The 144179-nt window shown below is 37.4% G+C and overlaps 5 protein-coding genes and 1 long non-coding RNA gene across 7 annotated transcripts in view; 3 read left to right on the forward strand and 3 right to left on the reverse strand.

The window, feature by feature from the left end:
• Nucleotides 1-16947: 16947 nt before the first annotated feature.
• LOC128214140 (uncharacterized) lies at nt 16948-43657 on the reverse strand. 2 transcript variants are annotated; one of them, XM_052920423.1, is made up of 6 exons: nt 43545-43657; nt 35401-35448; nt 30345-30434; nt 24671-24693; nt 19299-19372; nt 16948-17783 (listed from the first exon to the last, which is right to left on the reverse strand). In XM_052920423.1, exons 1-6 carry the CDS (start codon nt 43579-43581, stop codon nt 17729-17731), a joined length of 327 nt encoding a protein of 108 aa, XP_052776383.1. In that variant the 5' UTR covers nt 43582-43657; the 3' UTR covers nt 16948-17728. The 2 variants fall into 2 exon arrangements, with proteins under 2 accessions (XP_052776383.1, XP_052776382.1); XM_052920422.1 differs by lacking the exon at nt 16948-17783 and adding an exon at nt 18955-18994 and having other exon boundaries at nt 19239-19372.
• An 11030-nt stretch (nt 43658-54687) lies between these two features.
• On the forward strand, nt 54688-58870 carry LOC128212803 (uncharacterized). Its single transcript, XM_052918124.1, has 3 exons — nt 54688-55362; nt 57854-58003; nt 58314-58870. Exons 1-3 carry the CDS (start codon nt 55029-55031, stop codon nt 58556-58558), a joined length of 729 nt encoding a protein of 242 aa, XP_052774084.1. The 5' UTR covers nt 54688-55028; the 3' UTR covers nt 58559-58870.
• Nucleotides 58871-60066: 1196 nt separating this feature from the next.
• On the reverse strand, nt 60067-77498 carry LOC128212781 (mRNA export factor RAE1-like). The gene is made up of 11 exons (XM_052918091.1): nt 77356-77498; nt 74718-74836; nt 68575-68673; nt 67148-67240; nt 65571-65657; nt 65071-65157; nt 64554-64625; nt 63831-63938; nt 62928-63107; nt 61412-61606; nt 60067-61151 (listed from the first exon to the last, which is right to left on the reverse strand). The coding sequence occupies exons 2-11, from the start codon at nt 74820-74822 to the stop codon at nt 61059-61061; spliced, it is 1119 nt and encodes a 372-aa protein (XP_052774051.1). The 5' UTR covers nt 74823-74836; nt 77356-77498; the 3' UTR covers nt 60067-61058.
• On the forward strand, nt 70778-72109 carry LOC128212782 (uncharacterized). Its single transcript, XR_008257614.1, has 3 exons — nt 70778-71025; nt 71265-71396; nt 71600-72109. It is a non-coding gene; the product is annotated as an uncharacterized LOC128212782 (long non-coding RNA).
• Nucleotides 77499-88158: 10660 nt separating the features above from the next.
• On the forward strand, nt 88159-91703 carry LOC128214874 (Krueppel-like factor 4). Its single transcript, XM_052921577.1, has 2 exons — nt 88159-88298; nt 88930-91703. Exons 1-2 carry the CDS (start codon nt 88257-88259, stop codon nt 90070-90072), a joined length of 1185 nt encoding a protein of 394 aa, XP_052777537.1. The 5' UTR covers nt 88159-88256; the 3' UTR covers nt 90073-91703.
• A 51471-nt stretch (nt 91704-143174) lies between these two features.
• LOC128215511 (uncharacterized) overlaps nt 143175-144179 on the reverse strand; it is a gene marked incomplete at its 5' end in the record, with an annotated part of 5675 nt that continues 4670 nt past the window's right edge. Inside the window, one exon of the mRNA XM_052922194.1 lies at nt 143175-143398. Within this exon, the coding sequence (XP_052778154.1) occupies nt 143175-143398 (224 nt within the window). The remainder of the gene's footprint in view (nt 143399-144179) is intronic.

The raw sequence follows: 144179 nt of genomic DNA on the forward strand, positions 1-144179 counted from the left end.
ACCAGTGCACAAGAATACGGAGAACAATTACTGTCACTGTACCAGTGAACAAGAATATGGAGAACAATGACTGTCACTGTACCAGTACACAAGAATATGGAGAAGAATTACTGTCAGTGTGCCAGTGCACAAAAATACAGAGAATAATTACTGCCACTGGGTCCCTGTACAAATGTACGGAGAACAATTACTGTCACTGTGTCACTCTAAACCAATATGAAGAACAATTACTGCCACTGTGTCGCTGTACAACAATACGGATCCAATTACTGCCACTGTGTCAGTGCACAAGAATACGGAGAAGAATTACTGTCACTGTACCAGTGCACAGGAATACGGAGAATAATGACTGTCACTGTACCAGTACACAAGAATACAGAGAAGAATTACTGTCACTGTACCAGTGCACAAGAATACGGAGAACAATTACTGTCACTGTACCAGTGAACAAGAATACGGAGAACAATGACTGTCACTGTACCAGTACACAAGAATATGGAAAAGAATTACTGTCACTGTACCAGTGAACAAGAATACGGAGAAAAATTACTGTCACAGTGACACCTTACAACAATACGGAGAACAATTACTGCCACAGTGGCACCTTACAACAATACGGAGAAGAATTACTGCCACAGAGGCATCTTACAACAATATGGAGAACAATTACTGCCACAGCGGCACCTTACAACAATACGGAGAACAATTACTGCCACAGCGGCACCTTACAACAATACGGTAAACAATGAATGTCACTCTACCAGTACACAAGAATACGGAGAAGAATTACTGTCACTGTGCCACTATACAACAATACGGAGACCAATTACTGTCACTGTGCCACTGTACAACGATACGGAGACCAATTACTGTCACAGTGCCACTGTACAACAATACGGAGAACAATCACTGTCACAGTGCCACTGTACAACCATACGGAGAACAATTACTGTCACTGTGCCAGTGTACAACAATACGGAGAACAATTACTGTCACAGTGCCACTGTACAACAATACGGAGATCAATTACTGCCACTGTTCCACTGTACAACAATACGGAGAACAATAGCTGTCACAGTGTCACTGCACAACCACATGGAGAACAATTAATGTCACTGTACCAGTGCACAAAAATACGGAGAACATTTACTGTCACTGTAACAGTGCACAAGAATACGAAGAAGAATTACTTCAACAGTGCCACTGTACAACCATACGGAGAACAATAACTGTCACAGTGCCAGTGCACAAGAATACGGAAAACAATTACTGTCACTGTGCCACTGTATAACACTACGGAAAACAATTACTTCCACAGTGTCATTGTACAACCATACGGAGAACAATTACTGTCAAAGTGCCAGTGCACAAGAATACGGAGAGCAATAACCTTCACTGTGCCTCTGTACAACACTACGGAGAACAATAACTTCCACAGTGTCATTGTACAACCATACGGAGAACAATTACTGTCACATTGCCAGTGCACATCAATACGGTGAACACCTACTGTCACAGTGCCACTGTACAACAACACGGAGTACAATTACTGTCACAGTGCCACGCTACACCAATACGGAAAACAATTACTGTCACGGTGCCACTGTACAACAATACGGAGATCAATTACTGTCACTGTTCCAGTGTACAACAATACGGAGATCAATTACTGTCACTGTTCCAGTGTACAACCATACGGAGATCAATTACTGCCACTGTTCCAGTGTACCACAATACGGAGAGCAATTACTGTCACAGTGCCTCTGCACAGCAATACAGAGAACAATTACTGTCACCGTGCCACTGCACAACAATACGGAGAAGAATTACTGTCACAGTGCCAGTGTACAACCATACGGGGAACAACTACTGTCACAGTGCCACTGTTCAATCATACGGAGGACAATTACTGTCACAGTGCCACTGTACAACAATACGGGGAACAATTACTGCCACAGTGCCACTGTACAACCATACGGAGAACAATTACTGTCACTGTGCCAGTGTACAAGAATACGGAGAACAATTACTGTCACAGTGCCACTGTACAACAATACGGAGAACAAATACTGCCACTGTTCCACTGTACAACAATACGAAGAAAAATTTCTGTCACGGTGCCACTGTACAACATTAGGGGGAACAATTACTGCCATTGTGTCACTGTACAGCAATATGGAGAACAATTTCTGTCACCGTGCCACTGTACATACAACAATACGGAGAACAATTACTGTCATAGTGCTACTGTACAACAATACGGAGAACAATTTCTGTCACGGTGCCACTGTACAAGAATATGGAGAACAATTACTGTTACTGTGCTAGTGCACAAGAATACGGAGAACAATATCTGTCACTGTGCCACTGTATTACCATACGGAGATCAATTACTGTCATAGTGCCACTGTAAAACAATACGGAGAACAATTACTGTCATGGTGCTACTGTACAGCAATTCCAGAATATCGGCCTCGGGACAACAGTTTAGAAGCGACCTAGGAACAACTGTTTCGAATGTTACACAAATGCCCATGCAACAACTGTATACTGCCACAAAGTCACTGTACAACAATTACTGCCACGGTGCTTCTGTACATCACAGGGAGATTATGTGATGTCGATATGCCAATGGCAAAACAAATTAAAAGAAAAAGCAAGCAATCAACGATCGTAAAAAATAAAATGTGAATGTCTAAGAAGTTCATTTACATTGCAATCGTTTTAGCTGTTTCTTGAGAAAAACAATAATTCATTTAATGTATATTACAAAAATACCTATATATTGGTCACGGATTGCCTCACATGTACATGTTTGACGGCAGAATGCTGCGTGATGGAGTATTATTTAGTTGAATTTAAGCCAGTACAAAATGATCACACTTCTATTTCCTCCATTTCGAGCTGGTGCTCATCTAAAATCCATGAGGAAACTCATTGAATTAACAAAATACCAGAAATACCAGACAAACTCCGGCGATATATCCGGCCAAACAAATTTAAACCAATAATTAATACATGTAATTACCCAATTTGACAATGACCAACAATCCGAAGCAATATAGGATTGTAAGCCAAGGGTTTAGGATAGCGCCAGCCAAAATATTATTGCTAGACTGTTAATTTACAAGGGCGATAACTCGGGACTTCAATGCAAAATCTGGGGTGGAAAACCTCATAGACTGAACATCAAAGGTGATCGTGTGTAGATCCTTAATACTCATTTGTTCACGAAGTCAGTCGCCATAACCTGCACGACAACTCGGAGGCATCAAACTAGTGAACAACCAGCACGCTGAGTTCTCAGATATCTAGGTCATCCTTATCCTGTGCGTTGACATTTCTGGACGCACGGCCACGATCAAATGAATATGCGAATCCTATATATTGGTTGAGGCATAGGAGTTCGAAGAAATGCCGAACTTCTGCAGAAAACATATTCAGTCATATGAATAATGTATATTCAGTAATATGAATAATGCATAATATGACATTCAGCAGAAAAGAAGTATGAGATTGCTGATGATACAATTGCAGTTCTGTTCGCCAGATAAGAGATATTCCAGCAATTGATTAAAATTAGAAATTCGGTAACTCTTGCTTATTAGAATATACATTAATTTTGCATTTTGCAGAGAACATAAATACGATTTTTGTTACACCCTTTACTCTGCCTTATTGATGTCAGAGCTCATGTTTATTTAATGCAAAACTATTTGTTTCAGTGAGCTGAGAAATTTGGTCAATGCAAATTTCAGTTATATAAGGAAAACAAATCAGAATATAACAGCTTGCAATTGTGTCTTAATCAGTCAATCAGTTATATGAGCACGTCTTTTGTACTCCCTTACACGAGACAGAGATAAACAGAAGACAAATGAGAAAATGATTTTGAATAGTACTTGCGGCAACCTGCACAGCTGTAGCGGGTCGCCCGGATGATGGAGAGGTTCGCGTTTGTACGCTTCTGTTACAACTAGAGATGCAAACGAATGGCAAAGTTGATATTCGAATATTCGGTAATTCTTTCGATCGACTATTCGAATATTCGATTACCAAAATGAATATTTAAGAAATGTAGTAAACTACTATTATTATTCGTTACATTTATAGCCGGTGCCTTTGTCACTGCTGGTACACGCAACAGACCCTGATTTTCCCCAAAATTAGCCTCTAAAAATCCCCATTTACAGAAAATAAATCCAACAAAAAGCAAAATATTTTGTACAAACAAAAACTCAAATTAATTTTCATTCAATAGCATTTATATTTGTAAAAAATGCCATGATCGAAAATTCCCGGTCGAATGCCGTGATCACCAACGGAGGGTATTTCCGAAGGACGAGCAGCCTCGTTCTGGGATTGATCGCTACTAAATATAACTATGGAAAATCAAACCCTACTCGGGAATTAGTTCAGTAATAAACGAAAATAACCCTGAATTTTGACTCATCTATTGTACAATAATATCCTAAAACTTTATTCTATACTGTTACATTTCAAAGCACGAACGTTATATAGGGCGTTTTTGTTGGTATATATTGAAACATGGAAAACAGTGTAGAGCACTTAACTCATTCATATCATTACGGCGATTTGAGCAATATTGCACAGCTTAATTGGCAGCCATGACACCACTTTGGTAGCTGATTCCGTATATCCTATATTGGCATGGTCATTAAAATGTACCGAAAATAACTGAAACTTGTTTGATGTCACTTGTCTAATAGCCAGGTTTTTTTTAAATTACGGGTACTGTTTAAAGTCGCCGACGATATGTCCCTTATAAACATGTGACAATTGCAAAGTGTCATAGCGTCCACGCCCCTGGCATAAGGGATCGTTGTAAAAACGAGACACGCGAATATATACATAAACAAAGGTGTAGGCAAATGGTTTATGTTTTATCAAACAAAAAACATCGAATATTCGAATACCGATTTTGACATTCGAATATCAAACGTTCGATCGAATATTCGAATATCCGTTTGCACCCCTAGTTACAACAGAAGAGAGGCATTCTTAAATGTTGCGCCACAGAAGAAGATTATAAGTATCTTTCGTGGCCGAGAGTGTTAGTTAAGTTCATCCCAATCCGAGCGTAGGGTGTTTCCGTAGAACACCCTACGCGAGGGTTGGGATGAACCTAACTTACAAGAACGGCTATGGTAGATGCTTTTTCTCCTACCTTATTTAAACAGAATAAAGTTAAAATGTTATTTTCGCTGGAACTCTTTTGTACATAGTAAAAATAATTTTGCGTATAGATATATATGTGATAATTCGTGGTTGTCATGGATATGCGCGCAGTGATTGGCTATATACGTATTCAAATTGTTCTTAAAGTAGTTCTCAGAAAAGTGCAGTATTATTTCTTAAATGTAGCGCTAAAACCTTTTTGGGTGCAATTTGAAGCGATAAATAAATAACTTCGATTTTAAATATTGCCCCAAGACAATGTCTTCATAATGCTACTGACGACGGTCTTCAATAAGGGAGTTAATTGTGTGATGACAATACAAAAGTAGTTCCATACGGGTTCTTGTTTTATCTTGCCCAAGGATTTCCAGCATTGCAAAAGTTTTTGGATTTACTTAATCTGAGGTGGGAGAAAAGGGGTTCGATAGTGGTTGGTGCGCAGACCCGTATACAGCCACTATGAGACTCTCATGAGGCGGGAACATATCATAGGGTGGTACGGGCCTTCCTCAGAATGGAGCCACAAATGTAACACGAGCTTCTACAACTTGTTTGTCCGCGCATCGAAAAGATTACTGAAGTTAGTTCAGGAATAAAAAAGGAAACTTGTCGTTTTCAAATCTGAAGCTAACATTTGTTCATTTTTTTAATGTTGCAGTGCAAAACATTCCTTGCAAGAAGGCCTCAGGTTAGACATCACCCTCCGCTTCCAGGCTACGGGGAACTTGAATCAATGTCTGATGTTTGTGTTCCACGTTGCACATAATATCCCGCTTGGTTTCTTAAATCTGCTGCGCCATCGTCGACGTATACCACCACAATGTGTTTAGCACACTTTTTACCACGAAGCAGTGGCGGCCGGTGACCCAGGGGTTTCAAGTACGATGGAACTTTCCCCATGCGTTTGGGGTCAGAGATGGCAAACACGTTGCAATAATAGAAGGAAAAGAAGAAAGGGATTTTGTACTACGAAGCAGCGGAGTAATGTCCCTTTTTCAATTTGCCTCAAGTGATGTCTGGTCGAGAACTTATGACAGGTATAATGGATTGTAATAAATTATGGTACACGTGTTGTAACCGTTTAAAATGTTTAACTGAGTTATGGCCCCTTTTTAATGAAATGGTTTACCAGGCGGCATTTTGGGTTAATCGTTCCTCCTGTGACATTTGTTATGCAAATTGATGTAAAAGCTGCACTCTCAGATTTACCATTTTGACAACTTTTTTGTTTTCTTGTCTTGGAATGAGCCAATTTTTGGCTAAAATATCTGCAAACCAGTGATGTAACATTGCTGACAAAACATCAGATGTTCGTATTTCCGTTCGAAAATTAATGTTTTAAGGCTAAAAGCGTAACTAACGGTTTAAGAAAAAATGCATAAAAATATCAATTTTTAAACTTACATATAAAAATCTGCGATCTGATTTCTTGTCAGCAGTTTAATATCAAAAGCTGCACTCTCAGATTTACCATTTTGACAAGTTTTTTTGTTTTCTTGTCTTGGAATGAGCCAATTTTTGGCTAAAATATCTGCAAACCAGTGATGTAACATTGCTGACAAAACATCAGATGTTCGTATTTCCGTTCGAAAATTAATGTTTTAAGGCTAAAAGCGTAACTAACGGTTTAAGAAAAAATCCATAAAAATATCAATTTTTAAACTTACATATAAAAATCTGCGATCTGATTTCTTGTCAGCAGTTTAATATCATTGGTTTAAATGCATTTTAGCATAAATTGGCTCGTTCCAAGACAAAAAAAAACAAAATTGTCAAAACGTTCATTCTGTGAGAGTGCAGCTTTAAATGTAAAATGAAGTTTTGTATATTGACAACATTGTTCATTCTGCTGAACCTTATGCACGGCGCGTATCACCCTTAACCTTGATTGCTTTTGGCCGAAACATTGTCTCTGCATAACTCAGTTAACCTTGATTAGTCCCAATTTGATTAAAAATATCTTGTAAACTCAAATCAATGTGACCTTGACCCAATTTGTCTGAACAATGTCCTTTATATACAAACCTCTTTGTCATTCACCTTATTTGGCTGCATCATTTCCTTAGGAAAACTTGTGGAAACATCATTGGCAAAAACATTTGCTTTGCCGATTTCAGTGACATTGAATAAGCTAGACCAAACCAAATGAAGTTACCAAAATCTTTATTTATAACGACCTTGAATTAATAAAACTACATTTCCGGGGCACACATCTAAGTTAGCGCATGGGTTCGAGCCACACATCTCAATTACGGCGTGGGTTCGAGCCCAACCAGGGAGACATCTAAGGGCGTGGTTTCGAGGCCCACCAGGGAGACATGTAAGGGCGTGGGTTGGAGCCCAACCAGGGAGACATCTAAGGGCGTGGGTTCGAGCCCCACCAGGCCCACATCTCAGTTATGGCGTGGGTTCGAGCCGCACCAGGCCCACATATCAGTAAGGGCGTGGCTTCGAGCCCCACATCTCAGTAAGGGCGTGGGTTCGAGCCCAACCAGGGAGACATCTCAGGGCGTGGGTTCGAGCCCCACCAGGCCCACATCTCAGTTAGGGCGTGGGTTCGAGCCCCACCAGGCACACATCTCAGTTAGGGTGTGGGTTCGAGCCTCACCAGGCACACATCTTAGTTAGGGCTCGGGTTCGAGCCCCACCAGGCACACATCTCAGGGCGTTGGTTCGAGCCCCACATCTCAGTTAGGGCGTAGGTTCGAGCCCCACCAGCACACATCTGAGGGCGTGGATTCGAGCCCCATCAGGCCCACATCTCAGGGTGTGGGTTCAAGCCCCACATCTCAGGGCGTGGGTTCAAACCCAACATCTCAGGGCGTGGGTTCGAGCCCCACATCTCAGTTAGGGCGTGGGTTCGAGCCCCACCAGGCCCACATCTCAGGGCGTGGGTTCGAGCCTACATCTCAGGGCGTGGGTTCGAGCCCCACATCTCAGGGCGTGGGTTCAAGCCCCACATCTCAGGGCGTTCGAGCCCCACATTTCACTTAGGGCAAGGGTTCGAGCCCCACCAGGCCCACATCTCAGTTAGGGCGTGGGTTCGAGCCCCACCAGGCACACATCTCAGTTAGGGTGTGGGTTCGAGCCCCACCAGGCACACATCTTAGTTAGGGCACGGGTTCGAGCCCCACAAGGCACACATCTCAGGGCGTGGGTTCGAGCCCCACATCTCAGTTAGGGCGTCGGTTCGAGCCCCACCAGACCCACATCTCAGGGCGTGGATTCGAGCCCCATCAGGCACACATCTCAGGGTGTGGGTTCAAGCCCCACATCTCAGGGCGTGGGTTAAAATCCAACATCTCAGGGCGTGGGTTCGAGCCCCACATCTCAGTTAGGGCGTGGGTTTGAGCCCCACCAGGCCCACATCTCAGGGCATGGGTTCAAGCCCCACATATCAGGGCGTGGCTTTTTTAATGATGTGCTGTAAAATTAGCTAACCTACCTCCTGTCATATTTTACATATATGAGTCAAAATATAATGGTCATATCTACCTTTACATAAATAAGTTAGCGGTAAAAGGATGTATGTGTATGCAGTTTTGTGGTAAAAGGACCCATTTGTCAAATAGGCCCTTGTAAACCCAAACAATTTCCAATGATTTTCATATCTAATGAGGTAAAAGGTGTTATTTGGCATATAGGCCGTTTTTATCCCAAGCAGTTTCACAAAACCTGCATGTTGTTTATCAAACATTAATTAAGTGGTGACAGGTCTGGTGTAGCATTTCACTAGGATTGTTTTAATAAGAGTTTATTTTGTTCCCTGCAATTGATAACATTAACATTTTGCAAACAAATAAAGCAAAGGGATGAGGAAGAATGGCTGATTTTTATGCAAGCAAGGTATGTTATAAAAAAAGTTTTTACAAATTAAGTCTAGTATCAAAGAAGATTGTTTTCTAAGTTCTATATTGTAATTTGTGTAATGCAATCACATTATTTAAGAAAATCAGTTTTATGAAGTTTACCCATTTCAATAAATGTTTTAGTTTCTGAAGTTAGTATCCTGCTGGACTTCAATATTTATGTTGACTATTTTCACCAACATAAGTCTAAATCTAAAGATTAAAATTATTTTTAATGATGCTCCAGCTATTTAACAAATTCTTTAATCTCTTACAGAACAAAGATGGTGATTTGGAATGGTCAGATGAGGAGTTTTATGCTAGTAATTGTACTGAGAGTGGCATTGCAGGTAATCTATATGAAGGATGTTCAAAAGTTTCCTTTTCAATAATTTGCGTGTAAAACAACAACAAATACTGTAATACTATAATATATTACATAAATTGATAGGTATAAGTGTACAATAAAAATAGATAGGTAATAGAATGAATGCAATTAAGTCAGTTTGTAATATTCTAATACTATAATTATGTTTCTCTAATTTTATCACAACAGGAGAGGCTTATCAGACACTGGAGGAGATCGGAGATAACGACTTGGCACAAAAAGATATAAACAATCCAGCACACGATGAGATTGGTGAACAGGATTCATCCGACGATGATGTACCACTGGCAGAGTTATGTTCGAGAACATTGAAAGGACAAACAAAGCAACCTGTAAGGAGAAAATTGATTGAAGAAGAAAGTGTTTTTCTGATGAAAGTAACCAGGATGTATTGTATAACCCTGATGGGGATAGTGTTAATTCTACTGATCTTGAGATAGGTGAATTGTCGCATGTAAATCAAAGGAAAAGAAAAAAACTACAAAGGTGTGCATAATAAGGCCTATAAGAAAAAAACCAACAGCGTGTAAGTCGCCTAATTTTAAGCAAAAGCCAAGATAATCCAAAGGAAATCTGTTACTGGAAAAGCTTAAAAAATCAATAAAAATACTGAAAGAAGGTAGGAAAAGAAAACAGATTGGGAGCAAATTAACTGATGTAGATAAAGCTATGCTTTTAAGTAGAAAATTACAATCACTTAAGGCCCACACCAGAAAACTACACGAAGCTCGCTTAGACCAACTTCTTGCATGTAATGAAAGGAAACGCATACATGTTGCTTCGGATGGAAATTGTTTCTTTACTGCTGTTGCAAGAAGTGTACAGGACCATGCCTTGATTGACATTGATGAATTTAGACATTCAATTTGTGATTATATGTTACAAAATAAAGACCGCTACTCAGTTTTTGTTACACTTGATACGAAGGAAGAAAATCAGAGTGATAAATTTATAAAAGAAGTTAATGATTTGAGAAGAAGTGGTCACTGGAATGCAAGCATAGCAGACTGTTTACCATTAGCTATTGCTGATAAATTTAACAGTATCCTTCGAATATACTTAAGTTCTCTTGCAACACCAATAATCAACGTTAAACCATCTGAATGGATTGAAAACAGTTCGTATAAGCGCATTGAAATGGCCTACCTGTATATAAGACAAGAAGAACACTACGATGCAACTAAACCAGTTACAACTCAGCTATATGAACAACCAGAAATGAACGAGGAACCTAATCCTGTGCATACAACACCGAGCAAACGTATGACTGGAAACAATGTTGAAAGATCAGAAAATGAAATAACACTTACACCACACAAGCGAGCCGACTACAATAGCCCATCTAAAAAGCTTTCAAGCAGAAAAAGAAAAAGAAATGAAAGTGCATGGAAAGCAAATGTTCGTAAAATGAGTAGATGTGGTGATAAACAATATATATCCCGGACAGGTAAAACTGTGGAAGCGAAATGCGTAAAACCTCATAACTGTGGCCGTTGTAGATTTAAATGCAGTACTAAATTTAGTGAATCTGAACGACAACAAATATTTGATATGTATTACGCCCTTCCAAACTATGAACGACAACGATGCTTCATTTGTGACGTTGTCACAAAAAAAAAAGTTGAAAAAACACAACATGTCGTAAATCAACTGGGAGAAAACAAGTCACTTCAATATCACCTTGCTCTTGAAGAAAAACGTGAACGGGTCTGTTCACAGTTCTTTCTTAAAACACTTGACATAGGACAGTAAGTTGTAAGATATGCAATGACCAGAAAAGAGCATGGGACATTTCAAGGGGAAGACATGAGAGGTCGTAAAGCACCTTCCACAAAAATTAGTGAAGAAACTTTCAACTCTGTTTGTGACCACATAAACAGTTTTCCTAAAATGGAGTCGCACTACTCCAGGAAAGGTTAAAAAAAAACAGTATTTAGCACAGGATTTAAATATTCACAAAATGTGGCTCCTTTATGATGATTGGTGCAAAGCAAAGGGCATTGTAGCTGTGAAAGAAGGAAAATACAGGCAAATATTTTGTGAACACTTTAACTTGTCGTTCTACAAGCCTAAGAAAGACCAATGTTCTTTATGTGCTAAATACTTAAGACATTTAAATTCTGATTCTCTCACAGATAAATTAAAAATGGAAAATGAAGTACACCAGAAAAGGAAAATTGAAGCTAGAGAAGAGAAGGAGAAAGACAAACAAAGGGCGAAAGAAAATAAAAATTACAGTGTAGCAACATTTGACTTACAAGCTGTTCTCACTACACCATGTTCACTTGTCAGTGAATTGTACTACTCACGCAAATTATGCTGTTACAACCTTACAATATATACCAGTTAGCTGACAAACATGCCGTTTGTCATGTATGGGATGAGACACATGGGAAAAAGGGTTCTTGTGAAATAGACACATGCCTGCTGAAGAACACGCAGTCAGTGTGTTCTTCAGGAACTGTAGATGAAATCACATACTTCTCCGACACATGCGCAGGCCAAAACAGAAACCAATTTGTCGCCGCATCGTATTTGTACAGCATTATAAAAGTACCACAGTTGAAGGCCATCAACCACAAGTTTTTACAGTCGGGTCACAGCCAAATTGGAATGTGATTCTGTGCATTCAGCTATAGAACAGTCGAAGAAAAAGACATCTTTGTATGTGCCTTTGCAGTGGAGTACTGTAATATGTTTGTCGAGGAAAAGTAACCCATATGTCACTGTCCCATTGAGATACGACCACGTTCTTGATTTTAAGTTATTTGTGAAAAAGCTCAATCTTAATCTTCAAACATCTATTATTAGAACAAAGGTTAGCTGGCTGAATGTGCGCTGGATTAGAGTGGAGAAAGAGCATCCTAAGACTTTGTTTGTGAACTATACATTCGACGCTGGTAATTTCATGCAAATAAATACCCAGCGTACAGTCACTCGCACAAAATGTAGGACAAAAACGTTGCCAGTATAGATGATTCGGACATGGATATGTGTTATACTTCACGCCTTCCCGTGTCTACCCAAAAAAAGAAAGACTTGGTAAATCTTTGCGAAAAAGGGATCGTTCCTGACGACTTTCATGGATACTTCATTTCACTACCAACAAACAGCAAATGCAAGGACAACATTCCAGAATTTTCGGATAAGGATGATTCTGATTCCGATTTTGAGTGAATAGCATTAGTGATCTGTATCGTCAGGGACAGTGGATCATTAATCTACATACATTTGTTCAAGCATACTTGATTGTATGCTCCGAATACATGGAATGTCTGTAATAACGCGTTAACGTGTATACTTTTATCAAACAAAATGCTGTTTTTATGTTGAAAGTAAAAGGACTTATTTGTCACATAGAACCGTTTACACCTATATTTCAACATATTTTATGAAAATCAGTTCATGAAATAAGGGCCCATTTGCCAAATAGGACCGTTTTATTTTAAAGGTATCCTGAGAAACGTTTGGGGTAAAAGAGCGTATTTACGTTATTGATTATATCTATTGACTTATTGATTATTGGCAAATGAAATATATGTGTAATTGAAGCTTTGAATATAACATATATCAGCACCATAACGTGTCGTTGTAAAGTATTTCCCTGATTTGTTACATATCTTCAAACCTTAAAATTCGTTTATCTTAAAAGTATGAAAAATGCAGATAGGCCCTTTTAATTCTAAGGTGGCGATGGGTTCGAGCCCTTCATCTCAGGGCGTGGGTTCGAGCCCCACATCTCAGGGCGTGGGTTCAAACCCAACATCTCAGGGCGTTGGTTCCGAGCCCCACATCTCAGTTAGGGCGTTGGTTCGAGCCCCACCAGGCCCACATCTCAGGGCGTGGGTTCGAGCCTACATCTCAGGGCGTGGGTTCGAGCCCCACATCTCAGGGCGTGGGTTCAAGCCCCACATCTCAGGGCGTGGGTTCGAGCCCCACATCTCAGTTAGGGCGTGGGTTCGAGCCCCACCAGGGCCACTTTTCAGGGCGTGGGTTCGAGCCCTTCATCTCAGGGCGTGGGTTCGAGCCCCACATCTGTTAGGGCGTGAGTTCGAGCCCTTCATCTCAGGGCGTGGGTTCGAGCCCCACATCTCAGTTAGGGCGTGGGTTCGAGCCCTACATCTTAGGGCGTGGGTTCGAGCACCATCAGGCCCACATCTCAGGGCGTGGGTTCGAGCCCCACCAGGCCCACATCTCAGGGCGTGGGTTCGAGCCCCACAAGTCCCACATCTCAGGGCGTGGGTTCGATGCCCCAACACGCACATATCTCTATTAGGGCGTGGGTTTGAGCCACACATCTCATTTAGTGCGTGTGTTCGAGTCCCACATCTCATTTAGGGCGTGGGTTTGAGCCCCACCAGGCACACATCTCAATTAGGGCGTGGGTTCGAGCCCCCCAGGCACACATCTCATTTTGGGCGTGGGCTCAAGCCCCACCAGGGACACATTCTCTCGGCCTCTCAATAGGTAAACTGATACTGGCGGAATCAGGCCTCGTTTCTACTTACAACTGTCTAAATAACACAGCTTAAATAAAAGACAGCTACATCAGAATGCGATTTTTACCACAACATACCTAAGTGTCAGAGCGCCAAATAATTTCAAAATCTGATCATATAAGACACATGGACAAGACACAAACTATCATCAGTAAGGCTTAAAAAGCAAAACATAACAAGTTCAGTAGGTTGCTGTGACCTTAACCTCGAAAGTAGGGAAACGGTTCTTGTGGTTGACACGCCCCCATACAACAGTGGTCACTTCTGCCAACTTATTTTCAAATCAGACATTGTGTGACAAAGATATGGACCGGATAAAAGTCATCATTAGTAAGGCTTATATAGCAAAATATACGAACTTCAAAAGGTTGCTGTGACTAAGACGTCAAGTAGTGACACATGTCTAAAGGGTGGCACATCTTCATGCAATGGTTGGTCACTTCTGCCAAATAATTTTAAAATTTGACCGCGATATGATAGATATGGAATGGACACAAAGTCACAAACTATTATCAGTTAGGCTTATAGCAAAACATACGGAGTTCAGAAAGTTGCTGTGACCTTGACCTTGAAGGTAGGGACACGGGTCGTACTAGACACATCTTCATGCTATGAGGTGGTCACTTCTGCCAATAAATTTAAAACCCGGCCAAGTATAAGAATGATATGGACTGGACAAAAACAGGACAAACTGATGGACATATTATACTAAGTTCAGAAGGTTGCTGTGACCTTGACCTTAAAGGTAGGGACACAGGTCTTGTGTGGTTCACCTCATTTTATGGTGGTCACTTCTGCCAAATAGTTTTCAAAATCCAACCATAAATGGGAAAGATACATGGACAAAAAAGGACAGATCAACCATCTGTTAGGTTGCTTCGAGCTTTACCTCTTAAAGACCCAACATCCGATCAGACTATCAGATGTAAATGAGCTATAGAAGAGGGGTGGTTTATGAGTTAGGGTCAGTACCTGTGAAGTATTTTTATTATTTATAGCCCAAGAATGTAAACAAACATAACCCATATCTGAGTGAGTAGCTACTTTGTTGGAATGCTTTCAGATATTGTAAGATAATTGATATATAGGGGCTCAATTAACAGACTAATTATATAAGAAAGTGTTTACAACTTTGGCCTAGAAATGTTCCAAAATGTGAAGTCTTTAGCCCTGACCAACTGACCCATGCCAATAGGAACAGTTCATATATTGAATGGGTGGTATTTCTTTTGAAGTAAAATTGCATTTTAATATTAAGTGTTTTTATTGCTTTAAAACGTAACACTCAATTCTACAATCTATGTTCTTGAACATTTTCAAAGAATGGTTAATTTATATTGACACAATTTTTCATAATAACTCTAAAAAATCATTTGTGTATAAGCGACCTACCCTATTATATTTCAATAGGAAAGTTTATTTCTGGCGGGATGATTTTGGCTCCATTTTATTGCTCTCACAGTCATTCTTTTGGCTATCATCACATTGAATATGGATGAAAGCAGTTTGATCTGTCCATTTTATTAAACGAGGAGCAAAAATTAACCATTAAAGCATTATTCAATCACAATAATTGGGATTTTGTTAAAATTTACAAATAAATGGATGTGAATGAATAGTCAAAACAACAGGATGTGTTACATAATAATTTAGAATATAAACATCAGCTGAGAATACATTGCCTTCGACATCAGTGGGAGCATTTTAAAAAATAATATTATAATATTCAGAAAAATGAGAAACTGATGAAAATGATGTTTACGATGGAACATGTACAGAGTGTTTAAGTTCACTATGTGTGACAACACATGAACAGGCATGGCTCGGTGTAGAGTCAACACATGAACAAAATAGAACAGTTTGCATGCAGAGTGAGATATAAAAAGTTCTGGTCAATGTTAGAGCACAGTAATGCATGAAACAATCAGAAGTATTTAAAACAGAAAGCTAGACTTGTGTAAGGGACAATGTTGATTTGACAGTATTCAGAATGCGAAGAGAAATAATGCCAAAATGTGTACTTGAATTGGTCAGATCAAAATACCTAAATACAGCTGGCATTACCATAATGATATCACTGTGTTATATTCACCGGAATTTTATTGTCCCTGTTGTGTGAAAAAAAGCAGCTGAACTCAGTAAGTTTATATGCATGCCATTTACATTATTGACAATCTGATTCTAGATTGACCTGTATAACATGTGCTCATGTTTACAAACAGAAGATCACATGATCAAGCCAGTTTGTTAGCTCCTCCTACAATATTCAAATTTTGAAATTGAAGATATGCATTTCTTATTATCAAGACCATTTTTTAACATAAAACTATTATATATGTATACATATTGATGGACACGCTTTCAAACTACTTGCCTAAATTTTTATGGGTTGAAATTATTTGATTAAAGGTTTAAATTTTGAAAAATGCTTCCCTGATATGAAATGCTTTCAAATAACAGGGGAAAACACCCACACGCCATTACCTCCCTTTTATACCCCAGTTGGGTCTTTAAGGTAGGTGCACAGGTCTGGTGAGCAATGCGTCTTTATACGATGGTCACTTCTGTCAAATAACTTTAAAATCTGACATTTTAAGACCAAGATATTAACCTGATATAAACTATTTTCAATAGGCTTATATGGCAAAACATACGAAGTTTATAAGGTTACTGTGACCTTGACCTTTAAGGTACGGACAGGTCTAGCGAGGAATATCCTTCTGCGATTGTGGTCACTTCTGCCATTTTTTATTCAAGAGTAAATGAGGAATATATGGCTGGGAGAAAAAGCAGGACAGACATCGGATTTAAACCAAGTTCAGACTTCATAAAAACAGGACAGACCAACTGATGCACGCGATGAATCACATGATACCTACATAGCCCCGACATCCCTTTGTGGAGCGAGGGTATAATAAGTATCATTTAATATTTCCATTGGTGGTGAAATAGGCTACTTAACCCTTTTTTGTTAAACTAATCCAAACTACACACTATTGAAAACAAGTAAAGATGAAGTGGATATTTTATTCTGAAAAGTTCATGACATAGGATGGTATTTTATTTCACGTTATTTCAACAAGTAATTACATGAACTCAATTGACTATAAGCAAAGCTTGTATAAAAGACATATTCAACTTAAAAAAGAGTTTTCAAAATGCAAAAATAGTATGTATACATGATTAATACAGAAAAAAGAACACATTGAAATGAAATGGTCCAAAAAAAGATGTTTCCAATTTTCATGATTCCAAATGAGCGAGTATTAAAGTTAAAGTAGAACACTGTATGTCAAACATCACGCACATGGTAGTTGTTTTATAATCGCCCATTTCGGCACTGCCAAAGTCAAGATCTCGTAACTTAGCACAATTTTTTGCCAGTTATATTGTATTACCATGTTTAAGAACTTCTATAATGTTAGTTGTAAAAAGACGTCATACATCACAATGAATAACATGAAGTGCCGCTTATAATGGTTGTAAAAAATCTAAGAACTCATAATTGCTTTCATTTCAAACTTAAGATTTTAAACCAAATTAATGAGTCTTTATCTCCCTTTGCTTCTGGGTCTAGTTTTCTTGCATAAAATCATTTGATAGGAAATGTGCCAACATTTGTTTAAAATTGTTTCTGATTTGTTGTAACATTTCTGCTATATCTGAGTAAATTATTTCACCATTAACATCATAGGTTACACTGATACAGTGTGGACATTGAACTACAATACATAATTACTAATATGTGATAGATCCTTCATGTATAAAAGTAAAATCCCTGCAGGTCGTCGCATCTAGCCGATCTTTATTAGCTCCACATCGAAGATGAGGGTAGCATTTGGAGGGATAGTGTGAAAAGTTAAAGAAAACGCCAGACAACATACACAAAATATCTTCAAAATTGCTGATGTCCGTTACTTTTTTAAAGTGATTAATAAATTATTAAACCTGTTTTGTTTCTATCCGATATTAAAAATCACATATACACATCATCTGCAAAATCATCCGAAGGATTTTGCCATATCAAAAATCATAGAAAAAATCCTTCAATTTGTAATTAATTGCAGTGTTAGACATTAACATATTTTGAATAGGAGTCTTCAAATGTTATGAATCTAAGTCCAGAGAAAACAAAAGTATTATTTAAGTTAAGTTTGAATGAAAGTTCCAGCATCTGACTTAATTACTAAAACAACCAAAATAGCAGTTATAATTACTCTCTTCCTTGGAATGAGCTAGGAGTCAGACTGACAGCCATTTTAATAAATCTAGCAGTTCAGGCTTGACTTCAGGAGTCTCGGAATCCCATAAGTATCAAACTCTTAATTTGTAATATTAAATAAAAATTTAACTAAACCAGCACCAATGACAGAGACCTACATGTAGTTCTACCTCTTACCTAAACCAGCACCAATGACAGAGACCAACATGTAGTTCTACCTCTTACCTCAACCAACACCAATGACAGAGACCAACATGTAGTTCTACCTCTTACCTCAACCAGCACCAATGACAAAGACTTTCATGTAGTTCTACCTCTTACCTCAACCAGCACCAATGACAAAGACTTTCATGTAGCTCTACCTCTTACTTCAACCAGCACCAATGACAAAGACTTTCATGTAGTTCTACCTCTTACCTCAACCAAAACCAATGACAGAAACCTACATGTAGTTCCACCTCTTACCTGAACCAGCACCAATGACAAAGACTTTCATGTAGCTCTACCTCTTACCTCAACCAACACCAATGACAGAAACCTACATGTAGTTCCACCTCTTACCTCAACCAGCACCAATGACAAAGACTTTCATGTAGTTCTACCTCTTACCTCAACCAACACCAATGACAGAAACCTACATGTAGTTCCACCTCTTACCTCAACCAGCACCAATGACAAAGACTTTCATGTAGTTCTACCTCTTACCTCAACCAGCACCAATGACAGAAACCTACATGTAACCTTTACCAGCACCAATGACAGAAACCTACATGTAACCTTTACCAGCACCAATGACAGAAACCTACATGTGACCTAAACCAGCACCATTGACAGAGACCTACATGTATCCTTTACCAGCACCAATGACATGAGAACTACAAGTAACCTTTACCAGCACCAATGACATGAGACCTACATGTAACCTTTACCAGCACCAATGACAGACCTACATGTAACTTTTACCAGCACCAATGACAGACCTACATGTAACCTTTACCAGCACCAATGACAGACCTACATGTAACCTTTACCAGCACCAATGACAGACCTACATGTAACCTTTACCAGCACCAATGACAGACCTACATGTAACTTTTACCAGCACCAATGACAGACCTACATGTTGTTTATAAAAAGGATATACTCCACCGGCTCCAGCTGCCCCATAGCCATAGTCTGGAGTGATAGTTAGCTTGGCTCTCTCACCTACGGACATCTGAAACAAGACGGTAAATGAAAAGAGAAAGTAAATTCTATAATTAAATGGCAATAACTCTCAATGACATCATTGATCGGAAAACCTGTTGGACACCATTCGGAAGCCCCTCGGCCATTGTACATCGAAAACAACCTCGGATGCATGCCAGTAAATTAGTACAAAGTTCATAAAATTAATAATAATAATATTCATTTATTGTAATTTTAATGTGTAATTTGTATTATTCAGTTCAAATTGACCCCCAGTAAAGAATTTTATTGCATAAATAAATAATTAAGATTTGTTACAAGTAAAGGCCTATGTAGTAGCTGATAAATCATCGTGGGGGGGGGAGGGGCGTGGGGGCATGGTTACAATTGACTGGTGCATTTGTGTATCAATTTTAAGTTTAAAAGTAATTTCAAATGGTTGATCTTTTCCTGCGTTATTATGACTTCATTTCATAAAATGATTCCGGTTACAGTTGGGTCATTTTATTTACAGAATTGGTGAGAAAGGATTACTGTAAGGTTTACTTAAATGAAAAACCATTTTTTTTAACAATTCTTGAATGAAGTATAAATGAACAATATGTGTAAATATAAGTAATGAATTGCGGGATGATGTCATTATCCGGGATATGAACGCAATTGTGTTTGTCAAAGTATGCGTGGAGTCCCTCCACACACTTTAACCACCCAAATTGCTTTCATTCCCAAATAATGACGTCAATCCCGCAATTCCTTTCTTAAATGAAGCAATTACCTACACAGTGATCTCCCTGACAAGCAGAATATATGATTTCTGCCACCATGACCATGTATAGATATATAAACTTTCTTTTTTCTCCTATCTTTTTTGGATAGTGATCATAGTTGTTATAAAAAATTCAACTCAAGTTGCAATGAGGTTAAAAAAAAAGAAAAGATCATTTACATAGTTATGATAGTATCAATGGTCACATGATTTGCATGTTGGCAGTGTACCCTCAGTATCATTCAACAATCTTCCAAAAAATAATAATTATGGCCAAGGTTAACATTTTGAACAATGACACCCTAGGCCTTTTTTTATTTGATTCTATGTTTTACGAACACCGCCGCTCAAAAAAACTCATTTTTGAAATAAAACTAAAATTGTGATTTCGTTTTTTTTTTATTTCCGCCGATGAAACTTTATTGCGGCAAATCATTAAAAGCAGAGGACATCGCAAAAGCTGTAAAAATATTGGTGTAAACATCTCTGAAAAAGTTTAAGCCAATGAAAAACATTCATCGGATTTGCAGGCTGGTGCTAAAAACCTGGTATCCGGTACCTGGTATCCCCCGGTATCCGGTATCACTTTCTGATACCGAATTATGTTGATATCAGCGTGAATATCAGATAATAAATTCAAGTATCCACGGTCCGTTATTATAATATTGCTTTTTGACAACCAATGCATACTTTAAATAACACGGTATCAACATAATCCGGTATCATAAACTGTGATAAAGGCTTTTCTCGATATCAATACCTGGTACCGGGTTTTAGCTCACCCGGTTTATTTCCGGGTTATAATGAAGTATAATAACAGCGATAAATATGGACTAATTATCGTTCCAGGTTTGTTATTATTTATTTATTTTTATTAGATTTGTCATTTAAATGAGTTTATATTACATTATTGTGATATAATTTGAATGTCATGAGCTATAAATCGCTTGACTGTTTACCTGGACAGTTTAGTTCTGGTGGGTGGGGTAGATGGTTCAGAAAAGACTGCGGTTACTATTCTTATTGGAGTATTATTAATAACAAAAAATATCATCCATTCTAAAACTTTTTTTTTGAAAATTAACACAAATAATACATTAGGCTGTTTTACTATCTGACAGTGATAATCTATAATGAGGAATCTGTATGTACATTACCAGGTATAACTATGTAATAGTCTTATAAATGAACATATATAAATCATCATCAATATAAACAAGAGATGTTTGTCAAACATTATGCCCCCCCTGAGTGCCATGTTGTCAGGATTATTTGGACAATTGAATGAAATATGCATGGACCGAAATGACAGCTGATTTGTTGCTGTTTTAAGATTATGACCATTAAAGTGTGAGGATAAAGTGTGTTATGACCGTCATGACCTTTGACTCTATGAACTCAAAATCCAGAGTCATCAGCTGGTCACCAGAAACCTAAATGTCAAGTTTGAGGGCCATGGGTGCAGGCATTGTCAAGTTATCACAAGACAAGTTTTTTTCGTTCAAGGTCACTGTGACCTTGACCTTTGACCCGATGACCCCTTAAATCATAAGGGGTCATCTACATGTCAGATGCAACTCCAAGTCAAGTTTGAAGGCCATGGGTTCAGGCATTGTTGAGTTATCACTCGGACAACCTTTTACCATTCCAGGTCACTGTGACCTTGACCTTTGGCCCAATGACCCCTTAAATCAATAGGGACCATCTTCTGGCCAGGCCCAACCTCCAAGTCAAGTTTGAGGGCCATGGGTGCAGGCATTGTCGAGTTATCACTCGGGCAACCTTTTACCATTCCAGGTCACCGTGACCTTGACCTTTGGCCAGATGACCCCCAAAAACCATAGGGGTCATCTCCTGGTCAGGCCAATTCTCCAAGTCAAGTTTGAGGGCCATGGGTGCAGGCATTGTTGAGTTATCAATCGGACAACCTTTTACCATTCAAGGTCACTGTGACCTTGACCTTTAGCCCAATGACCCCCCAAAACAAAAGGGGTCATCTACTGTTCAGGCCCAACCTCCAAGTCAAGTTTGAAGGCCATGGGTGCAGGCATTGTCACGTTATCACTAGGACAACCTTTTACCATTCAAGGTCACTGTGACCTTGACCTTTGGTCTGATGACCCCCAAAAACAATAGGGGTCATCTACTGGTCAGGCCCAACCTCCATGTCAAGTTTGAGGGCCATGGGTGCAGGCATTGTTGAGTTATCACTCAGACAAGCTTTAAAATTATTTTACCATTAAACGTCACTGTGACCATGACCTTTGACCCGATGACCCCCAAAATCAATAGGGGTCATCTACTGGTCAGGCCCAACCTTCATGTGAAGTTTGATGACCATACGTCTAGGAATTGTTGAGTTATCACTCGGACAAGCTTTGGTCTACCGACGGACCGACCGACCGACATACCGACATGCCTGTGCAAAGCAATATACCCCTCTTCTTCGAAGGGGGGCATAATTATGATATTTATACTGTTCTGTGTAATATTACTATGTAATATTTTTGCTTAGAAAGAGTAATTATGTTATGCTGTCACCTTTGTAGTGTTCTCAGCTTCTGAATGATTTGTTACTAGTTAGTTATGTTTAAACATTATGATGGCCACCGGACTAGTCACATACACCCAGGCTTGGAATTAAATCGGGGTCCAGATTGTCTTAAAACCCATCCATAAATAAGTCTGAGAGTAACTTATTTTTTTTATAAAAAATATACTTTTAATGTTCCATTCCTTTCTTTACAGATATGATTCAAATATGCTGATGTTATCTACTGAGGCCATCACTTTCAATGAAGAACATCACTACAATCGGTTGGGCTGCTAGATTGGTAGCAACATGATGTAAGCTTAATTATTAGAAGCTTATTGCGAAAGATGGAAGTTAAGTGTAAATTCTGTGAAAACAAAAGTTTTGATTTTTAAAAAAGGAGGAAGACTGAGAAGAAATTTGAGATTTTTGTATAATGGTCAGGAGTTGGAAATAGTGAATAAACTTACTTATCTGGGTATTGTTTTTACACCTGGAGGGTCATTTTCTACCACGTTTGATACTTTATCAGGACAGGCTCTTAAAGCGATTTTTAAACTAAAAAGCTGTTTAACTAAATATCCTACTCTGTCAATTAAGCACATATTAGACCTGTTTGATTAACTCATTTTTCCAATATTAAGATATGGTTCGGAAGTATGGGGACTACAAAATAGTATACAATTAGAAAGAGTCCACCTGAATTTTTTTAAGGATTTATTATGTGTTAGAACACAGACTGAAAACAATTTTGTATATGGAGAGCTTGGTAGAACAACATTGTTAGCTTAACGTTCCACAAGTATAATACGATATTGGATGAAAATTATTCAAATGGAGACTATTAGATGCGTTAGGATAGTGTATGATCAAATATATTGTGATTTAGATGATAATCCAAATTTTAAATCATGGGCTTTTTTGGTGAGGCATTTACTCCAAACCTTAGGCTTTAATCATGTTTGGATGTACCAAGGTGTTGAAGATGTTAACTTATTTATGTCTGCAGTCAAACAACGAATAACTGATATATTTATACAAACGTGGATATCCGAGTTAAATAATTCTACTAGAGCTAGATCATACATATTGTTTGCAGATTTTAAACTTCAATCTTATTTGACAAATGTTATTATAGTAAAATAAAGGACTGCTTTAACGAGAATAAGAGTATCTGCACATAGATTAGATATAGAAACCGGTAGATGGCACAAAAGTGCCTGTTGAAACTCTATTGTTGGTTGGGCATCTATTGCTTACTGAACGGCTATATTGGATGGACCATACGTGTTGGTTAAACAACAATTACTATAAATGGTTGGACCGGAAGTGTTTGTTGGACTACCAGTGTTTTTGGACTGCTTGTTGGACAGAATATGTGATGGACAACTAGTATTATTTGAATCACTGTTGGATAGACAGCTTTTGTTTTATCAGACAGCTATAATTAGTTGATTTACAAGTTCCTGGATCGCTAGTTCCTGGCGGATTAATATTCCCTGTATAGAAGGAAACAAAAAAGCTCTTTTGCTAACTGTAACAATGACATGGTTGGTGAATTGGTATCAGACAATTTGCAGCCAAGACAACACAGTGAAGTAATACTAGTAGCCGATTCTTTAAACTCTAAATGGCAAATAAATTTACAGAAAATAGTTGATTTTTTTATGTCACTTGTCTATTATAACATGCATTTACAAAGTATAAAGAGTGATTAATGAAAATATGAAGTGAACTTGTCAGATAAAGCAAAAACAAATGTGCATTCACTTACATATTGACTTTACATTAAAATAGAAAATCATAGAGAATACATCATAGCTTTTGCTTTTCTGTGTGTTTTTTTTTCCCGACCAAAAAATAAAATTCCAGAAATGTAATTTTATTTTTATTTACTCCTCCTCTGACACTTCACAACTCTGGCCGTTCGTAAAACATATAATTAAAAAAAAGGCCCTAAGGCTATCACACAATACCCCTTACTTTTTTCTTAAAAAAACCCGAAAGGGATAAAAATCTTCACTTACTGTCATAACTCCTTCATCCCAACCTGAAAGAAGAAAACTAAACACTTAAACAAGTTTAAGGAGTACTCAACAAGGCCATTATTCATTTCTTGCTCTTTTTTTTCTTCTTTTTTTACGTAGAAATGTTTTGTAATCATTAGAGAATGGGGATTATAATAGTATCTTCCATGGCCGAGAGTGTAAGATAGGTTCATCCTGACCGTAGCGTAGGGTGTTTTTGCAGAAACGAGGTTTACCTACGAGGGATGAACCTATCTTACACAAGCGGCTATGGTAGATTCTTTTTCTCCCACCTCAGTTAAACATAATTTAGTAAAAGTGTATTTTTTGCTGGAACTTTTTTGTGCGTAGTAAAAATTTACGTGTATGGATATGCAATAATTCGTGGTTGTCATGGATATGCTCGCTGTGATTCAGATTATGTTAATAGTCAAATCGGTCTTTAAATAGTTCTGAGGAGAGTGAAGCATTATTATAAAGGTGCGTTAAAACTTTTTATGGTGACATTTGAATATTGCCACAAGACAAGGTTTCTATGAGGCTACAGATGACCGTCTTCAACAAGGGAGGTTATCACAATGTGATGACCATTAAAAAGGAGTTCCATACGGGTACTTGTTTTATCTTTGCCTGGCAAGATAAGAATTTCTAGCACGGTTAAATTTTTGGATCTACTTATCTGAGGTGGGAGAAAAAGTAATCTTCATTAAAGCTTTAAAGGTTTTAAACTACACATTATATCACAGCCCTAAAAAAGAAAAAAAACATATTTCGTAGGCCTAACAACAAGGAGCAATAAATTTTTATACCCAGTCAATAACATTTTTTCTTATTGTCCCAAAAGTAGAGCTCAAAAACCGCAGACAAATAACATCTCTTGACTTCAGTGGATATCAAAAACTTTTCATAATGAAGACAAATTTAAGTGTTTTTAACATTAAAGTATGTTTATTACATTGAATTAGTAGAAATAAAGAATTTAAGATATTATTAGATTATATCATATGACCAGTGAGATACGCAACTAAACAAATGACCTCTGATGTTTTTGGACCAAACTTTTTTGTTTATGATAATGCATCTAAAAACACTAAATTTTTATTAATATTGTAATTATTTTACTCTTTAATACCAAAATAGCAGAAAAAAATACATTTTAAGTATAAAAAGTTCTGGTTTTAGTGAACCCACGCCAGTACAGTAAAAAAAAAACTGACAACAAAACTGCTGGCCTACGCAGACTCTTACAGAAACTGAGTGATGATTTAAGCTTCAGGCCTTTTTTGAAAACCGTTCCTAACACTATTTAAAATCTCAGACTTCTCAGACAATATTTTAGCATATATCAATAATTGTTGAAGGGTTCCTGCCTTCATCTTTAATGTTGTTTGAACGATCCTAATGATTTGCCACACTTTAATTCGTCATAAAAAAGGCATGTAACAAAACATGAGCGAGTCCCTTTAAGATGCTTTATGAATACATGCCCCATTAGCATTAACGGAGTACATATGGGTTAAGTATATATAGTATATATACATGTGTCAGGGTTCAGGGATGTGATTAACCTGGCAGCTGGAGGGCTGAAACATTTTCGGCCATGGGTTTATGGGGCGCTCTTGGGGTCAAAAACACTGCTGTAGAAGAAAAAATGGCTTTTAAGAAGCTCTTTTGAGGGCTCTCCTGACTTTAAATGTAAAGCAAACTTGAATATTAACTTAAATAACTGAAAGCAACCAAATAATTTTTTTCATTTTTTTTGTGGGGGGGGGGGTGTCTCTGGGCCATTAGATTCGCAGACAAATCACATCCCTGGGGTTCTCAATCAGTTTCAGATGAACTGTCTCAAATAGTAAAGTAACCGACCGGCTTCTACTTAAAATTCATTTAGTTTTCCAAATTTGAACAGGCCCAATTGCCATTTGAACTCTCCCTTTTGGCCAGCAGCAAGTCCTTATTGTGAACACTGCGTGTACAAGCAAAAATAACAAAAATAAACACTTTTCATTCATTATAACTTAAATATTAAATGAGAAAGAAAAATCACAAATGAGGAGATCATATTCATATTGAATCGTAAATGACTGGGTATAAGACGATATAAGGGGGTATTAGACGCAGCCAAAAAAATCCGTGAAAAATCTGAGAAAAAAACGTTTAATCTATGTTTTGGGTTAAAGGATGCATAGAAAATATGTCAAAAACGTGAAAATGGTGATGGTTATCTTTAAAACCATACAATGATAATGCAAAATGTGTTCATTTTAATTCGTTTTTTGTTAGGAAAGGCACTTAAAAGAACTGATTGTGACCATTTGTATCTGGATAGCACTGAAAGGTGCCTTTTATGAAAATATTTAAGATTTCTTTTTGACAGTATATCGTAAACGATGTTGAGAATGAAGTTATGTTATGCATAAACCTTATATTGTACTGATTTGTTCTCAAAATGTCAACACCTTAAGAAAAGAATAAAGTTCGCGAAAATGTGTGAAAAAAACAAGACCATTATCGCATCAATTTGTATTATTGGTATGTTAAACAGAACAAAAGGCAATGCGAGTTTTTCACACCTTATCATACAACCACGGACCTATACCGTGATACAACTGACACAAAATATTTTGACAGTGCGAAACTTTGCTTTTTATATGCATGTTTAATTATTGTTTAATTCAATTTATTATTCAAAATAATATTGAATAACTTAAATCGAAAAAAAAAAATTGTTTAAATTATTAACGTCTTACGATATACCGTATCCCGATCTTCAACTGCCATTTTAACCCGTATATACTCGATCAATATGACGGGAGTAACTTCCCTTTCTACATAAAACTAAACAAACTCTCGGTTTGAAATCAACCTCAGAAAAAAGTTCAAAAAAATGTTACTGGGTATTATACGCAGGCATTTTTTTACATCAAATTCTGAGGGAAAAAAGTGGGTCTAATACCTAGTCATTTACGGTACACTATTTTTCAAAAATCAATCATCAAATAAATCAAAAGTATTACTTTAAATCTACAGTTCCAGTGATTTTTTTTCGTGAAATTTACCGCCGAATAACGGCTGTTTCCCCTCGCCGAAAATCATCAAATTTTCGCCAAAAATAGTCATATTTTCCAAAAAAAAGGTAATCAATTCCCCTCAGAAATGAATAAAAAATACAATTATGAATTGTCAGGGGTTTTTTCGGCAATATTTATAGCTGGTATTCAGTCATGTTCCCAATGGCATAAAGAATCCTTTTTTTCCCATTTCTGAATAAAAATTCCAAACCTGGAGTTCTAAAACTAAAAAGAAAATAAGAATAAAAGACGATGAAAATGTAAACAAAACAGTTATTTCCCCTACATGCAAGCGTCTATTCACAATGATGTAACATCCGCGTCATGGTGAAAGGTGGATTGTCATTGGTTTAACTCTAATTTTTATCCAATCAGAGAGCATGTAACAAATTAAGAGTTAAAAACATTGTGTTAAAAACATGTGTCATTGTCAACAAAAGGATTAATAATTCAAAAGTGACAGTAAATTATTCGGTGCAGGAGGGGATTAAAATAAGTAATAGACAATGCTGTTCTTTGTCATGCCTCACCTACATGTTTACATACATGACATTGACCTTTATTGCCAATATCGGAAAATGACAGAAGTGAGAAGTAAAACTGAAAGTAGACAACTGGGTGAAATGACAAAGTATTTATTTATTATAATGATGGTGTATTTACTTTTTGATGAATGCCGAAGGAAACATGTTGATGAAATTTTACAAAATTCATTCATTTGTTTTTTTATCAATTGCAAACAAGTCTGACTATTTGGAAATTGGAAAAAATAAAAATATTGATATTTAATTCCATTCTCTCTATGAGTGTGAAAGTCATCATTTTTATTAGCCAGCAGATTTTGTATCCAATTTAAGAGGAATTAAGAAATTGTTAATTAACAAGAGGCCCAAAAGGGCCATTGCTCTACTGGCATGGCTTTTGTGGTCATATCAATCCAGAGCATGTATGTATGGGCAAAAGGCAACAGACATATACTTTATGTTTTGTGTTTGGGTTACCAGAAAACGTAGCACGTTCAACATCTGAGCCCAGAAAGTATTGTAAGCAGATTAGTTGCATGAACTATTTTAATATGTGCCAAGTAAAAGTCATCTGACAAAAAAAAAAAATGCTTTCAAAACTGTACTCATAGTAAAAATTTCTGTAGTTTTAGAAGTTAAAAAAAAATGGTCAAAAGGTCAAAGTCAAGGGCATCCTAGGACAACATTGATCAATTTGAACAAACATTCACAATCAATTGTGCTGAGATGGATGCACGAACACACAAAAAGATTTTCAAACCTTTCCAGATTTATGTTTACAAACCTGTGAACCCTGGCTGGGTGTGGCCAGTAATGACACCAGGTGCATAACTTAAACATTCACAACCAATTTTGTTAAGATGAATGTGCAAACTACAGAACTAAAAGCTAAAAAATGGCCTTTGGGCTTTCAACAAGAACAAGGCAGAGTAATTCACAAAATCAGCTGCAGAAGCAAAAAGCAAATCGTCTCTCAAAATCCTAGACTTGCAAATTGTCTCCCTTAACTCTAGACTTGAATTTACATGTACATGTAAACTTGGCTAAAAATAGAATTCGCTCATGCAGACCTGGCTAAAAATAGAAAGCATTTCTTTAAAACTTTCATGGCCTATAATCTAGGCATTTATGGACGGATCTGGCTGGTTTTCGAAAGGAACCGAGCTCTAATGGATATCTATATACTGTACAAGTTTCATTGAGATACAATCAAAACTGAAGACTGTATCGTGTTCACAAGCAATTGTTTACAGACACACGACTGCATGGACGCACAAACTTTCATGGCCTATAATCTAGGCATTTATGGACGGATCTGGCTGGTTTTCGAAAGGAACCGAGCTCTAATGGATATCTATATACTGTACAAGTTTCATCGAGATACAATCAAAACTGAAGACTGTATCGTGTTCACAAGCAATTGTTTACAGACGCACGACCGCACTGAAGCACGGATGCACATACTACGTACACATTACCATCGCATAAGCTCTTCTGGCCTTTGGCCAGTAGAGCTAAAAAATCAATTATTTCAGAGAGTTAAAACAAGGGATTAAACAATGTAAGGTGTTAACAGAGTCAGTGCATATTATGATGAAAATACCAATGTTAAAATTCATTAAAGTATTATATAAATTATATAACCTTTGTTATTATTTATGAAGAATTTCCCAACATTGATTGGGATCATTTGGCACAAAAATCATGTTTTACATGTTTTGATGATAGTAACTGTCATTAAAGAGAGTTGAAACAGTTTTAATAGCTTTCTTCTTTCTTTGTTACTGGTTATTTTAAATGACCATTTTAATGTTTATTGTATTTTCCCAATTTTGGGAATTAACGCGCTTATTTTCCCAATTGTAAAGCCACAGGTGGTTTTGAAAATTTAAATAAAAATCACTCTGTTCATCCAATCACTATTATATTATGACAAGATTGCATATAAATTGTGGTTATATGATGTTTGATATACATACATACTCTGAATAGAAAAACATTAAAACAACAAAAGGATACTTATTGTGTATATGTTTTTGTTCAGTGACTGATTTAAGAACAATAAGAAAGTTAACTTGCCTTTAATCACCTGACCGACACCGATCTTGCAGGAAAACGGTTTTCCACGATCCCTTGAACTGTCAAACTTTTTACCATCTGTTAATGTTCCTGAAATAGAAAGATTTCAACTGATTTTTTTCTAATCGATTCCTCATTGGCCATTATTTGTGGACTTTAGTGTGAACTACAAGTATCATAATAACAATGGGGCCTTTTCAGCTGTCTTGGCGGCTGAAATTCAGCTGTCTTGGCGGCTGAAATTCAGCCCCATTCCCGCCTGAAAATGTACATATTTTACCCCTACTCAGATAAGGCCTAAAAAAAAAAAATTGTTTGGTTAGGGTTACATCCTTTTCAAAAATAGGTAGGGTAGGTAGGCTTTTTATTTAATTTTTTTTTTTTTTTTTATTAGGCTTGATATAAGAATGTCATTTTCATCATTGGAGAATGGTGTTAAAGTTATCTTCTATATAAGCAATTAAGGTTTTAAACTACATATTGAAAAGCAAAAAAAAAAAGAAATTTTTTTTTTTTTTTTTTTTTAGTTTTTCATTTTTTTTTCAAACTGACTATAAAAACGTTAGGGTCGGCGCCTATTCCGTAGGTAGGGTCGGGTAACCCGAACCAAATGTATTTTTTTTTAGGCCTAAACAAAAATCCCCCTGTAAAAAATAAATAATATATATAATAAACAAGAGATGTTTGTCAAACATTATGCCCCCCTGAGCGCCATGTTGTCAGGATTATATGGACAATTTAATGAAATATGCATGGACCGAAATGACAGCTGATTTGTCACTGACATTGGATGCCGTTGAGGCAGTTTTAAGATTATGACCATTCAAAGTCTGAGGATAGAGTGTGTTATGACCATGACCTTTGACCCTATGACCTCAAAATCCATAGGAGTCATCAGCTGGTCACCAAAAATCTAAATGTCAAGTTTGAGGGCCATGGGTGCAGGCATTGACAAGTTATCACACAGACAAGCTTTTTTCGTTCAAGGTCACTGTAACCTTGACCTTTAACCTGATAACGCCTAAAATCATAAGGGGTCATCTACTTGTCAGGCCCAACCTCCAAGTCAAGTTTGATGGCCATGGGTGCAGGCATTGTTCAGTTATCACTCGGACAACCTTTTATCGTTCAAAGTCACTATGACCTTGACCTTTGGCCCAATGACCCCTAAAATCAATAGGGGCCATCTACTGGTCAGGCCCAACCTCCAAAGTCAAGTTTGATGGCCATGGGTGCAGGCATTGTAGTTAATACTTGGACAACTTTTCACCATTCAAGGTCACTGTGACCTTGACCTTTGGCCCGATGACCCCCAAAAACAATAGGTTTCATCTACTGGTCAGGCCCAACCTCCAAGTCAAGTTTGTGGGCCATAGGTGCAGGCATTGTCGAGTGATAACTCGGACAACCTTTTACCATTCAAGGTCACTGTGACCTTGACCTTTGGCCCGATGACCCCCAAATACAATAGGGGTCATCTACTGGTCAGGCCCAACCTCCAATTCAATTATGAGGGCCATGGGTGCAGGTATTGTCGTGTTATCACTCGGACAACCTTTTAACATTCAAGGTCACTGTGACCTTGACCTTTGACCCAATGGACCCAAAAACAATAGGGGTCAGCTACTGGTCAAGTCCAACCTCCAAGTCAAGTTTGAGGGCCATGGGTGCAGGCATTATCGAGTTATCACATGGACAAGCTTTTACCATTCAAGGTCACTGTGACCTTGACCTTTGGCCCAATGACCCCCAAAAACAATAGGGGTCATCTACTGGTCAGGCCCAACCTCCAGTTCAATTATGAGTGCCATGGGTGCAGGCATTGTTGAGTTATCACTCCGACAACCTTTTACCATTCAAGGTCACTGTGACCTTGACCCTTGACCTGATGATCCCCAAAAACAATAGGGGTCAGCTACTGGTCAGGCCCAACCTCCAAGTCAAGTTTGAGGGCCATGGGTGCAGGCATTTTCGAGTTATCACTTGGACAACCTTTTACCATTCAAGGTCACTGTGACCTTGACCTTTGACCCGATGACCCCCAAAAACAATAGGGGTCATCTACTGGTCAGGCCCAACTTCCATATCAAGTTTGATTACCATAGGTCAAGGCATTGTTGAGTTATCACTCGGACAAGCTTTGGTCTACCGGCGGACCGACCGACCGACATACCGACATGCCTGTGCAAAGCAATATACCCCTCTTCTTCGAAGGGGGGCATAATAAAATATTGCAACAGGTAAACACCAAAATTGTATCTGTCACAACAGTTCTTTACCTGTCACAATGTTTTAAACAGTTTTTAGTATCAACACCCTAAATCTTCATTTTTAGTCCCTACTTACCGAACTTTAGCCAAGGTCTCTCTTCTTTCCATGAACTAGCAAATCTATCTATTTGAGCTGTTGTTAGAAACTATAGACACCTATCTACCTGAATTACCTCCTCCAAAAATATAAATAAACATGGTCAGCTAGACAGGCTTTCAAGTGACTAGTTACAAAAAGTAGGGATAAAAGTAGGAGGATTTTTTTGGAAAAAGTAGGGAAAAATAGGGATATTAAGAGCAAAAAGTATAGGATAGTAGGGCTCTTTACTTACCTTTCTTGATGCGAACAAATGACTAAATCAGTTGTCCTTTCAAATAACTCATTCATCTGCCCCTGAATACACTTCAACCGTGAGATTTAGTTCCAGGAAGAATAAAAGTTAACTTTCAAATGCCATGCTTCAATTTGGCTTGGTTGGGTCTAGCCCTTTTTTGTATAATTCTGTGTTCCTAAAGGTTATATTGGGTTTTCAATAACTATGTAAGAAACATGGGCTACAACCAAACAAGCAAAAAGTAAAGCATGACATTTGAAATATGAGTTAACTTTTCTCCTTTAGTGGCAGATGAATTAGTTATCGGAAAGGGCAGTTATAATTGCTTTATTGACAATGGGCATATTGGCCGATACCTGGCCTATTTTTCACAAACAGGCTCAAGAATTGACTCAACTGAGTCCACCAAGTTTCACAAAAAAGAAACAAAGATTTATAAAAGAAATATAGGCTACACTCAAACAAGCCAAATTGTAGCAAGGCATTTCAACTTTCTACTTCGGGGGACTAAATCTCCCAGATGAAATGCCTTTCAGGGGCAGGCATGCATGCTATATCCCCTGCCGGCAGAAAAATCCCCCGGAATTCCAACCCATCCCATGTCCCCCCACCGGAGGATCCATATCCCCAGGAACTTTTGTTTTATTTATTTATTTTTTTTTTTAAACTAGCTCAAGAATGACAGTGGAAAGGATCCATAATATTATGAGTGTGAAATTCCATGAAGGACCATGATGACTAAGTCCCAAAATTATTTAATTAGAGTGTGTTTCCGTATTTATTCTTTTATCATAAATGTAGATATTGCGCTAAATTTCGCTGTGTAAAAATCCCCTGGTGACATATCAAAATCCTCTGGAATTCAGACCTAAATCCCCTGGCAAGCCTCTTAATAATATGGCATGTATGGGCAGGTAAATGAGTTATTGACAAGGAAAATTGTGATGTACATGTAGTTATCTTTGCTTATAAACCAGTGCTTCAAGACGGATTCAGCCACAGGATGAGGAGATGAACCTGGAAATGGTGTCTCTGACTTGTCAACCTGCACCACTCATTCTCATTATAGAACCCCTCTTGCAGCACTGGAAACCTACTGCATCAAACTGATCCTACAAAAATACTAGAAATGGCTTCTTTTTAAAACCAAGATTTAGATTAATTCAATCAATGCATTTAGTTAAAACTTTTCTATTATTTCTTGAACTATTTTTACTAAAAAGTAGGGATCGTAGGGCTTTTTCAAGAAAAAGTAGGGAAAAGTAGGAGCCTAACAAAAAAGTAAGGAAAAGTAGGAAAAGAAGGGCCCGCTTGAAAGCCTGGCTAGATCTAACAATTTTTATCAATCTTAAAATTTGAGATCTGGCCCCAATTTCTCGAAACTTCTTAAGCTTAACAGGCTTAAAAAGCTTATATCAATCGGCCGAAATACATACTTAAATTGAATTTTGATAAATGAAAAAAGGTTTATTGTGATTATTATAATGATAATTCCTATCTAAAGTACAAAATCTCTTAAAGACGTTAATATTATGCAATTTATTGAACACCAAAAATAGTGAGCTTAGCTTAATCCTGTTATAAGGGACTTAAGAAGTTTCGAGAAATCGGGGCCTGGCTATAAAGTTTAATTTAAAGAACAAGTCAAAATCAAACACAATGTTTATGCAAAAATGAAAATAGAAAAATACAATCTTTTGTTATTGACATGTTGAATTGGAGCGGAAATAGTGTCAGCAAGGTATCCATCATATTTCAATTATCAAGACTGGCCGGAACCACCTGAACATAAAAAATATACAGAAACCCAGCATCAGTGTTGTTATTTTCAAACATTTCCGGAAAATGTAAATCAACGAGAATAAAGCTACAACATGAAATGGAATGTTATAAAATTATTTTTGGCATATCGGGGTTTACAAATAGTGAGTCATTGATGAACACACTGAATAATCATGATATAATATTTGAAAATAACACAGAATATTTATGGACAACTATCAGATTGATTTGCCAAAAATGGAACGATGCTGACTGTAACCCAACATTATGTATGACGTAGACTGAAGTTTTGTCCTTCACAATGGAAATATACTGGACATGTCCGACTGTCTGACTGACATTCGGGTTGTCTGGCATCGAGCTCTAAACAATTAGCAAATGTAGCAATATAGTGTCATTCACGAATATATGTCGATAGATTTGTGAAATAAAAGGCAATAATATGAATCATGCTACTAGCATCTTTCCCTTTTTCCAACTATAATGCTATTTTCTGTTTCAAAAAGCCCCACCACCATTCCCTTAAAAGCAAAAAAAACACTGGGAAGTATCTTGTGATAGAATTGTACACATCACAGATATCCGTTTGGCATTGTGACATTTTTAAAAAAAACAACAGACTAGCTTAGAATATACATTACTGCTCTAAATATTTTAACTTATTCTTACCAGTGTAGTGCATCGATAGTGAATCTCCCTTCTTTGGAAAAGTTTTTCCTACAACAAGAAAAAGAGACAAGAGTTAGCTACAATCTCAAGGAATAAAGTCAACATTGTGCATTGTGCCATCAGAAAAAAACATGGAAGATCATTATGATATAATTATCAAGTAATGGGCACAGTCCCATGAGAAAATTTGGCTATGTATGTTGTCATTCTGCAGCCATCTATACTACTGACGGTCTACAAATTGAAGACAATGACTATATGTGAAACGTTATGCTAAATTATGATTTTCTACTGCAGACCTAAGGGCCTGGTATTTAACAAAAACTTTTCTCAACATTCAGTATTGTTTTCAATATTGACTGAAATACATTTAAAAAGGATGATTGCTTGAAGCTGGTTATCCTTGTAGCTACAATAATGAGCGATCAGGGATACTTTTTTAATTATTATTTTGACATCCCTGTAACGCTAAACTCTCTACCATTTAACACTGTGCGAAAGAAAATATAGTAATATTATGCATCGATGTTGAATAATAATGACAAAATTGTTCAATATTTACCCAACAGTAATCTAAACTAGATTGAATTTGTCAATAGTCTTTATTTTCACATAAATATATTCTGGGTCACGAATACCGTTATACACGTACCCAACCTGTCAGATTTGTCCCAGATTTACAGATATTGGGATATTTGATAAAAAAATTGACACATGTAAGTGTTTTATGATATCTGAACATTTTTTTGGCATAATGCCATAATTAAATATGTGTTTAATAGTAGGCAATTATATTTTTGTAGAAATGTGAATTTAAAACGGAGATAATTTCAAAATTGTGGCCGCGTGGATTCTCTGCGCAAGGACCGTTCGCTACTTTTTGCTTGGATGGTGGACGTCACGAATCTGCCATAGTAAAGAAATCGTCAAAAGACTCGTTGACGACCATTTAGGTGGACTATTACACAGTGTGTGAATACCACGTGATCAATTACGTAATATATATATATGCTACGTCGAAAGGCAACATTTTGCATAAAATGAAGACTTTAAACAAAGATAACTTTTCTTTTACTTCACCATTTTAAATGAAACAAAGGACATCTTATGTCGCTTAAGGAGCCCCGCCTTCTAGGGATTCCGCCAGGCCTTTATTTAGAAAAAAGATAAATTAATCTGAAAATACACATTACATTCCCTTTTAGTTATTATTTAGCCGACCCCGCTTTAAAATTATTAGCTGTTGCAGCTGTAAATACTACCACGAGCAGTCGCTTTGCTCCGGGCTCTTTTATGTTCCAGCATGCAGACAGCATGTTTTACACATTTTGCTGTGACATCAACGGTGTCAATATAAATAATACCCGCACTAAACGAATCACGAGTCGATCATTATCGTCAATATTGTACAGGGTTCGAATTTAGCACTCCCACACTCGCAAAATGCGAGCCAAAATTGAACAAGAGCTGTCACAGAGACAGCGCGTTCGACTATTCCGCCGCTTTTCAGTGTAGATTTCAATGCAATTCATGATGTGCTGAGATAGTAACATAAATGTGGTTACATGGAAAATTTCAACCAGATTTTTTAAGTCTAATTATAAAGGGCAATTATTTGAAAAAAATACAGTTATATATCTTGGTTATTCAATTACGTTGAGTGGTTGATTACCATTCTATAAAGTCTCAATTCAATACCACAAGTAGTTGCTGAGATATTAACCTATGTGTGCTTGCACGCAAAACCTTAGCCAGAATTTCTAAGTCGAATAATAAAGGCCTATTATTTGAATTAAATGCAAACTAGAGTTATCTAACTTTGTTAATTAAGTAGGATGGATGGTTGAGTACCAATGTATCAAGTCTCAATGCAATAACTCAAGTCGTTGCTGAGATATTAACCTATGTGTGCTTGCACGCAAAACCTTTACCAGAATTTCTAAGTCGATTAATAAAGGCCTATTATTTGCATTAAATGCAAAGCAGAGTTATCTAACTTGGTTAATTAAGTAGGTTGGATGGTTGAGTACCATTGTATCAAGTCTCAATGCAATACCTCAAGTAGTTGCTGAGATATTAATCTATGTGTGCTTGCACGCAAAACCTTAACCAGAATTTCTAAGTCAAATAATAAAGGTCTATTATTGGCATTAAATGCAAAGTAGAGTTTTCAAACTTGGTTAATTAAGTAGGTTGGATGGTTGAGTATCATTGTATAAAGTCTCAATGCAATACCTCAAGTAGTTGCTGAGATATTAACCTATGTGTGCTTGCACGCAAAACCTTAACCAAGGGGCGACGCCGACGCCGACGCTTGGGCGAGTAGTATAGCTCTCCGAATAGTCGAGCTAAAAATCGAGTTCAATTTAAAGACACTCGCAAAAAGTTGCGAGTTCAAAATTTGCAGAAAATATGCAATCCTCTAAATAGATATGAACATAATCGGTGATCCTGCACAATAGATATAAAACTAATTTTAGAAATGCCTACTTTCGTTTTCCGATAATCACACAGAAATTGATGACATGGCTTAATGATATGCGCACAGGCAGGTACTGGTTACTATGTGGCAGGTACTCGTTACTATGTATTTTTGTAGACTGGTCTTTCGTTTCCAATTTTTGCGGCGGTATTTAGCAATAATCGTATCTAGACACAGTCTGTATAATGATGACAAACAAAAAGATTTTACGCGTATTGATTTAAAATCGCCGACGGCTGATGGCAATGCTCAATCTGTTCCAAAAAAAGAAGCCAAAATGAAATAATCCTTCCATTAAAACTGTTTCCATGTGGAAAAAGGAGTTGAACATTAAATTGACCCTCAACTAAGATGATGAATGGAACGTGTTCAAAATATTTTGCACAAACCAATACTGGCCTGATCAGACTTCCTCTGAACGTAATGTCAGTGTTACATATTGATATATGATGATATCGTTTAAAGTACAATTACATGATGATTCATTAAAACAATTACACTATACCTTAAACCATTTTTTTCATACAATATATACCTTTTCCTAGCAAACACAAAAAAATGCAAGTGAGTGTCTGGTTTTGCAATGAAAATTTAAGCACTCGCAAAAATTTATGAGTATCAAAAAAAAGTTACCCCGATTGTATTGTCAGAATACTTGAGAAATACCAATAATAAACAGTCTGCAAAATAAGCCACACCCCGATGCCCATAGGGTATAAAAAATCTGTCGGGCCTGTCAAAACGGCAGAGAGTACGCCTGGCGGGCCTATGATTTTTTTATGGACGAATACATGCTTTATTTCACAAATAATCGATTTTCTTTTTCGTGTCCACAAAAATGAATCATAAAGTGTGTGATTGCATTACAATGCTTCACCCTATACACTCTTTCAAATACATTTATACTGTTTTTCAAATTATCTGCCATTTGATGACGTCACGATAGGATAGCCGATAACAGAACCAGTTGATCAATTTTCAGCGATGGAATGCGGTATAAGGTACAGAACAGACTTCATGACTTTAAAAAACATTAATTATTAGTGTAGAAAACATATTTCGTATCAATTAATCAAAATTGCCGCGCCTCGACTAAAAAATTGGTTTGTCAGATATTTTCGCGACTTTTGTGAATGTTTAGAATTGAACATTGATCAAGCCCAGTCGCGAATATATTTTTTCAAACCCTACTTTAGTGTTATGGTATGAAAATTGACACATATCTAAATATAAGAGCTGTTATTTTTCATGTTTATATTCTTCTATTTGTGGCAAAACAGATTTTAATGTGTTCCTGAAAGCGATATATAACTGGCTATGATGAACTGTGACCTGGCAAACGACTGACATTGAAGTGAAAAAGACACAACTTTGATCTTTTGCAGCTAAAATAATTCATGTGGTACAATAAATAATTTTAAGAACTTTCACATATTTGACCCAGGGGTGTAGAAATGGGCCGGAAGCCGGTAAAATAACCCGGTTGCTTTAGCATCTTCACCCGGCTATTTATCCCCGCATCATCAAAAATAAAATCTGTTATTTTTTGTCATGTTTTTATGTTTACATAAGTTTAAAACCCTGATTGATGGTATTGTTTATTTTGGTTTCCACGCGTTCGGACTACAATGCACCGTTAGCTCGATTCGTGACGTCATTAGTCGCATCCCCCTCTGGGATGTTTTCAAGTTCTAGGTTTGGGTTTCCCAGCGTTCCGAATACAATAACATTGGCTCAATACATGACCTCATTAGTCGCATCCTCCATGGGGATGTTTTGAAGTTTATGATTAGCGAAGCAATAGAGGGTGAAAAAAAGAATATTTTTTTTTCCAGACACCAAAAAGCGTAGTAAGTTTGCAACATGAGCGTTTCTGTCCTTCTGTTAGTCCTATTACCATTTACGCAACATTCCTTTTTGTATACGAGTGTTATCCGGATGTTTAACAAAATGAAACAAGCTTGCGGTGATGTCACTGCTAAAAATAATCCATTATTTTGATGAATTTTACATGTACCTTTGGCGAAATTTCGTACGCTTTTAATAAACGTCACAAAGTGTCCAGATATTTCTTTTGGTTGTTATTAAAACGGAATTAGCTAGCTGCAGGTGAGATATCTAGAACCACAGAAAATGAAGTTAAATGTTTAATTTTCAGAGGATCACAGAGATTCAGTGGCTGAAAGTATATAAGTGGTAGAGAAGAAGGTACACATACGATTAGGAGGGAATTGCTAGCAAATGGCAAGGCATGCGGTCTGGAATGTTATAATAGTATCCTGAATCTGAATTTGACAGTTATTTGGTTTATTAGTTGGCCCTCACTGGTCGGGGGTGGAGGTGGGGTCGGGGGTGGGGGTGGGGTAAAACTCAGATCAGTGGGGTAGTTCTCAGATTCAGTATCATATTCAAGTACAGAAGTTTCCCTGTTTCCTAAATGTTACAAAATAAACATGCACCAGAACAGTTCAACACTAGAAATTTTGGTTAAAAAGGGGTTAAATTCAATCCCACAAGGGGCATTGGCCCCTAACTGGGGAAGGACACCCAGACTACCCCCCCCCCCCGCCTACTTTTGGGATCTTCCCTGCTACTTCAAAACATTTCTACACCCCTGATTTGACCAGGTGATTCCATTGTCACCTTTCGGTAGCATCAATTAGATATCATGGTTTGTTTTTTTACTATATTAAATAATCAATATTCCAGGTGCATTGACCTTCACGATCACTACAACTCATCAACATGTTCTTATTTCATCATGTCGTGCACTGATTTGTTAACGGAATTTCCGTAATAACTTGATAGATGCTAGTTTTGTCTCGTCCTATCTTTGGCATAAATTGCTAAGATGCTTAGCCCGGACTTGCACCAAAGCAAATGGCAATAGATAGTATTTTTATGAAATAACCTACATACTTTTAACGGTATATGGAACTGAAATCATTAAGTCGTCCAATACAATAAATATGTATGTTTCAGAGGAAGACAATTGACAGCTCAGACTTAAGCAGATTCAGATGCTGATGATGACGTGACGATGGCTGAGGACCATGTGTTTTCTTTGTTGCCCTTTTTACAAGAGAATATAAATTAAATACTCTATGAAGTGCTCAAACTTGTTATTTTTCTTTTGGGCCTATTAAATATGATTCGGGCCTATGGATTTGTTAAGGTTATAGGCCCGAATGGCCTATGCTTATTTTTGTTCATTTCGCAGACTGAATAAATGAAGAGAAACAATTAGACCTTTTCGCAAATATTTTTAATGTAAACCGGACTTGAGTTGGTTATTCTAAATCATACGAATATAACTGTAAACTTGTTTAAAATGCAGGAAATTGCACCATTTTGATTACAAAAAATAGAAAAAAAATCGACGTAGGGAGGGGACACCCTCTCGACCCTCCTCTACCGACACGCCTTATAAATTTCCTGGCGGAAACCCTGCCGCCTTCGTTTTATTACCGGAGTTTGATAAGGTGATTATGCACCAGTCAATTGTAACCACGCCCCCCCCCCCAAGGTCCGGGGAATAGCAGGGACTTTGACTTTCGGTCCAGCCAACCCCCGGTAAAACGAACTGATGGTAAAATTCCCGCCAAATGCCCCGCACCCCAGGGACCCTAGGTAAGGCCCATTCCCCGCTATATTTTGCGCGAAGACAAAACCACGGCATTCACCCGGCACTGCGGGGCAACCTGAAGGAAAAAACACAGCCCATTTCCCCGGCTATCCCCGGATGTGGGGGGGGGGGGGGGGTGGTTACAATTGACTGGTGCATTAGTTTTATGAGACACTTCCAAACCTGTTTCCAAAATAATGTTTTGACAGTGCTCCGTCAGACTGCCCAGCTCTCCTTCATCGATTAGCGAAAGCGGCCGAAGGGCAGGAACCACCGGAACACTCAAAGCTTTTCCTATGGTTCCCGTCCTTCGACCACTTTCGCTAATCAATCAAGGCGAACCGGGTACTACGTCATTTTGACAGAACAACGTCTGGCTAGCGCTTGTGATAATTCGCATTTTGAAGCATTTACGTCGTATACAGTTTCTCTCGACAAGAATACCGGTTTTAACGTGTATATAACGGACCACTGCATATATGAGCCAGGTATTTTGTTTGTAGCTTACAAAGAAGTTATAATTTTCGACGAGATTTGGTCTTTGTTTACATTTTCGCCGGGCGAACATTCTTCACTTGTTTCATATTACAGTACTGGTTGAGAAGCAGTTTCCGACGGAAAGCCGTTTCCGACAAATCGCTTTTTTGCATACTTTCTTTTGATCTTCATAAAGAAGGTATTGCAATTCAATTATATGGTTACTAGGCAATCAAAAGTTGAAGTTTTTACCGAGACACGTAAATAACTTTTATTATTATTTAATGTTCAATGTTTGTTTTTCAATTTGTACACAAACTTGCACGTGGGGGGTCGTCACGCGCAGCGCATTGCGCATGCGTGTAAACCTAATTTGCATATCTATGAATAGCTACAAGGTTGTCCTTAATTGACTTATACAAACGATGATCATTGTGTACATATTTGTAAACACTGTTGTCATGCTAGTTTCACACCCACATTCACTAAAATGATTACAAACACAAGTTCTTAGTAGAAATGAAACAAAATATCATTGATATTTAGTGTCTGCCTGATTTCCAGAATGATGATTGACTGGCGTAAGTTTTTAGGTTTAATTTTTGGTAAATGCTGAAAATTTAAATAATAGTTCTCGTATTATAGTCTTCTATTTAGTATATTGAATAAATGGATAAAAAAAAACACAATAGGCACCTAAAATCTGCCGCGTATTTGATTTGTCGGAAACTGCTTCTCGTCAACAGCTAATCAGAACAGTATAAGTACCCTCTTGGTGCCCCCATTAGATACACTATATGTGACGTCACACATGTGAAAAATATATGAACAATAGCAGCTTGAGCTGTAGTTATCTATAATGTGAACAATTTTAGTAGGAATTTTAACACGTATGAATAAATCAATAAACACTTGTAAAAACTGTTGGAAACTGCTTCTCAACCAGTATGGGGTATTTTTGAATTTTGTCAAATCTCGTTTTAAGTTTATGGCGGTGGTGGTGTTAGTAGTTTATACTCCGGGTCCCGGCGTGAGCACATTGAAGGGTGCCAGAGTGACAGTTCAACCACCGCACACATATCCTGGGCGGTTAACCAGTACTAGGTGCCTTCACTTCTGCAAGGAACTGACAACTTCTGTACATGCTAGGGGCAGTGGTACAGTGCGAATGGTCGTAGTAAGGATTTCATAACCAATCACAACAGAAGTGACCTGGTCCGCCCGGGAATCGAACCCGGGTTGTCCGATTAACAGTCCAACGCTCTACCGACTGAGCTAACCGGGCGGACAAAGTTTATGGCAATGTATTATTTTGGTGATATACATGTTCAAGTATGTATAAAATATAATTTTGGGTAGTTGAAATTATTTCTTTTGACTTTAATGAGCCTTTGTCATCAAGCCATTGTGCAAATGACAACATTTACTTAGTAGTATGTCGCCTGGGCGACACCATCAATGATGGCATCATGCTTCACTAACGGGAAGTGATAGCTAACTAAACTAGAAATGTAAAATTAGAATTAAAAAACTGTATTGTAATCTTGACATTTTCATTACCGTCTCCAGCTGTTATAACTTCTTTTTCGACTCCCATTTTAATTAATATTTGATTGATTGTGCTTTGAGATCAGCGGCGTGCTTTCCACGATGTAGGTGGCGTCGAAGATGCAGCAGACAACACCTTTCGGAACATTTTTAAAAATCAGTGAACATATATTACGGACTACCTCCCTTTATCATTTTTTATCGGATAGATAGATAGATAGATACCTTTCTATCTATCTATATATACAAAATACAAGATAAATGATCTTTATTCACAGTCAGTGAAATATGCTAACAAGAAACATTTGCTCAATAATATATTTTTCGACATGAATAGCAAACGTACATCAAATATCAAAACATAACGACGAACTGGAGACCTGGAAATAAAAGCATATAGTTTTATATAGGTACAATATTGGAACAAGAGTTTACAAAAGTCGGTTCCTAATATCTTCATGCATAAAAATGCAAAAAGTATAATCGGTTAGAGAACTGTACACAGTGATAACATAAACTAGATTTCCAAGCTGCACTGGCAAGCAATCCACACGCGCACGGTTCCTCTAGTTGACATATCACTGCAATTAAATGGTTAGTTCTTACAAGATTATAAATTAAGGGAAAATCTTAAATATTTAATACAGCAAAAATAGCATTATGTACATGGGAATTAAAGCATGATACGCTGATGTGTAGTTGGTAAAAATGTTATAATTAATTTAGCTTGCTAGAAATAATATTTGGAAGTTATTGCTAAGAGGAGGTACTGACTTTATCATGTAATTTGAATATTACTACATTTTGCTACAAGGTTTTGAACATATTCTGGTGATATACCGTGCATACATTTATTTGTAAGTTTCAATAGCGATTCGTCGTTCCCTCCTCATATGTAATGTTGGCAATTGAACTCTATGAAGAAGATTTTCGTAAGTTGAGGTGTAATCATTAAAAACATTTTTTAAAAGATCTGTATTGAATCTTTTCTATTTTTGTTGTGTTTGTCTTGCTACAAAATGCCAAACAACAGGGCAGTAGTTGAAATTGGATCTGATAAAAGATTTAAAGATAATAAGCTTAGCATTAATTGTCAAAAAGTTGCTTAATCGTTTAAGGATATTCAGTTGCTTAGCTGTATATTTGCACATTTGAGAAATCTGAGCATCACAATTTAATAGACTATCTACCTCAACGCCTAGAATTTTATCACACACAGCAGGAGTATTGTCATCTGCGTGAGAATACAAGGCTGCATTATTGATAAAGTACAAGGTGTCATTGATAAAGATGTTGAAGGCTAGAGACCCTAATATTGATCCCTGTGGCACACCTTTTAGGATGGAGTCACACTGTGTTACACTAGCTATTTGACCAAGTTTGACTCGTTGTTTTCTGTTTGTAAGATAGCTGTGCATGCTTACATGCATTACGCTTGTGTAAGATGAAATCATGGGACAGGCAGTCGAAGCGTTTGAGAGATCCATTAGAACTGCGCCTACATATTTGTATTACGGCGTTTGCCAGTCTTCTACCAGCCTTAATAGGGTAGTTTGATCCATGTGTTGTTCTGAAAGCGGCCAGAATGAATATAATAACTTAAATAATAAATCAACAAGTCAGAACAATTAATAGAAATAGTATTTTAGATATGAGCATACATAGAGGATCATACAAATGAAATAAAATAAAGACAAAATATAACGCTTATAAACATCAGAATGCCAGTTTTTAATAATTTGAATTTCATCAGCCGAAATAAAAAAGGTATGTTTATGAAACAGATAATAAGTAACAGGTTCACCATCAAAGCATCTGTAGGTACCCTTTACCAGTATTAATCATGTTAAAATAAGCGGCGAAACAGGGCAAAGGTAAGAACCAGATAATTCCATTAAAGGAGTTTTCAAATTGGATCTTTTTGAACATGCAATTTTTGCTTCAAAAATCTTAATTATAAGGGAGTTAACTCTTGTACCTCTAATCCCTTTCATTCCTTTTCGGTAATTCTACGCTTGATTACCTATATTTGGCGCTCACATTTCATTGTTAAAATTTAAGTCGCGGGGACGGTCGTCTAATATTTTTAACAGCAAGTCACTACGGTCAACTATCTGGACGATTTCGGTGGCGCTGATACTCCTAAACGTGCCGCTCGGTCATTTGCTGTTTTGTCCGAGACATTGGAACGCGTCGGCGCCCAGGAGAACATCAAGAAGGCATGTTTCCCTTCGACAATCATGGTATTTCTTGGAATCCTGCTGGATTCTGAGCTCATGGAGCTTCGCATCACCAAGGAAAGGTTATACGAGATCCGCAACCTACTTCCGGTTTGGATGCATCTGAAATACGCCTACAAGTGCCAACTGCAATCTTTGTTAGGGAAATTGCAATTCGTCGGTAAATGTGTTAAGCCTAGTCGTGTGTTTATTTCACGCATACTTATGCTTTTACGTGGTCTCAACTTGAAAACTCATAAAGTGAGATTAAATTCGGAATTCAGAAAGGATATAGTGTGGTGGATAAATTTCATGGAAATATACAATGGTGTTTCTATGATAAAAACCGAAGACTGGTCTGATCCTGATGTTGTGTTTGCAAGTGATGCGTGTTTGTCAGGATGTGGTGCCTTTCATGAGAGCGGAGAGTATTTTCATAGCATGTTCCCTGAATTCGTGTTAAAGATGTGCTCTAACATAGCCCAGTTCGAAATGTACTGCATAGTTGTTGCGTTAAAATTGTGGTCGAGTAAATTGATGGGTAGAAAGATTTCTATCTTTTGTGATAATGAAGCAGTGTGTTGTGTGTTGAATTCTGGTAAAACAAAAGATCCAGTGTTACTTCAATGTTTGCGAGAGGTGGCTTTCCTCGCTTGTACTCGCGAGTTCGAGATTCGTGCCATTTACCTGACTTCTGCGGACAACATACTCGCGGATCTACTATATTCTCATTCTCAGGAAATAAATAAAGATAAAAGTGTACTTATATATTTCTATTTTATTTCTTTTATAACGATTGTACATTAGTTATTAATTGACTAAAAATGCGTGTAAACTGTAAGATAACCGGAGAAACCCAGGCCAGGAATCAAACCTTTCATTTAATGTTGTCTCATAACGTTGTCACAACGTTGAAAAAACCATACATTTTAACGTTGTACACAACGTTGTGGGAATGTTATATTAACGTTGTACGCAACGTTGTGGGAATGTTGTAACAACGTTGTCACAACGTTGTGGGAATGTTGTGTCATAACGTTGTCACAACGTTTAAAAAACCATACATTATAACGTTGTATACAACGTTGTGCACAACGTTATGACAACGTTAGTGATAACGTTGTCACAACGTTGTCACAACGTTATTGTGTTAGCTGGGTAAGCCGTTGGCACATTGATGCACACTATAAGGCTCAGTTTCTTAAAGAAACTTCCACATTGAATACAACGGATATTAACGTGAATGAATCATTGTTCATATTTGAGAATAGATGGTGATGCGTGTATTGCATCTATAGACTTTATTCACTTGTACAGGTGTATGAGGCAACTGTTGATTTTAGTTTGTTTACATTATCAGTATTGCTTATTTCTATTTGAAATCTTGTATTTGTCAAATATAGCTACATTACATTTGATAGACTTAATACATTTCTCGTTTCTAGTTTTATGCATTTAGTTATTTAATTTGTTTGTTTTTTGTTCCGTGTGAATCCCAAAACGTTTCTTTAATAGTATTTTTTTTTTTGTCATTATCAGATGTTGCTGACGAAGATACAAGTGGCCTTGGTTGTCTCCGTCGTCAGTTAAAAGTTACTCAGATTCAGCTTTTGCTATTGGAACTTACAAAAATCTTAAAACGCAAATTCGTTCCTTTTTATTGTTTTGTGAATATTATGACCAAAAAGACTGTCCTGTATCTGTAGAAACATTGTGCTTGTACGCTCAATTTTTAAGTAGAAGTATGAAGTCTGTACAATCTATCGAAAATTATATTAATGGTGTACGTTTATATCACTTTTTCAGGGGATTTGTATTTCCCGATATTTCTAATATTTCTTTACAGATGACTTTTAGAGGTCTAGCTAAGCTTTTGTTTCATTCTCCGCATCAGGCACCTCCGATTACGCCTGGTATATTGCTAAAAATCAGAGACGTTATTGAATTAGAAATTCCTTTTTACGCCACAGTTTGGTGTGTTCTTTTATTTGCTTTTTGTATGATGTGTAGAAAATCGAGTATTGTGCGCCCTACAAAATTGTCTTTTGATGGCACTAAATATTTATGTCGCAATGATGTGACCTTGTCCGCTTTTGGTATTTTTGTTAGCCTTAAATACGCCAAGACAAATCAATTTGGAGACAAGACTGTTGTTTTACCGATGTATAAGAATGACAAATCTCCGCTATGTCCAGTTGCCGCTTATAGTAATTTGTGTAATCTAAATCCAGCAAACTTTTTAAATCCTTTGTTTTGTGTCGAAGAGTCTCATTCTTTAGTTCCGCTTGACGCAAGCAAGCTTGACAGAACTTTTAAACGCATCATGAAACTCACTTCGGTGTGTGGATCCTCTGAGTATACCTTACATTATTTTAGAAGAGGAGGTGCTTCTTTTTACTTTAAGTGTGGAGTTCCTGGTGAACTTGTTCAATTATTTGGCAACTGGAAGTCGGACTGCTATTTACGTTATTTACGTTTTTTCTGACGAATCTTTGATTCAGGCCGCTAGACATGTAGCTCTGTCAATTTATTTATTTATTTTTTGGCCGAGTTTTTTGTTTTGGGTGATTTGGCTGCTATTGTTCTGTATCATATGTGTGAAATAATTATGCAGCCTTTTTTCGGCCAAATAAAATATGTTTTCATATCATGTGTTTTAAATATTCCCGACATAATTTGCAATTTTTGCTTCAAAAATCTTAATTATAAGGGAGTTAACTCTTGTACCTCTAATCCCTTTCATTCCTTTTCGGTAATTCTACGCTTGATTACCTATATTTGGCGCTCACATTTCATTGTTAAAATTTAAGTCGCGGGGACGGTCGTCTAATATTTTTACCCTCCCTCCCGCCCTTCATGTACTGTATTAATTTTGTAATTTATTTATAATTACATGTATTGTGTTTATTCATATTTCCCCGATTAAAGGGTGATTTGGCTGCTATTGTTCTGTATCATATGTGTGAAATAATTATGCAGCCTTTTTTCGGCCAAATAAAATATGTTTTCATATCATGTGTTTTAAATATTCCCGACTTAATTTTTCAGAGAAACTACTAAAATATTTTCTACCACTGATACATCCGAGTGCAATAAACACCTATGCTTAGCTAATCACTCAACGTAGTTGACACAAAGGTAGACTTTCTAGCTAATAAGAAACAAGCAAACAAAAATAAACACCAAAAACAAAATAATCTTGAGCCTTAAAATAAAAAAAAATAACGATTTTCAGCCCGTTAAACACAATGACCTTTTAATCGAGAGATCACTCTCAAAGAGAAATTTAGAAGTAACTGATTGATACTGTCTAAATTAAAATCTAACAATTGACGAAGAGATCTTACACCACTCAAATAATAACGAATACTGAAAACTAACTTAAAAGATCTACTAAGAAACTGTGCATACAATTTTAATGTACGAGTCAAGGCACACAAAAACAAAACAAAAATTGAAGTAAAAACATGAAGGGAAAAGGGCCTCTATTGAATCTTCAGTGCAATAAAACATTTATTGTATGACAAATGGTGACAAGGTTTTTTGTTAAAGTCGTTATAGACTGAAATATCTAGAGAAAAGCAACAATAAAGAGTGCAGAGATTTGCCAAACCTGTCATACGAAATAGACTCAGAAAACTTGAAATAACCAACTTTATGGAGGATGTATTGTTGAAGTTGATGATAAAGAATTATAATTTTGACGGGACAATTTTTTAAACTGCTAAAACTGCTTGAAAATACTGGCACGAGAGGAAAAAGGCAAAAACTATTTAATTCAAGATTTAGATATCAGAAAATAATCATTTAGAAGCAGGGTGGTGTACATCTGGAGTTCTTCATCAGGCACTGTTATTAGTGCTACTAAATTGATAACGCTCGAAGCAAGGACAATCTCATGACTTTTCAAGACCTAGTGTTCAACTTTTAATCGCAACTTGACATGACAAAAGAAGTGAAGACCTGCAGAAATGGGCTAAAGATAGCATTATATCAGAAGAGCATAGTTCCAAAAGAAGCAATGCATTTGTTCAATGACGCTTGCAATATAAACATGACACTGGCAATATAAAACGTATAATCATTGTTCAATGACACTAGCGATATAAAACATGACGCTTGCTATATAAAACACGATGTATTGTTTAATGACACTAGCGATATAAAACATTACGCTTGCTATATAAAACACGGATGTATTATTCAATGACACTAGCGATATAAAATATAACGCTGGCTATATAAAACGCAGAGTCCTTGTTGAATGACACTAGCGATATAAAACATGACGCTGGCAATATAAAACGCAGATTCATTGTTCAATAACACTAGCGATATAAAACATGACGCTGGCTATATAAATGCAGAGTCATTATTCAATAACACTAGCGATATAAAACATGACGCTGGCAATATAAAATGCAGAGTCATTATTCAATGACACTAGCGATATAAAACATGACGCTGGCAATATAAAACGCAGATTCATTGTGCAATAACACTAGCGATATAAAACATGACGCTGGCCATATAAAACGCAGAGTCATAATGTTCAATATATGACACTAGCGATATAACACATAACGTTGGCAATATCAAACGCAGATTCATTTGTTCAATATATGAAACTAGCGATATTAAACATGACGCTGGCAATATAAAATACAGATTCATTTAAGGAATGAATTGTGGGGTTGATGTCATTATCGGGGTATGAACGCAATTGGGTTGGTCAATGTGTGTGGAGTCCGAAGGACTCCACGCGTACTTTGACCAACCCAATTGCGTTCATATCCCCGATAATGACATCAACCCCGCAATTCATTCCTTATATTTACACCAATAGTTCATTATTTCATTCAAGAATTGTTAAAAAAATACTTCATTTCATTTAAGAAAACATTTCAGTAATCCGTTTTTACCCATTCTGTAAATAGAACGACCCGACTATAACCGGAAACATTTTTTTCAAATGACGTCACAATAACGCGGGAAAAGATCAACCACTTGAAATCACTTTAAAACGTAAAATTAAAACACTTCTGGTACCAATATATTTAAAATATAATAAACTTACACTTTTAAAAATGTTGATCTATATTTTACGGGACCTGCAGACACAATACAACCAATAACAAGATCAATAGCTTTCATGTATATTGTTATGCAATGAATTACGATCCGAACATATCCGAAGATGACATCCGAAAGGCAGTTCATTTAAGGAATGGAAGTTGAGGTGTAAATATTGTTCAATGACACTAGCGATATAAAACATAAAGCTGGCAATATAAAATGCAGAGTCATTATTCAAAGACACTAGCGATATAAAACATGACGCTGGCCATATAAAACGCAGAGTCCTTGTTGAATGACACTAGCGATATACTAGTAAAACATGACGCTGGCCATATAAAATACAGAGTCATTGTTCAATGACACTAGCGAAATAAAACATAACACTGGCCATATAAAACCCAGAGTCATTATTCAAAGACACTAGCCATATAACACATGACGTTGGCAATATAAAACCCAGATTCATTGTTCAATATATGACACTAGCGATATAAAACTTGACGCTGGCAATACAAAATACAGAGTCATTGTTCAATGAAACTAGCGATGTAAAACATAACGCTGGCAATATAAAATGCAGAGTCATTATTCAAAGACACTAGCGATATAAAACATGACGCTGGCCATATAAAATACAGAGTCATTGTTCAATGACACTAGCGAAATAAAACATAACACTGGCCATATAAAACCCAGAGTCATTATTCAAAGACACTAGCCATATAACACATGACGTTGGCAATATAAAACCCAGATTCATTGTTCAATATATGACACTAGCGATATAAAACTTGACGCTGGCAATACAAAATACAGAGTCATTGTTCAATGACACTAGCGATATAAAACATGACGCTGACAATATAAAACGCAGAGTCATTGTTGAATGACACTAGCGAAATAAAACATAACACTGGCCATATAAAACCCAGAGTCATTATTCAAAGACACTAGCCATATAACACATGATGTTGGCAATATAAAACGCAGATTCATTGTTCAATATATGACACTAGCGATATAAAACTTGACGCTGGCAATACAAAATACAAAGTCATTGTTCAATGACACTAGCGATATAAAACATAACGCTAGCAATATAAAATGCAGAGTCATTATTCAAAGACACTAGCGATATAAAACATGACGCTGGCCATATAAAACGCAGAGTCCTTGTTGAATGACACTAGCGATATAAAACATGACGCTGACAATATAAAACGCAGAGTCATTGTTGAATGACACTAGCGATATAAAACATAACGCTTGCTATATAAAACACGGATGTATTATTGAATGACACTAGCGATATACAACATAACGCTGGCCATATAAAACGCAGAGTCCTTGTTGAATGACACTAGCGATATAAAACATGACGCTGGCAATATAAAACGCAGATTTATTGTTCAATAGCACTAGCGATATAAAACATGACGCTGGCTATATAAACGCAGAGTCATTATTCAATAACACTAGCGATATAAAACATGACGCTAGCAATATTAAATGCAGAGTCATTATTCAATGACACATAAAACATGACGCTGGCCATATAAAATGCAGAGTCCTTGTTGAATGACACTAGCGATATAAAACATGACGCTGGCCATATAAAATACAGAGTCATTGTTCAATGACACTAGCGATATAAAACATAACACTGGCCATATAAAACCCAGAGTCATTATTCAAACACACTAGCCATTTAACACATGACGTTGGCAATATAAAACGCAGATTCATTGTTCAATATATGACACTAACGATATAAAACATAAAGCTGGCAATATAAAATGCAGAGTCATTGTTCAATATACGACACTAGCGATATAAAACTTGACGCTGGCAATACAAAATAGAGAGTCATTGTTCAATATATGACACTAGCGATATAAAACATAACGCTGGCAATATAAAATGCAGTCATTATTCAAAGACACTAGCGATATAAAACATGACGCTGGCCATATAAAATACAGAATCATTGTTCAATATATGACACTAGCGATATAAAACTTGACGCTTTCATTTCAATATAAAACGCAGATTCATTATTCAATGACACTAGAGATATAAAACATAACGCTGGCTATATGAAACACAGATCCATTGTTCAATGACTCTAGCGATATAAAACATGACGCTGGCTATATAAAACGCAGATTCATTTTTCAGTGCCACTAGCGATATAAAACTTGACGCTGGCCATATAAACGCAGATTCATTGATTAGGGATCATTGAAAGCACTTACGTGGTGTTAAAATCTGTAAAAAGAGAGAAATTAACAAAAGCACACCTCTATGAAAGTATATTAAAACTCATTATCTGGTGCATTGTTCTATTGATTGGTCATAAACATATATACATAAACTGCATTCTCCAAAAAATATTGCTCGGGCAAATTTTCCCAACAAAAGTATACGTGCACACAACACCGTTAAAATAAATTATGTCTGTTAACATGGCGTCTAAATGTACATACATGCATGGTTGTTAGGTTGCGTTATGTTTAAAAGAATTTTGAGATGACATTCTTCATATATGCTCTCAATATATGTGCTTGAATGGACTTCCGATAAAATGTTGTTGTTTTTCGTTATTAGTATGGACCGTTTTGAGGCATTATCCGTATTTTCCGTAAAACTTTCTGCCTAAAAGATCTGATTGCCATATATGTTGCTGTGCTCTGCAGAGTTACGGTCATTGATGTATGGCATTAGGCATATAGAGTAACATTAATCTAAAAACATAAGTTAAAGTATTAAACCTTCACAAAATTTTTAGTCTTCATGTGAAGTTGTGCATCTGTGGTCAAGGTCGCTGCTACTAAAAATGGAAAACAATTGTTTACTTAATGTTGCTTTCTAGGCTATCCGGGTTTAAGTATAATATATTAGTTCTAAGAAGTAGAATAGTTCTAAGCGAGAACCGTAAGATGTTAATTGAACTTAGCGATGCAAATTGATATTTAGGTCACATAATATAGCCATCAAGCTTATCCAGACCTGATTGTTTTTCAGCACATGATCAGCATAAGCATCAACAACTGGTAACTTTAATGTACATTCATCAACTCAGGGCGGGATAATGGCCATTGCTTTTATGACAAAGGCGAGGAATTAAAAAAATAACGCGTATAAAAATGCGTTGAAATAGACCATTTTATACCGCTAGGCCGCTATCTTCACGCCGCTAGGCCGTTGAACTGCTTGATCGACTTCTTTGACAATTGTTGATGACCGCTTCAGGATGTTAAATTATTAATAAAACACATTAATTTATCATTGTTTTCCAAGAAAATGCATGGACAATTGCTTTGAAATAGTAAACAATTTCTGACACTTAGGCCGCCAGCCCGCCAACTTCACGCTGCTAGGCCACTAACTTCACGCCGCTAGGCTGCTTACCACACGTGCATAGGAATGGGGGCACCTGTGTCATATATTGCAGATAAAGAGGATAATTGTTTGTTTAAGTGTAAGACCGTAATATATTTCACCGAGTGATCACCAAAAGCTATTTTTATAAATTTCACTATTTGAATTAGTGAAATACAAGTTTTATTTCATTGATAGATCTCTTTAAATCACTGGAAAGCATACAATAAAATTTCGTTATTACATTATTTCATTATTATAATTCTAAATTCAAAATATTTTCTGTGCTAATCAGTTTAAGATGATCAATAATCATATGCTAATATTCAAGTCTGATCAAACGATTACTGCCGCATGCATTTCATCGCCGTATTTACCGTCAACGGCAGGGGACCTCCGCGAAAACTTAACGAAGCGTCACTTTAATCCTGTTAGATGTATTAAAAGTTCATTGAGTTTACTCCTTTAAACAGACCAAGGCATCCATAGTTCCGGGATATCAGTTTGAAATGCCTTTTAGAAATCTGAATATCTTATCAATAATTGTCGTAAAGCTCACATAACGGATTATAATGTTTGGGACTGTTTATTTTTTAATAATACGGCTGCAATAATGATGTGAAATGAACAAGTTTATCTTGTTTGAAAATCGTGAACAACAAATTGTTCAATAAAAAAACTCCACTGCATTTACATGAATCCTGGAAAAGGCAAAAAGACAGACTTCTGCATGCTGGTCAATTAAAAAGTAAAAATATTAGTTTAAAACAGATTTGAAGTTTTATTTATTGCATGATGTAAAACATTCTTCGGAAAAATGGAAATAGAAAATACGAGGAGCATTATGAAAGGAAAGACTGTTACCATCGACACTAATGCAAATTCTGAAAAACGAGCTGTACCAAAGGCTCCAAACGGAAGACCAACCGAAGCTGTGACGTCATCGGCCCGTCGCTGTGCATCTTGCGGTTTGACGTCAGTTAATTTTATTGCGTCATTCACCGTTCTGCTCATAGCAACAGTTTCGTTCATCGTATCCATGGCAACAAAGAATTGGTCGGCGAGTGGGGCTAGTATGAAAATGGGTCTGTGGGATTTTTGTGTTAAAAGAGTGGACAGTGCGGCTTGGGAATGTTTTCCCGTCAATACAGGTAAGATAACCTTTATCGCAGAAGTAATAGATGGCATGAATAAAAATTTCAATGATTAAGAATGGGTGGAGTGAGCGTCGCGAACGAGCCCCTCTTAATCATTAAGATTTTAATTTAGGTCATCTAACTGACTAACAACATAACCTCATTGGCTGATACATTGACAACGCAAAACCTGACGCAGGGATTGTGTATCGGATGAGTGGCAGGAGGCGGACATTTAAACACCCGTGAACACTTGTTAGAACACAACCTACTTTTTAGCCAATGATATTTCATATTGTTACGCTCACTCCGCCCATTCTTAATCATTTAAATGTTATTTCATGTCAACTAACTATCCGTATTACTTATATTATATCTTTAAAAACATACCATGGTTTCCAGAAAATGTTCAGGAGGACTCGTTCACATTTTGTAGAGTCAAACATAGAAAACAATAGTTCCATGTAAAATGTGAACAAAATGCTTGTTTCAATGATATTAATAAATCTTCATCAGAAGTTTAAATAAGACCTCTTTTGTAAAAGATTTATTTTTAAAACAATGACAGAAAAGGTTTTCAAGATTCTGACGAAAAGCGTAACGCTATTGAGAGTTAAATGGATTTAGCCATATGTTCATCGCGCATCTGTCAGTTGCTGCGTGGTGTGTGTGTTTATAACAGTAAGAAGAAAACAGTCAATTTGGAACGAAATTTAACATATAACAATGGACTCCAGAAATATTTCAAAGCAATAGGCAAATATGTCGAATATCTGTCGTGATCTGAATAACGAAAAGGAAAGTTTTTACTTTTGGAGATGTTGATGGAAAAAGTTATTTTTCACGTCCTTTTTCTGTTTCACGTGTAAAAGTGATGTTACTAAGTTTTCGAAAAACATGAGTGTACCAACAGCTGAACAATGAATTAAATATTCGCACATGATATTCTATTTGTATTATTCTGCAATATACTTTGGACAGTTGGCTTTAAGTAACACATTAACAACATGTGTTGTTTCAAACGCAATAAAAGTAAACGATTCTGTTTGTTGTTTGAATCCAATGTTTCTTACCAGAATTTACATGAGTTTCCCATACTGTCGGCCATGTGCTACTCACGTTCACGTCCTCTCTACTGCCCGTGTGTTGTATTTCCGGCGCTAACCAAGCTCCGCCCGCTAGTATTTCCAGACTTTCCCATTCTGTCGGCCATGTGCTACACACGTTCACGCCCTCTCTACTACCCGTGTGCTGTATTTCCGGCGCTAATCAAGCTCCGCCCGCTAGTATTTCCAGACTTTCCCATTCTGTCGGCCATGTGCTACACACGTTCACGCCCTCTCTACTACCCGTGTGTCGTATTTCCGGCGCTAATCAAGCTCCGCCCGCTAGTATTTCCAGACTTTCCCATTCTGTCGGCCATGTGCTACACACGTTCACGTCCTCTCTACTACCCGTGTGCTGTATTTCCGGCGCTAACCAAGCTCCGCCCGCTAGTATTTTCCATTCTATCGGCCATGTGCTACGCACGTTCACGTCCTCTCTACTACCCGTGTGTTGTATTTCCGGCGCTAACCAAGCTCCGTATTTCCAGCGCTAACCAAGCTCCGTCCGCTAGTATTTCCAGACTTTCCCATTCTGTCAGCCATGTGCTACACACGTTCACGTCCTCTTTACTGCGCGTGTGTTGTATTTCCGGCGCTAACCAAGCTCCGCCCGCTAGTATTTCAATCCTTCCCATTCTGTCGGCCATGTGCTACACACGTTCACGTCCTCTCTACTACCCGTGTGCTGTATTTCCGGCGCTAACCAAGCTCCGCCCGCTAGTATTTCCAGACTTTCCCATTCTGTCGGCCATGTGCTACGCACGTTTCCAGACCTTCCCATTCTGTCGGCCATGTGCTACACACGTGCACGTCCTCTCTTCTACCCGTTTGCTGTATTTCCGGCGCTAACCAAGCTCCGCCCGCTAGTATTTCCAGACTTTCCCATTCTGTCGGCCATGTGCTACGCACGTTTCCAGACCTCCCCATTCTGTCGGCCATGTGCTACACACGTGCACGTCCTCTCTTCTACCCGTTTGCTGTATTTCCGGCGCTAACCAAGCTCCGTATTTCCGGCGCTAACCAAGCTCCGTATTTCCGGCGCTAACCAAGCTCCGTATTTCCGGCGCTAACCAAGCTCCGTATTTCCGGCGCTAACCAAGCTCCGTATTTCCGGCGCTAACCAAGCTCCGTATTTCCGGCGCTAACCAAGCTCCGCCCGCTAGTATTTCCAGACTTTCCCATTCTGTCGGCCATGTGCTACACACGTGCACGTCCTCTCTACTACCCGTGTGCTGTATTTCCGGCGCTAACCAAGCTCCGCCCGCTAGTATTTCCAGACTTTCCCATTCTGTCGGCCATGTGCTACACACGTGCACGTCCTCTCTTCTACCCGTGTGTTGTATTTCCGGCGCTAACCAAGCTCCAGCCGCTAGTATAACAAACCAACGTCTATTTTTCAGACTTCAGCGTGGCGACTCAGGCTTTCTCCATACTGGCGGCCATGTGTTACGCTTGCCTTTTCGTCCTGTACTTCCTGTGCGTGGTATTTCCGGCGCTCCACAAGGCCCGGCCTCTAGTCATCGCCATGTGCCTCGCCGCCTTTGCCACAGGTAACGCGAAATACATGAGAGTGATTAAAAAATATGGGGAGTATGACTTACCACTTATCAGTAAAACATTTTACAAACCATCAATTGTCTTACTTTATTCATTAAATAAGAACAAATGTCTTAAAAAACACAAAATCTGTTTCATATTATGGAGTAATTTTTACCCTGAATTGAGACATAGAACAATTTTTTTTTATTTCGTCGCACTAAATGATTTAAAGTAATGGAAATAAAACTTTAAATACCATTGCTTACTCTATATTTACTTACTAGTACAGAATTTCCTCAAATGTAACATTCTTTCTTTCAGTCAGTCTGCAAATTATGACCCTAGTAGTGTATGCCACCAAAAATCGGGAACTGTATTCAAAGATTGAGAAGAACTATTTCCCAGGCGTAGGATTAGAAGAACTGTACCTGTCATGGTCGTATTACTTCGCCATTATTTCAACGTTGATGAGCACAGTGACGGGTGCACTACTGTTCGTGGAGTTTAAGAATCTGACTTTCAAAAGTTTATACGATCTGCCAGTTGAACAGAAGAGCCAAAACTAGACTTTGAATGTCGGCTCAAAATTCAGAAGACACTGAAAAACTGTTGTTAAAACCCCAATAAATATCGGCACTAAAGCAGTTATATTAATAATGGTAACTTATTATTATTATAAATTAAACTTCACATAACTTTTCAAAAGATCATTCTTCCTCAAACCACTCCATTTTTTTCAAAACCTATGCAACTTTCTTATTATAAATTTATGAATATAAAATCAGTTGTTGCAATGACGTTACTTGTGTGAAATGAATAGAAAAAATTATAATACTGAAGTTCAATTTACATATATCTGCAATTGCAATATATTTTACCAGGGGATCTGTCACCACTATTTGTATCATCGCCTCAGCTCGCATTTTAAAAAAACAGTGTACTAACTACTTATGTTAATTTCTTATTGGCAGAAATATGGTGTCAGTAGTAAATGGATAGATGAAATGGCTGTTGAGGAACTATTGTTGGACAAAGATATAATGTATATAAACTTTCACGATGACTAATCACAATTCCATATACCATTTTAACAAGGGCTATAACTACCTCGAGTTTTTTTTTTCAAATACAACACGCGTAACTGAAATACGACTACAACGATTGAAGAAGTTTCCAAAAATTGAATATACATGAAGTCAAACGATCTAAGGGACATAACTCCCTCAAACTTGTCAAATTGCAATGACACTTGGTTATATTTTTTGCCTTTTTATTCAAGTGCAGTTAATGCCAAAAACGAAGTTACGCCTGGAAATGTATGATCATAAGCATTGCAATCTTAATTGAGATTGGGCAACAGAAACTAACTTTATTTACTACATTTATAACTTGATAAAGGCAGAAACTCAAATACAACTGATGTAAGGGCTAATACTATGAATATAGCTGAACATTGAAGTACCATATAATTATAATATGGTACTTCAATTTTAAGCTTTATTCTCTGACAGTAATTTTTAACCATTATTAACAATAATTGTCTTATTACTTTTGATTAAGTATAAAAAAGCAGTTTATATCTCCATTGATATTTCTTCATTTCAAACCAAATCAATTACATTGGATCCTTTTCAAAATTTTAGAAGTACAGTCGACCCTCGTTGGCTCAAACTTGCTTGGTTTGAATTCCTGGTTGGATCGAACTGAATGTAAAGGACCAATTTCTTTAAACTAAATGTAATCATTTCCGCTTGGCTCGAATTTTCCGAGGCACGAAGTTTTTACGCCAGTCCCTCGAAGTTCGAGCTATTTGGGTTTGACTGTATGTATATTATTTTAAATGAGTTGCCCTTTCATACAAATTAATTGAAACAAATTTAGAAAAAGAATTAAGCGAGCCTTTGGTGAAGTATCCGGAGAAAACATGGCTTGATTTTTAAGCTTAACAAGTTTCATAAAATGCTGTACTAAGTGGCAACAAATGTAAGATTCCATTTATCAAATGAAACCATTGTCATCAAAAATGAGTTTCATTTTAAACAAAATCTATTGAATCGAAAGTTATGATTCTGTAAAAGTTTCATAAAATGTTATTTTATTTGGCTACTAATGTTGGATTCTTTTTTATCAAATGACACATTTTTATCACCAAAAATGAAGACATCAATGAATTTTTCTGTACAATGCTTGACATAATGTGGAACAGTAGCGCAAAATGTGGCGTACCAGTAATGATATTACACAAGTCCTTTACAAGAAAATATGTAATGGTTGTTTAACACTTGATGCAATAAATGTTAAATGATAAAATATAACACAAGTAACAAGAACGTCTGCCTTTTGACCAGTTTACTAACATGTACCTTTCGGCTCTTGCAAAATCATCTCATGCACACACAGTCAAAGTTATAACACTTCAGTATTATTACAATAATCATGTTCACTGACTCAAGCTAGGTAAGGCTCTACCAAATTCATTCTATGTTAAGCGTTATAGGGCAGAAAGGTTTTCATCCTTCGGAATGATAAAATAATTTTGGATAAAATGGATATCAAAACAAAGAAAACTGAATTTCTAGAGATTGATAATTAAAAAAACACAGATTTCAGGAATAAATCATTCAACAAAAATGAGTTCAAATTCTAGCTGTTTGAACCTTCAAAGGTATAAAAAAAATCTGTATGATATTTCATTGGTAAACTATGCTATTATGAGCATTCCTATATACATTTGTTTTAAATAGAATCAGATTTGTGTTTTCTGTGGTGTATCGCTTTGTATGTATATTTTGAAAATGGGACCTGACACTAAACATGTAATCTATTTGGTATGGCCTCATGCATATAAAAGTTGTATGAGCTTGTGTTGACACATGCAGTTACTAAAACACAGTACACATCCACTGAATACTGTTACACAAATGTCCATGGAGCGATGATTGTATCACGAAAGCTACGTTAAAATTTGATCGATTTGATTTTATCATAACCAGAACAAGACTAAAAATAAGCGCTGTTCAGGTCAACTGCTAAAAGTTACAAAATTTCAATGCTTCATTATGAAGGTTAAGACTTCTTTGTTGACGGCTTGAGCTCGTCAAAACATCTGCGTAGGAAAATGTGAGGCTTCATTTTCTGGGGATCAAATCCTTCATGACCCTGTAGAAAAAAGATGTAAAAGTTGCAAATTGGAAAACAACCAAAAATCTTGTTTCCCCAAAAACACAAGACCACCCTTGTCCCAGACATCATGCCGAATAGAGTGAAAATCATGATGTTGTAATAACCGTTTCACAATCATTATAAATTAAATAAATATTACTAGTTAACTAATACTCCTGCACAAAAAAAATTCAAACAGCTACTGTTGATAACTAGTATGTGATAAAACACTGAACTCGCTTGACTGAATGTCTCACCTTAGACCAGTCATAACTTGTGGCATAAGCGAAGATGTTGCCCTGGGGGTTGAAGTTACAGGCAGTTAGGGGCTGGTCAAACTGTTCCGAGGTCTTCAACTTGATGCGGGCATCTTTATCCCAGAAGCTGAACCGCCCGTCAGAGCCCACAGTGGCCAGGGTTCCGTGGACCGGATGGAATGAGATGTCATTGACCTAGGGGATTAAAAAAGAAGATTAACAATAGACTATCCATTGAAATCATTTCTTCCTCAACGTTTGGCACCAAAATCTCCTACAGTTTTAAGTGACTTAAGCCAGGATGAAACTGAGCTCCCACTTTTCCATGGTAGGGAGAATTTTGTAGGCATGTTTATAAGATAAACAAACTCTCACTCATGCAAAGAGATGCAGTATCTGTGCTAAATATAGCTTACCGTAAGTAATATTTCAAGCTATAGGAAAGTGAACACTGTCACATGTATTTGTTTACAGTCTGCCGTGCTCCCGGTGATTATCAAATCTTTGACAGTTAATAGATATTTTTCTCACATTTTCTCTGCCATTTCATTTGAAATGGTGCAATAAAGCTATTTACAAAAGTTGTTAGGCAAAATACTACTTGGTTATTTCACTATTTGAAAAAAAACAACGGTTCTTAGATGTGAAGCATGTCAAAAAAAACATGAAACTTAATATTCTGAGACTTGTAAAGTGAACTATTTGTTATTTAGCTAAATGAGATCAGATACTCAAGCTTGTAACAACGAATTTTTCATAAATCTAATTTGTCCTGGTCATTATTTTGTTGGCATGTTTTACCATCTGTTTACCAGATAATTCATAAAGAATCTCAAAAAGTCATTATATTTGTCTCAAAACTAACAACTTTCTTATTCGAAATAAAGAATATTTACCTATAAAATCAATATAGAAAAAAACTCAAGGAACATTAAAAGTAGTATGCTATCATCTTAAAAGATAATTCCAAAAGAATCTTAAAAAGACCTTATCTTTGTCTGAAAACTAACAACTTCCTCAGCGTCATTATTCCAAATGAAGAATTTTTATCTATAAAATCTAAATAAGGTAGATAAAAAACTCAAGACACAGTGAATGTAGTTTGCAATCATCTTAAAAGTATTTTATAATTTTAGCTTGTTAAAAGAAATTTGAGACAACAAATATGATTTTTAAGATGCTTCGATAATACATGTCCTGATTGTTCTACAAGGTTGAGAGTGCTTCAGCGGAATATGTGTCCGCTGTTCACCCAAGAGGTCGTGGGTTCGATACCCACGAGGAGTACTTTCTCACAGCCCTCTCATAATGGACACCAGTACTGGTTTCTGTCTAAGAAACGGACTCGAGAGTTATTTATATCAGCTTTCAGCTGTCAACACAATCAAGCTACCATGTAGTAGTATAAACTAGATCTTCTGAAATATTTTTTTATGCTATATATTGAGAATATCAATTTCAGCATGTGGAAAAAATTTCAGGTAAAGTAAGTATGCTTTGATCTCAATCTTCTTACAGCATATATATCCTGCATATTGCTAGATGTTCCATTAGCTCGATGGCACTTAAACGTGAAGTTATCCTTAGGATTGGTCGGGTTGACGTAGTGTATAGCCACGCGACCCTCGATACTGCCCAGCGCAAAACCTGTTGGCTGATTAGTCTTCTTGTCCATGAAGATATTCACACAGCGGTGCTGTAGAAAAAATCAACAACTTAATCTATATATTATCTACGTAAACCAACTGACAAGGAAACTTGTATTTTGATAGCTCTATTAACCTTAATGTTAAATTTAGATGCAAGGTGACACGATGTAATGCTGCTATCATATGAAAAGGCAATGTATGCTGACTATAAAAATGTAAAAGAAATGTCCCTTAAAGTATACTATACATAAAAGTTACTGTTACTTACAGTGACACTCTTATTCAAAATCAATACATACACATGTATTTTTCACTGATAAACCTTTAACTACTTACTAAATAATAAATTTATGAAAAATATTAATTTACTGATAACAAGATTGTAACTGTGCATTTAATAGCTGAAAATGCAAACATCAAAATTTATGGTGATTGTTAGAAGATTTACTGTGATCTACTAACGTCATTTAAGGTAGAAATTCTGTGTTTCTGCTCCTTTCTTTTCAAACTTAACTCTGTATACTACATTATTACCTTTGTTTTCGACATTATTTTATTCATCCTTTTTGGTATATTAAAACAATTGTATCAATTGTGGTTAATCATATTTGAGAATAAGAGTGCATCTTTAATTTTTGCTCTTTATTTCCACTAAAAGCTGACATGAAATGACATATCACTTAAATTTTAAGTCCAAAAAAAGCTGAATTGTTTTATTTTTTCTGTCTAATTTTTACTATTTAAAACCAACTGCAAGGGGGATAACCAACCTGGTATTTCAGCGGAGACTCAAACTTCCGGAACTCTTGCGGCTGGTTCTCCAGCTGGTAGATGATCAGACCACGGCCCGCTGTACCCACGACTGCCATTGGGTATTTCTGTGAAATACATGTACACAAGTTAGTTCATGTAAGAGTTACATTCTGAATAATAGAATTTATTTAGCATCATATCTAACATAGTTAATATTATTTCTAATAAATACATGTTTTAATATTTTCAGACAAGAGCACTCAGTTAACTTTTACAGTCTAAAAGGGGCATAACTCAACAATTATTAAAGTCATACTTATAAGCCTTGCTATATATATAAATATTGTCCTTGCCAACAATTATAACAAGAGGCTCAATATCTTGAGGCGTATGAGTTTCCAAGGCAATCAAAATCCCTCTCCTTTTTTATCAAAAAACAGACAAGACAAAAAAGAGCAATCTTCTTTTCATCCTGCTGGTGTCAAAATGAAGCTCATTAAAACTTTCCTTATTGTTCTATATGGGCCTTTTATTCACTGCATCGGACATTTTGTGTTTAAACGTTGTTAATATCTATGCTACATTTTTTAAAAATCTTAACACCCAATGAGGAGTTAGACAGACTGAAAGACAAAGCGGAAACTACATGCTCCCATTATTGTGAGCATATTTAAGTCTCAAAGCATTATATCCATGGCTTCTAATGAAGTAAGAATAAGAAAAGATGAATGGCTACTTACTACATCGGCACAATAACACCTCTCCGGAAGCTGAATGCTCATGATTGGTTGTGCTTGTCGTGTATCCCAAAACTGGAACACGATATTCAAGTTTTAAACAGTTGAATTCTACATTACTGTTAATGAGTCACACAAAAACCACCGTAAACAGGGACATGATTACAAACAGTCTCAAGGCTGAGTTCAGACTTAAGTGGCCAAACTGCATATCTTCATTTCATTGTAACTTTCTTTCATACTGAGTTTTGATGATGAATTTTGCTGAACTTTATTAGTATTCCAAATTAGATCATGTGACTTATTATATACATGTTATGATATCTATAATCACCGAAAGGCATGCGTGTGACCAAAGGCTCATAAAACATGTAAAAACATGTACATTTGTCTCACTTGGTTTCCAGTGTTTTTTTTCTATCATGACACTACCGCTGCTAACGGCATAAAGGTTATGACAGGTCAATATGTTGATTGTTTACTTTCAAAATAGAGAGCTCAAAATCATAGGAAACTGTACCTTGAGAGTTTTATCCCAGCTACCGGTCATAACGCACGAGTAGTTTGGAGCTTTTACCCATTGGATGGTCTTTACGGGGGCATCATGCTGCAAAGAAAGTCACATAAGCAATGTTGAAGCATAATTACATCATCAAAATATATAATTTTCCCTTTTAAATCTTTTTCAGGTGCCTACTTTTATACAGAAAACAAATTACAAAAGAACATTATTGAAGCAAGGTGTAATAAAAATCCTTCTGTTTCATGACTGAAATGCCATTTTTACAATACATTATGTACATGTAGGAGAAATATTTTCCACTGTAATTCAGTGTCAATACTGAAAACCTATACCTTGGAAATATAATTTGCGGCGAAAAGCCTACAGTACTTACATTTCAATATTAAATATGGAAAATACTTAAATTTAAGGCTTTAATCAGAAGCCTGTCATAGCTCTACAACAGTTCGGCCACAGGGCTTGTCTTTTTGCATATAAGCAGTGTAAAGGAAGGTAACCTGTGCTATCTGAATGAACTGGTTACTGTTCAGGTCCCACATCTTGGCTGTCTTGTCACACGACGCCGTGAACACCTTGGTTCCATCCTACCAAGAGAAAAATCAAAAGGCTTTGACTTATGTCAAACCAACAATCACCCTTTCTTCCAATTGGTAATATTGTCAATTGGGAAATGATGGCAAAAATATATTATTGTACCTCCCTTTTGTCTGCAATGGTAATTCCCATTACCCGAAAGAGATATTTTGACAATCAGAAACATTTTCAACATGACATGTGCATACATGCCATATCCCCCGGCGGGGGGAAAAATCCCCCGAAATTTCGATCCATCCCCCGGTCTCCCGGCGGGAGATAAAAATCCCCCGGAATTAAAAAAAAAATAAAAAAATATTTTTTTTTCTTTTTTTTTTTTTAGAAATTTTACATCAGGCAATAATGACAAAGTGAAACCACAGTATGTGAGTGTAACTGAATGTACAAATCCACAAGGGTGAAATGCCAAAAGGAAACTTTTACAACAAGTGATCAATTAATTTGTAGTAATTATCAAAGGCAAAGAAATATTACTATTTTGGAAGGAAGAAATTAATAATATAAATTCTATTCTCTTATTGTCTGAAAGTCATCCAAAGCTGATAGAATTAAGCACACTTTTTTAAAAGGCTTTGAAGGAAGGTAAATTTACTTTAATTGTCTCAAAAACATATTTTTACAATGACATATTTTGTTCTGCAAGTGCATTACAGTATGACATGACAGTGTATCATAAGAAAATGATAAATCATGACATAAAATAATTCAGTATAATGAAAAAGTTAGGTTTTCAAAGCAAACTATATGTGAATACATTTTTTCGTACTTGCGTCTAAAATACTTTAATATTTCGCCAACTTAGACCTGCTAAAAAAATCCACCTGAATACAACCAAAATCCCCCTGAATTTTCAGCCTTTTGAACAAATCCCCCTGAATGGTCTCCAGAAAATATGGCATGTATGCATGTGACCCAGCGAAAATTCACTGTCAGGTCATGTGACCGCAGTGATATTTTTAATGTCATATAAGGGCATATAACTGTGTCAATTTTTAGGTAAATCATGACGTGATTGCCTCCCTATTACACATACAGCAGTGACGTCACTATTCAATGTGTACACAAAAACATCTGATGACAGGAAATTAACAATTGAAATTTTGTTCTAGTCTAATTATTTTATTATGTTATATTTTGTTTATACCTTGTAAAACTTCTTTAATAAAATGAATTAAATTATTTTAAAACATTTTTATGTTCTTAATTTTGTTCGGTTTAATAAAATAAATATCATTCTGGTCTCGGGTTGACAATATCAATATCACACATGCTGCCATATGGTATTTATATACTGTACCATGTCCAAATGGAAATGAAACACACTGCTTTAGTCCAATATTACCAAATTGAAACAAAGAATTCTAGTTGAACAAAATTGAGGAAATTAAAAAAATCAAAGCATTGTCATCTATGCTGTTCCGACAGATTTATGATTCCAGATCTGACAGATTATTCAATGAAATGAGGCCCAGGTACTTACATCACTCCAGTCAGCTGCGAGGACTGGCCCAGTATGGGTCTGCTGTGCCTTCAAGACAATGTTACCAGACTGTTGTACCTCCCAACAGCGAACCTGCATAGATAAATGACTCACATGATCTGTCTGAGATTTGTAGTCTTCCAGCAAAACATTACAAACAATCCCCTTAGCGAATTTAAAATTACTGTCATAGAGTTCAAAAGGCTATTTAACAAATTATTTACAAGTCTAACTGTTTGAAGCCCAAAGTTTGTTTTCTGGATAAAACCAGTTCTGGGCCATATTCAATAAGCATCTTGAATTTTACTAATTTTAAGAGTAGAATCAGAGTGTTCTGGTTGGACCGGAAAATCACATAGCCATTAGAATAAATGGAATCGTACAGGCTTGTCTATGGATAACCATAAGAACAATATTGAATATGGTGAAGAGAATGTATTCCTGATGAGACTTTAACCCACAACTTTTTCGGTAAAACACAGACATCTTAGACAGTATTGGATACTGACTGTTTCTGCCAGACTCCCTACATTTAAGGAGTCCTAGTCATAAATATTAATGAAAGAGTCCAGTGACTGAAGATAAATTCAAAGACATGCGGAAAAAAAGTAAAAGTTTGTCCAAAGCAATACTGAACAAGATTTAATTTTAAATATTTTATTTTAGAAACTATAAAAATATTTCCATTGCATGAACTAACCCTTACTCTAGTAAATGTTACTAGAAGTCTGGCAGACTCCCAGACTTTCATTAGCGTCAAACCCTGATCTACTGTTCAACGATTACATCATTCTCATTGTATCAAGATCTTTAGCCTCTAGGCAAAAATTATTATCCCAGTCCACTATTAAAGCAACTATTATAATTCCAGCCCCACCCCCTAGGCGAACATAACTATCCTAGCCCCAAAGGGAAACATTATTATCGCATCCAAAAGGCATACATACTATCCTAGTCCCAAGAGTGTACATTATTATCACACTCCCTTGGCAAACATTATTATACCAGCCCCAAGAGCATTTGTTATTATCTCAGCCCCTAAGGCATACATTATCGCAACTCTCGAGGAGCACATTAATATCGCATCCCAAAGACGTGCATTGTTATTCCAGTCCCAAAAGGTTACATAATTACCTCAGCCCCTAAGGTATTCATACTTATTCCAGACCCCAAGGTGTACATCCCCTGATTCCATGGCTACCATATTATCCCAGACCATCTAGGTGAACATTATTATCCCAGCCCCATAGATGGACATTTTTATCCCAGTCCCAAATTGGTACATTATTATTCTAGCCCCCCATAGGAGAACATTATTTTATCAATCCCAGCCTGCAAAGGTATACATTATTATTATCCCAGCCCCCCATGGAAACCATTATCTCATCCACCTAGGCATACATTATTATAGTAGCCATCATTCTTACATTATTATCCCAGCTGCCTCCAACAAGGTATGTAGACTGCATCATGGACTCTGGGCTGAACTTCAGGCAGCTCACACTGTCATCTGGTGGGGAGGTCACCTGTATCATACAGAAAACATACATGCATACATGCATAATTGTGTGCATGGCACTCTGATATAGAGTTCTTTACCGATCTTTTACAGAAGATGAAGAATGCAAGTATCATTTACAGTATCATCAGATAAAATCAAATCAAGGTATTAAGGAAATTCAGCAAGATTTTCAAATATATGTAGTTTACTATAGATCATTCATGTATGTATATGTTGGGATGATTAAACTATACCCATTACATTGGTAACTTTTAAGTATTGGAAAGACAAGATACAGCTGTTAATGGATTCAATGTCATTAAGAATTGTACACATCCAAAGTGGTGTATACATGTATATATCTCCATGGTATTTGGAATGTTGCCGATGAGGCTATAAAAAAAAAAGGTTTAGAAAAAGCCCCGGGTCAGTATTCATAAAACATCTTATCAGTAAAATAAATCATTTTTCTATCCCAAGTCATTTTCCTTAGTTAAGAATATCACTGGTCATATGATATTATAACTTCATAAATTCCTTAATTCTAACATACTTAATTTTAATTAATTTTAATGTAATGTTACATTTAATGTAACATACTTATATGTTAAAATCACTTGTACTTGTTTTAAATCAGACTAGGAAAATATTAGGATATGTACTTAAAGTTAAGAAATGACTGAAGCTGTTTATAATGAATATACTTGTACCATGCTTAATTTATTAGTGACTCAGAAAAAGAACCAGCAAAAATAAGGTAAAACTTAACAAGAGGGCCATGATGGCCCTAAATCGCTCAACTGAGTAAAAGAGTTTAACCTTTGTTATTAATATAGCTTGTTTCTCAAAGAATATTGAACAAGAGCTGTCAAAGTATGTGACAAATGCCCCCCAATGTGACATTGATCTATGAACAAGTACATAAAAAGTTAATCTTGCCTTTATGTGTCAAATACATATTGCAAGCTATATTAAATTGCCTCTGAGCATAGAAAAAAACAACAATCATACTAAATGACAGCCAACACTCTTTATGTCCTCATATTCAGCATTCCATTGTAAATAAACACTTAGTGTATCTTTCACCTTAGAGGTAAGGACATGGGTCTTGCACACGACACGTTTACTTGGTATGTCGAAAACATATGGCAAGTCATTTTAAAATCTGCCCATATAAGAGTAAGTCACAGCGCGGACACGACAGCCTATATTTTCCTTCAGGTTGCCATGGCAACCAGAGTTCTGCATGGAATTAATTTTTTTGAACAATTTTGAAAAAGCACCAACTAAGGATCATTCCTATGAAGTTTCATCAAATTTGTCCAAGCGGTTTAGGAGAAGAAGATGATTGTAACCAATTGTTGACACTTTTCCTTTAGGTTGCCATGTCAACCAGAGTTCTACATGGAATTACTTGCTTTGAACAATTTTGAAAAAGCACCAGCCAAGGATCATTCCTATGAAGTTTCATCAAAATTGTCAAAGCGGTTTAGGAGAAGAAGATGATTATAACCAATTGTTGACATTTTCCTTTAGGTTGCCATGGCAACCGGGCCAAACAAAATTATGTGAACAAATTTAAGAGAGGTCCATGCAAGGACACTTCAAACCAAATTTGCTGAAGATCTATCAAGGGGTTCATGCGAAGAAAATGTTAAGGTTTTTTTACTAATTTTAGCTCTGGTGGCCCTTAAAAGGGACCAAACAAAATTATTTGAAAAGACCTGACAGAGGCCCATGCTAGGATGCTTCAGACTTGGAAGATCCATCAAGCAGTTAATAAGATCAAGTTGTTTAAAGGTTTTTCTATTTTTTGCTCTGGTGACCCCTAAAAGGGGCCAAACAAAACCATTTGAACAAAGTTGAGAGAGGACCATGTACAGGGCTCATCCTACTAGGCGACTTAGGCGATTAAGTCGCCCTGCCCGCGGCAACTTCGCTATTTTCTAAGATCAAAGCGAAGTCATCTTCGCCGACTTTTTCAAAGATCAAAAAGTCGATATCGCTAAGAACTAATGCTTGTCAAAACAGAGCGACTCCGCCTTCCGTCTGTCAGCCCGATTGACAAACAGCCAATCGTGTTAAACCTAGTAAATTTCTCCTTTGACTTCGGCCAATGAGAACGCTTGTTTTATTCAATCGAGGCACGTGTTTGCACCATCGACTTTGTGTACATGCGCTACGTCATCGATGTAATAAAATTGTAAGGGATTAATATTTACACTTGCCGATGTTTGTAAACGTCAATTTGGGCCAATTAGGATTTATACTTTATGACAATAGCGGTTTAAATGATGTGCACTGATGACAAATGAACTTAATTGGGTGTGATTACTGCGAAGTTAGCGAGAAGGGCAAGTGCGAATCACAGTTCCAGGTTTGTTTTTTGTTTTTTATTTCAGAAATGTTTCCATTATTATTTCTTCGATCGGTTCACATCAATATTCTATATACGAGATATTTTGCATTCTGTTTAATAGTAATCATGCTTTCTACGTGGCTTCTGCGGGATTCCCCAGGCCTGAAACGTAAAGCTGACGATATTGATAGTGATGACATGATCGACAGTTCAAATAAGAAATCATTCAAAAAGTTAAATTATCAAAATAATTTCAGTTGGTACAAACAAGATGCAGATAAAAAATGGCACTGCGAAGTTTGTAGATGTGCTAAGTTGGACAACGCCTAAGCCCTTGGACATGACCAACCAGCAAAAACAACCAATCATCAGAGACATGGCTTGTGCAAGTATTTATTAAAACAATAGAAGCATTGCTTAGTTCGCAGATAAATCAATTCAAAGTGGTATTAATTTTAAGGTGTCTGGTTTTATATATTTTAAAACATGTTGTAATATATGCCCAAATTATTTTAAATGACAGCTGAAAACGATGAGATACTGTGAAATATTTTTAAAGAAATATGTGTATTTTCAGCAAAATATTTTTCAGCAAATCAGCACAAGGCCGCCTTGGAGAGACAGTTCTGCGTTCCCAGGAACCCATGAGGAAAATCGTACTGGCCAAACTGTCCAAGGATGACAAGCTTGACCCCAAGCTCCTTAAGAATGCCTACCACCTGGCTAAGCGGGAGCTCCCCAAGGAGGAATTTCAGTACCACCTCCAGCTTGCCAGGGCCATAGGTGCTGATCTTGGCCATCTCATGAATGGGCCCTCACCCTCTTAGACATCAAACAAGAGTGTAACTGAGTTACAAGATGCCATCATGTATCATGTATTTAAATTCTGATATATATGTATGTGTGCATGATAGGTTAACCGTTTGCATGTAATAAAATGTTTGAAACTTGACTTCTTTTTAAAGGTATATACAACAAATTAATTCTAACTAAAAACAACCAGTATGACTATTTTAAAAACAATTTAAACACCTATTTAAATGCATAGAAAAGTTGTCCAGGACACACCAGAACCCACCATTTGACAATTAAAATCTCAAAATTTTCCAACCTACAGGAGGGGAACCCCCCTCCCGCACCCTCCCCCGTTCTCACTTCTCCCTAAAATTTCTGTCTAGGATGAGCCCTGATGTAAGATTGCTACATATCAAGTATGGAGTCATTCTGACTTTTACTTTCAGAGGAAAAGATGTTTAAGTGACAAGACAATGTAAAAACAAATGACCCCTGAGCAAGGCCAATTTGACCCCGGGACAATAATTTGAATACCTTTGGTGTAGGTCCACTAGGAAACACTATATACCAAATATGAAAGCTCTAGGTCTTATATTTTGGAGAAGAGGATTTTTAAAGTTTTATTATGTAAGACTATATAAAAATATTGAAAACCTAAGCCTATGAACACGGGGCGTGGCCAATTTTGACCCCAGGGCTAAAGTTTGAACAATCTTAATAGTGGTCCAATAAACAATGCTTCATACCAAATATCTTCGCCTTTTGGTTTCGGAGAAGAAGATTTTATAAGTTTTCATCATATACATATATAAGGAAACCCATGACCGCCCGGGTGGGGCCATTTTTTGACCCCAGGGCCAAAGATTGAACAATATTGGTACAAGTCAACTAGATGATATATCATGCCAAATATCTAAGCTCTTGTCACTACTTGATTTTACGTGTGTATCTATATATGTATATTTGTTATTAATTGTTGTATGTGGCCCATATTGAAAATTGGTATGTGTACTAAATATGTTATCCAGTTTAAATTAAGACGTTACTTGTCTTTGTGAGTTCGGAGAAGATTTTTTAAGTTTTCACTATAAACATATAGAGAAAACCCATCAGCCCCGGGGTGTGGCCAATTTTGACCCCAGGGCCATAATTTGAACAAACTTTGTAGAGGTCCACTAGACGATGAATCATGCCAAATATCTAAGCTCTAAGCCACGTAAGTTCAGAGGAGATGATTTTTGAAGTTTTCACTATAAACATATAGAGAAAACCCATGACCCCCGAAGGGGGTCGAGCTAATTTTGACCCCAAGGCCATAATTTGAACAATCTTTGTAGAGGTCCACTAGAAGATGAATCATGCCAAATATCTAAGCTCTAGTCCAAGTAAGTTCAAAGGAGAAGATTTTTGAAGTTTTAACTATAAACATATAGAGAATACCCTAACCCCCCTGGGCGGGGCCAATTTTGACCCCAAGGCCATAATTTGAACAATCTTTGTAGAGGTCCACTAGACGATGAATCAAGCCAAATATCTAAGCTCTAAGCAATGTAAGTTCAGAGGAGATTTTTGATTTTTTTTAATATAAACATATAGAGAAAACCCATGACCACCCAGGGGCGGGGCCAATTTTGACCACAGGGCCATAATTTGAACAATCTTTGTAGAGGTCCACTGGACGATGAATCATGCCAAATATCTAAGCTCTAGTCCAAGAAAGTTAAGAGGAGAAGATTTTTGAAGTTTTAACCATAAACATATCAAGTATACCCATGAACCCCGGGGCGGGGCCAATTTTGACCCCAAGGCCATAATTTGAACAATCTTTGTAGAGGTCCACTAGAAGATGAATCATGCCAAATATCTAAGCTCTAGTCCAAGTAAGTTCAAAGGAGAAGATTTTTGAAGTTTTCACTATAAACATATAGAGAATACCCTAACCCCCCGGGGCGGGGCCAATTTTGACCCCAAGGCCATAATTTGAAAAATCTTTGTAGAGGTCCACTAGACGATGAATCATGCCAAATATCTAAGCTCTAGTCCAAGTAAGTTCAAAGGAGAAGATTTTTGAAGTTTTCACTACAAACATATAGAGAAAACCCATGACCCCCCGGGGCGGGGCCAATTTTGACCCCAAGGCCATAATTTGAAAGATCTTTGTAGAGGTCCACTAGACAATGAATCAAGCCAAATATCTAAGCTCTAGTCCAAGTAAGTTCAGAGGAGAAGATTTTTGAAGTTTTAACTATAAACATACCAAGTATACCCATGACCCCCCGGGGCGGGGCCAATTTTGACCCCAGGGCCATAATTTGAACAAACTTTGTAGAGGTCCACTAGACGATGAATCATGATAAATATCTAAGCTCTAGGCCAAGTAAGTTCAGAGGAGAAGATTTTTTAAGTTTTCACTATAAACATATAGAGAAAACCCATGACCCCCCCGGGGCGGGGCCAATTTTGACCCAAGGGCCATAATTTGAACAATCTTGGTAGAGGACCATTTGGTGATCCTACCTACCATATATCAACGGCCTAAGTGTTGTGGTTTGGGAGAAGAAGATTTTTAAAGTTTTTCCTTTCCATTGCCATGGCAATCAGAGTTCTGCATGGAATTCAATTCTTTGAACAATTTTCAAAGGGGACCACCCAAGGAACATTCCTGTGAAGTTTGGATGAAATTGACTAAGCGGTTTATGAGGAGATGTCGTTAAAAGTAAAAGTTTACGGACAGACGGACCGACGCCGGACAAATTGTGATCACAAAAGCTCACCTTGTCACTATGTGACAGGTGAGCTAAAAATTGACACCGACATTGATAATAAAAAGATCAGTGTACTTCAAATAATTGTTTATCAGTTTTCAAATTTCAACAACATCACATTTGCAAAATGATTTCTTGTTCATCACATACCTCAATATCTTTCATAGCATTGTAGTTTGTATTTGTGGCCGTCCCAAACATGCCGGTGGTGCTGGATGTGCCGAATGTGCTTGTTGAAGAACCAAAGAAACTCATCCCTACTTAATCAACTGAAAATTTGAAAAATAGCAGGCAAGTTGAAACCAGTCAATACCTAGTCACGATCATAGTTGTTCACAGAAACTTTTTTATTACCTCAACATTTTTGCTTCCTGTCACGGTACAACTCTGAATTGCAAATCAAATGCAGGGCTTGACATGAAAGATTGTTCAGTCAACCCTACCAAGCCAGAGTTGGTAAAACTGCTCGTAAAAAGAAAAAAATAGAACTACTGATACAAATTCTATGCCATAGTGATACCACAGACCCAAGTTATATTCACATTCACCATAATTGCATTTCCTAGATGGAGTAAAGTCATAGAAATCAAGAGACGTTTGTCACACAGACAAGCTTTTTGTGTTCAAGGACACTAAAATCAATAGGGATCATCTACTGGTCAGGCCCAACCTCCAAGTTAAGATAGAGGGCCATGGATGCAGGCACTGTTGAGTAATCACTTGGACATACTTTTTGCATTCAAGGTCACTTTGACCTTGACTTATGACCTGATGACCCCTTAAATCAACAGGGGTCATCAAGTGGTCAGGTCCAACCTCCATGTAATGTTTGATGACCATAGGTCCAGGCATTGATGAGTTATCACTAGAAAAAGCTTTGTCAACCTTTTCGCATTTAAGGTCACTGCGACCTTATTCTATGACCCCCAAAAAAAAGAGGTCATCTACTGCTCAGGCCCAACCTTCATGTCAAGTTTGAGAGCCATGGGTGCAGGCATTGACGAGTTATCACTGGGACAACCTTTTAGCATTCAAGGTTACCGTGACCTTTGATTTGATAACTCTTTATATCAATTGGGGTCATCTACTGGTCAGGCCCAGTCTTATTGTCAAAATGATGACTATAGGTCCAGGCATTGTACAGTTTCCCATTAAAGGTTACACTGACCTTGACCTTTGACCCGATGAGCCTGAAAAACAATAGGGGTCATTTACTGATCAGACCCAACCTTCATGTCAAGTTTGATGACAATAGGTCCAGGAATTGTCAAGTTATCACTCGGACAAGCTTTGACAAAAGGACCGACCGACCAGCATGATGTGCAAAGCAATATACCCCATCTTTTTCGAAGGGTGGCATAAAAATCATGTCTCATCTTAGGTGTTACTGTAGCAAAAGTGATCTTGTCTTCAATCACCTTTTTACAATGTCAAAAAAGCATCTAAAATATAGACCATTAATTGTTACAAATAATTGCCTTAATACTTCTAATGTACTTTTAAAAAAATCAACAATGCAGGGGTGAATCTCATTTTGGTTTGATTGGATGGGGTGCCTATGTCATCTTCAGTTATGTTGTTTATTACTTGGCTTTTTTTTTTTAAATAATAGTTTGCTGACATTTAAAAACAAAGTGGCATTAAGAATCACAGCTCTTTCAGAAATTTATATTGACTACAACAAAAAACAACAGAAAAAGGCTCTGACAAAACAGAGGCCTTTGCCCATTATCCCAGAGGTCCATCGATTGTGAAAAACACTGTGTATTTAGCAGGTTTTGTTTCCTGATTTTTTACTTTCAAAAGTTTAAGCGTAACATACAGGTACACTCCACGCAGAACTACCACTTTCTTCGGTGACTCGGAGGCGTTTTTAATTCCGCCGAGTACGCAACCTTTTTCCTCGCTAAATTTTGCCAAGTTGCACAGAGTTAATCGTTTTCTATGGAGGGTTTTATTGCCGGTAGCGCCGGTGATCGTATCGATTTATTGACCTGTAAGCTCCAACACGTGGGAACTCCAAGGAATAGCTGTCTTACCAAAGTAGGAGTCCCCCTTGAAATATAGGATCATCGTGCTACCGGGATCCCTAGCTACAATAATGAGCGATCAGGGATACTTTTTTATTATTATGACATTTCTTATGTATCCCTGTAACGCTACAACTCTCTTCCATTTAACACCGGGTGAAACAATATATAGTAGTATTATGCATCGATGTTGAATAATAATGACAAAATTGTTCAATATATACCTGACAGTGATCTAAACTGGATTGAATTTGTCATTAGAGTCGTTAATTTCACATAAATAAATTTGGGGTCTCGAATAACCAATTATAGATGCACACATCAGATTCGTCCCAGATTTTCGTAGAAATTTGAATTTATAACGGAGATAATTTCAAAATTGTGGCCGAGAGGATTCTCTGCGCAAGGACCGTTCACTACTTTTTGCTGGGAAAGACGTCACAAGTCTGCCATAGTAAAAAAAGAATCGACAAAAGACTTGTTGATGGCCATTTAGGTGGACTACCGGGATCCCTTGTGTTTCCAACCCTGCATTTAATCCTAGATTTAAAGTATGTCAATTATTCATGAGCAAAACAGCTTTAACAATATACGCAACTTGATATTCACTAGAAAATGTGAAATGCTTCACTGCTACAAGTTGACAATAATCATCAGTGAACATCCGAAATAGAGGTGTCCGAATACTATAAGACAATGATGACAATGTGAAACATAATGCCAGATATAAATTAATTTATCAGAGATTTAAGTTTTACCTCAGACTTAAACCTATTGTTGTTTACACGAAAACTGTGTCAACGTTCTTTAAGAAGAAAAAAACAAAATAATGCTTTCGTTTTTTTCGGGAAACCCGAACAGTGCTCAATTTATTATGCGACTGTAAAAAATGCAAAATAAAACTGGGCAAGTTTGTTCTCCGGACAAACCGTAAAAAACACGTAATAACCCCGGAACGTATCGAAGATGCATTTAAAGCTGCACTCTCACAGATTGAACGTTTTGACAACTTTTTTTTTATTTTTTGTCTTGGAAGGAGCCAAATTATGCGAAAATGCATGTAAACCAGTCATATAAGACTGCTGACAAAACATTAGATACTAGCGGACTGTTTTTATATTTAAGTTCAGAAAATGATGTTTTATCCATTTTCTTCTTAAACCGTTAGTAACGGTTTTAGACATAAAACATTTATTTTGGAACGGAAATATGAAACACCTAAGTTTACTTTATATGTTAATATCGGAGAAAAAAGTAATATATTACACGGTAGGCTGTAGGCGGCGGATGTGCGTTCATAGTACATGTATAACATAATGGTAATATGCAAAATAGCAAAGCCCGGGCTCTGCTTGGATTGAGAATTTACTGTATATTAAGACCAGTGGACCCCTTCAGAGTCGAGCATGCTTTTCTCTGAAGGGATCTGTTGGTGTTTGTTGTCGTCGCACATTACAAATGGTGGCAGCGGTGGGATATTTGACAACTGCCGGAGTTGCCTTACCCACGACTTTCCCAGACCAATACTCGCGGAAGGTAATGTTAACTGTCCGATGTAGGCGGCGGATGTGCGTTCATAGTATAACATAATGGTAATATGCAAAGCCCGGGCTCTGCGTGGAGATTGAGAATTTAATGTATATAAAGACCAGTGGACCCATTCAGAGTCGAGCATGCTTTTCTCTGAAGGGATCTGTTGGTCTTGTTTGGTACGCACGTTACACACTCAAAATGCACCATTTCGGACTAGAAAATGTAATTAAATGATTATTATTTTGGTTTGTTTTAATCATGACATTATTAAGATTAGATGGTAAACAATATTTTTATTTGAAACACAAAATGATTCAAATTAATTTGATAACATGAAATGTAAACATGTTTATCTACGTCTGCACTATTACAGATAACTAATTACCATACTGTATTGGTTTTAATTTAATTGTGATATAGCATGTGTTGTATATTTATTATGTTATGTTATATCGATTATCATTCATCAGAGGTTTGATAATGACGTTGTAAAGATATAGCCTCATCGCTCTTGTGTACGAGGATGGTTGAATCCATATATACATGAATGTTTTTGCCATTTAAGATTCGATATACTTTATCAATGAATATATGAAGCAGATCATGAATTATGCGTCGTTATTAGATGTGTTTTTTTTACATTAACATTTAGAATATTCAAATAACATTTTACCCTTATGTTTATATAATTAATACTATATGTGTCATGCTAGTAAGTCATATGTTGAAAATGATTGTTCCAACATGTATACACATACGAAAGTAAAAAAAATAATATTTTACTAACATCGATGAATTGCAAAAAAAAAATGCAATATAACTATTTTCAGTTCATCCTCTATATGTCAATACTATAAGCCCCTCACTGCATAGTATCGTTGTAATGTTGATATATTTATATGAAAATGTAAATGTAAATTTAACACAAACAACTGTAAAGTTTACAGGTAATAAAATACGTTCTATTCTGTTCTGTATTTTTACCCTGTTATTACATGTGCATTATATGCCGAAACAAATCTATCTATCTCTGTCTAGTGACTCGCACCTTGACCTCCCTGTATCCCACCATCTCTCTTCATTTCTTCAAATATCTGTATTTGGCTGGGAAATTATAGTCAAGTCTATCTCATGTCACTTATGACATTTAAACCGTGATAATTTATTTAACGCGTGATGGCGTCTCGGTGACGTCAGGCTTGACGTCAACCGGGAAAAGATGGAGGTGAAAACAAGTCCTGTAAATTTCCTGTGTAATAGTCTATTAGGAAAAGCTGCTTGAACCAGGGCGAGTACACCGTCGACGCGCAGTGAATAACGCCCATTTAGTAGGCGCGATGCTTGCTGTGTGAACGTGTTGACGTCGTCAAGTGTTCTCTATAAAACATGACGTCAACACAAGGAGTTGCATCTAAAACACCCCAGCCTATGTAGCATGGTACATGTATATGGTTTATATTTCGAATTTCGATAAGCCTTGACGATGGGTGAAATAGGGGTTTTGTAAAGAAATTGCTGTTACAGAAACTTATTTCATGGTATTTCTTGCCTTTGTGTTTACATGTTTTATCCCACACCATACTATTTTTGTTTGTTCACATATTTATATATCATTATTCTTTACATTTAACATGTCAATAACTTTTTATGTATAATCACTGAAACGTGGAAATAAAGAGTATATTTAATATCTGGATTTGACTGGGAACTTATAGTCACGACCATCTCATATGCCACATGACAATTAAACACAATTAATTAACGCGTGATGGCGTCTCAGCGGGGTCAGGCTTGACGTCAACCGGATAAGGATGGAGGTGAAAACGAATCTTGTAAATGTCCAGTGTAAGGCAAAGCTGTTTGAACCAGGGAGAGTACACTGTCGACGCCGGCTGTGAAAAACGCCCATTTAGTAGGCGCGATGCTTGCTTTGTGAACGTGTTGGCGTCGTCACGTGTATAAGTGTTTAAACGGACGGTGAAATGTGAAAATTACCTTTTTTGTTTTGTTTCATCTGTATCGGACGTGTGTTTCCGGTCATGTGACCAGTGCTGGAAAAATCCATCTTACATCCCATCCCCCCATGTAAGATGAGTCACGCGCAACAACGCGCCACTTCTTATTTCTTTTAATGTATGGTTTATGAAAAGTTGTTTTTTTCCGGTCCGTGCCCTCGGGTCGATTTTTTCTATCCGTACCGGAAACACATGATAGATACTTATATTATTGTATGTATGTATGCAAATATTTTGTAAAGTCATTTGATTCCATTTTCTTTGCATTAGCCATTCTGTATATGATTTAGTTTCCATTAACGATCTGAAAACTATTTGAAATACATGTGAAAGTGCTCTATTATCCACCCACCCGTCATCTAAGTGTTTAAAACATCCGGCAGTAATAGTGTTTTTATTAAGACAATTAGAAATAAACCATCGTTATTTTGTTTGATATAGTTTGATTCCTTAGATATAAAATACACCAACGTTACTAATTCTGCATTTTTTATTGTATTGTATTGTAATTTAACTGTTGGATAACACAAAAAAATCACAATATTGTGAAATATATGCGCAAATGCACAAATCGATCTACAGTCAAAAAGGAGCTAGCGTGTCAAAAATCACACGAAATTGACTGTAGGCTTATCAGATCTGGAGGTGGAACAGTTTCCATTTGCATGTATATTTCATATTTATCCACTACCGATTTCTACGAAAGTTCACACATGTACCCCTATGTTTATTTCGGTATTTCATACATTCGGATAGTTCGGAAACAAATGAATATATTATTTGATTTGATCGCCTTTATGGCAGTTCAAATGTCAATTCGTCCCTACATACGTATGTATGCTTAACACTTACGAATGTTTTTTTTTAAATATATTCCTCAAATTTAGTCCCAGTCCCTTTTAAGAACTTATATTATTGCATGGAATTATTACAGGCAAAATAGCGTGGTCGGCAATCCGATTTATGCAGTTTTCCATCCATGGTTACGTGCATTTCTTAAACACATGGAAAACAACATTAAGGTGTCGCCACAGTGCACTAGTGGTAGGAAGGACCTCCAAACAAGGTTCAATAATTTATGTTCTATGTCTTTTAAGGCATGATCCTAATAAGCATACTAATTATGTGTTACTTTACAAATGTGAAGGTGATTTAAACGAAGTCTAGCTGTTTACATTTTAATGCAAGAATGCTACAAGATTTGGAACGCTTTCATATGCCACACTGATCAACCATCTTTATGGGAAAACTGCTGAAATTAATGACAAACATAAGAGATATATTTTCGTTTGTGTTTACATGTAATGTCATGTTATTAAATTTAATTAAAACATATTTTGCCTCAAATGAAAATATTGTTTAACATTTAATCTTAAAAATGTCATAACTTAAACAAACCAAAAAATAACCAAAAAAAAAATAAATAAAAATTCTAAAACAAAAAAAATCTAAAATTAATTTAAGTTATATATGCTTTTAAATACATTTTTAATTGAATATACATTATCAAGAAACGAGAAAATCGATGGTCTGGGACTGTTTCAAACAAAACAATTCATATTGGCGAAAGACTTTTCCGCTGGAATACAAACTGAATATATATACACCAACCATTCGTGCAACTTGCTCTATTCTTATTTCACCAAAACATACATCAAATGAAAACAATATGTTTACCTTTACAAAATATTGAATCACAAAACTGAAAAATGAAATCTTGAAACGTTCAATGAATGTTTCGTTTTACCGACACACTTTGTACTGTGGAAGACTCTTAACATGATGCCTTTAAACTGTGCTAAACTGTGATTGCAATATTGCCTGTTTAACATGACGTCTCCTGCAGAATTGATCTGTCATGAAACCATAATGAGTAAGTTCATTTACTTAAGAAATAGTTTATATACGACTGAAAAAAGAAGAAAAAATAATCGTGTGTGTGTGTGGGGGGGGGGGGGGTAGGGTCGAGGTAGCTTTCTATCGTTTTAATTGCGTTTTAAATGTTTGAAGCTTATGACTGATTGGTGTTTAAGAATGAACTGAGCGACAGCAACACAGTGAAGCTTGCAGTAAGAATGGTATCCTTAAATCCTCATACATGTTCTTTCTATTGAGCAAAATATTTGTTTCTGATTTGGTTGTTACGCCCTTTACAGCACATCCTGGAACCGTCGCTGCATGGTAGTTTCGCCCCTAACACCAGATCCTGGAACCGTCGCTGCATGGTAGTTTCGCCCCTAACACCAGATCCTGGAATCGTCGCTTCACGGTAGTTTCGCCCCTAACACCAGATCCTGGAACCGTCGCTGCATGGTAGTTTCGCCCCTAACACCAGATCCTGGAACCGTCACTGCATGGTAGTTTCGCCCCTAATACCTGATCCTGGAACCGTCGCTGCATGGTGGTTTCGCCCCTAACACCAGATCCTGGAACCGTCGCTGCATGGTAGTTTCGCCCCTAACACCAGATCCTGGAACCGTCACTGCATGGTAGTTTTGCCCCTAACACCAGATCCTGGAACCGTCGCTGCATGGTAGTTTCGCCCCTAACACCAGATCCTGGAACAGTCACTGCATGGTAGTTTCGTCCCTAACACCAGATCCTAGAACAGTCACTGCATGGTAGTTTTGCCCCTAACACCAGATCCTAGAACAGTCACTGCATGGTAGTTTCGCCCCTAACACCAGATCCTAGAACAGTCACTGCATGGTAGTTTCGCCCCTAACACCAGATCCTAGAACAGTCGCTGCATGGTAGTTTCGCCCCTAACACCAGATCCTAGAACAGTCACTGCATGGTAGTTTCGCCCCTAACACCAGATCCTGGAACCGTCACTGCATGGTAGTTTTGCCCCTAACACCAGATCCTGGAACCGTCGCTGCATGGTAGTTTCGCCCCTAACACCAGATCCTAGAACAGTCACTGCACGGTAGTTTCGCCCATAACACCTGATCCTGGAACCGTCGCTGCGTGGTAGCTTCGCCCCTAATACCTGATCCTGGAACCGTCACTGCATGGTAGTTTCGCCCTTAACACCTGATCCTTGAAGCGTCACTGCATGGTAGTTTCGTCCCTAACACCAGATCCTGGAATCGTCACTGCATGGTAATTTCGCTCCTAGGACCAGATCCTTGAAACGTTGGTCGGTTCGCCCCTAACACCTGATCCTTGAACCGTCACTGCGTGGTAGCTTCGCGCCTAACACCAGATCCTGGAACCGTCACTGCGTGGTAGCTTCGCCCCTAACACCTGATCCTGGAACCGTCACTGCATGGTAGTTTCGCCCCTAACACCTGAATCTGAAACCGTCACTGCTTGGTAGCTTCGCCCCTAACACCTGATCCTGGAACCGTCACTGCATGGTAGCATCGCCCCTAACACCTGATCCTGGAACCGTCACTGCATGGTAGCATCGCCCCTAACACCTGATCCTGGAACCGTCACTGCTTGGTAGCTTCGCCCCTAACACCTGATCCTGGAACCGTCACTGCATGGTAGCATCGCCCCTAACACCTGATCCTGGAACCGTCACTGCATGGTAGCATCGCCCCTAACACCAGATCCTGGAACCGTCGCTGCGTGGTAGTTTCGCCCCTAACACCAGATCCTGGAACCGTCACTGCGTGGTAGGTTCGCCCAAAACACCAGATCCTATAACCATCACTGCGTGGTAGTTTCGCCCCTAACACCTGATCCTGGAACCGTCAATGCATGGTAGTTTCGCCCCTAACACCAGATCCTAGAATTGTCACTGCATGGTAGTTTCGCCCCTAACACCTGATCCTGGAACCGTCACTGCATGGTAGTTTCGCCCCTAATACCTGATCCTGGAACCGTCAATGCATGGTAGCTTCGCCCCTAACACCTGATCCTGGAACCGTCGCTGCATGGTAGCTTTGCCCCTAACATCTGATCCTGGAACCGTCGCTGCATGGTAGTTTCGCCCCTAACACCTGATCCTTGAACCGTCACTGCATGGTAGCTTCGCCCCTAACACCTGATCCTGGAACCGTCACTGCATGGTAGTTTCGCCCCTAACACCTGATCCTGGAACCGTCGCTGCATGGTAGCTTCGCCCCTAACACCTGATCCTGGAACCGTCGCTGCATGGTAGCTTCGCCCCTAACACCTGATCCTGGAACCGTCACTGCATGGTAGTTTCGCCCCTAACACCTGATCCTGGAACCGTCGCTGCATGGTAGCTTCGCCCCTAACACCAGATCCTGGAACCGTCGCTGCGTGGTAGCTTCGCGCCTAACACCAGATCCTGGAACCGTCACTGCGTGGTAGCTTCGCCCCTATCACCTGATCCTGGAACCGTCAATGCATGGCAGTTTCGCCCCTAACACCTGATCCTGGAACCGTCACTGCATGGTAGCATCGCCCCTAACACATGATCCTGGAACCGTCACTGCTTGGTAGCTTCGCCCCTAATACCTGATCCTTGAACCGTCGCTGCGTGGTAGTTTCGCCCCTAACACCAGATCCTGGAACCGTCACTGCGTGGTAGGTTCGCCCAAAACACCAGATCCTATAACCATCACTGCGTGGTAGTTTCACCCCTAACACCTGATCCTGGAACCGTCACTGCATGGTAGCTTCGCCCCTAACACCTGATCCTGGAACCGTCGCTGCATGGTAGCTTCGCCCCTAACACTTGATCCTGGAACCGTCGCTGCATGGTAGTTTCGCCCCTAACACCTGATCCTGGAACCGTCGCTGCATGGTAGCTTCGCTCCTAACACCTGATCCTGGAACCGTCACTGCATGGTAGTTTCGCCCCTAACACCTGATCCTGGAACCGTCACTGCGTGGTAGTTTCGCCCCTAACACCTGATCCTGGGACCGTCGCTGCATGGTAGCTTCGCCCCTAGCACCAGATCCTGGAACCGTCGCTGCGTGGTAGTTTCGCCCCTAACACCAGATCCTGGAACCGTCACTGCGTGGTAGCTTCGCCCCTATCACCTGATCCTGGAACCGTCAATGCATGGCAGTTTCGCCCCTAACACCTGATCCTGGAACCGTCACTGCTTGGTAGCTTCGCCCCTAACACCTGATCCTGGAACCGTCAATGCATGGTAGCATCGCCCCTAACACCTGATCCTGGAACCGTCACTGCATGGTAGTTTCGCCCCTAATACCTGATCCTTGAACCGTCGCTGCGTGGTAGTTTCGCCCCTAACACCAGATCCTGGAACCGTCACTGTGTGGTAGGTTCGCCCAAAACACCAGATCCTATAACCATCACTGCGTGGTAGTTTCGCCCCTAACACCTGATCCTGGAACCGTCAATGCATGGTAGTTTCGCCCCTAACACCAGATCCTGGAAGTGTCACTGCATGGTAGCTTCGCCCCTAACACCTGATCCTTGAACCGTCAATGCATGGTAGTTTCACCCCTAACACCTGATCCTGGAACCGTCACTGCATGGTAGCTTCGCCCCTAACACCTGATCCTGGAACCGTCGCTGCATGGTAGCTTCGCCCCTAACACTTGATCCTGGAACCGTCGCTGCATGGTAGCTTCGCTCCTAACACCTGATCCTGGAACCGTCACTGCATGGTAGTTTCGCCCCTAACACCTGATCCTGGAACTGTCGCTGCATGGTAGCTTCGCCCCTAACACCTGATCCTGGAACCGTCGCTGCATGGTAGGTTCGCCCCTAACACCTGATCCTGGAACCGTCACTTCATGGTAGTGACACCGGATCTTGAAACCGTCACTGCTTGAAGTTTGGCACCTAACAACAGATCCTGGGAGCGTCACTACATGGTAGTTTCGCCCCTGACACCAGATCCTGGAATCGTCACTGCATGGTAGTTTCGCCCCTAACAACAGATCCTGGGAGCGTCACTGAATGGTAGTTTCGCCCCTGACACCAGATCCTGGAATAGTACCTGCATGGTAGTTTCGCACCTAACAACAGATCCTGGGTCCGTCACTTCATGGTAGTTTCTCCCCTGACACCAGATCCTGGAATCGTCACTGCATGGTAGCTTCGCCCAAAACACCAAATCCTGGGACCGTCACTGCGTGGTAGCTTCGCCCCTAACACTTGATCCTGGAACCGTCGCTGCATGGTAGCTTCGCCCCTAACAGCAGATCCTGGGACTGTCACTGCATGGTAGTTTCGCCCCTAACAACAGATCCTGGAACCGTCACTGCATGGTAGTTTCGCCCCTAACAGCAGATCCTGGGACCGTCACTGCATGATAGCTTCGCCCCTTACAGCAGATTCTGGAACCGTCACTGCATGGTAGCTTCGCCCAAAACACCAGAGCCTGGAAACGTCATTGCTTGGTAGTTTCGCCCCTAACACCAGACCCTGGAACCGTTTTTATTTATATTACAGGCACTTAAGAGCCTTGCAATTATATAAAGAAGTAACAAACACTTCCCATATGCATATAGAACTATCATCATAAGCAGCGTTCATTGTGCCGGGTTAAAAATGACGTCTCCAAAATGTTGCAATTTTCCAATTAACGTCAATAAAGTTGATTTTTTTTATATTTTAAGCATTATTGAAACTGATATTACTAACGTGATCGAAAAAAAAAACTATTTGTGGCTGTGCAACTCTGAAACTGTTTCAGAGTAAAAACCAAATATATTTCATTGAGTGAGCACCAAACTCTATATTTACTTTTGGTGTTTTCATGAGGTGATATATATTGAAATATTACGTTAAACAAACAATTTTCGGTTCATTATTTGCAGTAAAAGGACATGAAAAGACAGTTTATTGTAGTTTTGCAGAAGATTGCATGCGAGCATGTACAGTTGTATCAGAAATATCGTCGTTTAAACTGTATGCTCGCTCTGTTCACGCTGACGTTTGATTTTGGTTGTGAGAGCAGGCTAAACTTTCAAAACAGTGAAACATATCAAATTGTTATTCAACTGTTTACAACAGTAAAACTGTTTTTGTTTTGTTTTACTTGTTAATCTCTTGAAATCATCAGATATATTCAGTTGTTTTCTATTGCTTACATTTCTGACTAAACATTTACCTAGGGGAAAGAACCTTTGACATTGCTAGCTTCTTAACAGCAAAGAATTTACCGGTTGTTTCCCTTGACTCATCGTGTTATCAAATACACAAGAAATAGACAACAATAATGAATGGCGTCGACAACAGAAGAAAACAAATACCAATGTAATTAAATGTATCTATATAACTTCTCTTTAGGTGATGGGGTTTTGAAAACATGTAATGTATCTATAATGTAACTCTTAAGGATGTGTCTTGCAAACAAATTTCGTTTCAGCTTCAAGTATGCCTATTTATAAATTATTAGTTTTTCAGTGGTCGAGGGGGGAGGGGAGGGGAGGGGAGGGGACGGGAGGGGGGGGGGGGGGTGTTAAAAATTGAACTTTATTTTATTTATTCCCGAAATATTCGTGTAATTTGTTTAGTTCTTTAGTTATCTACATTAACTTCACACATTAAGTCTCTTACTAAAGACTGTTGATGTTATGTAGAACTTGTTATGTTGTAATTTAACGCAGCCGATAGAAATACTACTACTACTACTAATAATAATTGTAATAAATAAATTAAAAATATGATGATAATGATGACCGTAACATGTTAAAGCTCGTGAGAAATAAATCATTCTTACGCTTTTTTATTGAATTAACCTTATATTTTGGTAACCTTAAACGTAAATACCCTATTTAATATGGGATAGTTCGGTGGCTATTTGAAAATTTAATAGCCTGGCGGTTTAATTTGTGAATTGCATCAGTATAATATTTTTGGTAAATAAGCTATTCTAGTAAATACAACACGTCATGATATGCTTTCTCATGAAACAATGAGTAATCGTTAGGTATTTTCTAATTTTCTCTAACGTTCTAGCTTCTCTCACATAAACCGCTCGACTGATGTACATACGATACGCAGCGCAGTTTATATACCAACTTATAAATAGCCACAGGAGGCGATTGGCTGAACCGCTCATTACATGTACACTCATAACAGTAAGTACATTTCATACAGTACTCAAATTGTATTGGAATTGCATTCCGAACGGACACTTGTACAATTTTGTGATCCTACATGCAAATAGTTATTATACATTAGATAATATCTTGAGAAATAAATTATGTTAGACAGTCTTGGACACGAATATCAAGAGATGGCCGAGGTAAGATAAATTTCTACTTTCACTTAAGTTAAGCGACTGATTATGGTCAACATTGGTGATTTACTTACTTTAAAATAATATTGTACATTATTTCAACTGTTAACATAAAGCTTGCATACGAAAGCAATTCCGCAGTTTAAACAGAGTCCGACTCTGAATTGCATTCTTAAAACTTTATTAAACGCTTTTAAAACTTTATTGAACTTTGATAGTAGTTTTAACTTGATTTCTTGATTTTTAACGTCGAAGTGGATACTTGAACGATTTTTTAAATGTTCATTTTTTCTTAAAAATATAAGTGTATCGTTATGTTATTTGCATTCATTTCGAAGAAGGTATTATAAAGGTAAACGTGATCAACCAATTAAACTTCTAGACTAATAAGAACATTGACTAAAAAATAAATAAACAGCAAGCCATTGATCACTTTGCAACTTTAATTATCTTCAAACAAATACCAGTTTTGTTTTAAAACATTTCTGATCACCCCTCCAATTGAAATGGACTATATCGCGTTACAGTCTAGTTACTCGCATCTTTTGCGCGCTTAATGTAATCAGCGCATCAGACAGATCTTGCTGGTACTTCAGATGTTCGTGTGTAGTCATAGTTTTATATTTTATTTTTGCAGAGTTGGAGCGAGATTGAGCGGTATATCCACAGCAACAACCACTGTGTGGACCAGCTGGGCAGCCCCTTGTCACCGGCGCAGACCCCTGAATCCCCGATATCAAATTACTCGTGCAGCAGCCCCGGAAGTGCCTGCACAGGATCACCGGCGCCAGCAGGAGTCAATCAGGAACTGTACGATGATTTACTAGATCTGGACTTCATTTTGTCAAATACTGTGGACAATAACATGTCGATGTATCAAGATGAAATGAGTTGTAAAATCAAGCAGGAACCCGGCCTTGTTGAAGGCCTCCCAGACTTTTCCTCAAGTTTCTTGGACATACCTGATATTAAGTATGACAGTTGTAATAGTGGTAATATGGATACTATGCCTTCACTATGTCCCGAAGTGGAATCGAATAAAATGGACTTTAATAAACAAGTAAAGCAAGAATACTCGAGCAGCTCGTGCGCATCGTTTAATGTTAACGCCTCCGTGCCGTCTTCTATTCATCACTCGTGCGCGCCAGTGTCTCCGCAGCAAACCCATATGTCGTACTCAATGAACATTCCAAACTCCAAGGCGCACGAAATGTACCACGGCAAATGCTTACCCGCAATGTCGCACATGTCACAGGCAATGACGCACCCACAAATGCGGTTGGCGGGATCCATCCCCCATGCGGGTCTAAGTTATCAACAACAGCAGCATTATCAACAGTTCCTTCTTGCGCAACAGGCGATGCACGGACACATTACGCAACTTCCGCCTAACATGATTACCCCACCGACGTCGCCGCGACAATTCGTCGACATGCTCACCTTACCGCAAAGCATTATGGACCCAACAGTCGTGCAACCGAAGAAGCGCGGGCGTCGCACGTGGGGCCGCAAACGCCAGACTACGCATACTTGTACGCATCCCGGATGTAGCAAGACCTACACTAAGAGCTCTCACCTCAAGGCACATCTGCGCACGCACACAGGAGAAAAGCCCTACTGTTGCACGTGGAAAGGATGCGGATGGAAGTTCGCGCGATCGGACGAACTAACGCGTCACTTCCGGAAGCACACCGGCGATCGGCCGTTCCAGTGCCATCTCTGTGAGCGAGCGTTTTCACGCAGCGATCATCTGTCACTCCACATGAAACGCCACATATGAAAGACTGTAAAAGCGTTTCAGCTACTGTGATCTGATCGGAAGCCCAACCGGTGCTTGTTACGTTGGTGAACTCTTTTGATAGGAACACTGATCCTAGTTTTTAAATGAAGGAGACTATTTATATTTAGACCAACATTTTGTAAAATGTTGTGTTGAATAGTTCTTTAGTCTGCGCGTTGTATTGAATATGATTATTTTTTATGCGCGATTTTTGCATAAAGACGGGTTCAGGTTTTGTCAGAGATGGCTTCACCTTGGCCTTGGTAGGTCAACTAAGCGGTGCTGGTCGCCCCATGTTGGCATACAGTTTAGGCGGGTGCTCTGAGGTGTAGATATTCGTTCAAATACGATACATGGTTTATGTATTGAGACCAAGCGATGAGAAATGGAAGCAGACGTGTTGATATAATTATTAAAGGACGACTTGTTGTAAAAGTTGTTTCAAAGGCAGCCATTTCGTTGGTTAAAACTCTGCTTTCATTTCTGTTGTTTTTTTGTTTTTGTTACTGGTCGCAAGATTAATTGTTACATCTGGTTTTCATATTCATTGTTACATTGATATTATTGATTATTTTTTTTTTTGTTTTGCAAGTTTAAACACCGGAAAGTATTTTATACAGAATGGTGTAATGTTTTATTATAAAGTGTATAATTTTATATAAAATTTTAATCAAAACAGCGACTGCGCTTAGCTAAGGAAGAAAAGTGCTACCAACTATATTTGCTTTAAATTTGATATATTTTTGTATGTTTAATATAGTTATTTTCTATAGCTTTAACTTACAAAGTGCTTAACAACTTTATTATGATAACCGTGCCTAAACAGTTGCTTAATTAAGCAGCCTTATGAATATTTTTAAATCACCATATTGAATCTATGTGCAATTGAATGTGTTCAAAACATCTTTGTGACTCGTGGCGAAGTTTCTCTGTAGACCTTTTAGGTCGCATGACTAAATTGCACGTGGGAGCACCTTCCACGTGCAGTAAGTCTTAATTACTATACTCTTATAGATTAGTTATAAATATTCCATATTTAACCAGAAATTCTTAGCAAAGATCTTAGCAGTCATGCAATGAAATATTTTATTCTTGGATAAAATACACAGCAGCCACAGACTTGTAATTTAGTTTGAAATAGTGTGGACATTTTGAGAATGTACTATGATTGTAAATTGTATTTATTTATTAGTTGCTTCGAGTTCCAATTTTTGCTTACCTGTTTCTTATAGATTGAAGTTGATATATATATTTGTTACTTCCGTTACAATGGCGCAGTGTTACACTCGCCTCTGTTATCTTTCATATTTCTTGTTTTCTTCAATAACTAAGTGCTATGCTAGTCAAAACTTTGAATTTGTAAACACTTGTGCCATTTACTTTAATATCATTCTATCAGAAATCGATGATGAACATTTAACAACGAATTAATTTAGACAACGAAATACAATCATGTATAATTCACTGCCATTCATTCATTTCATTAGAAGATGCCATGTTTGTTTAGACATTCGTATGAAAATAGTGTACCATTTCCTGGTGATATTATTGTATTCATGGAGCCATATTTGAGCAAAATCCGGGCAACCGGGTAAAATGTTATTTTGAGCAAATAAACTGTTATATTTTTATTATTTTGTCCTCTTTACTTATTCCAGTATAATACACAGGCCCCGATTTCTGGAAAGGTCTTAAGCCTAACAAACTAAGGTATCCTGCTTCAGCAAGCCAAATTACTTAAACCTGGTTTTACTGGATGGAGATTGGTTTATCGTGATTACCAAAAAGAAGACTAGGATCTCTTCAAAATGATATTACAACACAAGCTATACCGAACAGAATAGAACAGATACTTTTTATTAGACCTGTATCAACAAAGTCAATAGTCAAATAACATCAATACCAAAACAAAAATAGTGAGCTGAGCTTGATCCGGTCATAAGGGGCTCAAAATTGTTCCAGAATTTGGAACCAGATCTAAAGTTTCGTTAACAGTTTGCAGATGTTTTACACCGATATATATCACATTGGTAGAAACAGTTTAATTGTGAGGCCAGCATGACCAGGAATTAGGGCGATGAAGTAAACTGTGAAGTTTTCCAGAATGTTCGAGAACACCTTTGAAGTGTATAGCCACCTATAGCTTTGATTGTATTAACTCCATCTAAGACTTAATGACAAAAAAGACAGACGGACAGTAAAATATAAGACAGGAACGTGTATGGTAGGAAAAACATGTTTCTGGGTTTAATAGATAAAGCATTTCTTCAAAACTGTATAAGCTCTGTGTGGAAAATTTCCATCAAAATAATGTATGCTATTTTTCTAGGAAAAAAAATAATTAAGGAAAGTTTTCACGATTTTTCCCGTACCTCGCTCCCTGAACAACTTCAGAACCAGTTTCGACTCAAAAATAATCGTACGTGAGATATTCTTGCATTTCTTTAAGGATCGAAGACATACTTAGCGACAGGAGGAGCTACGATGGTGCAATGCCACTTTAGCGAACCTGTTAACATTAGCACGTTGGGTATTGTGTAACTGTTGACAATATCACTGTACACCAATGATTCAGTGTCGCACGTTGTTTCGAGTGGCGATAAAACGTGAGTTCAAGCTGGTTATGTAACATTTGAACTCGGGAAGGAAAAACAAACAATTAAATATATTCGCTCCGGTTAATTATAGAGATGTGTTAGTGAAATAACAATAATATTTCTCAGTTTCAGGACCGAAGTAAAAATATCAATCTGATATTTATGACTGTTTCAAAATTTTAGCGCGCTCTCAAGTTCAATTAAAACCGTGCTGGGACGCCAACAACAACAATAACAACAACAACTACCTTTAATTTCCATGGTAACATTCGTTACAACATACTTTATACATGTTTAATACAGCGTCGGTTAATAAGATGGGAAGTTATGTTGGTAAAATCAATACATTTCAAGGTTTTAAACGGTAATATTTAACTAAAATATACAAAATGCACCAACTTAGACCAGAAATGTCTAAACTAATTATTTGGGGAGACCCAAAAACCCATCAAGGTTAAAGAAATATTTGGAGATTCCTATGGAATGAAGCGTACGCCCCATGCAAGGTGTGCCCCTAAAGTGCGTCCCTCTAAAGTCAAATCCTCATGGCCGCCCCTACTTCTTTCTCTAAACACTATATCATAGCGTCAATACTGGCAATACTGATGCTTCGGAAACTTTGGAGACTTTTACTTTCAAGATGACCATCATGCAATATTTCGGTAGTACGAGTATGTGAACTTCATAAAACCCTGGCCCCGATTTCTCGAAACTTCCCTTATAGCTGGATTAAGCTAAGCTCACTATTTTTGGTGTTCTATAAATTGCATAATATAAACTTCTTTAAGAGTTTTTTTATACTTTAGACAGGAATTATCATTATGATAATCACAATCAATAGAAAAATAAGCTACTTAAGCCTGTTAAGCTTAAGAAGTATCGAGAAATTGGGGCCAGATTCTCTTTAAAAAATGCATTTTTATGTAAGCACACTTGTTACACTCAATATTACTACGTTCATTGTTTCTGACATGACACGGTCACTATGTTTAATTGATAGGGGCCTATTAATTTAAGGAACACGTGTAGTCGTGAAGTTAGGGTCCGGAGGCCCTTAAACAGACAAACGTTTGACAGGGATCGATTTTTTATTTTGAATTACAACTGTTACTGAAAAAAAAACTTTCTGTAATGACTTCATGGTTTTACAGTGTTTTTATGACCAACATAATGATTTTATTACTCTCAATAATTATATTCACCTGTTGGAATCATAATTTCCCCTTTAATGAATACATAGGTGCAGAAGATAACTTCCGTCTGCTGCGCTATTTCAGTGGAGTGTGGTTGAGTTGGTTCGGATGCTGAGGTCGGGAACCATACACAGAATCTCTGACCAATTCCAACCAGTTCGTTCTTCTGTAATATGCGTGCTTGACCTTTCATTTAACATGGACAAACGAGATATAGATCTAGATTTATGTCATGATTATTTAGTGGCGATCAGGTTGCCTACCCACGAAACAATAAGTTCGACTTCTGGCTCGAACCTATTAATGCATACCTTACATTTGTATAATTTAGTTGTACGATAATAATGCCATTTTTGTGTATGGTAAAGGTTACATATTGTTCAAAAACTGGAAGAGTAGGTACGCTTTTTTATTTGTATTTCAATTGTATAAGCTTTATGTATGGACCTTATATTCATTACTTATTATTCAACAGGGTATATAAAGGGTAGGGTCGGCGCCTATTATGGACATATATGGAATCAAGGTCGAAATAGTTGATAATGTTATTGCTGGATGTTCCAGAAATAAGTTATAAGTCAACTTTCTTTCAGCATATTTCAGCTATAATCGGAAAATGTGAGGAAACTGTTTAATAAGATCTAACAATGGCGCAAGGTTGATCATGTCATTTAGCTTTAGTTGGAAAATGCGCTGACGACTGTTTTAATGTTAATTCAAAATTAGATCTTAAGGATGGCTCAATGCTGACAAAGTCATTTATTGATGACTGTTTTAATGTTAATTAAAAATTAGATCTTTAGGATGGCATAAGGCTGACAATACCATTTAGCTTTACTTGGAAAATGCGCAGAAGACTGTTCAAATGATAATTCAAAGATGGCACAAAGCTGAAAACGTCATTTAGCTATTCTCGGAAAATGCGCAGACGACTCTTCAAATGATCATTCGAAATAAGACCTTCAGTATGGCGCAAGGCTGAACACGTTTTTTTAAAACTATAATAGGACAATGTATGAAGAACTGTCTTGATGATGCTTCAAAATCAGATCTATTTAAACGGCGAGACATCTCAGATTGTAGTATTTCCAAAGCTGATTTTTTTTATTAAATATGATGAAACAGACCCTCCTTGCACAGAGAATTTAAGATACACAACTAAATTTAATGTTTTCCTAATTTACGCTATTAAATGACTGGCTTTTAAACAACGAAATTCATACGATATTTACTTAAATCTTAACTCAAGACGCAGTTAGCCAGTTCCCCCCCCCCCCCCCCCCCCCCCAATTTCAATTTAAACGAACATTTCACAAGCTTTGATAAACATGATGAGTTAAGTTAGAAGTAAACATTACAACCGCGGGCAATAATGGGACGTTCAGCGTATATTTACAATCAATAGAAACATAAAAAACGTATATTAAGCAATACAATAAATGTTAAACCGTCAGCTGACATTTTTTGCGTCGGTGGTATAAGCTGAATGCATTCGCTATGGCTCACTACTTGTAACGTACTTGACTTCTGCATCTGGGTCGCTACTCGACGAAACTTCCACTGATATCAATTTCATAACTTTTATATAGCAAAGGCTGGCTTGAAATCACTTCCGATGGGTTAAAAAGAGGAAGGAGTAGGAGTAGGAGCCGGTTCTGAGAGATGATGATGATGATGATGATGATGATGATGATGATGATGACATGAAGATGACATTAAGATGATGCTGGGATGGTAAGGATGGTGTTGTTAATATTTTTGTTTTTCTTGTTGCTGTTGCTGCTGCTGCTGCTGCTGCTGCTGATGTTGCTGCTGTTGCTGCTGCTAGTGATGGTGTTGGTTGTGGTGGAGGTATACAAGAAGAAGGAGAAGGAATATGAAAATGAAATATGAATTATAATTGACAAATAATAATTAACTCTCCATAATTGACATGCGCAAACATATTAACCGCAGACGTCATGATTTTGTGTATCATAAGGAAATACATGTCAAATCTCCACTTGCCAAATCACCATTCTTATGAAATTCATACTTAAAAGCATGTTTTCATGAATGAGAAATGAGAAAAGTACAAAGAGCTGTTTCATGTTTTGATTGTTGAAAGTGTTTGAATATGCTGTATGCGATCAAAGGAGTAGGTTTAGGAAGGCGCATTTTCAGCCCCGAAAATTCACCAAGAATAAGAACTAAACTTTGGTGCTTGAAGTCTATATAATGGTCATATATGGGTCTGGTGTAAATAATTCTAAACAATAAGTATTCTATTTCACCAAATAATTTGCATAACCTGATACAAAACAGGTTGAGAAGGTGAACAATGGCGTGTCAACCTCATAATTGGCATGTAAAACGCTAAACCTAGGCAAATGTGAACGCTGGTGAAGGATGCGGCCACTTTGAAAATACAACAAAACAGTTCTGGAGGACTGGAATTTATTGGCGCACGTGTCTAGTCATTTTACGGTCACGTGGTGTCGATAATGGTGACACGTGCTAGAAAGTCTGTTATTACCAATACAAGGTCATACACGTTCTCAAAGTGGTCAAAAGTAAGCGTATGTGTGTCACATCCAAAACATCTCCAGTCCTACGGGGGTTTTTTCTCCCAGTAATTTGGCCTAAATGTTCACAGCTGCGTCAATTTAAGGTCAAGGTCGAACTAAGAGGTCAGCAGTTAGAGTTCCATCATCAATTACACACAACTGACCAATCCGTACTCGCCATACATAGGTCAAAAGTTGGTATCTTACGATTCTTGAGTTCGTGTCCATTCCTTTACTCTAGATATTAGCACATTCAACATTTTGGGACGACATGCACAGAGCATGCTTCTGCTGTAGGTGAAGGGTTCAAGGTCAAGTCAAGGGTCCAATGTCAAGTCAATGGTTCAAGGTCAAGTCAATGGTTCAAAGTCAAGTCAAGGGTTCAAGGTCAAGTCAAGGATACTATGTCAAAATCGAGGGTCCAAAGTGAAGTCAAGGGTTCAATGTCAGGTCAAGGGTCCAAGGTCAAGACGGGTTCAAGGTCAAGTCAAGGGTTCAAGGTCAATTACTATTTTCAATGTCCGCTCTACCGCTGGTATGGTTAACAAAAATATCTTTCTTCTCAAGCCATTCAACTGGTGGTTATAACTTATTACCATGTAATGATTTATTCACATATATTACAGTTTTAGTTCATTTTACATTCTTACACAACCATTGATAAAGTTTTTCTTTAAGTACAAATTATTAAACTTTTAAAGTGTTGTACTTATACTATTGCTGTAACAATAATTTCCTTGTTGATGAGTAACAAGAATGAATAACCGGAAGTTTTCTACAGTATGTTGGGTAAAGTTATGTTTTCTGGCGCCTAAATATAGCACAGTATAAATACTGAAGTAAACAGTGCGGTTTCAGTATTTTGAGAAACTATCATGTAGCGTTCACATCGCTGTACAATGTCTGGTATTACTAAGCATGTAGTTTATATAAATAATAGCTAACAAGACTCGAGTCATGTCAACAGTGTCGATTAGGTACATTTGAGTCGAGCTATAAAACTAATCAATCGCTGATTAAAAATTAAACAATAGCTTTTTTCTGTTTAAAATATTTCAAGTATTTGAATTTAAATTACTTCAGATATCCAGTGTTAGATACGATACAATCAGATGTTTATAAATACAAAATGCAGCTTGTATTAACATTTGCATGTCTATCAGATTATAAAGAAGTTATTAAGATACACATAAAATTTCCATATATTATTGTAACGTAAATGCCTTATTTGAAGTCTTCAGAACTGGAAATTAAACTTGCACTGTCATAATAAGCTAATCAAGTAATACTTAATACGCATCATCTTACGAGGGAAATGTTTGTGAATTTTTTCTGTAATTGTAGACTCTAGTTTGCGTATGGGAAAGTGAACTATTTATGCTTACATCATAGATACCATGACAGTTTAAGGAGCGAGGGATCAGTATAGAAAATAAATGCGCTCAACTTGGGTCGACCCGAATGAAATGGGGTGCATTAAATGGTCCGACATGTATAATTATATAATAACTAGAACCATTGGGTATGGTATTTATAGACGATGGAGTGATTCATGCCCGCAACTCACCTCGTCGGTCGCCGGTACGAGCCCCAAAATGGGTTCATGACCTCTTAAAAATACCAATGTTGTTTCTACATATAAATCGTGCTGTATTCGTACATATCAGATTCTGCCTTATCGTCCCAAAATATATTAAAAACAATCATTCAAAGTGTATGCGAAGCAAGACGTCTGACTTGTATTGTGCTGGTTTTTACAATTAAGGTATTACAATGAAATCGCAATTACAATCTAAAAGCCCTGCTCTGAATTAAGGACAGAACAAAAAAGAACGGAACCGAACAGAACAGACGTTTATTAAGCATTCTACATAAGTACATTGTCTTAACACATGGAATTATTTTTTTATATGCCAAGTGTGTTGTAAATGCGAAAATCCCCCATTCATTTTGTATTATATCAGTAGGGAATATACATTATAGTATTGTTGTATGGGATATCAAAATATGTATGTTTATAACGCAATTATGTTGCAGTATGGTAAACAGACTGGTTAAGGTGATGCACATAATTAAGATTAATTATAATAAAGTGGTTCTTTAACTTAATGAAAGAGAATTTTCAGCTCAAATAATAGCTTATTTCGACTGAAGTAAGCGATGGGGGTATTTAACTGTGGTTAGACGCAAACTACCAAACTCCTGTCATTCAAACTCCTAATTGAAACATTGTTTATCATGAATTGTTTGCACTGGCGATGAAACTAAGCGCACACTGATTAGCTGTGAGTTTATTTCATAAATGATGCAGCATTTTATCAATGGAGCTGGTATATATACCCGATATTTTTAGAATCGAAACTACCACTGCATCTTTAATCGCATTGACGTCATAGCAACCTTTTAAGCGAAAAAATAAGATCGGAGTTTTCCTTAAATCGTGACTTTGTGAATACTGGAATACCTAAAATACAAACTTGCTTTTAAACTCCACATTTTAAACTCGCCTAGTGAAAGGTTACACTTTTATAAAAAAAATAAGTCGCTTTAGGTTTTTCACTTGTTCTTACAAATTCAGATAAACTCTGTGGTTATAATGTTTATTTCCTAATTTTATTATTTTATTTTTTTCCTGTTTGAAATACAGGTTTAAATGTTTAAATTAAACGACAGCTGTATTGATTTGACATCGCCATGTTCTGTTTTGAGGTCAGTTCAGAACATGTCGGTTGTATAACACGAACTCTTGCAAAAGCAACCCAATGTACAATCATCCAAAGATACAAGCAGCTAACTGGATGGGTCCAACGCCTCCACGCGAATAATTTTTGGATGATCAACGTTCGTGCCCTCTTAAGTCAACCAAATTGAGCATCTCATTAAAATGATAGCTTACTGGATGGTATGAACGCTTCCGCGAATGCTTAATTTAAAATTCTTCGTTCATTCAGTCTTATAGTCTTAAGTGAAGCAAATGGACCATGCCATATAAGTAATAGCTTACTGGATGGTCTTAACCCCCCCCCCCCCCCCCCCGCGAATGCTTAAGTTGATGTTCTTAGTTCATTCAGTCTAAAGTCAACCAAAATGGACCCTCTCATTTTAGTACTTGCTTAATGTATGGTCTTAGCGATTCTTCGAATGCTTAAAGATGCACTCTTACTCCCAAATAAGCTTTACCACAATTTAATCAATTGTTTTGATATACAAACAAGAATAAATACATGTCGAAAACAACGGTTTTTATTAAGGATACCGTGTTTAATTTGAATGAAAAGTGTAGAAAACACGGTATTTCTAACCTTATGAGACGATAGTAGATCACAGTAAATATGTTAGCACAAACCAGACATTTAATATTTTTGCGTTTCAGCTATTAAATACACGGTTACAATTTTCTTATCAGTATTGAATATTTTTCATAAATGCATTATTTAGTATGTAGTTAAAGGGTTAAAGGTTTATAAATCAAAAGCTATGTTTGTTATGCATGTGTATGTATTGACTTTGAATAAGAGTGTCACTTTAATTGGTGACCTTCGTTCATTCCGTCTTATGTCAACCAAATGGACCATCTCGTTAAGTAAGGCTCTCAATATACAAATAAGGCTAATTCATCTCAAAACTCGCATGACAACATCAAAGCTAGTTTCTCTCACGATTCTTACTCAACATTCCTGGATCACCATACTGGAACTTTGTAAACATTCAGTAGGTCAAGCGAGGGAGTGAGATCTGAAATCTGCACCGACGCAATACCGGATTAGTTGTAAATCTTGTCATTGCACTTAACATTCTGTTTGCAAATTATTTTTGTTCATGTCGGAAATTTGTAAGCGAGCAGCTGCGCGCTTGGTGGCGCATGAATAACAATTTAAAAATAAAATTGTCCCACGAAAATACGTCTAATTTATCACTCTTATAATGATGTTGCAGATATGTTTTGCAATATATTTATATTACGTCCATTGTATAATAATATGCGAATCATAATACAATTTCAGTATTTCTGGTTTTCCGTGGAGAAAACAGTTACGTATTAAACTGGGCGCACTTTTTTGTTCATAAAAGTAAATATTACACAAAATAATCAAAGTGAAGTTCCCTTTTTCAGGATTCTTCTTTTAATTTGTTTACTTATGCACATTTATGAGAAGGAGACCATTTACATAAGTATGAAGGACATGAATTATAGCCCTGTCCTAAATCCCCCCTGACCTCGTTTGACGTACCAAAGAGCTTCACGAGATTCACCCGAAAATAGCCTCCTTCAACAAAAACAAAAATGCCATTGATAAAACTTGTTTGATTTTGGAGATCGATTTGTTTGATCAAGAAAATCTGAACGGTGTCAAGATACTCCCCCGCAAGAGCGTCACTTCGGGTGTTTCCGTTGATATCCGTTTTCCGGATATTAAAAGTACGAAAGCGCTGGTGGATTTTTGTGGTTTATGTCTCACCGTTTACTATTGAAGAGACTGTCGTCAAAATAAGGATAAAGCGTTCAACTGTGCACGTACAAATATGCTGATAATAAATGAATAACATTTAGATAGTTGCCAACTCGAGGTGAAGACAGCTTTTGAGAAGATGATTTGCATAAGTTAACATACCTTTACAAATGACGCAAGTAAAGAGAGCGGCGCGACTGTTTCGCTAATAAATCACCGTACAATTGATAAAAACATGCATAACCACGCATAGAAAACCAAGACCAAGAACGATGTTCACTAGATATGCCCTTACATGGAAACGTACAAAATGCAAATACTAATAAATAATTGGAAACGCTGAAGTTGAAAAGTCTGACCCTAACCATAACCCCTCAGTAACCCTAACCACCGAAACGCTGGGAAGGGCCTCAATGCACTATTTACTTTAATATCAATGATTGCTATCGCATTCAAGTGTTTTGACATAGAAACATATCGAATACTGACGGGGGCGTCTTCGTCCTTTGACCTTGAGATGAAGGTAAGGGGGCAGGGGGTCAGCACACCTCCGTGGGGAATTTTGAGGCCCTTTGTGGCGTAAGGCAAGCGATAAGTGTAGAATGCTTTGGAAGTTAAATATAAGATTGACCACTTGAAGGACCTTGCTATACGTCACATTACGCAAAAACCCTTTGCATAGGGGATAGTTACGTCTAATACGCATAGGTGGCAGTGTCTACCAGGTGTTATGAATTACTATTTTTGTATATTGTTGTAAAACAAAGATGATTTCAGCGTTCCGGGTAGATACAGCCACCTTTGGCCTAACGTTCATGACTGGAGTAACTGTTGGACCATTTAGCTTCGATTATTTGAATAAAGATATTGCTGTACCGCTCAACGCTGTAATTCTCTCGTCGAGTTCTTGTAAGTGCTTATACGTTGTGCATCATTCATTTCTTAATTGTTCAACCTCAACTTTAACCTCTCACCCGATAGGAGTGTTGGTTCGATCTCCACCATGGGTACATTCTCAATGGATGAACCATATGGCTGTCCCAGAAGTGTACATTATATTATTTGGACAAAATGGAGACACAATGCAATTTGTGGCGGGCGGTTTTAAAATTGTTGCTATCTCATGTGTGGAAGGACTAATGTCTGCAAATGAAACAAGGCATTTAAAAAACTTCACATTCTCATCAAAAAACATCTTAACTTTTTCCCCCAATTGTTAGCATCTAACAAACACATCATAACATTGCACCGGTTTCTGTTTACTTGTAAACATTGAGGCCACAATTCTATCCTGTATTTGCCACTTTACACTCGATGCGTATTTGGTGGATGGAATGCGAAAGTGATTTATCTTAAATAAAATCAATCGGATGTTTTATTCAGTTTTGAACTTATTTTTTAACTGCATGTTTGCAAGTGGACCAGGGTTTGGTTGCTGACTGCACATTTTACAAACGGTTGTTAAACAAACCACTAAAAAAACTTGAACTCTTCAATCACATTGGGTGCGTTTAAACTCGTTGCTGAATTGGGTGCGTGTAAAAGGATTGGACGCGCGTCTACAATTAAAAAAAGAAGTAATATCGTTCGAGAATAAATTCCAAACAGCAAGCCTCATGCTTGCTTATTCATCCTTTTTCTTCGCATACAGGATGGTCTTGTCAAAGTTCAAAGCAATGCCGTGCTAAAAGTTGTTAAAGTATTATACATGGGTAGAATTAGCACATACATATACGGTATACTGTAGAATTGTTTCATGTTTAAGAGATCTATATCAGTGTCCTTTGTTCCACAAATGAACTTATATCTGCACGATGCACGTCAACCGCCCATTACTCATGATCCTAGGCATCACCCAGAGGTAAACTAGGAAACTGAAATCTAAAAAATACTAATATTATATTAGGTTTGATTTTCAAAACCAGGATTTTTGTTAATTTTTGCTGGTCATCGGTCTTTTTTTACGTAGGCAAGATTGTATATAGGGATTATTAGAGTTATGTCAATGCGTACACATACAGTAAAACATATTTGATACATAGGCATTGGTCATCCAAAAATCAAATCACATTCTAAAAAGTGTAAGGAGAGTACAATTAAATCATAGATGTTTATCCTGTAGAACTATGATATTTTTTCTTGAAAATAAAGCTTTAAATACACGCATCGCTAGTGCTCTATTTAGTATTTCTATTTTGAGAGTAAAATAATTCTAAGAAAGTTAATGCATGTTATCATATTATTGACATCTTACCATTTTTATTAACGTATTAAAGCTACAACCTCGAACAATACAAATCATCGAGGCACAAAATACCACACACTTGATCCAACCATCAACTCTAAACACCATGATAGTCTGCATTTTTTGGGTCAGAACCATGCACGACCTCTTAGGTTGGAGGCGGACACATATACAACTAGACACAGCGCGGGGATATTTTTCAGAATAAAGTGTCGGAAAAGAGATACAATACCTGTCTGTTTTAAAAACGATTCTCAATCATTATCAAATGTTTAATTACAATTACTACGCCCAAAACTGTAATTGACTAACGTTTTGGATTTTCTTTGACCAGAACCTACTTGGAGCCAACCGTTTATGGTATGAGACGGTCTATAAATTACGATATTCACCCATTATCAAATGTTTAACTTAAATTATATAACTTCAGTCTTTAAATGTGTATCGTCGTTGTTATCTTTGACAGAGACCCTGCCACGGATAATCCCACATCAAACATAGTTAATCTACCGACCCGATTACCTGACCTAGATGAATGATCTTTGGGTCAATACTGCTATCCTCTCACTTAATCTCTGTTCAAGCTCTTCAATGTAAATTGTCACATAGTAAAATTTTTCTCGCTCATATAGTTAAGCTTGTGGAGTAACATACCACAACATTTGGGCTATTAATATTCTGCTGTGATAGTGGTGGGGATAGGGTGGTGGTGGTGGTGGTGATGGTGGTGATGGTGATGGTGGTGGGGATAGGGTGGTGGTGGTGGTGATGGTGGTGATGGTGATGGTGGGGGGATAGGGTGGTGGTGGTGGTGGTGGTGGTGGTGGTGGTGGTGGTGATGGTGGTGATGGTGGTGGGGATAGGGTGGTGGTGGTGGTGGTGGTGGTGGTGGTGATGATGGTGGGGATAGGGTGGTGGTGGTGGTGGTGATGGTGGTGTGATGGTGGGGATAGGGTGGTGGTGGTGGTGGTGGTGGTGTTTGGGATAGGGTGGTGGTGGTGGTGGTGGGGATAGGGTGGTGTTGAGGTGGTGGGGATAGGGTGGTGGTGGTGGTGGTGGTGGTGGTGGGGATAGTGTGGTGGTGGTGGTGGTGGGGATAAGGTGGTGGTAGTGGTGGTGGTGGTGGTGGGGATAGGGTGGTGGTAGTGGTGGTGGTGGTGGTGGGGATAGGGTGGTGGTAGTGGTGGTGGTGGTGGTGGGGATAGGGTGGTGGTAGTGGTGGTGGTGGTGGTGATAGGGTGGTGGTAGTGGTGGTGGTGGTGGTGGTGGGGATAGGGTGTAGGTGGTGGGGATAGGGTGGTGGTGGTGGTGGTGGTGGTGGTGGTGGGGATAGGGTGGTGGTGGTGGTGGGGATAAGGTGGTGGTATAAGATAGAACCTTGTATAAGATAGAACGTTAACACAAGTATTTCAGCCAAAATGATATCTAAACCTTACACCAGCGTGAGAAGGGGAGAAAGAGTCGTCAGCCCGACTTCACCTTCACCTTCGCTTACAATGCATCGCCCCAAAGTGTGGCTCACTTTGTCGATGTAAATTGGTTGAATGCGTCAAGTTACTTAAATATTCATGTGTTGTACTTGAACTTTAAAGTGATTGCACAATCTGAATATATTTGCTGTGGAATATACAAATCTATTGTTGCAAATATGTATAATAAATCGGATTGCCTTTTTCTGTAATTCTCAATTTCCATGACACATGCAGGACACTTACTAGTAATTAATTAATACTGGTTTCGTCTTGAATTTGGCTCAGCAAACCTTACACAATTGAGCTTAACAATTCTCCAATAACGTAAGGTTCGCGTGTGATTATTTGAGCGGCGCTTCATATATCACATGTGATGGAGGACATAACATTGTAATTTCGTTTCAAGGCCACAAAATCACACAAAAATACTTGCAAAACTAGGTTATACATCTCATTTACTACATAACAGGATAGCATGATACAAAACAGTTTGTATTCATCAACGTTTTGTAACAACCACGGTTGTGTTTGTATTTGATATGGTCTTCATATATGCATCAAAGATCGAAAGAGTCCAGACCTCCATTGGATAGAGTTGATACCCACCACGGACGGAGTCGAGACCACCACGGACGGATTCAACACCCTCCATGAATTGAGTCGATACCCACCATGGATCAGAGCCCAGTCTCCAGTCCGAGTCCAGTTTCATATCCGAGTTCAGTCTTAACTCCGAGACCAGTTTCAAGCCCAGTCTAAAGTCCGAGTCCATTCTCGAGTCTCGAGCACAGTCTCAAGTCCGCGTCTTGTCTCAAACACAGTCTCGCGTCCGAGTCCAGTCTCGAGCACAGACTCAAGTCCGAGTCCAGTCTCAAGTCAGAGTCCATTCTCGAGTCAGAGTCCATTCTCGAGTCAGAGTCCATTCTCGAGTCATAGTCCAGTTTCAAGTCAGAGCAATTATCAACTTCGAGTCCTTTTTAATGTCCGAGTCCAGTCTCATGTCCGAGTCGGTCTTAACTCAGAGTCCAGTTTAATGACCGAGTCTAGTCTCAAGTCCGAGCCAGTCCCAAGTCCGAGTCTAGTCTCAGGTCCGAGTCAAGTCTCAACTCCGCGTCCAATCTCAAGTCCGAATCCAGTGTCATGTTCATGTCTGATTTCAGATCAGGATCCAGTCTCAAGTCCGAAGCCAGTCTCAAGTCCGAGTCCAGTCTCAAGTCTGAGCCAGTCTCAAGTCTAAGCCAGTATCAAGTCCGAGTCCAGTCTCAAGTCCGAATCCAGTCTCAAGTTCGAGTCCAGTCTCATGTTCATGTCTGATTTCAGATCAGGGTCCAGTCTCAAGTCGGAGTTCATTCTCAAGACTAAGCAAAGCTTGTTTATAATGACCAAAATTCAACCGAATTGTTTTTTGTTGTTGTTATTCTACAAAAAACGATATACATGTTCAATGTTTGTGAATTAGGGTTAAACTTGCCATTAATTTTAGCCAATTTCACCATCAATTTCTGATTGAAGAATCGTTAAAGATTGTGAAACGAAGAGTTTTGAGTCTTAATTCAAATCAGAGACTGTTCGCATGGACTCAGGTTTCTACTCGGAGAAAAGATGCGAGAGTGATGCATCATGTCATTAAATTTTAAAGTCAAGTTCAGTTAATTAATGACCATTCTCATGCAACTTTAAATATCATGCCATTAAAATAAGAGTACAGTCATGTCACCGGGTTAATTATCCAGTCCACTTTTTAAAGAGACGATGTTATCAGCATATCGTGACACGGGACTTGCCAGGATTAGCTCCGACAGACAAGGATACCGACCGCCGTAATGCTGGAATGTGACACACTTCCAGCAGACCGTCAGTCTTCCTCAGTGGAATTATCCCCATCGTCAGCAACCACGGTACTTTCTTCCGTTACACTTCATACGTATTGTGTGACGATTGACTGACAAAATCTTGTTTTAATGAATATGCATGAGGCAGGAGAGACAACTCTTCTTCCAATGAATTCGCTTGTTACACTGAAATTTGTTCAATAACTTTTCAGTGCCAGTTGCCTCCGTGGACGTCTTGACTACTGCCAAAATTTGTTGTACTGTGAAGGCGGATTCGGTTCAACTCCGGAAATCGCCAGCATATGTTTCAACCGTAAAGCATCTGGTACTTTGCAGAACCAATGGAAGTGCTTCAATAATTATTCATGATTACGAGATTGTCCTAGCCAATTTGACCATGGTACAAAACGAAGCATGGCGTAGTGTGTATCGGGGGTATCCGACCGGAGCTACGATCGTGTGTTCGTTCATTGACAATGGCAAGGTTGAAAATGTCATCATGAAATGGACATTGGGTATTTCGACATATTGGTTGTTCTATATAAGGTTATGTTTAAAAGTTCCATTTTGTGGCTCTTGTGGTCTAGAGAGTGACGAATCTTCATTATTTATAAGTCTTCTGAAATATCTAACTTAAGCACACTTTTTAAAACGAATGACTGACGAGTATTTAATTGACTTAAGCAATATATGACTGGTATTTCTTCAGTGTGAAACAACCAAATTTCAGTAGAAGTATAGTAAAAGTAGCAATAGTAGAAGTAGTAGCGGAAGTAGTAGGAGCAGCAGCATCAGCAGCATCAGCAGCAGCAGGAGTATTATTATTAGTAGTAGAAGTAGTTGCAGAAGTAGCAGCAGCAGCAGCAGCATTAGCAGCAGCAGGAGTATTATTATTAGTAGTAGAAGTAGTTGCAGAAGTAGTAGCAGCAGCAGCATCAGCAGCAGCAGGAGTATTATTATTAGTAGTAGAAGTAGTTGCAGAAGAAGTAGTATTTATACCCATATGCATGGTTGTGTATTGAAGTAATGAGATATATTTACGAGAGTTACAATCATAAAGGTTAGAAACGAGATAACTAAAAAAAGCATTGAAAAGAAAATAAATGAAACAGATACGTAAAAAGAGAGTTTATTTCGAAGCCGATTTCCATTTTATAAATTTATGACAGTCATCTGACACACTATTTTTTGGCATTATATTCAGAATTCCAGAATTCGGTACATTATTATAAAACTTACGTGCATCAAATTGTCGCTTTAAAGTTTTTCAGTAAAAAATGGGTACATTATAAGGAACCAAACACAACTGATGTTATGGTTTGGTTGCAATTGTCAGACCAATTTTTGTACTGATACCAGAGTGTCAGTTGGTCAGGAGGTATTCATATAGAAGACAGTAGCTCGCAGGCGGGAAAGAAATATACTTAAACGGATTTTTTTTTAGATATTAATTAGATTTCAAATATGAAAAAAATACTGAATTTACTGGATATTTTGCTCGAGTTACGTATTGTAGAGTGTCTCGTATCTGATCATCGTATTTGGTAACTAAAAAGACAGAACGTCCAAGAGATATAAACCTATTTCAAACTGTACATGTCTATACTGAATATATAACTGGTAAAAAAAATGGATAGTGCATTGAAGAAACACACACAAAAAAAATTAAGATATGTTAAAGCATGTTTTAAATAAAAAAAAACTCATTTTACTGAAATGACTTTTGGATTTAGAAAAGACCAATATTGCGTTTGATGTATGCATTGTTAGGCTGTCATTCATGTTCCCGTTTAGAGCCATTGTCTGAAAGTAAAAGGACGCATTTAGTAGACTAACGCCGGTGCCTGATTGATCAAATAAGTCAACCAGTAAAACAGGATCGCTGCGCACAAAAGCATTTTGGAATTTCAGGTGTATATAATGGGGAAACTTTATATGACAAACTTCAAGCATATCTCTGACATATTCCCTGGCACGGAACTGTATCTCAATCCTAGATAAGTAAACTGTTACATTGTAACGAGCATACAAAGACTATTATAAGTTCTTGTTCCGTTTGATTAATTACAAAAAGGTCCACTTTTGAAGAAAAGAAAAATCAAAACAATTATGTTATAATTTTTTATGAATCTACTGTTCAATTCAAATTTGAATTTAAAGCGCCAGGCAAGGTTTAACTTTTAAATGCATTTGTAGTATCTTTTAACGTCTTTCTGTATGACGCGACCAGAGATCGAACCCACGACCCCCGCTCCGTAGGCGGACGCTTTAACCAGTAGGCCACGGGGACGGTCTCAAGTATGAGCCAGATCGTCAGGAATCGTTCTGCGACACATACATTTTAAAAATACTTCATTATCATTGGACCACAAACAATTGTATCCGTATAACGTTAAAACATTATGCAATTGCACAAACTCAAACCTAAATTATATCTGGAAGACAAATGGGTAATCATTCATGAGTATAACAAGATCAGGGGCCATGATTACGAACAGTCTTGAGTCCAAGTCTAGACTCAGACTCATAAAAGCATTTTTATAAAGGAACAAAAAATCATATTTATTCCATTTCTTTTACAAAAAAATTGTAAGTTAAAGAAAACATTTAAATAGTAATATATTTCAAGAAATTTTGCCATCAACACTCCGAAAGAAGGAAAATTACAATGAAATTAAGAGTTGCCGTAATGAGTCTTGAGTCTGAACTCAGACTTGAGACTGTTCGTAATCACTGCCCCAGGTGCCTCTTGTCGAGCAGCTTCATGGTGCTGGTGTTGTCAATAGTCATATGATATGTTTTTACAACTTCTAGATGTTTTGCAGGGAGAGAAAATGGACAAGACCGACCTGCAGGGGCCGTATCCACTAAATATACCGTGTTTGCTGCACCTTTATTTCAAATTTAACTCGGTATCCTTTATAAGAACCTTTGTTGTCGATATTTATTCATCCTATCTGATATATTGAAACAATTGTATTACTTGCGGTGAATCTTATTTGGGAGTAAGAGTGCATATTTTAGCAAATGCATCATTTTAGTGAAATTTGGGCTCGAAAGCATAATTTCAAACGAATTGAAGCACAATTGTGTAATTCATTTCTGTTTCTGCCTCTAAGGACACATTTGGTTGCAGGGATATAAAATGGACAAGACAGACCTGCAGGGGCCGTATCCACTAACCAACTTAGATCTAACTTAGGTTTAAGTGTAGAATCTGAGTTATTACATTTGACTGTTAAAATAACTGGCAAACAGCTGAGGCACATCTAAGGATAAGTTGAAGCCACCGTATTATAGCTTTTATTTAACAGTTTGTCAATGCTTTATTATATCTAAAAATGTCTTATATTGTTTATTGAACATGGTGTACTCTTCAGAGTCAAGTCATAAAGTTTGCACTTTACCAAAACATAATTCACAACTATGGTATGACGCATGATGTCAGTTTATGACATATGCATGGTTTTGTTTTAAAAGTGATACATATGCTAACATAGCAGATAAAAGAACAACTTACTGAAGCGTCAAACATTTGAATAAAGGAAAACCGAAAATAGAAAGTTCCAAATTTCAACTATGTGAACCTTAGAGAACCGTGAACAAATGAAATTATTATATCGTAAGATAAGGGGTGTTTTGTTTCCAAATTGTTACATTGTAATAATTCTTTGTTCTCTGGTCCAAAATACAGTAATTCTATCCTAATAGGTTCAACCTGCCATATGGAATATAGAAATGTGTCAAGTCATTCATAAGTACATAACTTTAAAAGAAATTGTCTTAAGATCAAAGATATTGAGGCCCATACATTATACAATACAATTCACAGATCAAGTTCTTTACAATTGTAATATTTGTGACAACTTTTTAAAAAAAATAAGAGAAATATAATATAGCAGCTTTTTGTGAAATGTGTGCTCCAAAGCATTATTTCAGACGTATGGAAGCACATTCGTGTCTTTATTTCTGTCCCGGAGCACCTGGCGACACCTCCTCCGCCTAGTATTGTCTAAAAAATGTTCATGTTCATATCACCCAACGCCTAACCCCCACTCCCTCTACCCCACCCCTCACCAAGTTACAACCTATTTTAGATGTTCTTGGATTATGCCCCAAAAGTGCGCCCTTCCTATGGTTGTATCCTTGAGCCGCACTGGTTTAGACTTCATCAAACATGTATTCGAGGTCCAGTTGTCAACAATTTGTTTCTTAGTCTTTCACGTACTGACTATATCTTGATTAACGCAGTTGGAACTTCATTGCCGAGTTCAGGGACAAAACACTTATCACGTACGCTGTTGTTTTATGGGACATGTATCAAATGCATAATAACAGGAATAAACAAACAAACAAACACACAAACAAACAAACACACACACAAATATATACTCAACGAGGAAACACAATAATAAACAAGCAACAAAACAAACAAACTAATACTCTATAAACAAACAAGAAGTACACATCATATATCATGATCACATGATATAACATGATCACATGATATAACATGATCACATCATATAACATGATCACATGATATGACACATTTATTGAATATATTGTTGAATAAAAGTATATTATGATTATATTATAATTTATTGAGAAGATTAATTGAATGTAATGACCAAAAAAGTATTTGTATGCGGTCTTAAAACAGTTTGAGAGAGATAAAACCTAACAACAACGTTAAACCTTACACGGCATTAAAGAGATAGACCTTACAACAGCATTAGAGAGATAGACTTTACAACAGCATTAGAGAGATAGACCTTACAACAGCATTAGAGAGATAGACCTTACAACAGCATTAGAGAGATAGACCTTACATCAGCATTAGAGAGATAGACCTTACATCAACATTAGAGAGATATACCTTACAACAGCATTAGAGAGATAGACTTTACAACAGCATTAGAGAGATAGACCTTACAACAGCATTAGAGAGATAGACCTTACATCAGCATTAGAGAGATAGACCTTACAACAACATTAGAGAGATAGACTTTACAACAGCATTAGAGAGATAGACCTTACAACAGCATTAGAGAGATATACCTTACAACAGCATTAGAGAGATAGACCTTACAACAGCATTAGAGAGATAGACCTTACAACAGCATTAGAGAGATCGACCTTACAACAGCATTAGAGAGATAGACCTTACATCAGCATTAGAGAGATAGACCTTACATCAGCATTAGAGAGATAGACCTTACATCAACATTAGAGAGATAGACTTTACAACAACATTAGAGAGATAGACCTTACATCAACATTAGAGAGATAGACCTTACAACAACATTAGAGAGATAGACCTTACAACAACATTAGAGAGATAGACCTTACAACAGCATTTACAAATGCGTTGGAAAGCTCAACCTTACAAATGCGTTAGAAAGCCCAACCTTACAAATGCGTGAGAAAGCTCAACCTTACACATGCGTGAGAAAGTTCAACCTTACAAATGCGTGAGAAAGCTCAACCCTACAAATGCGTGAGAAAGCTCAACCTTACAAATGCGTTAGAAAGCCCAACCTTACAAATGCGTGAGAAAGCTCAACCTTACACATGCGTGAGAAAGCTCAACCTTACAAATGCGTGAGAAAGCTCAACCCTACAAATGCGTGAGAAAGCTCAACCCTACAAATGCGTGAGAAAGCTCAACCTTACAAATGCGTTAGAAAGCTCAACCTTACAAATGCGTTAGAAAGTTCAACCCTACAAATGCGTGAGAAAGCTCAACCTTACAAATGCGTTAGAAAGCTCAACCTTACAAATGCGTTAAATAGCTCAACCTTACAAATGCGTTAAATAGATCAACCTTACAAATGCGTTAAATAGATCAACCTTACAAATGCGTTAAATAGCCCAACCTTACAAATGCGTTAGAAAGCTCAACCTTACAAATGCGTTAGAAAGTTCAACCCTACAAATGCGTGAGAAAGCTCAACCTTACAAATGCGCTAGAAAGCTCAACCTTACAAATGCGTTAAATAGCTCAACCTTACAAATGCGTTAAATAGATCAACCTTACAAATGCGTTAAATAGCTCAACCTTACAAATGCGTTAAATAGCCCAACCTTACAAATGCGTTAGAAAGCTCAACCTTACAAATGCGTCAGAAAGCTCAACCTTACAAATGCGTTAGAAAGCTCAACCTTACAAATGCGTTAGAAATCTCAACCTTACAAGTGCGTTAAATAGCTCAACCTTACAAATGCATAAGAGAGATAAACCTTATAAATGCATCAGAGAAACGCAGTTGAGGCAGAGTCGAAACGCTTGAACAGATAAAGAGGTGTGTGGTGTTTTTTTAAATTGTTTCATTTTAATAATTCTTCGTTTTTTTTATCCAAGAACAAGCACCTATATCTTGAAAGCTTTACTTTAGAAACGTGTAGAGTGATTCACAAGTACAGCACTTTCCTTAAAGTTTGCATATACAGTCGAAACTCGTTATGTCGAACCCTGTTTACTCGATGTTCTGGTTATGTCGAATTCTTCGATATTTTTCGTTTTAGTTATACTCATTTTGTAATTCGGTTATAAAGTCGAAACATATGTGCATGACAACGGAGTGAAACGTTTTAGGGTAAATTATACACACCCTACCATATTTAGAGCCTATTTTGGAGCTTCCAGAGTTCTTCCCATAAAGCGCCCCTTCCAACATCAATCCTGGAACCACTCCTGGTTTATGCTTTTATTCGAGGTCCATGCGTCAACAAACTGTTTATTGAAACCATTCACGTACTAAACTCTGTCTTAATTAACGCTGTTGGAACTACATTGCCACATTCAAGGACAAATCATTTATCATGCATGTTCTTGTTTTATTTATCAAGCACCCAAACAAACAAACAAACAATCCAACTATCTATCAACCAAACAAACAATCCAACTATCTATCAACCAAGCAAACAAACAAACAATCCAACTATCTATCAACCAAGCAAACAAACAAACAATCCAACTATTTATCAACCAAGCAAACAAACAAAAAATCCAACTATCTATCAATCAAACAAACAAACAATCCAACTATCTATCAACCGAACAAACAAACAATCCAACTATCTATCAACCAAACAAACAAACAATCCAACTATATATCAACCAAACAAACAAACAATCCAAATATCTATCAACCAAACAAACAAACAATCCAACTATCTATCATCCAAACAAACAAACACACACATCCTTTAACAAGCAAACAGAGCAGAGTTTATTCGACTCAAATCCAAACGGTTTCCCATCATACACATATACCAATATATAAAAAAACAAATAAGCATTATATGTGTATGAATGGAAAAACAAAATAATGCCTTAATATGAAGCAATATATGACAACATAACAATACTAATATTTCATCACTAAAATAATGTATACACATACTCGTATGTAGCCCGATGTAACGAGTATATTCACATACACATATGTAGCCCGATGTAACGAGTATATACACATATCCATATGTAGCCCGATTGTACAAGTATATACACATAATATCATTAAACATATGTAGCCCGATGTAACGAGTATATACACATAATATTATTATACATATGTAGCCCGATGTTACGAGTATATACACATATAAATATGCAGCCAGATGTAACGAGTATATTCACTTATACATATGTAGCCCAATGTAACGAGTATATACACATAATATTATTAAACATATGTAGCCCGATGTTACGAGTATATTCACATATAAATATGCAGCCAGATGTAACGAGTATATTCACTTATACATATGTAACGAGTATATTCACATGCACATATGTAGCCCGATGTAACGAGTATATTCACATATACATATGTAGCCCGATGTTACGAGTATATTCACATATACATATGTAGCCCGATGTTACGAGTATATGCACATACACATATGTAGCCCAATGTTACGAGTATATGCACATACAAATATGTAGCCCAATGTTACGAGTATATGCACATACAAATATGTAGCCCAATTTTACGAGTATATGCACGTACACATATGCAGCCAGAGGTAACGAGTATATTCACATATACATATGTAGCCCGATGCTACGAGTATATTCACATATACATATGTAGCCCGATGCTACGAGTATATTCACATGCACATATGTAGCCCGATGTTACGAGTATATGCACATACACATATGTAGCCCAATGTTACGAGTATATGCACATACACATATGTAGCCAGTTGTCACGAGTATATGCACGTACATATATGTAGCCAGTTGTCACGAGTATATGCACGTACACATATGTAGCCAGTTGTCACGAGTATATGCACGTACACATATGTAGCCAGTTGTCACGAGTATATGCACGTGCACATATATAGCCAGTTGTCACGAGTATATGCACGTACACATTTGTAGCCCAATTTTACGAGTATATGCACGTACATATATGTAGCCAGTTGTCACGACTATATGCACATACACATTTGTAGCCCAATGTTACGAGTATATGCACATACACATTTGTAGCCCAATTTTACGAGTATATGCACGTACACATATGTAGCCAGTTGTCACGAGTATATGCACATACACATTTGTAGCCCAATTTTACGAGTATATGCACGTACATATATGTAGCCAGTTGTCACGACTATATGCACGTACACATTTGTAGCCCAATTTTACGAGTATATGCACATACACATTTGTAGCCCAATTTTACGAGTATATGCACGTACACATATGTAGCCAGTTGTCACGAGTATATGCACGTACACATATGTAGCCCAATTGTCACGAGTATATGCACGTACACATATGTAGCCAGTTTTCACGAGTACATACAAACATACATGTATAGCCAAGTGCTATTTTTAATCTATGAAAAGCGTTGATTTTCTTCAATTTTTGTTATTTGGTGTAAAGAAGGACGTTGTTATGGTGAAGCAGAGTTTTGGTACAATTTGACGTATATTTTAGGCCATTTGAAGACCGTCAATTTCGTATACTTGTAAACTAAATTGCAATAAAAATGGTAAATGAAAGCAAATAATGCAAAGACAATAAAATTGAATGAATAAGAACAACACCAAAAGTATGCAGCAACACAATACTTTATGTGAAATCAAAATCAAAATACTTAAATAGATAATTTTCACATAATGTCTGCTTATCAATTCTTCTATGATTATCAGTCTTTTTTTTCAAATTTACAGGGTCGTTAGCACACCCTACATAGTGATCGCAAACGACGCGTTTAGGGTGTGCCTTGCTTAGACGACACCATTGGCACGTTTCTATTCTTTTCAGTGCTGATAATGAGAATGCTGACGGTATCGATGATCGGAAAGTCCTCCTTACCTGACGACCCATGCCAGATTGCCCGTGGCTGTCAGCTACCCCAGAACCTTATGAATAAGAACTTCTGATAATGTTGAATAAAATCATATTTAATTCAGTAAAAAAAAGTTCCCTTCCCGGGCCTCATTTCAATAACGATCGTAAGGCTTACCATCGGAACTTTCTAGTCGTAACCGCTTTTAAAGCTGCATTCTCACAGATATACCATTTTTACAACGTTTTAACTTTTTGTCGTAGAAAGAGCAAATTTTTGCGTAAACATCTTCAAACCAATGATATAAGATTGCTGACCAAAAATTAGACCGTGGTTTTTATATTTCCGTTCGAAAATTAATGTTTTATGGCTTAAACCGTTACTAACGGTTGAAGAAAAATGCATAAAACATCAATTTTTAAACTTAAATTTAAAAACCCGCGATCTAACTTTTTGTAAGCAGTCTTATACATCTAGTTTCCATGGATTTTCGCAAAAACTGGCTCGTTCCAAGACAATAAATAAAAAAAAGTTGTTAAAACGTTGAATCTGTGAGAGTGCAGCTTTAAAACGTATACAGTACTATATATATATATATATATATATATATATATATATATATATATATATATATATATATATATATATATTGACGGCTGAACCAGAGCACTCTTTAAGCTGCGTAATGTTTACTACTAAGATATCCAAGTTATTGAAACTTGGGCTCGACCTATACGTACGAGGTCGAAGGTTCCAGCCGGAGTCGTGCAAGGGCTCTCTAAATGGACTTCAGCAGCGGTTTGTACGCAACCAGACTCGAAAGCTGTTCATTTTGGCATTTTGCTGCCAAAATAAAATAAAAATAAAAATTAAAAACAAAGCTGCCTCCCAGCCAATACGTTTTTACTCTACATGTACTGTATGTTTAAGTACAAAGTGTCATCCACGTAGACTGACAATGACACTAACCGTGATCATTTAGTTTAACATTTATTTATCATGTTATTGTTACATGCAGATGTCAATTATCTCAAAGAACAATGGATCTGTACTAAATATGCAGTGTCGAACGCAGATCGGAAGAACAGATAGGACTTAACACGCGAGCTGGCATGAACTACTATAATAGAGCCAATGGTTCATGAGTCACGGAAAATACCCTTACATTACAGAAACTTTGTACGGAAGATAAGACCAAGCTGATTCCATGTTTATACCTGTTTATCCTGAAACTACGAATATGCAAGAGTGCATTTTGTATCATGTTCATGTATTAAACGTGAAACGAACTACTTTGACCTAAAAGTACACAATTACTCACATGTTTAAAATTACCGAAAAGAATGTATAAATATCAAAAACAGTGGTTAACTTGTGACCGATTTTACTTCATAAAAAGGTTCGAATGGCAATTTCAGAATGCGATCGGAAGTTATGATTCTATCTGTTTGTAAACTCTTTACTCTGCGAGTTCGTTGTGTACCATTAACTCTGAGAATTCTCTTATACTCTTTACTCTGCGAGTTCGTTGTGTACCATTAACTCTGAGAATTCTCTTATACTCTTTATTCTGCGAGTTCGTTGTGTACCATTAACTCTGAGAATTCTCTTATACTGTTTACTCTGCGAGTTCGTTGTGTACCATTAACTCTGAGAATTCTCTTATACTCTTTACTCTGCGAGTTCGTTGTAAACCCTTCACTCTGTGAGTTATCTTATACTCTTTACTCTGCGAGATCGTTGTAAACCCTTCACTCTGTGAGTTATCTTATACTCTTTACTCTGCGAGATCGTTGTAAACCCTTCACTCTGTGAGTTATCTTATACTCTTTACTCTGAGAGATCGTTGTAAACTCTTTATTCTGAGAGATATTTGTATACTTTTTACTCTGAGAGTTTTCTGAATACTCTTGACTATGAGATATCGTTGTGTACTTTTTACTCTGAGAGATATATGTGTACTTTTTACTCTGAGATCTCTAAATACTCTTTACTCTGAGAGATCGTTGCTAACTCTTTACTCTGAGAGTGAGAGATCTCTCGGGGAAGGCCCTTCCCCCATAATTGGCCAGCAAATGAACCTTGAAAACACCATAATATTAACCTAGAATTGATGCCTTAACCAGTAAAACGCTGAAATATGTATACATAGCTGTTCCCATAAACTTGTATGTCATTATTAAAAGATGTATTAAAGTATTATTAAATGAAGGGTAGAAATGCATTAGCGATTTTAAAATTCCGAAATGTTACAAATGAAGAAAATAGGTCCCGTCTCTCTGGAAGAGAACGAAACCTAAAAAAAAACGGTAAATATTTAGTCAATAATTAATTGTAGAACATTCGGTGACAGACGTTGACAGATCTCCGTTTATTGTACATAAATTTGTAAATGTGTATTCATATAAGTTAACCAAAGACAACTGTATCTCCTCCGGATGAAATTCTTCTCGGATGTCATCGACAATTTATCATAATCAAAGGTAAAACAAAAACTAATATTGCAAAAACCCAGGATGGTAGTTAACGAGATAAAACTTAAACAGACAAGCGACAATTAACATCAATGTATGCTGGAGGCAGGTAGAACATGCGGTTTTTGCAAACTCCCCCGCTTAACACTGATGAAGTCATCCAACACTAAATACGAGGGATGCCCATATATGTTCAATTGTTTCGAGTAAGCAAGTAATCCGTAGTACTTGATTCGTTTTTTTTTTGCATTCATATCTGCAGATATTTAGTGGAAATTGCATGTGTGTCAACTGAATCCAATAAGTTAATTTAGTGTTCATGTTAACGCCTCCATCAATGGGATCGCTGTACAGATTCACATTCAATCCTTGCGGAGAGCTGCGGCAACCAAATATCAACTTAAGCAGATTACACCAGACAATTGTCCATTGATTCATTGGTTGGTTTTATAAAGTGAGCTATTAAGAAGCTTGCACAAGCGCACTGGCTAGTAAAGAGGCATTCGCGAGACATTTCGTGCTGACCACTAAGAAAGTTAGCATTTATTGTTGGTCCTCTGAACGAGTTGACGACTTAATCGTTTAGAAAACCAGTAAAAACACTTTAATTCTTCTTAACGCTGGAAGCCTTTGCAAATGAAATTCAAAACCATATGATAAAACAACTAAACATGTTGACTATATAATAGTTGCCATTAGTTGGTGATTTACTGCTCGGTTCTCACTGTAGCATTTTTATTGCAGTTTATTAACGATGCATTGTTATATCCTCATTACAACCAGTCGCCCAGGTCCAAATTATGAAAAATATGACACAAATGTGGTTGCAAATAAACATATGATTGATTTGTAAGTTTGGAAGTGTGGGAGTTTGCGGTCAAAGCTATAATATGAAAGTTGTCCTCCATTGTGACTCAGAACATATATATCCCCTTGGCCGATTTGTTTCTTTAATACTTACAACATTACTAATTTACTTGAAAACAACAGAGAAGCTGCTCACCTGACATGTGTGGTCCACATAGTCGTGTTAGTTAACTCCTTATATAAATGATACATGGATTTTCTTCGTCTCCGCCTTAATTTTTCAATGTTATATTTCATATCTATGTTTGACATAACTTGCCTCTTTCACTGTGTGCTTTTCATGCTGTTATGAAGCAATATCGCCATTGCATGAAAGATTGTTGTCGTTGTTGGGGTTGTTGTTGTCGTCGCTGTTGTTGTTGGTGTTGGTGGTGTTGTCGTCGCTGTTGTTATTGTTGTTGTTGTCGTCGTCGTCGTCGCTGTTGTTGTCGTCGTCGTTGTTGTCGTCGTCGTCGTCGTCGCTGTTGTTGTTGTCGTCGTCGCTGTTGTTGTTGTCGTCGTTGTTGTTGTTGTCGTCGTCGTCGCTGTTGTTGTCGTCGTTGTTGTTGTTGTTTTTGTTGTCGCTGTCGTCGTCGTCGTCGCTGTTGTTGCCGTCGTCGTCGTCGTCGTTGTTGTTGTTGTTGTTGTCGTCGTCGTCGTCGCTGTTGTTGTTGTCGTCGTCGTCGTCGTCGTCGTCGTTGTTGTTGTTGGTGTTGTTGTTGTTGTTGTTGTTTTTAGAGTTATTAACGAAATGATGGGATTAAACATTAATGTGCATTCTTTTCTTATTCAGCATGGACACTAAGAGAAGTTTAACTTTAAAGAAAAAACAATTTCCTTGCTAATCATACTGCTCCCATTATGCAAGTATGTCATTTGGGGCTGATGGTCGAATTGTTCTTTCGATACTTTACAAATATTTTGTCTATTATATAATGTTTTAAAGGTAATTATTGTGTTTTGAAAATAACCTTAAATAAGGAGCAAGTGTAATCTGTCCTTATTATTTATTAGCCGAACACCTTGTGTTCACGGACGCCTTGATTTTTTTCACATTACCAGCTGCAACAAAAGAAACGTTTCGTAGTAAGTTATGTTTTTTGAATGGAGAACAGTCTGTCATTTTCATTCATCGTTTTGGTAATGGCATGTCTGTAGGCTTAATAAAGACACTATAGCTTTTTTGACTCACAATGCTCATTCGTATATCGCCCCGGGCCGTTTTACTACTAAATTAATTGACTTGAAACATTAGTCATTACTAATTTCCATGAAGACAAAAGGAGGCTGCTTATCTGTGTTGTCCTTCGAACATGCATCATTAATGAAGGTATGCGTGTACAATACGCTGCTGACATTTGTTCACTAGTATATTGATTGTTCGAGGCTTTTTTTCGTACAAAATCCATCCCCACCCACCCCGAACTTCATCCCCACCCCAAAAAAAGAAAAAAAAGGAAAAAAGAAAAAAGAAGCATCAACAAATAAAAATAAAAAAGCAACAAAAACCCAACTAAAACAAAACAACAACAATCCCGGTATGTACCGTTTGTGGTATAAACTATGATGCAAGTATCAGGAATGACTATGACGGAATATACGAAACCAGACAATGACCTTTATTAAATGCGCGATCATCCGGTCAAAGGTGAAGGTCAAGGTAATAGTGTTCGAGAGAGTGTTTACGCCGGTGGTTGCTATTAGCAACTGAACATTTAAAGGTAGGCTGTAGATGATTTACATGCCAGTAACATTTCTTTACAATTTTATGTTGTTTTGTACTTTTCATAGAAGGCTTAGAATTAATAGTTGTCTATATAGTTGTTCACTTTTTCAAAAGTCATTCGAAATTTTCCAGGAAAGTTTGTATGCATCTTACTTTAACATGTTACCCCCCACGCATCATTTACATAGACACCAAAATTCGTAATTGTATTGGTATCTATATATATGGCTGTGATTGTCGTGTTATATAAGACGTTGCCCTTTCAAAGCCCGCACATGGATAAATATATTTACCAGAATACTTCGGTGCATTATCATCTATATATTAGCAATGTCATCGTCTCGTTACACAAGAGTCGTTATTTGGTCACACTGTTCTTACAAAACCCACACATGAATAAACATGTGTACCAAAATACTTCGTTGTATAAGTATACGTATGTACGTATGTATTATAGCAATATGTTTTTCTTTCAAAACCCAAACATCATTCGAAATTTTCTAGAAATAAAAAAAGCTAGGTAAAAATATGAGTAATAGCTGGGTCCGGCTTTCCGACATAATCGTTTAGAAGACAAAAATAAATGCTAAAATTAACTGTCTTAATTTTCAGTGTTCAGAGCGAAATGCCGAGCGAATGCCTTTATATTAGCCAGTGCGCATGCGTGAGTTTCTAAATAGCGTACTTAATAAAACCAAATTACCTAAGGGATTTTTGGCAGTATTTTCGTTTCTAAATGGAAATTTGACGGTGTCGTAATCTGCCAAACGGGTTTTCGGTTACAGAGCTTTTCTAAATAAGTAAATATGTATCTGCCCTTCGACCCCATTGGCGGGTGCATTGACCTGAACACTAATAAGAGTTGCTACTTTGTTACACTTTTTTAAAACCCCACATTTCATTCGGAAATTTCGAGAAAATTAAATACTAGACAAGTGAATATAAGTAAACATGGTTATTCTTGCATACATTTTGCATACTTTGTCATTTAAAAACTGTAATTAGTTGTATAAAATATAGCAACTCTGTTGACAATTACGTCTTTTATTGTCAGTGCAAGCCATTTAAATCAAGGTTTACGCTAGTTACCAGAGTGTAAAGTTACCTGAATTATTTATATAATTACAATTCAAATCTTTAGTAATTGAATGTAATTGAAGACTCAGTTTACTCTTAGACATATTCCGCTATTATCAGGTCTCGAAACAACACTCTGTCTATTAGATAAATATCTCTGTAATGATTGATTGATCGTCCTAAATAACCCCTTTGACACCTAATCGGGGAAAGGGGCGATAGGAATTAATATTGCTTTGTTGGGCTAAAATATCACAATGTTAACAAGCTGTTTCTTCACCATTGCGGAATGTAGTACCTTTTTAGCACTAGGAGAAAGAGAGAAACAAGAGGAAGAAGAAGAAGAAGGAATAAGAAGAAGAAGAAGAAGAAGAAGGAAGACAAAGACGAAGAAGAAGAAGAAGACGGAGAAGAAGAAAACCAAGGAACAAACTTGCGTGACTGAATGTTTTGACATTACGTGACTACCAACCATATGCCATCCATTAGAACAGTTAATAGTTACATGTTGCTCAAATATCGTATATACCCTTATGTTAAAGGTTAGCAGATTAAAAGAGAACTAAATGGAACTATTTGACAATGGGCACAATTCACGTCCTCACTGTTTGTTCTCTTGACATATCATTTTCCAAAATAATAATAGGGTTTATAATTGTGTCCCAGATAAAAAGCCAACGCCCTTATAGAAATGGATCGAATAATCGAATTTCAATTTTCTATATTGGAAACGTTAATTATTTTGTATTCGTCGTTCTGAAAAGGTACAATGGGTACTCTTTCGGTAAGGCCAGACATTTTTTTAAATTATTTAAACTAGAAATGTGCTGCCTATTTAAAGCTGAAATGAAACATTATTATTAATATTATTACTTTATTATTATGATTATTATGATTATTATGATTATTATGATTATTATTATTAATATGATGATGATGATGATGATGATGATGATGATGATGATGATGATGATGATGATGATGATGATGATGATGATGGATAATGTCCGCGGAGTTCCAATTCGATACCCAAAAGCTACTCATTCCGTCATCTGTATAATTGCTGTTACGTCATGGCACATTTATAATGCACTGGCGGTCACAGTTTCTTGAAAAAAGAATGCCTGGTCAACATGGTTTTCGCCATCAACCGGAAGTCCAGGTACTGTTGTAAATAATTGTCCATTTGTAATTAAAAACCCACACACATCTGAATGATATATTTCGATTAAATTTCAGCCGGAAAGAGTCGATTTGCATTAAAACAGTTAATCACCGAAGCTGCGCAAAGCGACAAAAGTAAGAGTAAAATAACCGCCCAGAACTCTGGTATACGTTTGATCATCTAAAATATTTCTAACGCTTGTAACTAAAGCTTGACAGTGGGATAATGTTTAAAAAATATAAACAAAATTTGCTCCGTGATCTACTGGAAAATTCTTCATCCGCATGATAACAACCTGTGCTCGTATTATAAAATGGTGTTTTGTTGTTCGTTGTTGTTTTTGTGTGTGTGTTCTTTTTTTTTTGGGGGGGGGGGGTGGAGGTGGGGTTGGGGGGGGGGGGAGGTGGGGTTGGGGGTGGGGGCGGGTAATTAGATTAAAAATCTCATGCCCGAAACACGTTTCTAATGTTTAAGTTAACAACATTGATAAAGTCATCGATGTTAACTTTTTCAAATCTTTCCTCCTCTGGGGATTTAATGGAAACATCTGTGATTTTCTTTATTTCTAACAATATTTAAGACAACTGTTTCAGCTGAACTGGTTAATATTTGTTATCAAATAGCTCGCGTTCAAATGATAACAGCCATGTTCTTGATCACATTGTTTAAATGATAACAGCCATGTTCTTGATCACATTGTTTAAATGATAACAGCCTGTTCTTGATCACATTGTTTAAATGATAACAGCCTGTTCTTGATCACATTGTTTAAATGATAACAGCCATGTTCTTGATCACATTGTTTAAATGATAACAGCCTGTTCTTGATCACATTGTTTAAATGATAACAGCCTGTTCTTGATCACATTGTTTAAATGATAACAGCCTGTTCTTGATCACATTGTTAACTTTAACAAAGTTCTGATCATTTGACCCACTGTGTTATGCCAGACTGTACTTTATTGCAGTAATACTATTTCCCATTTTTAAAATTCATTTAACTTAAAAACAAATGGTTTTAACGCATTCACTGGATATGATTTAATAACAAATTTTGTTGAATACCTATATGTTGAATTCATCAAAAAATAGAATCTGATCTACTCGTACCGTGGTCTAGAACACTCTCTTTCATAATAACTCCTTCTTTAGCGTTTAAATGCCAAATATAGCATTTAGCAGACAAATTAAGGTTTAAATTACGAGATGTAAGAAAATTCCGTACGAATAATCTTTATTGATTGTTAATATCAATTTAATAAAGGTCTCTCTTTATAGGACAACACTTGTGTATTAGGCCAAACTTATTCTTTCAATGTTTATCGTCAACTTCTGTTTTACGAAACCGAGCTGCTTGCTAAATAAACAAGCCTTTAAAAAAATAAACAACAACAATACAACACAAGCACGCTGAATAATCTGTCAACTAATTGCTATTAACGAAATAAACAAATAACATCTTGAGGTTTTAACACAAGTGCATTCATCCATCATACCTTCACCAACGGCAGCTAGCTGTTAGCACCAAAAACACAAGAGCAGCTAGCTGCCATCACCAACAGCAGCTAGCTGCCATCACCAACAGCAGCTAGCTGCCATCACCAACAGCACAACAGCAGCTAGCTGCCATCACCAACAGCAGCTAGCTGCCATCATCCACAGCACAAGAGCAGCTAGCTGCCATCACCAACAAAAGCTACCTGCCATCACCAACAAAAGCTACCTGCCAGCACCAACAACACAAGAGCAGCTAGCTGCCAGCACCAACAACACAAGAGCAGCTAGCTGTTATCACCAACAAAAGCTAGCTGCCAGCACCAACAGCAGATAACTGCCAGCACCAACAGCAGCTAGCTGCCAGCACCAACAACACAAGAGCAGCTAGCTGCCATCACCAACAGCAGCTAGCTGCCAGCACCAACAACACAAGAGCAGCTAGCTGCCATCACCAACAGCAGCTAGCTGCCAGCACCAACAACACAAGAGCAGCTAGCTACTAGCACCAACAGTTTTGAGTAGCCGAAAATAAAGCTCGAAAATCGAAATTAGCTCCTGTAAAGTCACTTTTGGGACAAACGGAAGCAAATTTCGTCTAAGGGGACCATAACTAAAATTGTAGGGTTGAACTATGCCACGAGGCCTACAATATGAGCTATTTAGATCGCTGGAGCCTTTGTCCTGAGTAGCCAAAAATAAAGCTCGAAAATCGAAATTAGCTTCTGTAAAGGCACTATTTGGGACGGACTGACCCTTATCCTTGTCTTAGAAGACCATATCGAAAACGGTAGGGTTGATTAATGCCACGAGGCCTACAAAATGAGTTATTAAGATCGCCGGAGTTTCGTGGCATACTTCAACTCTATATTTTTCGTTCCTGCCCACTTAGTCCAATTATTCGGATTAGCTCGGCCGTTTAGTTCATTCCCAGCAGGCTTTTTGTTTCGAATTTCGAACTCTATTTTCGGTTACACAGTACAAAAGCTTCTGCATTCTGACTGGTCATATTGTATGCCCCATGGTATACTTCAACTGCATTCTGACTGGTCATATTGTATGCCCCATGGTATACTTCAACTGCATTCTGACTGGTCATATTGTATGCCTCATGGTATACTTCAACTGCATTCTGACTGGTCATATTGGATGCCTCATGGTATACTTCAACTGCATTCTGACTGGTCATATTGTGTGCCCCATGGTATACTTCAACTGCATTCTGACTGGTCATATTGTGTGTCCCATGGTATACTTCAACTGCATTCTGACTGGTCATATTGGATGCCTCATGGTATACTTCAACTGCATTCTGACTGGTCATATTGGATGCCTCATGGTATACTTCAACTGCATTCTGACTGGTCATATTGGATGCCTCATGGTATGCTTCAACTGCATTCTAACTGGTCATATTGGATGCCCCATGGTATACTTCAACTGCATTCTGACTGGTCATATTGGATGCCCCATGGTATGCTTCAACTGCATTCTGACTGGTCATATTGGATGCCCCATGGTATACTTCAACTGCATTCTGACTGGTCATATTGTATGCCCCATGGTATACTTCAACTGCATTCTGACTGGTCATATTGTGTGCCCCATGGTATACTTCAACTGCATTCTGACTGGTCATATTGTATGCCCCATGGTATACTTCAACTGCATTCTGACTGGTCATATTGTATGCCCCATGGTATACTTCAACTGCATTCTGACTGGTCATATTGTATGCCCCATGGTATACTTCAACTGCATTCTGACTGGTCATATTGTATGCCCCATGGTATACTTCAACTGCATTCTGACTGGTCATATTGTATGCCCCATGGTATACTTCAACTGCATTCTGACTGGTCATATTGTATGCCCCATGGTATACTTCAACTGCATTCTGACTGGTCATATTGTATGCCCCATGGTATACTTCAACTGCATTCTGACTGGTCATATTGTATGCCCCATGGTATACTTCAACTGCATTCTGACTGGTCATATTGTGTGCCCCATGGTATACTTCAACTGCATTCTGACTGGTCATATTGTGTGCCCCATGGTATACTTCAACTGCATTCTGACTGGTCATATTGTGTGCCCCATGGTATACTTCAACTGCATTCTGACTGGTCATATTGTGTGCCCCATGGTATACTTCAACTGCATTCTGACTGGTCATATTGTGTGCCCCATGGTATACTTCAACTGCATTCTGACTGGTCATATTGTGTGCCCCATGGTATACTTCAACTGCATTCTGACTGGTCATATTGTGTGCCCCATGGTATACTTCAACTGCATTCTGACTGGTCATATTGTGTGCCCCATGGTATACTTCAACTGCATTCTGACTGGTCATATTGTGTGCCCCATGGTATACTTCAACTGCATTCTGACTGGTCATATTGTGTGCCCCATGGTATACTTCAACTGCATTCTGACTGGTCATATTGTGTGCCCCATGGTATACTTCAACTGCATTCTGACTGGTCATATTGTGTGCCCCATGGTATACTTCAACTGCATTCTGACTGGTCATATTGTGTGCCCCATGGTATACTTCAACTGCATTCTGACTGGTCATATTGTGTGCCCCATGGTATACTTCAACTGCATTCTGACTGGTCATATTGTGTGCCCCATGGTATACTTCAACTGCATTCTGACTGGTCATATTGTGTGCCCCATGGTATACTTCAACTGCATTCTGACTGGTCATATTGTGTGCCCCATGGTATACTTCAACTGCATTCTGACTGGTCATATTGTGTGCCCCATGGTATACTTCAACTGCATTCTGACTGGTCATATTGTGTGCCCCATGGTAACTTCAACTGCATTCTGACTGGTCATATTGTGTGCCCCATGGTATACTTCAAATGCATTCTGACTGGTCATATTGTGTGCCCCATGGTATACTTCAACTGCATTCTGACTGGTCATATTGTGTGCCCCATGGTATACTTCAACTGCATTCTGACTGGTCATATTGTGTGCCCCATGGTATACTTCAACTGCATTCTGACTGGTCATATTTTATGCCCCATGGTATACTTCAACTGCATTCTGACTGGTCATATTGTGTGCCCCATGGTATACTTCAACTGCATTCTGACTGGTCATATTGTGTGCCCCATGGTAACTTCAACTGCATTCTGACTGGTCATATTGTATGCCCCATGGTATACTTCAACTGCACTCTGACTGGTCATATTGTATGCCCCATGGTATACTTCAACTGCATTCTGACTGGTCATATTGTATGCCCCATGGTATACTTCAACTGCATTCTGACTGGTCATATTGTATGCCCCATGGTATACTTCAACTGCATTCTGACTGGTCATATTGTATGCCCCATGTTATACTTCAACTGCATTCTGACTGGTCATATTGTATGCCCCATGTTATACTTCAACTGCATTCTGACTGGTCATATTGTATGCCCCATGGTATACTTCAACTGCATTCTGACTGGTCCTATTGTATGCCCCATGTTATACTTCAACTGCATTCTGACTGGTCATATTGTGTGCCCCATGGTATACTTCAACTGCATTCTGACTGGTCATATTGTATGCCCCATGGTATACTTCAACTGCATTCTGACTGGTCATATTGTGTGCCCCATGGTATACTTCAACTGCATTCTGACTGGTCATATTGTGTGCCCCATGGTATACTTCAACTGCATTCTGACTGGTCATATTTTATGCCCCATGGTATACTTCAACTGCATTCTGACTGGTCATATTGTGTGCCCCATGGTATACTTCAACTGCATTCTGACTGGTCATATTGTGTGCCCCATGGTAACTTCAACTGCATTCTGACTGGTCATATTGTATGCCCCATGGTATACTTCAACTGCACTCTGACTGGTCATATTGTATGCCCCATGGTATACTTCAACTGCATTCTGACTGGTCATATTGTATGCCCCATGGTATACTTCAACTGCATTCTGACTGGTCATATTGTATGCCCCATGGTATACTTCAACTGCATTCTGACTGGTCATATTGTATGCCCCATGTTATACTTCAACTGCATTCTGACTGGTCCTATTGTATGCCCCATGTTATACTTCAACTGCATTCTGACTGGTCATATTGTATGCCCCATGGTATACTTCAACTGCATTCTGACTGGTCATATTGTGTGCCCCATGGTATACTTCAACTGCATTCTGACTGGTCATATTGTGTGCCCCATGGTAACTTCAACTGCATTCTGACTGGTCATATTGTATGCCCCATGGTATACTTCAACTGCACTCTGACTGGTCATATTGTATGCCCCATGGTATACTTCAACTGCATTCTGACTGGTCATATTGTATGCCCCATGGTATACTTCAACTGCATTCTGACTGGTCATATTGTATGCCCCATGGTATACTTCAACTGCATTCTGACTGGTCCTATTGTATGCCCCATGTTATACTTCAACTGCATTCTGACTGGTCATATTGTATGCCCCATGGTATACTTCAACTGCATTCTGACTGGTCCTATTGTATGCCCCATGGTATACTTCAACTGCATTCTGACTGGTCATATTGTATGCCCCATGGTATACTTCAACTGCATTCTGACTGGTCATATTGTATGCCCCATGGTATACTTCAACTGCATTCTGACTGGTCATATTGTATGCCCCATGGTATACTTCAACTGCATTCTGACTGGTCATATTGTGTGCCCCATGGTATACTTCAACTGCATTCTGACTGGTCATATTGTGTGCCCCATGGTATACTTCAACTGCATTCTGACTGGTCATATTTTATGCCCCATGGTATACTTCAACTGCATTCTGACTGGTCATATTGTGTGCCCCATGGTATACTTCAACTGCATTCTGACTGGTCATATTGTGTGCCCCATGGTAACTTCAACTGCATTCTGACTGGTCATATTGTATGCCCCATGGTATACTTCAACTGCACTCTGACTGGTCATATTGTATGCCCCATGGTATACTTCAACTGCATTCTGACTGGTCATATTGTATGCCCCATGGTATACTTCAACTGCATTCTGACTGGTCATATTGTATGCCCCATGGTATACTTCAACTGCATTCTGACTGGTCATATTGTATGCCCCATGTTATACTTCAACTGCATTCTGACTGGTCCTATTGTATGCCCCATGTTATACTTCAACTGCATTCTGACTGGTCATATTGTATGCCCCATGGTATACTTCAACTGCATTCTGACTGGTCCTATTGTATGCCCCATGGTATACTTCAACTGCATTCTGACTGGTCATATTGTATGCCCCATGGTATACTTCAACTGCATTCTGACTGGTCATATTGTATGCCCCATGGTATACTTCAACTGCATTCTGACTGGTCATATTGTATGCCCCATGGTATACTTCAACTGCATTCTGACTGGTCATATTGTATGCCCCATGGTATACTTCAACTGCATTCTGACTGGTCATATTGTATGCCCCATGGTATACTTCAACTGCATTCTGACTGGTCATATTGTGTGCCCCATGGTATACTTCAACTGCATTCTGACTGGTCATATTGTGTGCCCCATGGTATACTTCAACTGCATTCTGACTGGTCCTATTGTATGCCCCATGGTATACTTCAACTGCATTCTGACTGGTCATATTGTATGCCCCATGGTATACTTCAACTGCATTCTGACTGGTCATATTGTATGCCCCATGGTATACTTCAACTGCATTCTGACTGGTCCTATTGTATGCCCCATGGTATACTTCAACTGCATTCTGACTGGTCCTATTGTATGCCCCATGGTATACTTCAACTGCATTCTGACTGGTCATATTGTATGCCCCATGGTATACTTCAAACTTTGCCCTTTACGTTAGGGTGCCCTTAGTCGAATCGTCGGGTCAGTTCATCCCAAAAATGCCTATACGGCAGCTTATTTTGAATTTCGAGCTCTATTTTTGGTTTCTCGGGCCAAAAGCTTACGCTATCTGAAATAGCCATATTGTAGGTCCCATGACATACTAACGACCCTGCACTTTACGTTATGGCCCCCTTATTCGAATTATACTTCACGGCAGCAACTTTCGAATTTCGAGTTCTATTTTCGGCTCCTCAGAACAAAACCTTCGGCGTTTCAAGCCTGATTCTATGCCTAATGGCATACTTAAACCCTGTCTACGCTTAGTCGAATATAGTTGGTCACGTGACATAGTTCAACCCTGCACCTTTTGCAATTAAGTACCGTGGTTGCCGATGATTTAACCAAGGAGCACGCGGACGATACACATAGAATATACCTGTACGGCCTTATCGAAATAACAGATATACAAAAGTCTGATAAAAATCGCGAACATCTTCATTTCTTTTGAAAGATTGAATATCGTTATATGACAATAGTAATTAATACGAAAAAACAAAATTAAGTAGAATGACAATAGTGGATTTTATCTCTCAATTTCCTTGATCAGATATGTGTAAACTGGGTTAATTAATGACATCTAAATGTATAAGATGTAGAGAAATGCTTTTAAATGGTGATAATGCATTTTTGAAATAGTTTAAATATGCGTCGTCAGAAGTGAACAAAGATTGTAGATTATAGCGTTGCCGTGTTGGTGCTTTTTCAAACTTGCACAAAAACGACGTACATGGTGACACAAACATGTATAATATATTTTGCAGATTGTCCAGCACGTCATACTTCTATTGCAACTAAAATGTCCTGCTACATTATGTTGCATGTTCTTTTGCAATGACGTTATTTTGTGTGTGTGGCTGGGGCGGTGGGGATGAGGGTGGGGAAGGGGGGGGGAGAGGCACATTCATCGAACACATTCTTCCTCCCTGGTCGTGCTTTATAGCACAATTAAACAACACAACCAGACAATTTGTCAAGAAACTGACAGATGAACAGTAGGTATAGTGATGGCTCTACAGATAAACTTATCCAACATATTCTATACAAGGACCAGATTGAAGCTAGTTTCTGTTTTAAAACATTATCCGTCCAACAAACGCACACTTTGTACACAGAAAGTATTAAACATCTCAGCATATTTTTGTTGAATTGATTGTTAAAGTTGCACTCTTACCGATTGAACGTTTTGACAACTTTTTAATTTTTTATCTTGGAATGAGCCAATTTTTGCGAAAATCCATGAAAACCAGTTATATAAGACTGCTGACAAAAAATTAGATCGCAGATTTTTATATTTAAGTTCAAAAATAGATGTTTTATGAATTTTTCTTAAACCGTTAGTAACGGTTTTAGCCGTATAACATTACTTTTCGAACGGAAATATGAAAATCTACGATCTGATCTTTTGTCAGCAATCTTATATCATTGGTTTGCAGATATTTACGCAAAATCTGCTCTTTCCAAGACAAAAAATAAAAAAAAGTTGTTAAAATGGTAAATCTGTGAGAGTGCAGCTTTAATTAAAAATTCAAAATACATGCCTTAAGTATAAAGAAAATATGAAGAAAAAAAGAATTCTGTATATTCGATGTTACAACTAAACGATATGCCAATGTAAGAGAAACACAAAACTTATTTTGAGTATAATAATATAGTATATAGCACATTGATGTAATAATCGTTTTTTTTAGATAACTATTTGCTTGCAGAAAATACTAATACCACAAATATTCTACATTTCCTCTCAAAAATAGTTTACTTCAAAATGTTAAAATAAATTGTTTAACTAATTTTACCCATGTCACTGAACCCGCAAATACGTTTATGAAGCTTTATTTCAGTTGCACATGTTAACATTGTTATATTGTTTAATATTATATTGTTTAATAATTTCACTTCGATAGCATAGAACTATTTAAACAAATATATATTGTAACGAAATATTCATTACCATCTTGTTTACCGATGCTTTATTGAACTTTATTTATAGTATGTTGTAACAAATGTTACCATGGCAAATAATGGTAATTGTAGTTGTTGTTCTTGATAAAACAGTATAAGATTTAGAACAGATGATCTCTTGATGTGATACTTCTTACTTTCGCCTCGACACGCGGCGTAGTGCATCCGATGGGCAAGAGCAGACATTTACAATCTCGAAAACATAACATGTTATTGCACCAGTTTCCAACAAACTTAATCATGTTGTCCTATCTAGATGTGGTCCTATCTAGATGTTCTAGAAATGATTCGAGCCGCCGTGTTTTGCACATGTTGTAGGTTGTTGATTGTTATTGCACCTTAAAAGTATTGATGGGAGCGTTATTTCTAGAACTATGGAGTTTGGGTAACACAACTTAAATGTGCTAAATTAAATATATAGTTACTAATATCGTTGCTAGATATCGTTGTATAAGTTCTTATAGTGTTGGTCTCGTGCAGGAGTGAAACGTGCACCAAGACGTATGGCTATTTAGTCACATGTTTCTGCATCGCCTGACGGTCCTACTAACTCGCCTTTAATAGGATTTCAGGACGTCATTACAACATACACATGTGCGTGTTCATGCTTGTCAACACTGGAGAACAAGTGTCAAGGTCATTTTAGTGTTTTTCAATATATTGCGTCTTGGCTAAGGTTAACACATACTCCGAAAGCATTTTTTGGAATGTCTTTTTTATAATTGTGTAATAAAAGATGCCATATACAGTCGAACCCCGTTGGCTCGAACTCTCAGGGACCGGCGAAAATACCTCGAGCCTCGGAAAAATCGAGCCAAGCGGGAATGATTACCTTCAGTATTAAGAAATCGGTCCTTAACATCAAGTTCGAACAAGCGAGGAATTCGAGCCAAGCGAGTTCGAGCCAACGGGGTTCGACTGCATTCATATTGATTTGAAATGTGCTATCATAAAAGTGTGTATAAAGCAATGTACTTTCTACAAGGCTGATTGTAGTAGAGCACATGATGTCGATGCAGGGTCTCATCTGTATGGTCATGGTTACGAGTTTATGACCTTCACTAAACAAGTATAATCGCTTTATTTTGGAAAAGAGCAGATTCAGATATATTCATCTTCCTCCCTGATCCACTTCTTTTGCATGTATGTATATAAATATGTTACTGTATTGACGCTGATGAATCAATGATGTTTAAACAAACCAATGTCTGGTTGATAAGTTTCTCGATGTATCGTACAATTGCCGTAATTAAACTTTGTTTAATGCTTTATTTGTGCATCATTTGAAAGAGAATTGCTTGCAATGTAATCAAATGTAAAATAAACGACGGAAAAAACACAATAATAGATACAGTAATTTATCTTATTTTTTATTGTCTGTTCATTCTTTGGACTGAAATTGGAGCGATTTAATTTGAAATCATTGAAGGCCGAAACGGCTTGTTTGCAATATAGTGTTCGCTATTAAATGTCCATATTACTTTCCCTACGACCCCCACCCTCAACCCCCTTGTAAAGGATACCAAATATAAAGAGGGTCATCAGGGATCCAGAAATCACATTTCCGTTGGTCGGAATCCTTAAATGGCCTCATTTTTAGGTCAATGTATTTTTAATACTTGCACACACTCAAGCATATGATTTTCTTCCATTGTTCCGGTGTGACACAATTAATTATCTTGAAACAAACAGCGCGGGTCAGTCGTCAGTGGTCAAACGGTCATGATGGATTCATTTTAATATTTTAACATTTCAGTTTTTGTCACCTGACACTAATTATCAATATTTCATTGAGCAATTGATGACACGCGGCTTGACGTGAGCTGTAATGGATTAATCTTTATTTAATTATAAGTTACAAAGTTAAGTACATTTTCAGTCCAGAAACTGCACTAAACATTTACATCCATACTCATTGTATTGAGTTTTATTATGCGACAAATATATACTTTGTATTATTTCATTGGTGGTTTAACAAAAGAAAAGTAAATCACGCAAATGGGGTTGATTTAGAAAATGTTACAGCGAGGTATCAAGCAAGCAGTATGACCGCTCGGTCTATAATTCACCATTACGTTGTCGATGCTGTCCTTTAAGATTTATGCAATTTTATTTATTTTTCGCCTCCGACAGGCAAATGTACCATTATGCAATGTTGTATACTGATTATTCGTTAAATAGCTATTTTCAAATCAGGTAAATATGGTTTGTCGGCAACTTGAAAAGGGTCTCTGGATAGGTTAACGTCAGCGTAACGTTCGTAGTTCCATTACTGGCGCCACGTTACGGGCCATTTTACGTTGAACGTCGCCCGGACGTCTAACAACGGCGGTCAGTCCGTCAGTCAAGTTGTAAATTATCGGACTAGGAGCTCTAAGACGCATGGCTTCTTTCTAAACTTCATCGAGCAAATTATAATGGCCATTTACGTCCAGCGTTATAGACGTAACGCATTGGCCACGCGACGTACGATTTACGGCGGTCCCTTTGAAATGAGATAATTGCGTATTGCAGAATACTAATTTTGACGTTAATTTTAGAAGGATAAGAAAAATGAAATATTACAAAAACGTTAATACAAAATATAACTAGAGACGTACGCATGACTTACGATCATTTGTGTCGAATGCAAATAAGTAACTGCCAGTCGGTACTAAGTTCGTTTTACCCAAGCGGCGATCATTTTATCCCAGCGGCGATTCGGCCAAATACTCAGAACTTTATGCCGACACAAGCTTTTCAGTACATGTAATTTTTAACTCACAGATGAGTAAGAGCATAAGATCATTACAAAGGTTTCTGACCTTAAAACAGAAGGTTAAATTAATGATGTGTGCGGTTCAAAGTGAGCGGCCGGCGCTAGTTTCCCATGACCCGCAGCGGACTTGATGAGGAGTGCCGGTGGATCACTCACACTTGCACAACTGGCCGCCAAGAAAACCACCGGAAGCCGTCCATCATATCATAAATAATATATTAATATCCGTTGCTATAAAAGTGTCCGGTTAATGGGTAAATTCATTATGGCGGCAAATGAGCGCGGCCATCAAGTGTCCACCTGTGACAAACGGTAGGTCAGGTGAAAGCGCTCACATCTTTGTTGACAGGTCTGTCACTCGCGCGATGGACGGCCGTCAGTTTTCAGTCTTCCGTCAACGTGTATTGGACTTCAGCAGCGTTGGACGTTTCAAAGACGGGACAGCCCCAGTACCCTTGATTCGCCTGCACTTATGTTTCTATAAACGTTAAAAGGATGCTTCAGCGGAGTGCGTTGCGCAAAGTCGTGTGTACCTACTGCCCTTTTCCTCTTAATTCTCTTAAAAGCAGCTACAATGACTACTTGTTTTTTTACAACACATATTTAGTCTTTAGTAGATGTTGCGAAGTCATTCTAGCATAAATTTGCCCAAAGGCACATGAATGCACTACCTGTTTCCAGTGAAGCCAAATGCACCACAGTAAAATTAGAAGAAGTCTCAACGCAATTTTGCTCTTCACTCGCTCATATATATCACAAATGCAAGCTGGGAGTTTCTGGGAAAGACAAAGGAGTTGTCAGAATTTCTATAGAGTCTGTACGTATATCAAACGACGTAAATCTCATTATCACTCCTTATTCAAAGTTCGTATAATGTATTATTGTCTACATTGTGTTTCAGACTTGCGAACATTAACGTTTTTTGTATGCTGGCACCGACCATAATAAGCCAACATCTAGAGCAAAAAATTTTTTTGTGGCGTACGACAGTTAATATATAGTGTTTAGTACTGTTAAAAACTCGCATAATTATATGATACGAATAGCCAGTAACAGCTATGTTTTCAATACTTGTCGAAGACATTGTAAGCAGTTGTATGCAGTTGTCTATAGAACAGCATGTTCAGAGACAGATCAACAGAGGCCTAATACTTCCATTAGAGGTCTATTACCTTCAACAGAGGCCTATTACTTTCAACAGAGGCCTATTACTTTCAACAGAGGCCTATTACTTTAACAGAGGTCTATTACCTTCAACAGAGGCCTATTACTTTCAACAGAGGCCTATTACTTTCAACATAGGCCTATTACTTTCAACATAGGCCTAATACTTTCAACAAAAGCCTAATACTTTCAACAGAGGCCTAATACTTTCATCAGAGGCCTAATATCTTTAACAGAGGCCTAATACTTTCAACAGAGGCCTAATATCTTCAACAGAAGCCTAATACTTTCAACAGAGGCCTAATACTTTCATCAGAGGCCTAATATCTTTAACAGAAGCCTAATACTTTCAACAGAGGCCTAATACTTTCAACAGAGGCCTAATACTTTCATCAGAGGCCTAATATCTTTAACAGAGGCCTAATACTTTCAACTGAGGCCTAATACTTTCATCAGAGGCCTAATATCTTTAACAGAGGCCTAATACTTTCAACAGAGGCTTATTACTTTCAACAGAGGCCTATTATCTTCAACAGAGGCCTAATACTTTCAACAGAGGCCTATTACTTTCAACAGAGGCCTAATACTGTCAACAGAGGCCTATTACTTTCAACAGAGGCCTATTATATCTTCAACAGAAGCATAATACTTTCGGCAGAGGCCTTATACTTTCAACAGAGGCGTTATACTTTCAACAGAGGCCTTATACCTTCAACACAAGCCTATTACTTTCAGCAGAGGCCTATTACTTCAGCAGAGGCCTATTACTGTCAACAGAGGCTTATTACTCTCAGCAGAGGCCTATTACTTTCAACAGAGGCTTATTACTTTCAACAGAGGCCTATTACTTCAACAGAGGCTTATTACTTTCAACAGAGGCCTAATTCTTTCAAAAGAGGCCTAATACGTTCAACAGAGGCCTATTACCTTCAACACAGGCCTATTACTTTCAGCAGAGGCTTATTACTTCCAACAGAGGCATATTTCTTTCAACAGAGGCCTTTTACATCATCAGAGGCTATTACTTCATCAGAGGCCTTTTTTTCTCAACATATGCATAATACTTTTATACTTTCAACAGATGCCTATTACTCTCAGCATAGGCTTAAAACTCTCAGCAGAGGCTTATTACTTTCAGCAGAGACGTATTACTCACAGAAGAGGCTTATTACACTCAGCAGATGCTTATTACTCTCAGAAGAGGCTTATAACTTCAGCAGAGGATTATTACTTTCAACAGAGGCTTATTACTTTCAACAGAAGCCTAATACTTTCAAGAGAGGCCCAATACGTTCAACAGAGGCCTATTACCTTCAACACAGGCCTATTACTTTCAGCAGAGGCATATTACTTTCAACAGAGGCATATTACTTTTAACAGAGGCCTTTTACATCATCAGAGGCCTATTACTTCATCAGAGGCCTTCTTTTCTCAACATATGCTTAAAACTTTTACACTTTCAACAGAGGCCTATTACTCTCAGCAGAGGCTTATTACTTTCAGCAGAGACGTATTACTCTCAGCAGAGGCTTATTACTTTCAGCAGAGACGTATTACTCTTAGCAGAGGCTTATTACTCACAGAAGAGGCTTATTACTCTCAGCAGAGGCTTATTACTCTCAGAAGAGGCTTATTACTCTCAGCAGAGGTTTATTACTCTTAGCAGAGGCTTATTACTCTAAACAGAGGTTTATTACTATTACTCTCAGCATAGGCTTATTACTCTCAGCATAGGCTTATTACTCTCAGCAGAGTCTTATTATTTTCAGCAGAGGCATATTACTCTCAGCAGAGACTTATTACTCCCAGCAGAGGCTTATTACTCCCAGCAGAGGCTTATTACTCTCAACAGAACTTATTACTCTCAGCAGAGGCTTATTACTCTCAGCCGAGGCTTATTACTCTCAACAGAGGCTTTTTACTCTCAGCAGAGGATTATTACTCTCAGCAGAGGCTTATTACTCTCAGCAGAGGCTTATTACCCTCAACAGAGGCTTATAACAGTCAGCAGAGGCTTATTTCTCTCAGCAGAGGCTTATTACTCTAAACAGAGGCTTATTACTATTACTCTCAGCAGAGGCTCATTACTCTCAGTATAGGCTTATTACTCTCAGCAGAGGCTTATTACTCTCAGCAGAGGCTTATTATTTTCAGCAGAGACTTATTACTCTCAGCGGAGACTTATTACTCACCGCAGAGGCTTATTACTCTCAACAGAACTTATTACTCTCAGCAGAGGCTTATTACTTTCAGCAGAGGCATATTACTCTCAGCAGAGACTATTACTCCCAGCAGAGGCTTATTACTCCCAGCAGAGGCTTATTACTCTCAACAGAACTTATTACTCTCAGCAGAGGCTTATTAATCTCAGCAGAGGCTTATTACTCTCAACAGAACTTATTACTCTCAGCAGAGGCTTATTAATCTCAGCCGAGGCTTATTACTCTCAACAGAGGCTTTTTACTCTCAGCAGAAGATTATTACTCTCAGCAGAGGATTATTACTCTCAGCAGAGGCTTATTACCCTCAACAGAGGCTTATAACAGTCAGCAGAGGCTTATTACTCTCAGCAGAGGTTTATTACTCTAAACAGAGGCTTATTACTATTACTCTCAGCAGAGGCTCATTACTCTCAGTATAGGCTTATTACTCTCAACAGAGGCTTATTACTCTCAGCAGAGGCTTATTATTTTCAGCAGAGACTTATTACTCTCAGCGGAGACTTATTACTCACCGCAGAGGCTTATTACTCTCAACAGAACTTAATATTACTCTCAGTAGAGGCTTATTACTATCTGCAGAGGCTTATTACTCTCAGCAGTGGCTTATTACTCTTAGGAGAGGCTTATTACTCTTAGCAGAGGCTTATTACTCTCAGCAGAGGCTTATTACTCTCAGCAGAGGCTTATTACTCTTAGCAGAGGCTTATTACTCTCAGCAGAGGTTTATTACTCTCAGCAGAGGCTTATTACACTCAGCAGAGTATTATTACTCTCAACAGAGGCTTATTACCCTCAACAGAGGCTTATTACTCTCAGCAGAGGCTTATTACACTCAGCAGAGTATTATTACTCTCAACAGAGGCTTATTACCCTCAACAGAGGCTTATTATTCACAGCAGAGGCTTATTACTCTCAACAGAGGCTTATTACTCTCAGCAGAGGCTTATTACTATTACTCTCAGCAGAGGCTTATTACTCTTAGAAGAGGCTTATTATGGTACTCTCAGCAGAGGCTTATTACTCTCAGCAGAGGCTTATTACTCTCAGCAGAGGCTTATTATTCTAAACAGAGGCTTATTACTATTACTCTCAGCAGAGGCAAATTACTCTTAGAAGAGGCTTATTACGGTACTCTCAGCAGAGGCTTATTACTCTCAGCAGAGGCTTATTATTCTAAACAGAGGCTTTTTACTATTATCTCAGCAGAGGCAAATTACTCTTAGAAGAGGCTTATTACGGTACTCTCAGCAGAGGCTTATTACTCTCAACAGAGGTTTATTACTCTCAGCAGAGGCTTATTACTCTCAGCAGAGGCTTATTACTCTCAGCAGAGGCTTATTATTCTAAACAGAGGCTTTTTACTATTATCTCAGCAGAGGCAAATTACTCTTAGAAGAGGCTTATTACGGTACTCTCAGCAGAGGCTTATTACTCTCAACAGAGGCTTATTACTCTCAGCAGAGGCTTATTACTCTCAACAGAGGCTTATTACTCTCAACAGAGGCTTATTACTCTCAGCAGAGGCTTATTACTCTCAACAGAGGCTTATTACTCTCAGCAGAGGCTTCTCTGCTTATTACTCTTAGCAGAGGCTTATTACTCTCAGCAGAGGCTTATTACTCTCAGCAGAGGCTTATTACTCTCACCAGAGGCTTATTATTCTAAACAGAGGCTTATTACTATTACTCTCAGCAGAGGCAAATTACTCTTAGAAGAGGCTTATTACGGTACTCTCAGCAGAGGCTTATTACTCTCAGCAGAGGCTTATTACTCTCAGCAGAGGTTTATTATTCTAAACAGAGGCTTATTACTATTACTCTCAGCAGAGGTAATTTACTCTTAGAAGAGGCTTATTATGGTACTCTCAGCAGAGGCTTATTACTCTCAACAGAGCCTTATTACTCTAAACAGAGGCTTTTTACTCCCAGCAGAGGCTTATTACTCTCAACAGAGGCTTATTATTCTAAACAGAGGCTTATTATTCTAAACAGAGGCTTATTACAATTACTCTCAGCAGAGGCAAATTACTCTTAGAAGAGGCTTATTACAGTACTCTCAGCAGGGGCTTATTGATCTCAACAGAGGCTTATTACTCTCAGCAGAGGCCTAATACTTTGAGCAAAGGCATTTTACTTTTAGCAGAAATTTTATTTTCGACAGATACCTATTCCCATGATGCATAATTGATCATAAAAATGATTTAATTAGCATAATAAAACAAATACATGCATTTGTTTCATTCTTTATTCATAAATCACTAAACTTTGTTAATTTGTTAGTACAAACATAAATCAGTGAATAAGTAAAGCACAAAAAAATAAAATTTACAGAATTCAACAAACTGGAATTATTTGTAGAAAATTCTCTTTAAGACGAAAAATTGGACGGATTGTTTGCGTAGTTTGTTTTGTTTTGTGGGGGAAAAATACCGACCAGCAGCATTGTACATAAACATAGTTTAAGTATGCATTATTCAAAAAAATTACTATAACGATGGTCAATTAGTTTACATCCGGCATAATCTTTATACAGAGGATCATTGTTTGTTTCTGTGTAAGATCGTAATATATTTCACCGAAAGAGGGTCAAATTTTTTATTTCAGGAGTGACGTAGCCACTTGTGAAATATTTAATTTTGGTGTTCATGAGGTGAAATATATTGCAATAAATATATATTTATTCTTTTAATTGAAAACATTGTACATGTTTTGCGCATAAATATATTAAACAATGTGACATTTCAGAATTTTTAAATAAAACCAAATGTTTTGATTCAAAGTGACATGAATACTAGATTAATTGAATGTAAAATGAAGATGTAACACAAATATAATAGCTTCTTGTTAATGGAAGGAGCATATTACTAACATGCATACATGAATGAATTTGTTAATCTCATACAGTTACACATCAAAGCAAAAAAATATATATAAAGATAACAGTGATTTCTTTAAAAAAAATATTATTCAAGTGCCTTTAAATTGAGACAATTTTCCAACTTTGGGAAAATGCAAAAACATGCCAACATAGCTGAAATGATAGCATATGTACATGTTTCATCTTTTTTTATGCATATAAAGAGTGGGAATTGTGAAGAACTTATTTGTTTTTTTAAGAAATACTTTCCTCATTTATTCATTCATGGAAACTGAGTGCCTACCAAATTAGGAAGTATAAATATAAATATGTATATAAATGGAAACTTTATCGCACAGGGAAACAGCTTTTCAAGGCTGTAAATCACTGGATAAATGCACATTACATCACCAAATTTAGATAATATCAATGATTTTTTTGGATGATGAAAAATACTCTATCAAAAAAGGCTCTAACTACACATTATGTTAGATAAACTATAACAAATATTTGGTCTTTAATTTTAAAAACATTCAAAAAGCATGAAAATTATATTAAATAACTTCAAGTTTGACAACTAAGGATACAGTACAGTACAGTACAATACAGTACAGTACAGTGAACATGGATTAGTTCATTAGTTAATGGACAAAGGGAAATAACTACTATTAAAACACTAAGGCCTTGAGGAGTCAATTTAATCATCAAAAGTAAATCATTACTAACAGCTTAATAAATTACTCCCAAATATTTTAACATACAGGGGTTCTTAAGTTCAGGATAAGTCCTAAAATCAGGATCGACGGCTTTTAATTTGACGATTGTACAGTAACTGTTGTAATAGATTTGTGTCGCATGTACATTTGCATTAAAAAAACTAAAAGTTACCTTGAAATGAATATAAATGATTTTAAAGGAATTTCAAAAAGGGGTCATTGCCCCGTAACCCTGCTTTAGACTCAAGCAGACCATCGGCTATTTTTCATAATGGAAAATCATCAGCTGCTAGAATGCCTGAACATTAATCATTTGAAAAAAAAATTAAATGAAATAGTAGATGAATAAAATTGACTTAAGAACAGAAAGTTGAACTAAAAGCAACAAATGATTTGTTTACCTTTCAGGTATGCATTTGGATGAACAAGCCTTTTAGATAATCATCTCAAAAAATATCAAAACTACCAAAAAAACCCAGTAAATTCATTAACCTTTTCATAAATTACAACCACCAAAAATGCAATTATAATAAAAAATCAAAAATTTTACCAAATAGTATGCATTTCTGATTTTTTTTTTAACATTTATACATATCATTTTGTATAAAAAGTCAATGACATATGCAAATTATTACATGTTATATATATAGCGGCAATTTCTGTGAATTAATATATAATCAAAACATTTCAGAAAAACTTTGTAAAAAGGACGGAATAATAACACATTGAGCGTTTTCAAAAGGTATCATACAAAAATAATGATATATAATGTAACATACAGCAATACTAACCATACTGTATAACTTTCATTTCTCAAAACAAATTATTTGCTTGATATAATAATTAATGTATGTTTCATAATTTAAAATCAAACATGTATTTTTCATAGTCTTAGTTCTAAATGCTATGTTGAAATTACTATGCAATCTACTTGCAGAGTAGTTAGATGTAAAGATTTCTGACATCGTCCATTTACATCGGAGGTTGTTTTCAATAAAAAATGGCTAAGGAGGTCTGAATGTTCACTTTAAGAATGACAAATATAACAGCCTCCACTCTGAATACATCTATGCTATGAGTATCCCTAGAAGTGTTCTGAATCAACAATCCACTTCCTTGGATTCTTTAAGTAATCTTTCACAAACTCCAGAATTATCTCCCCTGAAAACTCCTCCCTTTTCGCTCTCCTGCGTGATAGTGGAGGGTAGAATGCTGCATGGTTGTGGTCCTCTCGTTTTACGATCACGAGACGTGGGTAAATGTACATGGACAATGGATCCGGGTCATCGGGCCGTGCAGATTCTGCAACTGAAAAGGAACATAAAGGGCTGTAATTAAGGTGAAATATTTGCAAATGTTTGTAGAAAACATGGTAGCCAATGAGCACAGTTAAGAATACATTTTGATATGACCTTTGGAAAGGAGTTGTTTGGTCTTGGGTGCAAGTGAGTTTGGCTAGTGGTCAACAAGCCGAACCGGGTTTTTTTTTACGTTTTTTTTTACGGTTTACCCATCAACACAAAACCACACTCTTGCCCAACATCGTGCTAATGAAAGTGACTTAGCATAAGTTAATATAACATTATTCAAAATAATTGTAAAAATAATGTTTAAACTAAAGGTGACGCCTAAGGTCAAGGCAAACCTTGCATGTATTGTTGCAAAGAAAATATAATTTCTCCAATATTGTTATTAATAATGTGTTCCCTTTGTCTAAGACAGTGGTCACACGCATTCTTATATTTCATTAAATATGTGCTCTGCATCTGTTACGCAAATATGCACACATGTTTGAGAATAAAGGCGATATAAAAACTTCATAAGTCACCTGATTAAGTCCAATACATCACCACACTTTTTAACTGAGGTCAAGGTCATTTCCCTGATATACTGCTATGTTTGATAGTGGACTAAAATAGATGACAGCTAACATGGCGTGTTTGATCATAGCAACATTAAACGCAAACATAACATACTTCAAACAAATGTGACAAGTTTAATCTCCGCCAAAATATCCGCCATCTTCATCTCCCCCGCATATTTACATTCATACTTTACAGGTATTTACGACTGTGTCGGTCAAATAAGG

Source organism: Mya arenaria, chromosome 13 (genome assembly GCF_026914265.1).
Source record: "Mya arenaria isolate MELC-2E11 chromosome 13, ASM2691426v1".
NCBI lineage: Eukaryota > Metazoa > Mollusca > Bivalvia > Myida > Myidae > Mya > Mya arenaria.

Coding starts and splice junctions, on each gene's coding strand:
- LOC128214140 (XM_052920422.1), bottom strand. CDS start 43,581: ATGGGAGTCGAAAAAGAAGTTATAACAGCTGGAGACG. Junction 19,373..24,670: donor GGGATGAAGGAGTTATGACA/GTAAGTGAAGAT, acceptor GTCTTGTTTCAG/ATGTCCGTAGGTGAGAGAGC. Junction 18,995..19,238: donor CTGGTAAAAGTTACATGTAG/GTCTGTCATTGG, acceptor GGATACATGTAG/GTCTCTGTCAATGGTGCTGG.
- LOC128212803 (XM_052918124.1), top strand. CDS start 55,029: ATGGAAATAGAAAATACGAGGAGCATTATGAAAGGAAAGACTGTTACC. Junction 55,363..57,853: donor ATGTTTTCCCGTCAATACAG/GTAAGATAACCT, acceptor TCTATTTTTCAG/ACTTCAGCGTGGCGACTCAG. Junction 58,004..58,313: donor CCTCGCCGCCTTTGCCACAG/GTAACGCGAAAT, acceptor TCTTTCTTTCAG/TCAGTCTGCAAATTATGACC.
- LOC128212781 (XM_052918091.1), bottom strand. CDS start 74,822: ATGAGTTTCTTTGGTTCTTCAACAAGCACATTCGGCACATCCAGCACC. Junction 61,607..62,927: donor ATATGCAGGATATATATGCT/GTAAGAAGATTG, acceptor TTAATCCCCTAG/GTCAATGACATCTCATTCCA. Junction 61,152..61,411: donor CAAGTTATGACTGGTCTAAG/GTGAGACATTCA, acceptor TTTTTTCTACAG/GGTCATGAAGGATTTGATCC.
- LOC128214874 (XM_052921577.1), top strand. CDS start 88,257: ATGTTAGACAGTCTTGGACACGAATATCAAGAGATGGCCGAG. Junction 88,299..88,929: donor AATATCAAGAGATGGCCGAG/GTAAGATAAATT, acceptor TTATTTTTGCAG/AGTTGGAGCGAGATTGAGCG.